This window comes from Staurois parvus, unplaced genomic scaffold, assembly GCF_062004578.1.
Source record: "Staurois parvus isolate SC_StPar_1 unplaced genomic scaffold, SC_StPar_1.0 ptg000091l, whole genome shotgun sequence".
NCBI classification, from domain to species: Eukaryota; Metazoa; Chordata; class Amphibia; order Anura; family Ranidae; genus Staurois; species Staurois parvus.
Genome location: NW_028317887.1, coordinates 6,918,866 through 7,063,044, shown reverse-complemented (window position 1 = coordinate 7,063,044; position 144,179 = coordinate 6,918,866). Strand labels below are relative to the sequence as shown.

The 144,179-nt window shown below is 43.2% G+C and overlaps 1 protein-coding gene across 1 annotated transcript; it reads left to right on the top strand.

Annotated features, from left to right (window-relative positions):
• Positions 1–54,889: 54,889 nt before the first annotated feature.
• On the top strand, positions 54,890–142,906 carry TEX15 (testis expressed 15, meiosis and synapsis associated). Its single transcript, XM_089670600.1, has 9 exons — positions 54,890–54,983; positions 63,039–63,204; positions 69,328–69,565; positions 89,645–89,788; positions 92,904–93,048; positions 116,851–122,993; positions 129,206–129,270; positions 135,332–136,302; positions 141,775–142,906. Exons 1-9 carry the CDS (start codon positions 54,890–54,892, stop codon positions 141,786–141,788), a joined length of 7,980 nt encoding a protein of 2,659 aa, XP_089526726.1. The 3' UTR covers positions 141,789–142,906.
• The last annotated feature ends 1,273 nt before the right edge of the window (positions 142,907–144,179 follow it).

Sequence of the window (144,179 nt, the reverse complement as noted above, 5' to 3'; positions counted from 1 at the left end):
CACCGGGCGCTGGCGGGTAATTACCGGGCGGGACCCGGTGATTGACATCCGCGGCTACGAATGGCGGTGCAGGTAGGGCACGCGCATGTGCCCCCCTGCCCGGAAATGCAAACTCACGTATATATATGTGATTTTGCACAGAGTTGCCACCCTGTAACATTATATCTGCTATAGGGCAGTCCTTAAGCGGTTCACAGTGTTGAAATGTTTTCTCGCACACTAAAAACATGCTCAGGTACTGTGGAGCAAACAGGGAGTAGTGCATCTAACTTCACTGTTCAGTCTGTTGAGAAAACACACATAAAACTTCCCACTCTCATTGAATGTGACAAGACGCTCGATGACAGGTCAGAAATACCAACCCCTGAGATTACATAGCATTTGCAACATCTGAAATCCTTAACCGATAAGATCCCCGCAATTGACCCTAATGCCCAAATACTCCTCTTGGAGATATATTCTCACGGTACACAAGCTGAGCAGATGAATGGACCTCATAATGCTCCTCAAGCACAATGTTTAGATTTAGGTTGGGTCATAGTTGTAGAAGTATGCTTAGGTGGACTCACACACCAGCAGACCTGAACTCATTTAAGACAAACGTGCTGCCTAATGGGCGCTATTCTGAATTCAGCTATATGCTAGTAAAAGAGATCTTTAATGCTTGCGAACTATGGCCACCAACTACAGCGGCTAACCATTATTAGGACAGCATAACATTGCTGCAGTGAGCATTGGATGGGCAGAGCAGACTGAGAGTCACTGGCTCTCTGCTCACTGGAGACCAAGAACTGAGTGATCAGGGATCTTTGATCAATCTGTTCTCAGTTTTAGAAGTGGCGGAAGGCAGATGCAACATCGGACCAATGCTGCATCCACCTAGGTATAAATATAGCTAAAGGTTTTTAGTGGGTCTTGTTAGAAGTTTAAACACTGATTATATTTGTAGATTAAAATTTATGGTGCAGAATTGTACTCTGATGGTGTGCCTCAATTGCAGATATCTATAAATCTATATACTATAAACTTGTGCAGCACTCCTCCAACAGAAGTTCTAGCTACAATCCCCAAATGTCTGTAGTTATAACACAGAGTTAAACAGAGCATCATGGGTTGTTCAGCCAGCAAGCCCAGGTGTTTAGGCAGGCATTATATTGGTTCTTATTTTGATATTGATGGTACAGATGTCAATCTTTGATATATTTAGGAACCCTAACGGGTAACTCCACTTTCCTGGGGAAAAAAGTAGCAAGTAAAAAAAAAAAAAAAAAAAATTATATATATATATATATATATATATATATATATATATATACAGTGGGGATCGAAAGTTTGGGCACCTCAGCTAAACATTTGTATTAATGTGCATAAAGAAGCCAAGGAAAGATGGACAAATCTCCAAAAGGCATCAAATTACAGATTAGACATTCTTATCATATGTCAACAAAAGTTAGATTTTATTTCCATCATTTACACTTTCAAAATAACAGAAAACAAAAAAATGGCGTCTGCAAAAGTTTGGGCACCCTGCAGAATTTATAGCATGCACTGCCCCCTTTGCCAAGCTGAGACCTGCCAGTGTCATGGATTGTTCTCAATCATCGTCTGGGAAGACCAGGTGATGTCAATCTCAAAGGTTTTAAATGCCCAGACTCATCTGACCTTGCCCCAACAATCAGCACCATGGGTTCTTCTAAGCAGTTGTCTAGAAAACTGAAACTGAAAATAGTTGACGCTCACAAAGCTGGAGAAGGCTATAAGAAGATAGCAAAGCGTTTTCAGATGTCAATATCCTCTGTTTGGAATGTAATTAAGAAATGGCAGTCATCAGGAACAGTGGAAGTTAAAGCAAGATCTGGAAGACCAAGAAAAATAGCAGACAGAACAGCTCGCAGGATTGTGAGAAAAACAATTCAAAACCCACGTTTGACTGCACGATCCCTCCAGAAAGATCTGGCAGACACTGGAGTTGTGGTACACTATTCCACTATAAAGAGATACTTGTACAAATATGGTCTTCATGGAAGAGTCATCAGAAGAAAACCTCTTCTACGTCCTCACCACAAAAACCATCGTTTGAACTTTGCAAATGAACATATAGACAAGCCTGATGCATTTTGGAAACAAGTTCTGTGGACCGATGAGGTTAAAATTGAACTTTTTGGCCAGAATGAGCAAAGGTACGTTTGGAGAAGAAGGGGCACAGAATTTAATGAAAAGAACCTCTGTCCAACTGTTAAGCATGGGGTTGGATCAATCATGCTTTGGGGTTGTGTTGCAGCCAGTGGCACAGGGAACATCTCACGAGTAGAAGGAAAAGTGGATTCAATAAAATTTCAGCAAATTTTGGATGGTAACTTGATGCCATCTGTGAAAAAGCTGAAGTTAAAGAGAGGATGGCTTCTACAAATGGATAGTGATCCTAAACATACCTCGAAATCCACGGGGGATTACATCAAGAGGCATAAACTGAAGGTTTTGCCATGGCCTTCACAATCTCCTGACCTCAACATAATTGAAAATCTATGGATAGACCTTAAAAGAGCAGTGCGTGACAGACAGCCCAGAAATCTCAAAGAACTGGAAGACTTTTGTAAGGAAGAATGGGCAAAGATACCTCAAACAAGAATTGAAAGACTCTTGGCTGGCTACAAAAAGCGTTTACAAGCTGTGATCCTTGCCAAAGGGGGCAGTACAAGATATTAACTCTGCAGGGTGCCCAAACTTTTGCAGACACCATTTTTTTGTTTTCTGTTATTTTGAAAGTGTAAATGATGGAAATAAAATCTAACTTTTGTTGACATATTATAAGAATGTCTAATCTGTAATTTGATGCCTTTTGGAGATTTTTCCATCTTTCCTTGGCTTCTTTATGCACATTAATACACATTTTTAGCTGGGGTGCCCAAACTTTCGATCCCCACTGTATATATATATATATAATATATATATACACACTATACAATTGTGACACAAGTCACATTGTAATTGAATGTTATTAAAAATTACCTTTCCTTTTCAATCTGCAGAGCTGTAATTTTCTGTAAAATACAAAGCAAGGAGGTGTTCTGTACACAGATGGTATACAGAATGCCCCTCAAAATGTCATTTCCTGGTTGTGTGATTGGCTTACCTATTCCCTTGTCTGTACTAAGATGCAAGTCAGATTTTGGGCATCCCCTGTAACAACAATGTAATTTTTCATGAGATACTCCCAAAGGGAAACCATGTCTAAGTGCTGGTTTACACTGATGCAGTGCAGGATGTGATTTTTACAAGACGCACACTGCATTCATGTTCAAATCACATGCAATTCTTTGCTGTTCGATTTTAGGCCATTCATTTTGCATGAAATGGTGCATGCACCTTTTTGTTTTGCACACTGGAATTGGATCACATGGATGTTCACACCCATACAATCCTACGCAGCCAATCGCACTGCATTTGGAAGGGTAAATTTCCCATCTGGTGACCCTGGCAATCCAGGATTCACTCACTTTGGAGAGATTTTATCTCTCATCCTGTGTTGGCTGTGGGACTGAAAGAGAATGGAAATCTCCCCAATGGGACACAGATGGCAAAAAATAAACTGACAGGCAGGGGTGGACTGACAACTCATGGGGCCCCTGGGCAATAGGGGATCATGGGGCCCCTGTGTCCTTGCCCAAACTCAAAAAAGCCTATGAAAAAGGTACCAGGGGCATCTCATGGGGCCCCCTACTGACACCAGGCCCTTGGGCAGCGCCCGAGTTTCCAAATGGTCAGTCCGCCCCTGCTGACAGGCGATACAACCCTTCCTTACTCTATTCAAAAAGAAAAAAGTTTTGCCTTTAGTTCTATTTAAAGGGAAATTGAAAAAAAGAACAGACTTACTGGCTGCATCACCAGGTGAAAATAAAGGAAAAAAAGCCTTAAAGCACTATTAAACCCAAAAACAAAAATGTATTATATTGCAGCTTACCAAACCTTAGATGTGGTGGCTGCAATAGTTTTCTTTTTAAGGCTTTTCCTTCTCTTTTCACCTGGTGATCTGGCCAATAACACACCTCCTGTATTAGAGTGACTCCACTCTGTGTGAAGGAGCACAAGGGGCACTTTTGGACAGCGTCAATGTTGATCTTGGGGGAGGATAGTGTTAGATGCACTAGCAGATTTTGATACACTAACAAATTGAAGCCAAACTCTGCTAATACTTTCTAAGCAGCTATAGCCAACAGGTTTTGTTTTCCTGTTGGGATAAAGGTTTTACATACAAAAAATAAAAGCTCACTATTATAGGCACCCCTGTCAGTAGTAACAGGTTTGTTTCATCCAGTAGGACAACTTGTTCTGTTAAAAAACAGACTAAGGCTACGGTCAAATCTATGTGGGTGCAGGACTGCTTGTAAATCGCAAGCATTTCCACACCTGCTGCAAAACACACTGCTGTTTACCAGACACATGGGGGTACCATTACTTGTTAATGACACTTCCACACATTGGAAATGGCAGCATATTTTTCCATTCACAGAAACACATAGCACCATGTGGTTTCCATGCGGCTGCAATTTTAGAAAAGGTGCGGCAACTGGTAGCGAGTAACTCTTAAGTCCTGGCTAGTAGCTCAGGACTTGAAATTTTGAGGCCTGCATTACACTCTACTGTATACATTAGATGGGAACCAACGAGTTGAACAAAAAAAAGCCTGACAGATCCTCGCATCAACACAAGTGCCTTAACACGCCGATTGTATGCTGGTTTTCCAGCAGGACCATTCAACAGAAACCAGTCGTTATACTGGTTTCTGTTAAACAGACAGTGATACACATGTACTAAAAGTTGGTTGGTTCGGACTTTTTGTAGGTGTGTACCCAGCTTTAGGCTGGCACCATATCTTTGTGTTTCAGTTTAAGGGTAGATTTATGTGTGCGTCTAAACCTCCCTTTCCTCTGAAGCCTGAACTGTGTTTGGATCATTCTTCAGAGGCTACTGACAGGCAGTCAGGAAGCAATGTGAGGCCTCCTCATCACCTGTTTTAACCCCATTCTTTCCAACCAACGCGTCGCAATCACTTGCACTGCACATGTTTGTGGTGCTTCCGCAGTTACATGAGTGTGTAGTGTTCGGTGGGCTTGCTGTCCAATTGCTACATGTCGGGTAAACTTTTCCGCATGCACAAAGGAGAGCGACATGTAAACACCCCCGTCTACTCCCTATTACACCTTGTTTCTCCCAGTCCACACACTAAAATATGTACACACGGATATGCGTCACTATCCGCAATTTGTTTGGAATGAACTACGCCTCAACACAGCCACGTGGTATGAAAAGGGCACACAGTAAACAATTGTTTTCTCTGTGCCCTTGTGTTGATCTATGCAGCCTAAAGAATTTGGTGTGAACAAGCCATTACTTGCTGGAGAAGTCTCCCTATTGAAATATTCATCTTTACACTTCCCTCCACAGCCTACAGTCTCACTCCTCCTCCTGCAGTTACAGGAATCACAATATCATACCTCAGTGGCATGCATCAGTGTCCGTTATCTGAAGGCTGTAAACAATCACACTAACACCCCTGGGGAGTGCCAGGAGAAAGGGAAGAGATCTCATTTATGGTGGCCAAACACAGTATGATAAAACTGACAGATGGATGTCTAATTTGACAACATGATTAAACTGGAGATTGTATGAACAAAAAAAAATGACATGGACGAGCAATAACCAACAGATGCTGATGGTTTTGACTGATCCACTTCATACAATCTCCATCTACAAACTGGAGATTGTATGAACAAAAAAAAATGACATGGACGAGCAATAACCAACAGATGCTGATGGTTTTGACTGATCCACTTCATACAATCTCCATCTACAAACTGGAGATTGTATGAACAAAAAAAAATGACATGGACGAGCAATAACCAACAGATGCTGATGGTTTTGACTGATCCACTTCATACAATCTCCATCTACAAACTGGAGATTGTATGAAAAAAACAAAATGACATGGACGAGCAACAACCAACAGATGCTGATGGTTTTGACTGATCCACTTCATACAATCTCCATCTACAAACTGGAGATTGTTAGAACAACACAAAATTACATGGACGAGCAATAACCAACAGATTCTGATGGTTTTGACTGATCCACTTCATACAATCTCCATCTACAAACTGGAGATTGTATGAACAACACAAAATGACATGGACGTGAAATAACCAACAGATTCTGATGGTTTTGACTTATCCACTTCATAAAATCTCCATCTACAAACTGGAGATTGTATGAACAACACAAAATGACATGGACGTGCAATAACCAACAGATTCTGATGGTTTTGACTGATCCAAGTTGTGACGGAAAAAAAAAAAAATTGGTCAATGGAGTTTTATAACTCCTTTGTGAATCTCTTATGTAAAGACACAAAAAACACCATCAATCAACCCTGTAGGATCATTTTGTTTTCCCCACAATCAATTGACTTGGGCGATCTAAACCATCACTATTGCTCAGCCATGTCAGTTTTGTTTTGCTTGCTTCAAAGTTTGGTTGATTCAGACATTGATTGCTCAGTTTATGACACTGGGTATGGTCACCATTAAAGCTCATTCATGCTAAAATGCCTGAAGGCTGGTGTATGTTGTGTGGGGTTGGTGCTTTACGCTTTTTTTTAACTTTATGGAAATGTCACAAAATGACACTTCATTCAAGTCTATACACTGCAGTGCAATGTGAAGTGCTGTGCAAAAATGCTGCATTTTTTGGCAACTTACCTTATGGTGTGAACAGAGCACATAGAACAGGACCCAGATGTGCTCTTATGTTGAGTCTGAATCTATGCAGATCAATGCAGCCCAATGGAGATAGTGTGAACAAGCCACTCACACCAGCAGGTGTATATTATGCTCTGAAGAAAGTGGCAAACCCAGATACTACTGCGCTTAGGGATGGACTCTGCATGGATAGGACCACATCACAAGTTTCTTGGGATATGCATGCCTTGCTGCCCTCAAAAGACTGGGGAAGTCCACATATATGAGTAGAGATAAAAACAAACAGAGGGCGCACTGGCCTAGTGCATTACCTTTTAAAAAAATGTTTTTAATAATGATAAAAGTAGGTATTATACTCACAAAATGCCAATACAGTCAAGGGTACATCATGAAAGAACCGCTTTGTCCAATCCTCACTACGTGTCAGTCCGTAATGGGAACTGTGGACCTCCAACAGGCTGATGTTTTTCGAGGACTTGCCTTGACTTGGCTCTGAGGAAGAGGCAAGTCCTCGAAATGCGTCAGCCTGTTGGAGGTCCAGAGTTCCCATTACGGACTGACACGTAGTGCGAATTGGACAAAGCGGTTCTTTTGACTGTATTGACATTTTGCGAGTACTTTTATCATTATTAAAAACATTTTTTTAAAAAGTAATGCACTAGGCCAGTGCACCATCTGTTTGTGTATATTATGCTCTGTATGATGCTCACTTGCTGGTGTGCAATGTGTAGAGGTAGTATGAGGCTTTGTTAACCACTTGCCCTCCAGAGGATTTACCCCCTTTCCTGACCAGACCATTTTTTGAGATATGGCGCTGCATTACTTTAACAAACAATTTTGCGGTCATGCAACACTGTACGTAAATAAAATTTATGTCCTTTTTTCGCACAAATAGAGCTTTCTTTTGGTGGTATTTTTTCTCTATAAACAAAAAAAGATTGACAATTTTGAAAAAAAAAAACCTATATTTTTGACTTTTGCTATAAAACATATCCAGTAAATTTTTTTTTTAAAATCTAATTTCTTCATAAATTTAGGCCAAAATGTATTCTGCTACATGTCTTTGCTAAAACTAAATCCTAATATGTGTAAATTAATTGGTTTACGTGAAAGTTATAGTGTCTACAAATGGCGGTATATATACTGCAATTTGTTTTTCATACTAGTAATGGCGGCGATCAGCGACTTTTAGTGGGACTGCGACGGGCATTCTGACACTGGGGGGAACTGACTTGGTGTCACTGACATCCCCAGTGATACTAATACAGTGATCAGTGCTAAAAAAAAAGCACTGACACTGTACTAATGGCACTGGGCCGGGAAGGGTTAACATCTGGGGCGACCAAAGGGTTAACTTTGTGCTGTTTTACTGTGTGTGTTGTGTGTGATTTACTGTGGTAAGCATGCTGCTTTGTATTGCTGTGCTATGCAGAGCAATACAAAGCAGTGTGCAGGAGCTGACAGGGGAGAGATCTGTTTTGTTTACATACTGATCTCTCCTCTGTCAGTGTTCTTCGGTGATCGCTGAGTGCCAGCAGGGAATCTCCGTCTGGGACCCAGTGATCTACAGCTGTAGGTGCCAATTTTATTTATATTTTTTTATACTAGTGATGGCGGCAATCAGCGACTTATAGCGGGACTGCGGAACTGCAGCTGGCATTCGGACACTGGGTGGGAACTGCCTAACTGTCACTGACATTCCAATGACACTAATACAGTGATCAGTGCTAATAAAAAAGTACTGACACTGTATTAATGATACTGGGCAAGGAGGGGTTAGCATGTGGGGTGATCAAAGGGTTAACTGTGGGCTGTGTGTGTTTTACATTATGTGCTGTGTGTGTTTTACTAGGGGGACATGCTGCTTTGTATTTCTCTGCTGTGCAGAGAAATACAAAGCAGCATGTCCTTGCTGGCAGGAGAGAGACATATGTTGTTTACACACAGGTCTCTCCCCTGTCAGCTTTTCCCGACAATTGCCGGGTGCTGGCGGGGAATCTCTGGCCGGGACCCGTAGATTGACATTCCTAGCCACCAATAGAGGTGTGGGTAGTGCGGTGAGCGCATGCTACCCAGGAATGCAAATCACATATATATACGTAATTTTGCTCAGCCCTACTGCCCTGTAGCAGTAGTTCTACTATAGGGCGGCTGGAAAGCGGTTAAAATTAATCCCACTTGTTTTTCTTAAAGGGTTAGTTCACATTTACCAAAATACTGCCTATGCAGGTAAGGGGCGTCTTAGATAAGAACAAACTGTGCAGCTCTGATTATAGTTGAAAAATCTCCATGCTATAGGTGTAGGCCATTTATGTACCTCATGAAGCCTGACTGGCATACTACCAGGATGTTGCTAAGTGAGGCCTAGTCATTACTGCTCACTTCCTCTATCACAGGAGTGAGCTCTCAAACGATGGACTCAGAGCTATTACATCAGGGGAGAGAAAGTACATATGAGCTGATTTGAATCAGAGAAAAGGCTCACTCCTGTGATGGTGGAGATGATCAGTGAAGACTAGGTCTCACTTAGCAACACCCTTAAAACTTCCTGGAAGCTTTCCAGTCAGGCATCGGGAGGTATGCAAATGGCCTACATCCAGGGTTTTTTTTCCAGCGGGAACGCAGGGAACGCAGTTTCGGCACCTCCAGCACTGAATGTATGTAATCGCAAGGGGTGCTGGAGGATCTATTGTTGCTGGCACCTGGGTGAATCTATGGTCACTGAAGGGGATCTATTTCTGTGTGGTGGTCTATTGTTGCTGTGGAGGTCTATTGTTGCCGGTGGGGGGTCTACTGTTGATGGGGGGTCACTTGTTGCTGGAAGGGATCTACTGTTGAGGCAGAGGTCTATTGTTGCTGACTGCTGGAGAGTCTATTGATGCTGACTGCTGAGAGATCTGTTGTAGCTGCTGGGGGTATATTGTTGTTGGGGTGGTATTTTGTTTTTGGGGACCAATTGTTGCTGGAGAAATCTATTGTTGCTGGGGAGGTCTATTGCCGCTGAGTGTGTGTGTGTGTGATCTATTTTTCTGCTTTTCTTGTTATCAATAACAAATACCTTACAAATGATTTAGCACCACAAAATTATACTTGTCTCTGTATTCTCTAAAAGGAGAGGTGGGTTGGGAGTGGAACCAAGTGAAGGTGCTCAGAGGTGGGTAGGGGTGGAACCAAGTGAAGATGCTCGGAGGCGGGTAGGGGGGGGGACCAAGTGAAGGTGCTCAGAGGCGGGTAGGGGGTGGAACCAAGTGAAGGTGCTCAGAGGTGGGTAGGGGGTGGAACCAAGTGAAGATGCTCAGAGGTGGGTAGGGGGTAGAACCAAGTGAAGGTGCTTAGAGGCGGGTAGGGGGTGGAACCAAGTGAAGGTGCTCGGAGGCGGGTAGGGGGTGGAACCAAGTGAAGGTGCTCAGAGGCGGGTAGGGAGTGGAACCAAGTGAAGGTGCTCAGAGGCAGGTAGGGGGTGGAACTATTTGAAGGTGCTCTGAGATTGGTATGGGGGGGCGGAGATAAGAAGTGACTCAGAAGGGGGGAGTCCCTGCACCTATTTTTTGAGAAAAAAAGCCCTGCCTACACCTATATTAAGGGAATTATTGAACTTTAGCCAGAGCTGCACAGTTTGTTTTTGTCTACAATCACTCCTTCCCTGCATAGGCAGTTTTATTCTAAGCCCGGGTTCAAACTGATGTGATTTCTGATGTTTTCCATGGAGTCCGTTTACATATATTCAGTGCAATTCTGATGAGATTTAAACAAACTGTAAAACCCGGATTTCCTGCACCGTGTTCTGTGAAGGGCAGTGAACATTTGTACAGTTCGAAGCATTCGATCTTGCCATCGATAAGTTAACAAACTATGTTTGAAAGCCCTTAAAATGGAGATAGGTGTTTCCGGAACTGTGATCTACATGGGGACGTATTGCACATTTGGTTGTTGTGCTCGCGATTGATAGGCTTCTGGTCTAGGGTTTTTGGTTTGCTACAAACGCTATTTCATATTACGGTCCGTAGGGATGCAAGGCTGGCTCTACTGCACTGCCCAATTTTTGGTCTGTCTAGGTCTCAGCAAAAATTGGCATCCTACCTATTTATTTTGGCCAAACGAGCTATAGCTCAAGCTTGGAGAACCCCTTCGGTTGTCTTCCAGGGGGTGAAGACGCGGATGAATGCTATATTGATCAACGAACAGATGTCTAGCATTCTTCATGATTCTCATCCGAGATTCCTTAAGGTTTGGGAACCTTGGATACGTTATTCCTTGCCATCCCTGCCTCTTACCAGTTATGGCTTCTTATAGTTGCTGCCTGTGCTAGCCCTGGATCCGTTACTCTTCTAGTTTTTCTTTCCTCCATGTTTTCTTTCTGATTCTTTTTTTTTTCTCTCTCTTCTTCTTTCCTCTTCTTTTTCCGGGACTATGTTGGATTACTGCTGCTATTATTTGGTTCGGTTTTTAGCCGTCCTTCCTTGATGTCATTGGACATTCCGCTATTTGGCTAATACAAGTCAGCAGGATGTATCTAATTATGTGTTATTGTTCTGCTCTGCCCGTGCGTGGGTGTATCTTGAGCTTGTTGTATTTTTAAAACAAAACTTTCTTAATAAAAATATTGAAACAGAAAGCCCTTAAAATTTCATCCACTACCTGCTTCTGGAATTTTATGCCGCCCATACATGGATCGAAATCTGAACGATTGATCAAAAATCAAATATTTAGTGCGTTTTGGAATCCGATGATGAAACCATTGATTTCAAAATTCAACCAACCAATCCTTCAATTTCACCTCATGTTGTTACAGAAAAGAAATTTCATGGCTGGGAACCTTCTTTTCTTTCCAGGTCACAGCTCATGCGCATTTCTTTTTCGATTATATTTTTCGCAAAATTCTCCCATCACTGATTAGAAATTTGTTTGTTTTTCAAAAATATTTCCAACGTGGCTGACCACTCAAGTTTGATGGCCGCGCATAAATCAGCTGTTGCTGCAGCCCCACTAATGGTCAAAATTCAAATGATAATTCAAAATTATTAATTTTTAAAAATAAAAATTGTTCAGAAATTCTCCTATGTATGGCTGGCCTTAGTAGAGGGCTGTGGTGTACATGTCTCTCTGGGGTGGTCTTGCTGGTTCTTTCTGGTTTGAGTTGCAAGTCCCCTGCTGTGCTGCTAAGGAGATTTACCTCAGTTGCTGAGCAGATCTTCAGTCAGCTCTGAGCACTGGATCGGTGATAAGTCTTTTGGCGGGAAAAAGCTTGCCAATGACTGTAACCTTTCACTTGTATATCCTCTCCTGTCTCTGGGCAGTGTCAGAAAATACCTCAGGTCTGTCCTCAGCTCTGGGTTCCTTCCTTTTGGATCTGACCTGCTCCCCCAGCCATTTTTCTCGCATCATGGTCCAACTTTATGAGGTAATGTCATCCACTTTGTGGGTGGCCAGTGGTTGGTAAACTGTTATTTGGTTGGTGTAAGATATTACTTATTGAGTCTTAGTGACTAAACATGCTCTGTTAACCGCTTCCCCGCCGCCCTATAGCACAAATACTGCTACAGGGCTGCGCAAAATCACATATATATATATATATATATACGTGATTTTGCATTTCCAGGTAGGGGGCGCGTGCACTGCCCTACCCTCACCGCCATTGGCACCTACAGCTGTCGATCACTGGGTCCCAGACGGAGATTCCCCGCTGGCACTCAGCGATCACCGAAGAACACTGACAGAGGAAAGATCAGTATGTAAACAAAACAGATCTCTCCCGTCAGCTCCTGCACACTGCTTTGTATTGCTCTGCATAGCAGAGCAATACAAAGCAGCATGCTTACCACAGTAAATCACACACAGCACACACAGTAAAACAGCACAAAGTTAACCCTTTGATCGCCCCAGATGTTAACCCTTTCCGGCCCAGTGCCATTAGTAGTGTCAGTGCTTTTTTTTTTAGCACTGATCACTGTATTAGTATCACTGGGGATGTCAGTGACACCAAGTCAGTTCCCCCCAGTGTCAGAATGCCCGTAGCAGTCCCACTATAAGTTGCTGATCACCGCCATTACTAGTATGAAAAACAAATTGCAGTATATATACCGCCATTTGTAGATGTGTTAACTTTCACGTAAACCAATTAATTTACAAGTATTGGGATTTTTTAAGCAAAAACATGTAGCAGAATGCATTTTGGCCTAAATTTATGATGAAATTAGATTTTTAACATTTTTTCTTTATAGCAAAAAGTCAAAAATATAGTTTTTTCCCCCAATTGTCGGTGTTTTTTTGTTTATAGAGCAAAAAATTAAAAATGAAGAGGCAATCAAATACCACTGAAAGAAAGCTCCATTTGTGGGTAAAGAAAGGACATAAATTTCATTTGGGTGCAGCGTTGCATGACCGCGCAATTGTCAGTTAAAGTAATGCAGCGCCGTATCGCAAAAAATGGCTTGGTCAGGAAGGAGGTTAAATCCTCTGGAGGGCAAGTGCTTAATGGTTAACAGCAGTTCTGTTTGGTACTAAAGGTTATTTCATAATTAAACCCAATAAAGGGATGAGGCCTAAACTTTCCCATAATCCTCGTCATATATTTACTCTATTACTTACAGTAGGTACGTTGCTATGAGGTGTACAATCCCATGGAATCCTAGATGTATTACGCTGGCAACTGTTGCTGAATTGCCTTCTGAAAAGCAGTCCACTATTGATCACTTTTCTCCTAGAAAAGGTATCACTCTGTCCTACCTTGTTGCTAGGACGTTGCTAAGAGACTTCCAATTCTCAGTGTTCACTTCCACCATCAATCCTCTTTCTCTGATTCAACCCTCATCGAGTGCGCTTTCTCTCCCCTATGCTGTAGGTCTGAGCTCAGGGTTTGTGAGCTTGTTTCTTTGATGGTAGGAGTGAACAGCAACATCTGGGCCTCTCTTAGCAACGTCCTAGCAACAAGGCAGGATGGGATAATACTATCTCTGGGAGTTTTTCAGTCATGTTTCAGGAGGTACAGATATAACCTATACCTATACAAAGGGCATAATCCAACTTTGCTGCACAGCTTGTTATTTACAGACGTCCCTTACTAGACATGTGCATGCTGTAAATTGTATTTTTGTTGTGAATGATTCGTTCATTAATGAATTTTGTTTTGTCTTACATGCTATGTTGAACCGATTCGTCTTCAGAATTTATTTGGTATCTTCTGCATTTGTTTTGTGTATTTGTTGGTCCGGGTGGATTTGAAAAATTTTGCAGTTTTTACGAAAGAATGCTATATATTCCATTAATTATTGAATTGGACAGATTTGAATTCAAAGGATTGGATATTTTCAGTCACCAGTTCAACCCACCAAAAGAAATGACAGATTTGAATGAAAAGAATTCCATATTTTCAGACACTAGTCCAACCCGCCAAGAGAAATTACAGATTTGAATGAAAATAATTCGATATTTTCAGACAATAGTCCAACCCGCCAAGAGAAATGACAGATTCGAATGAAAAGAATTCGATATTTTCAGACACTAGTCCAACCTGCCAAGAGAAATGACAGATCGGAATGAAAAGAATTTGATATTTTCAGGCACTAGTCCAACTCACCAAGAGAAATGACAGATCTGAATTAAAAGAATTCGATATTTTCAGACACTAGTCCAACCCACCAAGAGAAATGACAGATCTGAATTAAAAGAATTCGGTATTTTCAGGTACTAGTCCAACTCACCAAAAGAAATGACAGATCAGAATGAAAAGAATTTGATATTTTCAGACACTAGTCCAACCCGCCAAGAGAAATGACAGATTCGAATGAAAAGAATTCGATATTTTCAGACACTAGTCCAACCCGCCAAGAGAAATGACAGATCGGAATGAAAAGAATTTGATATTTTCAGGCACTAGTCCAACTCACCAAGAGAAATGACAGATCTGAATTAAAAGAATTCAATATTTTCAAACACTAGTCCAACCCACCAAGAGAAATGACATATCAGAATGAAAAGAATTCGATATTTTCAGACACTAGTCCAACCCACCAAGAGAAATGACAGATCTGAATGAAAAGAATTCGATATTTTCAGGTATTAGTCCAACCCACCAAGAGAAATGATAGATTTGAATGAAAAGAATTCGATATTTTCAGACACAAGTCCAACCTACCAAGAGAACTGGCATAAGCTGATTGGACAATATGGACTGGTGTCATGTGCATCCAAATTACTGAATCTAATGAAATTCGGATCCATTTGTTATCTGAATCTGAATTATCGAACAAATTCAAAAATTGAATTCATTTCCCCATGGACCCGAACTACATCGTATCATGAGACGTCATCCGAATGAAATGAATGCATTTGTTATTTTGGTTAAAGCTGTTTTTTGGATTCGTTGCCATTTATTACTGTCCATTTGGAGATTCGTATACACTCACTGGCCACTTTGTTAGGTACACCTTGCTAGTGCCAAGAAAATATCCCCAACACCATTCCACCACCACCACCAGCCTGAACTGTTGATGCAAGGCAGGATGGATCCATACTTTGATGTTGTTTATGCCAAATTCTGACCCTACCATCTGAATGTCGCAGCAACCAGTCTGCCCATTCTCCTCTGACATCAACAAGGCATTTTCATCCACACAAATGCCACTCACTGGATATTTTCTCTTTCCCAGACCATTCTCTGTAAACCCTAGAGATGGTTCTGTGTTGAAATCCCAGTTGATCAGCAATTTTTTTTAAATACTCAGACCAGCCCTGTCTGGCACCAAACCATGCCATGTTCAAAGTCAATTAAATCCCCTTTCTTCCCCATTCTCAGTTTGAACTTCAGCAAGTTGTCTTCACCATGTCTAGATGACTAAATGCATTGAGTTGCTGCCATGTGATTGGCTGATTAGCAATTGAACAGGTGTACCTAATAAAGTGATTGGTGACTGTAGATCTGAATTTGCAAAAATGAAATTTTCATCCGAAAAACCGAGCAAACGAAACAAAAGGCACATGTCTATCCCATACCTGCATTGGCAGGTTTTTTGTTGGTAAAGGTGAGCTATGCCATTATGCCAACACAGCAGCTGGAGGGGGTTGCATACAGGCAATGGCAAGAAAAGTGCGATATTACCTGTCATGTTCGGTGGGCAGTAGTGCTAATTCAAGTGAAAGAGGTGCGAGGAATGCACTTGTGGCGGATGGGCTTACGGGATTAATAAAGTTGGTGAGGAGGCAATATTGCGATGCGATTCTCCAGGTGTAAGGTCAGCTTTATGGCCCGTACACATGATAAGAAAATCATACAAATATTTTCGTACAAGGACCGATCGTCCAATAATCTTATCGTTAGTACACAGCTTTCGAGAGCCGATCACGACAATTCATGAAACAACATCTGGAGGGACAAGCGGAAACATTTTTCTCGTACGATTGTTGTTGAATCAGTACCGTAGTCATACCAGGGGCGGACTGATAACTCATGAGGCCCCCGGGCAATAGGGGATCATGGGGCCCCTGTGTCCTTGCCCAAACTCAAAAAAGCCTATGAAAAAGGTACCAGGGGCATCTCATGGGGCCCCCTACTGACCCCAGGCCCTCGGGCAGTGTCTGAGTTTCCAAATGGTCAGTCCGCCCCTGAGTCATACCAAAGTACAATACATGACATCACTTTCATACAGGAATTTTCATAAGTTTAGTATATGGAGACTAGCATTCAAAAAAACAAATTGGATGATCATTTGTCTGATATTCTTATCGTGTGTATGGGCACTTGGAGCTGATCTGTGTAACAAAGCTTGAGCTGTAGTTAGAAGTGACAGGTGACAACAAACACAGGTGCTTCCCCCAACATCCCACCTCTCAGCACCGTCTATTACTGCCAATTAGCTCCAGGATAACAAGATGTCACTTTATCTGCTACAGGATTCCCCTGGTGATAGGATCGTGCTACTGGGAACTGACTGATCACTGCACAGATCATCTGAAGGAGAATACACGCAGATCTCTGCTGTCCACCTGACAGGTGACTGACAGCACGGAGCATGTGACCTGCAACCAGCCTGCTGCGCATCCACACACCGATCTGATCACATCTACAAGTTGTGTCCTATCATTGATCACACTCGGCAGGCAACATATGTCTACTGGACAACGGAGATGGTGAAGTCCCCACTGTTGTGCGGTAAGTGTTGTCACCGGTCTGACAAGCTGCATTGCGGAGGTCTATGTGATCGTTACTTTTAACGGCTCATTAGTATCATCATCGTACTTGGTGACATTATTAAGTGTGGTGCCTGCGAGCCATGGTGTGCTAGAACGTCGTCCTGGAAACTTGGAGCTGATTTTGTTCATTGGTCACTTTGATTGGTCAATTTGGACAGAGGAGCTTTGGAGGAGCGGGGTTGTCGGTGGATGTGGCCTTCCTGGCAAGTTTGCTGTGTCTGGTAAGTGGGGCTCAGTGTGCGCACTCGGCTACTAGGAGGACGACTTGGAGTGGAGGTGATGGTAAGAGCTCTATTCTCCTTACATCTGGCCTGTCAAAGTATGGGGGATGTTTAAAGACTGTAACCAATAGCAACCACCCCTGCTGCTAATCTGATTTAGTTGTAGATATATTCTGATACTGATTCCCACTTGTGTTGTAGATTGTTGCTGCTATTCTGATACAGTAGGCAGGGGCGGACTGACAACTCATGGAGCCCCCAGGCAATAGGGGATCATGGGGCCCCTGCATCCTTGCCCAACAAAGCCTATTAAAAAGGTACCAGGGGCATCTCATGGGGAACCCTGCTGACCCCGGGCCCTCAGGCAGTGCCCGAGTTTCCAAATGGTCAGTCCGCCCCTGGTTGTAGGGTTTTTCTGAAACTGATCCCCATGTGTTGTAGATTGTTTCTGCTAATCTATTTATTTATTCCAGGCACATATATACATATATATAGCGCCATCAATTTATGCAGTACTTTACATACATATATTGTATATTCACATCAGTCCCTAACCCTTAAGGGGCGTACAGATCTAAGGTCCCTAACTCACATTCATACATATATTGGGGCCAATTTAGACAGGAGCCAAATAACCTACTAGCATGTCTTTGGGGTGTGGGAGGAAGCCAGGGTACCCAGAGGAGGCCCATGCAGGCACAGGGAGAGCATGCAAGCTCTAGGCAGGTGGTGCTGTGGTTGGAATTTGAACCAATGGCCCTACTATTGCCATGCAGAGGTGCTAACCATTAAGCCACTGTGCTGCCCCCAAGCTAATGTAGTTATAGGTGTATTCTGATACCGATTCCTGCTTGTGTTGTAGATTGTTGCTGCTAATCTATTTATTCTAGGTACTTATATAGTACTGTCAATTTATGCAGCACTTGACATATTCACATCAGTCCACATCAGTACAATCTAAGGTCCCTAACTCACATTCATACACACACGTACATACATATAGTATATAGACAGGATCCAATTAACCTACCAGCATGTCTTTGGAGGAAACCTACACAAGAACATGCAAGCTCCAGGCAGGTAGTGCTGTGGTTGGGATTTGAACCAGCAGCCCTAGTGCTGCCATGCAGAGGTGCTAATCATTAAGCCACTGTGCTGCCCACAAGCTAATGTAGTTATAGGTGTATTCTGATAGTGATTCCTGCTTGTGTTGTAGATTGTTGCTGTTAATTGTTGTAGTTATAGGTGTATTCTGATAGTGATTCCTATACGTGTTGTAGATTGTTGCTGTTAATTGTTGTAGTTATAGGTGTATTCTGATACTGATTCCTATACGTGTTGTAGATTGTTGCTGTTAATTGTTGTAGTTATAGGTGTATTCTGATACTGATTCCTATACTTGTTGTAGATTGTTGCTGTTAATTGATGTAGTTATAGGTGTATTCTGATACTGATTCCTATACGTGTTGTAGATTGTTGCTGTTAATCGATGTAGTTATAGGTGTATTCTGATACTGATTCCTATACGTGTTGTAGATTGTTGTAGATTGTTGCTGTTAATTGTTGTAGTTATAGGTGTGTTCTGATACTGATTCCTATACGTGTTGTAGATTGTTGCTGTTAATTGTTGTAGTTATAGGTGTGTTCTGATACTGATTCCTATACGTGTTGTAGATTGATGCTGATAATCTGATGTAGTTATAGGTGTATTCTGATACTGATTCCTATACGTGTTGTAGATTGTTGTAGATTGTTGCTGTTAATTGTTGTAGTTATAGGTGTGTTCTGATACTGATTCCTATACGTGTTGTAGATTGTTGCTGTTAATTGATGTAGTTATAGGTGTATTCTGATACTGAGTCCTATACGTGTTGTAGATTGTTGCTGTTAATTGATGTAGTTATAGGTGTATTCTGATACTGATTCCTATACTTGTTGTAGATTGTTGCTGTTAATTGATGTAGTTATAGGTGTATTCTGATACTGATTCCTATACGTGTTGTAGATTGTTGCTGTTAATCGATGTAGTTATAGGTGTATTCTGATACTGATTCCTATACGTGTTGTAGATTGTTGTAGATTGTTGCTGTTAATTGTTGTAGTTATAGGTGTGTTCTGATACTGATTCCTATACGTGTTGTAGATTGTTGCTGTTAATTGTTGTAGTTATAGGTGTGTTCTGATACTGATTCCTATACGTGTTGTAGATTGATGCTGATAATCTGATGTAGTTATAGGTGTATTCTGATACTGATTCCTATACGTGTTGTAGATTGTTGCTGTTAATTGTTGTAGTTATAGGTGTGTTCTGATACTGATTCCTATACGTGTTGTAGATTGTTGCTGTTAATTGTTGTAGTTATAGGTGTGTTCTGATACTGATTCCTATACGTGTTGTAGATTGTTGCTGTTAATTGATGTAGTTATAGGTGTATTCTGATACTGAGTCCTATACGTGTTGTAGATTGTTGCTGTTAATTGATGTAGTTATAGGTGTATTCTGATACTGATTCCTATACGTGTTGTAGATTGTTGCTGTTAATTGATGTAGTTATAGGTGTATTCTGATACTGATTCCTATACGTGTTGTAGATTGTTGCTGTTAATTGATGTAGTTATAGGTGTATTCTGATACTGATTCCTATACGTGTTGTAGATTGATGCTGTTAATTGATGTAGTTATAGGTGTATTCTGATACTGATTCCTGTACGTGTTGTAGATTGTTGCTGTTAATTGATGTAGTTATAGGTGTATTCTGATACTGATTCCTATACGTGTTGTAGATCGTTGCTGTTAATTGATGTAGTTATAGGTGTGTTCTGATACTGATTCCTATATGTGTTGTAGATTGATGCTGTTAATCTGATGTAGTTATAGGTGTGTTCTGATACTGATTCCCACTTGTGTTGTGGATTGATAGCTGTAGATTGTTACTGCTAATCTAATGTAGTTATAGGGGTTTTCTGATACCAATTTCCAGTTTCCACTTGTGTTTTAGATTGTACTCTAGTTTTTTTTTTGGGGGGGGGGGGGTTAATGTGTAGTTTTAAGGCTGGATCACACTTACAGGAGTTCTTGCCACATCTCTAAAAAGTGATCTGCGGTGGATGACCTTTCAGAAGGCGGTTGGGACGCGATATGTCGCCTCCTCACTTGCCTGTTTTAACCCTCAAAAGCACCACTGTGCTACAACCACATGCATTACATGCAGTTGAGGCAGGGCCCCCTGTTCATTGGCTACTGGGTATAGGTTTTGCCGCAGCACGTGTCCAACCCCCTCCAGTGATGGGCACTGATAGGCTGCACTGGTGGGCACTGATAGGTGTAACTGATGAGCACGGATGAGGAGGCACTGGTAGGTGGCACTGATGGGTATTGACAGGCATCACTGATGGGCACTGAAAGGCAGCACTCATATATGGCACTGATAGGCGGCACTGACTGGCACTGATAGGCGACACTGACTGGCACTGTTAGGTGGCACTGACTGGCACTGTTAGGCAGCACTGATGGGCACTGATAGGCGGCACTGACTGACACTGATAGGCGGCACTGACTGGCACTGATAGGCAGCACTGATTGGCAGCACTGATAGGTGGCACTGACTGGAACTGATAGGTGCCACTGACTGGCACTGATAGGTGCCACTGAAAACAGCTCAGATGGGCACTGATATGTGGCATTGATGTGGCACTGATGGGCACTGGCAGGTGGCATTGATGAGCACTGACAGCTGGCATTGATGGACACTGACAGGTGGCACTGCTGGGGTACACTGATTTTCAGGGCACACTGATCATCAGTGCCCTGATGACCTGTGATCCACAGGAGAAGTACAGCCAAAAGAGCTTTGGTTGTACTTCGTCTTTAATGACACTTTAAATACATTTTCATTTAGGCAGTGAAAGTGTACCTAACTGTGACCCGGTATCAGCATCTTGTAGCCCTGTACAGCAGAGCGGAAGTGTGTGAGGATGAAGCAGTACAAGGACCAATCACTTCTTTTGCTGAAAAGAGGCATGCTGAAAGGAGGAGAAAGCAGGGTCATTGAGAGATAAGCTCCTCACTGTGCTGCTTCTCCTTTCATTGTCTAATCTCATGCTGGGATGAGTTCAGGAAGTTCAGGGAATGAGTTGAATGATGCTGGCCATCAGGCTCAGGACATGAAGTAGAAGGAAATCTTTGGTGTGAACGTAAAGAATGCAGCAATTCAGGTTTTATTATTTTGTCTTTTTATCGGCTATTCTAATCTTTTTTCTGTGGGGTTTGCTTTAAATTTTAACACTTTTGTGCACACTATTGTTGGTGGCATAATGAATTATATTTATGAGTTATATAAAGCTGGACCTCAGCTTCAAGGACAACCAGTCTCAGTTTAATGTAGGGAGGAATATGAATGTCCTGTAATTATTTTAAAAGTAAGATCCAGAGAGTGGGAGATAACACCTTCTAACCTCCTGGGAGATCACAAAGTGGCAGTGGGTCATTTGGTCTCTTGGCAGAACTATAGCAGCTGAGAGCCACACATATAGAGCCCCAAGATTCCCACCGTAATGCAGGCCTACTTCCAGTGCCAGGTTACATTCCTGCTTTGACAAGGTGTCCTGCTGGTGGCTTTCCACAGGCTCTCTCCCTGTGGAAATGTCCGCTGTTGTGCTGTCCTCCGCATATGGCTAGGCCCAGCATATAAAGAACTTGTGCTTTCATCAGCAGAGCCTCCTGCTTTGTCCAGTCCTTCTATATTCTCACTGCTTTATTCCTGACTCAGTATTAGCAAGAGCAGCTCAAGCTTATGCTGGCTGCTGTCTATTTCTCAGCAGGAGACACAGTGATCTTTCTACTCCTGCTGATGAGTATTAGTGAAACCTGCATTGTGCAGAATCCATTCTCTAAGCTTCATCGATGCACGCTTCCTAACTCGCTGCCATTGCACTGCTGTGAGCTTCATGTTTCTCCACTACACTAACATGCTATTACTTTTCTATCACTGCTCCAACAAGCATGACCCCACTCTCTAAAACAGCACAAATATGCACAATGCAATTTTCCTGCACTGCATTATCATATACACTTTACCAAAGCATACCACTGTACTTGCCATCACTGCACCAATGTGCACTTTCTCAGTCATTGCCACTTCACCAAGGCTCATCAAATACTCATAAAATTACTGCGCTGTTCATTGATTCGGTCCCAGATTGGCATTTGATGTCACTTCCGGTTCCCATGCAGCCACGCCCGATGTGTTTTGTTGTTCCAACTTCATCTAATAGGATGACAGCCAGTGCACACCCATTGCTAAGCCATGCGTTTCGTCAGCAAAGGACTTTGTCAAGGTGGTGGCTTAGCGGTGTTATTCCTTGCATTTATCCGACAGTCTTGTCTTATACGGTGTCACATGGAGCTGCAGGGAGGGGAGCCCCCCTTGACAAAGTCCTATGCTGATGAAATGCATCAGAGCATGACTTAGCAGTGGTTGTGTGTTGGCTGTCATCCTACTTGACGAAGTTGGAAGGAGGAAACGCGTGTTTGTCGCCCAAAAGAAGGTGCTCACTGGCTTTTGGACCCCTGTATGTGGCTAGGCTGCCAAAAAAGTCTCACACATGTGTCCATGTATTCAGGAGAAGTAACAGAATGGGTTTTGGGATGTAATGCCATGTATACCCATGGCATGTGTGGGAAATATCACATTAAAGTGACAACTTTGTGTAAAAAACAAAATATATTTTTTGGAATTTCCCAAAAAACTTGTGGCAAATGTTAAAATCTTCCATGGACTCAGCATTCCTTTTAGTAAATACCTTGGGGTAGATACTTTCCAAAAAGGGGTCATTTGTGGTCGGTTTGAACTGTCCTGGCATTTTAGGGCCTATAAAAACATTACGTGTATGGAGTAAAACATTAGGAATTTCTGCCACATTGTAGGCTGAACAAAAAAAAAAAGAACTTAACAGATTCTCCCATTCACATCATCAATGTGGATGAAGAAATCTCTGCCAGAAATAGTGTATGCACAACATCAAAAGCTTCCACCACACATCCACCCATGCTTCTAATGTTGGTCATACATATAATGTTCTTTTTTTCATTCAGCCTGTGGGCTGAACCAAAAGAGAACATAAGGGATTCCTCCATTCACAGCAATAGATGTGGATGAAGAAATCTCTTCCAGAAAAATGTAAAAAAAGTGTATGCCAAGCATAGGAGCTACCGCTACCTGACCACCCTACGCTCCTAATGCTGGACATTCACATTCTTTTTTGTTAACTGCATATGCAGAAATCTCCCCCTACAGCGCTGCAGGCACTGACATGTATTCTGAGACCAGCACTCTGCTGCTATCAGAACACACAGATCAGTGCTCCAGTTGATTGGCTTTCCTGCAAAGCAAACAAAAACCGTTAACATTAACACACTGTAACAATATAATGTTGAAGTGTCACTAAGCCCAGGACCCTGCATTCACTATATCTGGTCTCCCACAATACACACTACATGGAAATGAAATTATTTTAGTAAATATAAACTGCTAAATACCTTTTCTCATCAGCAGTTAGAGCAATCTTGTGACTTCTATCGTTGTCCACTGGTTTGAGTTTTCATTCTGCAGAACCCCTGACCTCTCTCTGGAGACAGTGCTGATTAGCCCTGTGCTGATTTCATGCGCTGTCCCAAGAAAACAAAAACGTCTCTAGCAATACACACCAAACTGAGCATGTGCAGAGTGACCCCACACCATATGTTATACCAGGAGACAAGAGGGGGATACTGGAAGAAGGGGAGGATCAGAGTCAGAATCAAACAGCATTTTTACACAATGCAGAGGATTAACCCCTTAGGTTCCACAGTGAGTATAACGAGCATGTGTAACATACCTGGTGGTAGAACCTGAAGTGCAGGGGAAGGCCTCCCTTGCAGCTCTGGCTCAGGGGCCCTGGCAAAGTAACAGGGAGCTCCGGAGCACAGAGGTGCACAAGTGACTGGTAAGAATTGTGTGGATGGATGTTGACGTGCGTCAGGAATGCAGGAACAGCTGTTGGATGGCACACAGGCAGAAGTGCAGGAGCAGCTGGCAGATGGCACTCTGGCAGAAGTGCAGGAACGGCTTGACAGATGACACTCTGGCAGAGATGCAGGAGCAGACTGGCAGGAGCAGGATACTGGCAAGGATAAGCTGGCTCAGGTTCGGGAGCAGAGTAAGGCAAGGTCAGGCGGTCCAGATCGGCAACTAGCAGTCAGAGTAAGTATAAACAGCAGGCAGAAGAATAGTCAAACGGCAGGCCAGGAGTCGGTACAGGCAGCGTTCCAGCAGGGTCAGCAACAGAATCACAGGTAACAAGATGCATGGGTGCTCAAAAGTATTAGACCAAACGGCACTAATGCAAGGCACTAGCCCAGCTTAAATAGCCCACCTGGTGCCATGAACACTTGCATGCACCTGTGTGCGTGATCGCTCACGCGCATTTGCTAATCGGCCAGGAGCAGGGCTAATGGGTCCTCCGCCTGCACATAGATATGTGCATTCCCTGACATAGCCTTCTTCTTACAGGCAGCCTCCGGATGCCCAACTGGGCACATTTCTCAGGATGCCTGCAGAAAAATGCTTGAATTAATTATTTGGCATGAACATTAGTTTCTGGTTCCCAAGAGTTCTCTTCTGCCCCATACCCCTTCCACTTAATCAAGTATTGTATCTGGTTTCTTCTTTTCCTGCAGTCCAGGATGGTCTCCACCTCATATTCCTCCTCTCCATCAACGATTACTGGTTCTGGGGGACATGTATTGCGACCTGGAAAAGGATCAGGGATCATGGGTTTCAGCAAGGAGACATGAAATACAGGATGAACCTTTAAAGAGTCAGGCAGTACAAGTTCATAAGAGACATCATTGATTTTTTTCTTGACAGGGAAAGGTCCCATGAACTTAGGTCCCAACTTCTTCATCAGGCATGCCAACCTTAGATTGGCTGTGGATAACCAGACCCGTTCTCCAGGTTCCAGAATTAATTCAGCCCTTCGTCTTCTGTCAAAGACCCTTTTATTATCCTTCTGTGCTTTGGCTATAATTTTTTGCAGGATCCTATTGTTCTGCTGGAAAAAATTCAGTGTGTCTTGGACAGCTGGAATTGCAGATAGTGGTAGCTCATTGGAAATAAATGATGGGTGATATCCATAATTTGCAAAAAATGGGGATTGCTTAGTTGCTGAGTGAATGGCATTATTGTAGGCAAACTGAGCCAAGGGCAATAAGGATACCCAATCATCCTGAGAGAAAGATGTGAAGCAGTAGATATATTGTTCCAGTGTTTGATTTGTTCTCTCTGTCTGCCCATTGGTCTGTGGGTGATATGCAGATGAGAATGAAAGTGCAATTTCTAGGGTCTCGCAGTGCGCCTTCCAAAATCTGGATGTGAACTGGACCACTCGATCTGATACGATATTGATAGGAGTACCATGTAGTCGCACTCATCTCCTTAACAAAAACCCTTGCTGTTTCCAATGCAGAGGGTGTACCCTTCATGGGCAGAGAATGGGCCATCTTGGAAGCGGTCAGCCACCACAAAAATAGTAGATTATCCCTCAGAGGATGGAAGTTCCATGATAAAATCCATAGCAGTCATCTTCCATGGCCTATCAGGGATCGGAAGGCGCCTGAGCAAACCTCACGCCTTGTTTCTACTGCTCTTGCTACAAGTACACTTGACACAGGAATTCACATATGACTGACAATCCTTGGCTAGGTCAGGCCACCAGAACAGGCGTTGAACCAAATCAGTGGTCTTGTGGATTCCAAAGTGCTCTGTTAGTGGGTGGTCATGGCACAATTCCAGCACCGTTAAACGACATTCTTCAGGCACAAAGATCTTGTCCTCCCACCATAGCAATCCTTCCTTGGCCGACAAGGGAACTCCCGGAGGTGAGGAGGCTCCTACAGATGCCTGCTTAATCTGAGTGATGACGTCTGCCTGCAACAATAAACAGTTCCCAGCTGACAGGATGGTATCTGAGGAAGGTGACTGCTTAGGGTCGTCAAACATGCGTGACAACACATCTGGTTTAGTGTTCTTAGCCCCAGGTCTGTAGGTAATATGGAACACATATCAAGAGAAAAGCAGTGCCCACCTGGCCTGACGAGGTCTTTTGGCTGTCTTTAGATATTCCAGGTTCTTATGATTGGTGTAGATCAGAATAGGGTGAGCTGATCCTTCCAGAAGATACTGCCATTCCTCTAGCGCAGACTTGTTTGCCAGCTATTCACGGTCACCAACATCATAATTCTTCTCGGCAGATGAGAGTTTACGTGAAAAGAATGCAATGGGATGTAGTAAGGTTTTTAACCCTGGTGCTGTGACATAACCACCCCAAGTGCATTTTCAGAGGCATCTACCTCTGAGATATATGGTAGTGCTGGATCAGGGTGACTCAAAATGGGTGCGGAAGTAAATAGGCCTTTCAATTTTTCAAAAGTAGCCTGCGCCTCTGGGGACCAGCAGAAACGTGCACCTTGCTTGATTAACCGTGTAATTGGGGCGATAATAGCGGAAAATCCCTTGATGAATTTTCGATAACAGTTTCCAAAGCCGATGAAGCTCTGGATTCCTTTCTTATCTGTAGGAGCAGGCCAGTCCAAGATGGCAGACACTTTCTGGGGGTCCATTTTAATTCCCTCTGTGGAGATGACCAATCCCAGGAACTGGATGCTCTGTTGCTCAAACTCGCATTTCTCTGGTTTGGCATATATTCCAAGTTGTCGAAGCCAGCCCAAAACCTTTTTAACGTAAACACGGTGTAATTCCAGAGAAACAAAAAAGACCAGTATATTAGGGGAAGGGGGTAAAGATTCTTTACTGTGATCTTATTTAATTCTCTATAATTCACACAGGGCCGAAGAGAATGATCTTTTTTCTCCAGAAAGAAAATCCTGCTCCAGCAGGAGAGGTAGATGGCCGGATAAATCCTTTGCTGAGGTTGTCATCCAAGTATTCTTTCAGGGTCTCTAGTTCATGTTCAGACAGGGGAAAAATTCAACCAAAGGGAATTTCTGCCCCAGGTAATAGTTCGATGGGACAGTCATAGGATCTGTGAGGTGGCAGAGTGTCAGCTCCTTTCTTGTTAAAAACATCCAAGAATTCATGATATACTTCAGGAACCATCAGGTGAAGTTCATTATCAGAGTTCATACATAGTTGTGTGGAAGTCTGAACTGTATTCCTTGTCAGGCAATTCTCCTGACAATAGGCCAATTGGAAGTCCACTTCCCCTGTGGTCCAGTTGATATGGGTATTATGTGCCTAAAGCCATGCTATTCCCAAGATGACAGGGTAGAAAGGTGACGAGATGACATCCAGGCGTAACAGTTCTTTGTGGGCAGGGAAGGAAGTGGATACTGGTAGCAATACTTTTTCCTGTGTTACAGTCCCGGATTTAACACTGGATCCATTGGCCAGATAAACAGAGAGTCCTTGAGCCTTAGGTTGCAAAGGAAACTGATGTTGCGCTGTGAAGGACTGGTCCATGAAGCAGCTGCAGGCCCCAGAGCCAATAATGGCGGATACCGGAAGGACTCTTCCTGGGAGCTGGAAAGAGATGGGAAGAGTTATTTGAGCTGAGGCAAGCAGTGCAGATGGTCTACTGGTGGAAGTGATGGAAAGGCACTTGCGTAGTTTGGCCAGGTTCAGGCTCATCTGATACAGGCATTGCTGCAGGTGCTGCTGAAGGTGCTGGACTGGCTGAAGATGGTACCCTAGTTAGCATCCATACAGACCAGGACTGGCCAGTGGATCTCTCCAGGTGTCGCTCTCTTAGCCTCCGGTCGATTTGAATTGGCAGGTCAATCAGTCCTCCTAAAGAACATGGCCCACTTTGGCCAGTTTGTCTTTCAGGGGTTCCAAGAGTCCCAGGTGAAATTGGTAGCGCAGGGCAGCGTCATTCCAGCTTGTGTCAGAGCTCCAGCAGCTAACTTCAGTCACATATCCCTCTACTGCCCTGCGACCTTGCTGGAGAGCATGAAGAGCCGCCTATGCCAGAGCTGAACGTTGAGGGTCATCATATAGTTGTACCATTGTATCGAAGAAACTCTTTAGGGTAGTCAACTTGGTGTCTTCCTTTTCCAAGAGATGATGAGCCCAGGTTTTGGGTTCCCCTTGTAATAGAGAGATTACAAATCCCACTTTGGTAGCTTACAGTGGACAGGTGCGGGGCTGCAATGCAAAATATAATTGACATACGTTGCGGAATCTACGAAACTTAGTCCGATCCCTGAAAAACCTCTCTGGCGTGGGAACCCTTGGTTCAGGAGGAAGCATCATAATGGTAGAGGATGCTGGGGCATGAGATGTAAAAGGAGCTGAGGTAGAGCTGGCGGAAGCTGTATTGGTCAAGGTTGCGGGTGCAGGCAGGGCTTGGACGCGACTCTCAAGCTGGGTATAACCTGAAGATTTTTGACAGCCTGAGTCAGTGCAGCGATATGCTGGCAGATTTCATCAAGCAGGAAGACCCCTCTGTCAGGTTCCAATATGGCCGTTTGGTACTTTAACGTACCTGGTGGTAGAACCTGAAGTGTAGAGGAAGGCCTCCCTTGCAGCTCTGGCTGAGAGGCCCTGGTAGAGTAACAGGGAGCGCTAGAGCACAGAGGTGCATGACTGCCTGGTAGGACTTCTTTGGATGGATGTTGACGTGCATCAGGAATGTAGGAGCAGCTGTTGGATGGCACATAGGCAGAAGTGCAGGAGCAGCTGGCAGATGGCACTCTGGCAGAAGTGCAGGAACAGCTTGGCAGATGACACTCTGGCAGAGGTGCAGGAGCAGACTGGCAGGTTGCACGCAGGCAAACATGCAGGAGCAGGATACTGACAAGGATAAGCCGGCTCAGGTGCAGGAGCAGAGTAAGGTGCGGTCAGGCAGTCCGGGTTGGCAACAAGCAGGCAGAGTAAGCATAAACGGCAGGCAGAAGAATAGTCAAAGGGCAGGCCAGGAGTCAGTACAGGCAGCGTTCAAGCAGGGTCAATAACAGATCAGATTAGCAACGGAATCACAGGTAACAGGATGCACTGGTGCTCAAAAGTATTAGACCAAACGGCACTAATGCAAGGCACTAGCCCAGCTTAAATAGCACGCCTGGTGCCAATGCGCCGTCGTGCATGCACACTTGCACACACCTGTGTGCATGATCGCGCACACGCATTCGCTAATCGGCCAGGAGCAGGGCTAACAGGGGTAGATATACGCATTCATTGAAAACTGTAAGCCGATAGCCGCTAAGGACTCTGTGAATGAGTGACTCAGCCACGCTGTTTTTAAATCTGACATATAGTACGGAAGTCTCCCTGTACTATCTTTCAGAGGGGGTGGGGACGGCGGGCATGGCTGTGGCTATGGGAACATGTTACATGACAGGTAAAAACAGTTGGAACATGTAACATGTCCCCAAAGGTCAACTTTAAACTGCTGGTCGGCAAGTGGTTAGAACAGGTATACTGCTTGGGGAATTTTCACTAATTGTGCTAGAGACTCCAAACCAGAGAGGAGTTTTAGTAGGTTGTTTAAGTATAATTTATTCAGAGAAGCAATATGTATTGGTTACGCAAACAATAAAACAAAATGGAAACCACTTAAAACTATTTAAATTAAAGGTGAGCAGCAAACACAAAAGATGATACCTTCTCTAATTACATGTAATACAATAATAAGTGTTGCTGTTAAATATAACAAATAAAATAAAAACAAATTATTCCTAAAAATATTTGCAATACATGGTGTGTTATTTCTGTGTCTTTTTCTGAGGGACCCTTTTCATTTTCTGTGGATTTTTCTTTATACACCATTTATTGAAAATATTTTTGTGAATATTTATTTCATTTTATTTGTTATATTTAACAGCACAACACTTATTGTTGTATTACATGAAATATACACTATATTGCTAAAAGTATTGGGATGCCTGCCTTTATACACACGTGAACTTTAATAGCATCCCAGTCTTACTCTGTAGGGTTCAATATTGAGTTGGCCCACCCTTTGCAGCTATAACAGCTTCATCTCTTCTGGGAAGGCTGTCCACAAGGTTTAGGAGTGTGTCTATGGAAATGTTTGACCTTGCTTCCAGAATCGCATTTGTGAGGTCAAGCACTGATGTTGGACGAGAAGGCCTGGCTCCGCTCTTATTCACCCCAAAGGTGTTCTTTTGGATTGAAATCAGTTAAGTTCTTCCACCCCAAACTCACTCATCCATGTCTTTATGGACCTTGCTTTGTGCACTGGTGAGCAGTCATGTTGGAACAGGAAGAGGCCATCCCCAAACTGTTCCCGCAAAGTTGGGAGCATAAAATTGTCCAAAATGTCTTGGTATGCTGACGCCTTAAGAGTTTCCTTCACTGGAACTAAGGAGGCCAAGCCCAACCCCTGAAAAACAACCCCACACCATAATCCCCCCTCCGCCAAACTTTATACTTGGCACAATGGGGTCAGGCAGGTAACGTTCTCCTGGCAACTGCCAAACACAGACACGTCCATCAGATCGCCAGGCAGAGAATCGTAATTCATCACTCCAGAGAACACCTCTCTACTGCTCCAGAGTCCCTTGGTGGCTTTACACCACTGCATCCAACGCTTTGCATTGCAGTTGGTGATATAAGGTTTGGATGCAGCTGCTCGGCCATGGAAACCCATTCCATGAAGCTCTCTACGCACTGTTGTTGTGCTAATCTGAAAGCCACAAGAAGTTTGGAGGCCTTTAACTATTGACTCAGTCAGTTGGCGACTTCTGCGTACTGTGTGCTTCAGCATGCGCTGACCCTGCCCCACTTCGTGGCTGAGTTGCTGTTGTTCCCAGTTGCTTCCACTTTGTTATAATACCACTAACAGTTGACCATAGAATATTTAGTAGCAAGGAAATTTCACAGGTGGATTTATTGCACAGGTGGCAACCTATCACGGTACCACGCTTGAATTCACTGAGCTCCTGAAAGCGACCCATTCTTTCACAAATGTTTGTAGAAGCAGTCTGCATGCCTAGGTGCTTGATTTTATACACCTGTGGCCATGGAGGTATTTGGAACACCTGAATGCAATGATTTTGAGGGGTGTCCCAATACGTTTGTCAATATAGTGTTCATTGAATCCTAGTTCCCCTTCTCAGTTTGTAGAGGCACAGGATCTCCTAAAGGGTACCTCCCTTATTAAGGCAAGAAATACGTATTTTATTTAAGCTACAGTTTTTTGAAGAAGAAAGTCCATCAAGGCATTTTGTTATCTTCATAACTCCTCTGAAGAGTCAGCCATTCTTTTGTTTTTGTTGTTTGTATCAGAGCTGAGGGTCCTTGAGAGGAGTATTGAAAGAAGATGCTGTGATGTTTTCAGGAAGCTAGGTACAGCAAGGCTCCTCCCACAAGCCATAATCTTCGTGCATTGCATTGAGAAGCACATAATGATGTCACTGGGTCTAAAACAAGATATGTAATGAAAAGAGAGAGGTTCTGTTTAAATGTATATAGCAGATTGATAAGAGGGAAAGTGCAAGAAAAGGAAAAATGTAAGCAGTTTATAATTTAGGTTTAAATAAAGGCTGTTAGCCCAATAGAGATAGAGAAAGCAGGTAGGTAGCTTGGCAGTTGAAAACTGTAATGGTTGTATGTACTGGGTACACGAATAGCTGTAGCAGCCATTTGTCATGTCACAAGTCTCCTATGCCATCTTGTCTGAAGAAGGCATAGCCCAGTGACCTTCCCCAACCCCCCCCCCCCTCCTTTAGTTTATACAATATACAAACTTTTAACTGATACCAGGATCAATCCACTGATCAGCACACAGGCCTTGGCAGAGCTGTAAACCAATAATTGAGGCCTGGCAGGATTCCTGTTTCTGTGGACCAAAAAACACAATACCTGTCGTACAACAACGACAAAATCTTTCTGTCCTGTCACACATGATGTGTAGGGTAATTAAGCAGGAACAAGACACATTCATATTAAGTATATACTTGAATGGGGAATATCATACCAAGCAAATCAAGGTCATACTAAAAAATATATATACTATATCACGCTATGGTCTATTCAGATTCAGTGGGTATACCCCACATAAGCAGCCAACACAATATTGCAGGTTACAATGCATAAAGAATATATATAAAAAGTGCAGCGCTAAATTTAAACTTCCAAGTACATACTAAATATGACAAAAATTCCAATACAAAATTTTTGTATGTAGAAATAAGTTCACCAGTAAAACACGTACATCATATAGTACTTAAAACAGCATGTCACCATATCCAAGTTGCAATTTGTTTCCAATCATCAAGATGGCCGCCACGTTCTGTTGCACAATGACATCACATGCTCTAGCTCCTCCATACGCATTTCATCATCAATGACGACGTCAGGGGTGTTTGCTGGTGTCTAGACATTGCTCTATTTATAGGGGAAGAAAATCCCTCCTCTCTCTCATTGGTCGGAAACCGGAACCAAAAGCAGAATGGAACAAGGCAATACATCTTGTCCCAAACTACTTATACAGCCAAAGCTGAAAATTAATATGGGTCAAAAAAAGGACTCACAATAAAAAGTTCTTAAAACAAATAAAGAATAAAATATGAATGAACAAAAAAGCAATATTAGGTCAATTTAATCCAAGCCTAAAAACATGGGAACAAAGTCATTCAGCTAGCGATCATGGTGCCATCTAGTGGTTAAAAAAAATATTACAATCAACAATACATTTTACAGAAAGTCTTAAAAAACATGGAGGCTCATCTGATGAATAATCAAAAAAGACAATATCATATCAGAAAACAACAAATACCGTACCATATCTCCAAAAAAAAGGGGAAGACCTTCCCTTACAAATTGATTGTAAAAAACTTTTTATTCTATATTTTATCAACTATTATTTATGAAGGCATTTATATCCCATTCTATATTAAGGCCATTTGTTGTATAAGATTTCAAAGTATAAATCCACCAGGTTTCCAGTTTCGAAATCTCCTGTTTAATATGGCTACCTCTTCAATTCAATTCAAATCCCCCATTTTCCTACTTTTACATATATTAAATTTACACACAGAGCATTTCCTACATGGAAAATACCCTGTGAGACCCTGAAAAAAAGAGGATTTCCTAGGTGGAGCTACAACATTACAGGCGACATATAACCTCAATGGAGGTGATCCTTTAAAAATAGCAGGGTGGCCTCTGGAAGTAGAGGTCCCAAAATGTTATCAGTACATAATACCCTCCAAGGATAAGATTATTAATAAGAAAGAGAAGGCTTTTTTAGTCCCAACTTCTCCGTATGTACCAGTTACAGTGGGGCAAAAAAGTATTTAGTCAGCCACCAATTGTGCAAGTTCTCCCACTTAAAAAGATGAGAGAGGCCTGTAATTGGCATCATAGGTAGACCTCAACTATGAGAGACAAAATGAGAAAATAAATCCAGACAATCACATTGGCTGATTTGGAAAGAATTTATTTGCAAATTATGGTGGAAAATAGGTATTTGGTCAATATCAAAAGTGCATCTCAATACTTAGTTATATATCCTTTGTTGGCAATGACAGAGGTAAACGTTTCCTGTAAGTCTTCACAAGGTTGGCACACACTGTTGCTGGGATGTTGGCCCATTCCTCCATGCAGATCTCCTCTAGAGCAGTGATGTTTTGGGGCTGTCGCTGGGCAACACAGACTTTCAACTCCCTCCAAAGGTTTTCTATGGGGTTGAGATCTGGAGACTGGCTAGGCCACTCCAGGACCTTGAAATGCTTCTTACAAAGCCACTCCTTCGTTGCCCAGGCGGTATGTTTGGGATCATTGTCATGTTGGAAGACCCAGCCACGTTTCATCTTCAATGCCCTTGCTGATGGAAGGAGGTTTGCACTCAAAATCTCACGATACATTGCCCCATTCATTCTGTCCTGTACATGGATCAGTCGTCCTGGTCCCTTTGCAGAGAAACAGCCCCAAAGCATGATGTTGCCACCCCCATGCTTCACAGTAGGTATGGTGTTCTTTGGATGCAACTCAGCATTCTCTCTCCTCCAAACACGACGAGTTGTGTTTCTACCAAACAGTTCTATTTTGGTTTCATCTGACCATATGACATTCTCCCAATCCTCTTCTGGATCATCCAAATGCTCTCTAGCAAACTTCAGACGGGCCCGGACATGTACTGGCTTAAGCAGGGGGACACGTCTGGCACTGCAGGATCTGAGTCCCTGGCGGCGTAGTGTGTTACTGATGGTAGCCTTTGTTACGTTGGTCCCAGCTCTCTGCTGGTCATTCACTAGGTCCTCCCGTGTGGTCCTGGGATTTTTGCTCACCGTTCTTGTGATCATTTTGACCCCATGGGGTGAGATCTTGCGTGGAGCCCCAGATCGAGGGAGATTATCAGTGGTCTTGTATGTCTTCCATTTTCTAATTATTGCTCCCACAGTTGATTTGTTCACACCAAGCTGCTTGCCTATTGCAGATTCAGTCTTCCCAGCCTGGTACAGGTCTACAATTTTGTTTCTGGTGTCCTTCGACAGCTCTTTGGTCTTCACCATAGTGGAGTTTGGAGTGTGACTGTTTGAGGTTGTGGACAGGTGTCTTTTATACTGATAACAAGTTCAAACAGGTGCCATTGATACAGGTAATGGGGTGCAGGACAGAGGAGCCTCTTAAAGAAGAAGGTACAGGTCTTTGAGAGCCAGAAATCTTCCTTGTTTGTAGGTGACCAAATACTTATTTTCCACCATAATTTGCAAATAAATTCTTTCCAAATCAGCCAATGTGATTGTCTGGATTTCTTTTCTCATTTTGTCTCTCATAGTTGAGGTCTACCTATGATGCCAATTACAGGCCTCTCTCATCTTTTTAAGTGGGAGAACTTGCACAATTGGTGGCTGACTAAATATTTTTTTGCCCCACTGTATATACTATTAACCAAAAGGTATATAAGAATTCTATTAATCCCCCTGGCAGACCCATTATAGTGGGATCGATTCAGTCACCTCTAGCGTTGGTAAATATATTGATAATTTTTTGCAATCTTTGGTGATGTCAACTCCCTCCTTCCTGAACGACACCACACAGATTATTAATATTCTTAACGCCATAGATTGGAAACAATCATATATTTTGGCCACTGCTGATGTGGCCTCTCTTTACACCATCATCTCATATTCCCATGGTAGGGAAGCAGTGAAGGGGTGGAGGAGATGTACAGTGAAATGTTAAAAATATTAAACGTTTACGTTGCCATAAAGCCCCTTTTGTTTTTAAAAGCCCCAGACATTACTTAAAGCAGATTTAAATACGTTTTTTTTTTTATCAGGACAAGTAGATTGTCATGAGGGACAAGTAGATTGGGACACCAATTTAGTCCCTGGACAAGTAGTTTTTTAAAAAATTTCCACACCCCTGACATGGCCTTAATATAGAATGGAATATAAATGCCTTCATAAATAATAGTTGATAAAATATAGAATAAAATGTTTTTTACAATCAATTTGTGAGGGGAGGTCTTCCCCCTTCCTTTTGGAGATATGGTACGGCATTTGTTGTTTTCTGATATGATATTGTCTTTTTTGATTATTCATCAGATGAGTCTCCATGTTTTTTAAGACTTTCTGTGAAATGTATTGTTGATTGTAATATTTTCATTAACCACAAGATAGCGCCATGATCGTTAGCACGATGACTTTGTTCCCATGTTTTTAGGCTTGGATTAAATTGACCTAATATTGCTTTTTTGTACATTCATATTTTATTCTTTATTTGTTTTAAGAGCTTTTTATTGTGAGTCCTTTTTTTGACCCATATTAATTTTCAGCTTTGGCTGTATAAGTAGTTTGGGACAAGATGTATTGCCTTGTTCCATTCTTCCGGCCCTTTGGCTGTCCCTGTCTGGCCCTTGAGGCCTCCACTGTCAGCATGCCTTTTCTGAGCTTGTCAGCTTTCACAATGAGCAAGCCTCTCACTGAGGAAGCTGACAGTGTCAGAGAGGCACGCTGGCAGATGTCTGTGTGGAGAACTGCAAGAACTGGAAGGCGAGAGCTTGAGGAGCTGATCGGTTCTGATGGAAGATCCTACCTTAGGAGATGTCCTGATGTTCTCCTGCCACTCTGCTAGCCAGTCAGCCAAGTTCTGTGTTAGTGCCTGCACACTGCAAACCCAGGAGCTGTGCACCCGTTCTTCACTCCAGGTGTGCAGAAATGAAATCCCTGCCGTGCCAATTTCCGGCTCTCTCCTTCCAGTCACAGTACTTTTCAGAGAGTATTTTATAAAACACTGCCTCACACTTCATTGCACTCGGTTGTGGTGTGGCCTGATTGAACTCAATGGGAGAGTGTGTCAGTTAAAAATGCCACAGTCTCAGCATGTGAACATTCCTATCTGGCTGTTATTTTACAGTTTGGGTGGCTGGCTAGGGGAGGTGGGAAGGTCAGTAAAACCGCCCATTTTTACCACCTCCTGACCACCCAACTGAAAGAAACCTATTTCAGGAGCCTGTTATTTGTTGTGCCAGGTGATTGCTCCTATTGTTTGTTTTCTATGTTTATGTATTTAGGGACCTTCACTCGTCCACAATTAATATTGAACAGAATTAAGTTTGGCCCTCCGCAGCGATTCAAGTTTCTCCTGTAGCCCCTTGTAGAAAATTAATTACCCCCCCCCCGTTCTAAAGGTAGAATGCATTCTCTGCATAAAGTTAAAAAAACCTTCTTTACCTCTCCCCCCCCCCTCCAGGTCCCCCTAATACTTGAGCCCAATCTCGATCCAGCGACCTGCACAAGTGAAGCTGATTTCTCCCCTCTCCTCAATGGAGATCGAGGCAGGCAGAGGGAGCCACTGGTTCCTGCTGCTGTCAGTCACAGCCAGTAAGGAGAGAGCAGGGGGTGGGGCCGAACCGCACTGTGAGTGTCAATGGACGCACACAGTGCAGCTCAGGAGCTAGCCTGCAGTAGTGCCCCCCATAGCAAGCAGCTTGTTACGGGGGCACTCAGGAGTTCCAACAGTGGATCCCAGAAGAGGAGGAGCGGGGCTGCTCTGAGCAAAACCATTGCACAGAGCAGGTAAGTATGACATATTTATTTTTTAATTTTTTTTTATTTTGAATCACTTTAAACCTCCAACAGACCTCCTAACCAATCCCCACCATATCCAGTGAATAAAACATTGCCTTATTTGTGCTTTAATATCTGCTGAATCTGAAAATTGCGAGCAACTAATTGGTGTTCAAATATCAAATGTGTGTTTGATTCTCTCATTGCAAAATAAAGTTTTAAACCTCATACACAAATATAGGCGTACTGTCAAAATGAAAATCTTGCAAGAGATCCTGTACTGCACTCTAGTGGGTAAATTGCATAATAGCATCTGACAGTTTCATTTGTGGGTAGTCTCTGAAACCTGTTAGGTTTCTTTGTGAGGTATAATGCAATCCTAAATCTGACACAAAAAATTAATTGTAATGAAGGTGTTTTGAAAAAAGTTAAATTATTAAATGACTTTAATAAATCACCAACTTGCTGATTTCATCAAACTCTAGCAAATTGCAAAAATCTCAAAAATAAGTTACAGCGTATTTCCATATTCCCCTAAAAAGTGTGCAAAATGCTGGGGCAGGGTTAAGGCAGTGATGTTATTGTGCGTGGCTGAAGTCTGGAGTGGCGTGCTCCATTTGAGCTGTGTGTATATTCATTCACATGTAAGTGCAATCTGTAATTTGATGCGTTTTTAAGGATTTATTCACTATGGAGATCTTTTCTTTCATGTGTTAATGTGACTTGGATTGCCCTGTGGATACCTTAGCTGATACCAGAGTGATTGTTTTGGAGGTCAGAATCATGTGGCATAGTTTATCTTCACCGGAGGCCAGTGTCAGTGGATTGGCATTGCCAGGGGGCCTTGCTGGTGGGGCCAAACTTTCTGGTAAATGACCTGTTTGCTCAATGGTGTGGTGCGGTCCATCAAAGTAGCTGCTAAGATCAATTTGATCAACACTGACATTTCGCTGAACTTTTTGTATTTGACAACTTTGGCTAATTGCACAAGTCACTTTTATGGTGATTGAAGTGGAAGTAGCATTTAAGGGGTTGCATTAAATCTACTACCTTTCACATCTATGAACTTTTAGTAATGATTTAGCACTTTATGTCAGGGCTCGACAAATCCCATGTGCCAGGTCACCATGGCAACTAGAAATTGCATCCTGGCGCCTGGACTTTTGCAAGTGACAGGTGCCTCAGCTTTCATTACAGGGTGGGCTGCAAAGAGTTTCTTTGCCGGGAGGGAGAAGGCAGCCTGGGCCTTGTCTGGATACAACTGATCACTGCTTGATTAGCAGTGGGGATGAAGACGACCCTGTGATAGAGCAAGAAGAGAGAGAGGTGCAGCAGCTGCTGACACGGCTGGAGGAGCGAGTGGCCAGCAGAGTGCAGTTCAGCTGGGCATCCCTGGTGGCCTGTCATCCCTGCTGCTGGAAATGGCACAGCTCAGGGATGTGGGGGCTCCAGAGTAGGTGGTTTCCCGGCATCAGAACGCTCTGCTCTGCTGCCTGGAGGAGAGGCTGAACCAGGGAGAGGAGGTAATCCCCTACCTTGCCCAGTCACTCATTGCACACAGAGAATAGTTTTATCAATTGGATGCAGAATTTCTAAATATCTGTTTTATATTTTTCCCTTTTTTATTGCTTTATCATATTCTTTATTTTTCCATAGTAGGCTTGCTGAGCCTAATAGTCCTCCAGACTTTTTATTGCATACTTAATTTGTTCATTTTTCTTGTGCGGTAAGGAAGTGGATACCGTCAATCAGGTCTCAACAAATCCCAGGCACCAAGTGACCAGAAACCGCATCCAAGCATCTGGACACTGCAGGCCCACCCCCCATCATACAGGGAGCCTATGGAGCAGAGGATGCGGCTCAGCGCCACACGCCAGAGCCCGTCAATACCACCAACACATGCACCACCCAAAAGGAGCACCACTTGCAGGCCGGAGTGCCCAAGGCCACCAAGCCCCACCAGCTGTATGACAGCAGAGAGCCCCAACTCCAGCATGGCGCCAACCCACCCCCCACCGACCATAACAACCAAGCAGACAAAGGCTCAGCTACCCCTCCTGGCACCAGATCCTTTCCAATGACACCATCCGGAGGAGCCACTGCTGGACAGGTGAGAGCTGGGAGAACAGGTACTTCCCAAGGTGTGTGAGTGCCCCCCACCTTTCCCCTCCTGTGATGCTACCTCCGTCCCGTAACACTTCCTCCTCCTGTCTGGCTGCCTCCCTCCTGTGCTGCTGCCCCCCTCCTGTCCTGCTGTGACACTGCCCCCCTCCCATCACTTTGCCCCCTCCTGTGACTTTTCACCCTCCTGCCCGGCTGCCGCCCTCCTGTGACGCTGCCCCCCACCTGGACCACTGCCCCCCTCTTGTCCCGCTGCCCCCCTCTTGTCCCGCTGCCTCCCTCCTGTCCTGCTGCCCCCCACCTGTCCCGTTGCCCCTCTCCTGTGACGCTGCCCCCCTCCCATGACACTTCCCCCCTCTTGTCTTGTCCCGCTGCCCCCCCACCTGTCATGCTGCCCTCCCCATCTGGCTTCTAACTTTTTTAACTGGCTCCTAGATTGAAAAAAAATTGATCAAGCCCTGCTTTATGTTATATACTTTGCACAATATATGAGATTATGCTTGTTATTGTTGCACACTTATATACAGAGTTTTTTTAAAGTGAAGTAGCTGTGCAAAGGTTCACTCACAAATATGTTATTTACATATTTGGTCAAATATTGGTGGCGTTAGCGCATCTACATTTTTGTATTTCAATGTTTTTATTAATTTATAAACAGTTTAAGAAGACAGGAGCAACAAAACATGCCCACGCAGGGGCCATCAGTGGGACATAAATGACAAAAAAAGTGGTATAACACTGACAGCAAGTCAAACCAAAGGCAGCTATCCACTGCCACACCAAAAACAAACAAAAAAAGAAAAGGAAGTAGGAATACAAAAGGAAAAAGATGACAAGACCAAGAGCAGGGGGTCCGAGAATGCCAATACTGAGCAACATCACAACCCCAGACTAGCTGAAAGGCATATTTCAACCACGGCTCCCATATTTTCAAGAATTTCCGTTGGGAGTTATTACAGATACTCGACATCTGTTCATTGAGCATCATAGCGGTCATGCAGTCCCACACCCCCTGAAGAGGGACAACGGGCTCTTCCATGCCTGAACAATTGTTCTAGTGGCTGACAAAAACAAATAGGAAGCCAACTTCTGCTGGTGAGCCAAGAGGCCTGGTATGGGACAATGAAGCAAATACCGAGCATCCCGGCGTATAGAGAGATGGAACAAAGTGAAAAGGAGGCCAAACACACGAGACCAAAAACGAAACAGTCTCGGGCATGACCACCAGATATGCAATACATCTCCACGATGGCCACAACCCCGAAAACATTGATCACTACAGGCAGGGTTAGCCCGGGCCAACCGAGCCGGCACCCAGTACCAACGAAACAATACCTTATAGGCTGCCTCCAGTGTGGTCGTATTAAATGAGCATTTAGCTATGAGTGACCAGGCCTTATTCCAGTCCTTCGGATCCACAGCCACTCCCAGGTCGCGCTCCCACTGAACAACATATGAAAGAGAAGTATGCGACGACCGTCTGTTCAGAGTTGCATAAAGAAGGGATATAAGGCCCGGAGCGCCCGGACGCTGTTGGCAAAGCTGTTCAAAGGCAGATTTCTGGTACGGGAGAGCAGCCAGTGTCGCAATTGAAGATATCAAAAGAATTCCGCCGGGGGGATATTCCGGGATTCCCGAAGAGAGTTCCAGGTGGGAAAGGACCGAAAAATCAAAAGTGTTGCACCTGCAAAAAACCATTAGTCACCCACCAAGAAAACGCCCCTGGATGATCTAAACCCGGTGGGAAAAGAGGATTGTTAATAATTGGGAGCAAAGGCAGAAAAGGTGACATCAGGCCACCAGAGTAATGTACCGAGTCCCAGACTTGTAAGCCATGAAGTAACATCTGACTCAGTGCCATAGGGCGCAGGGCAGGGGGAAGCCATAGAAGCGTCGACAGTGCAATAGGGGCACAATTAGGTAGTTCCAACAGGACCCAGAAGGGGACGTCGGAAGAGGCGTGCAACATAGACAGCGGGGCAATCTGGCTTGCTTGATAATACTTAGTTACATTAGGCACCCCAAGACCACCCTGGAGTCTATGGGCAAAAAGCGTATTTCTGGATACTCTGGGGTGCCTATCGGCCCAGATAAAACGCATTAACTTTGCCTGAAGCAACCGAAGAAAATGAGGGGGAACCCGCACCGGGAGTGTGCAAAAATAATACAACAATTTCAGCAAGATGGTCATTTTCACCAAATTAACCTGTCCAATCCAAGACAGGTGCCGAAATTGCCAAGAATGCATAAGAGAGGATAGAGAGCTAAGCAATGGATAATAATTTGCAGCAAACAAGGAGTCATAAGTGGGGGTCAAGCGAATGCCCAAGTATTCAAGAGAAGAGGAAGCCCACCTGTAAGTGAAGTGGGATTGTAGGCGCGAAACCAAATCTGAAGCCAAAGTAATATTGAGGGCGACAGTCTTATCCAAGTTGATACGGAGACCCGAGATCAAGGAGAAGCGTTCAAGAACCTGTTGCAAATTAGGAAGCTTCGTCAGGGGTTTAATAAGAGTCAGGAGGGCATCGTCTGCAAAAAGGTTCAATTTGAACTCCTGTCCCGCATAAGGAACCCCCGATACATTGCAATCGGTCCGAAGCGCTAAAGCCAGTGGCTCAAGCGCCAGGACAAAGAGCGCTGGGGACAGGGGGCAACCCTGTCTCGTCCCTCGCCCAATAGGAAAGGGATCTGAAAAATACCCAGCATATTTAACGGAGGCCGAAGGAGAAGAATACAAGGCCTGAATCCAAGAAAGAATAGAATCCCCAAAACCCCAACGAGACAGCACAAACCGCAGATATTCCCAGGATAGAGAATCAAAGGCTTTATATATGTCTAAAGACAGTAAGAATCCCGGGATTTTCCGCTGTTGCAGAAAATGTATAAGATGGACCACCTTACGAACATTATCATCCGCCTGCCTCCTGGGGACGAACCAAACTTGGTCCCTGTGGACCAGGCTACGCAAATAATTATTGATGCGAAAACTAAGGATCTTGCCCAATATCTTCAGGTCTTCATTAAGAAGAGAAATGGGCCAGAAGGCTTGCGGTTCCTGTACATCATCGGTCGTCTTTGGAATCATGGCGATATGCGCTTTAAAAGCATCAGGAGAGGGCAAGGAGCCCTGTCATAACGCATTAAAATAGTCAGCCAAAAAGGGCGCCAACAAGGCTGAGAATTTCTTATAATAAAGACCGGAAAAGCCGTCGGGACCTGGGGCCGTGGTGGACCGTAAAGATTTGATAGCTTGCAGCACTTCTGGTACAGTGACACCGGCGTTGAGTGCCACCTGTGCTGCCTCGGATAACCCAGGAAGATGGAGATCTTGAAAGAATGCCTCTGCTTGAGCCACGGGGAAGGGATCTGGTTTAGCGTAGAGGCGCGAAAGGAAGTCTGAGAAACGGGAAACAATCTGCTGGGGATTAGAAGTACAGCCACCTGTAGGAAGTCGCAGTCGAATCGGTTTATGGGGTTTCCCCACAGAATTGAGTTTCCTGGCCAGCATCGGGCCCGGCTTATTAGCACAGGAATAAAATTTGTGTTTGGTCCAACGCAGGGCCCGTTCCGCCTCCGACTCTGCCGCCAGAGCGTCCCGAGCGCGTTTATGGGCCGCGGATGGAGATGACTTCCAACGCGCATCTGCGGAGGCCAGGAGAGAATGAAGCTCTAAAAGTCGGCGCTCCCGCTTCCGGACCGCCGCCAGTTGTATAACATGACCCTGCACCGTGGCCTTATGCGCCTCCCATAGGGGCACAGCCGAAGAGACTGATCCCGAGTTTTCCGTGAAGTATGTTCGCAAGAAAAATTCTATTTGTTGGCAGGTAGTCTGAGTGGTCAATAAAGAGTCATTGATGCACCAATGAAAAGGGCGCCGTTCTGACCCAGAAAGGGCTAGAAGGAGTACCAAGGGATCATGGTCCGACCAGGGTGAGGAGGGAATAGTTATCCGAACCAAGGGAAGCTGCTGAACATGCATGAATATATAGTCAATTCTACAAAAACTGTCATGAGGATTGGAATAGAATGTAGTCGCCCTTGGTTGGGTGAAGTTCCCTCCAGACGTCCGAAAGCCCCGCCGTCCGCAAGAGAGAGCGCATATGTTCCTCCAGCACTAAGTCGTGAGAAGGGGCCGCCCCCCGTGCATAGCGCCTATCCAATGTAGAATCCAAGGTAACATTTGAATCTCCCAAAACAAGAAGAAGACCCTTGGAGTGTTGGGAAACAATGGTGCAAAGATGCGAAAAGAATTTATACTGAAAATGATTAGGCGCATAGTAAGAGACAAAAGTAACCTCCTGGTCCCAGAGGGTGCCTTGCAGAAGCAAATACCTGCCCGTGGGGTCCGCTATATTCCTAGCACAGACAAAAGGGAGATTGCGTTTGAAAGCTATCAGTACACCGCGACGCTTCTCAGGAGCCGAGGCCGTGTAAAAGGTGGGATAGTGAGGTGAAAGATAACGCGGAGCGGAGGACTGAGAAAACCTGGTCTCTTGTAAACATACCACGTCAATTTGTTGCGACTTGAGGTGATGAAAAAATTTTGCCCGCTTCTGAGGCGAATTGAAGCCTTGAACATTTTGCGAATGTATTTTCAAAAGGGGCGAGGCCATGACGACAGCAGCATAGCACGCTCAACAAAAAAAGCATAAAGCAGCCAACAATTTCTACTCCCACTGGCAATCGGACCGTGGCGTCCCGGAACCCTGCATAAAACAAAAACAAAAAAAACAGAGAAGAAAAAAAAACAAAGAAAGAAAAAGGAGAAAAAGACACAAAAAGTATATACAACAGTGCAATCGTGTCACGCCAATGGTGACATGCATCCTACACTCTAGGATACCAATTAGGGGTGGCTCTACCATCGGACACATGGCTGCAAATGGAAACATCAAGAACATAAGCCCTCAGGGGACAAAAAGACAAAAGGGCATTGAACATAATAGCACGGGGTACCAAATAAGTCCCAGGAGCGAGAACCTCCGTGATGACCTCCCCATAGAATCCCGGAGAACCATGGGGGCCAACCGCCTCCCACCCCGGAGCCCGAGGGAACTAGCACCCTATGCCACCAAAGGAGACCCGAATACCATCACCCGGACCCCAAGTAGGCTGGAACAACAGAAAGACATAATCCTCAAGTCCAGGAGGAGACCCTCTCTCCCCAACCAGGGATGGAACCCAAGGGAGCAAGCTGGATTAGTCCCAACCTAGAATGCCAACAAACCGGGAAAGCCCAGGGGCCAAACTCACGGTCCCGTCAGAGAAGTCCATCGGTGAAACAACACGTGGGAGGTCCAAGATGCATCTTCAGCCCGGAGAAGAACAGGAAGGACTTGATCGCGAAGGGGTCTGAGAAAGGGCCCGCTTCCTGTTGGACGACCGCTCCCAGGTGTGGCCCGGAGGAAGCGGCCTCGCCGGGGATCCAGATGAATGAGCTGGGCTCTGATCAGCAGCTTCCTGTGAAAGAAGGTGTAAAGACTGCAAGAGAGAATGGGCCTCCTCCGGCGTAGCAACCGAGTGACTGCGGCCCTGGTAGTTGAAGGTGAGGCGGAATGGAAAGCCCCATGCGTATTTAATACTGCGTTTCACCAGGATCGAAGTGAAGGGCTTCAACTGGCGGCACTTCTGAAGAGTGGTCTGGGAGAGGTCCGCAATGAGCTGGTAGCGATGCCCCTGGAAGCTGAGATCAGGGTTGTTTCTGGCCGCCAAGAGGATAGTTTCCTTAGTGCGGTAATAAGTAAACTTAATGATAATGTCCCTCGGGGGCCCATCCGGCAGTCTAGGGCCCAGTGCACGATGTATGCGGTCAAATTCGAGCCGGTCAATGGGGATAGCGGGCGTCAGCTCCTGAAACAGAGCAGTAGCGGTGGAAGTGAGATCTGCGACCGTTTCCGGGATACCCCTTAGCCGCAGATTGCCACGGCGGGAACGGTTTTCGAAATCCTCAAGCCGCAGAATCGCGTCCGCCAATTCTTTCTTGAGGTCGCACAAATCCTGTTCGTGATTTTCAATGACCGTGGCCGCAGCGTCCATTCTATCCTCGAGATCGTTCGTCCGGGAGCCCAACTGTCGAATTTCTCGCGAAAGACGGTCGGCCAGCTTGGAGGTAACAGAGGAAAATTCCACCTGCAGCATAGATTGAAAGTGGCGCAGGAGCTCAGCATCCCGCAAGGATGGAATGGGAGACTGCTGGGATGTCCCTGCTACCTGGTCTTCCATACCGCTAGGATCCATGGGTAGCGGCAGCGTGGAACCCACAATCAAGGTCTGGGCTTCATTGGCCGCCTCCGGCGGGAGCCGCGGACCCGTGGCCGGGGTCCTGGAAGCCTCCGGCGGCCGGCGGGTAGGCCGCAAATTCTGGCGCAGGCCGCCGGGCGCTGGAAGCGCGGGCGGCCGGCGTTTTCCTGCCCATAGGGGCACACAGAGGACAAGGGGCAAGCTAGCAAGCAGGGGGACCCCCCCTGAGGGTCAGAAGTCAGCCGATGTGTCCGGCGGCCGAGGGAGAAGATCAAAAGGCAGCCATCCTGGCTGCTGCTCACGAGCGCCCCCCCACGCATCTACATTTTTAATATTTCATCTCGTTTCCTCGCATGTCAGGAGATATGGGTACTTACTTTTGCTCTTTCACTGTCCAGACATTACATCAGTACTGGTGTATCCTCAACCTTCAAAAATCGCCATTGGAACTGACTCGTCGTTTGGAGTATCTGGGTCCAGTCCTGGACACAGCTCAGGCTGGAGTGTTCCACTGGGGACACTTCAGACTTTCTACTCTCAGATTTGTACTGTCAAGTGCTGGAGTCATCTGATTTTCTGCTGTTGCATAAGAGACCTAGGTTTTATGGTAGACTTTTCCATTTGCCCGGTTTCACTCCAGACTTCTACAACACATCATTCTGTGGTCGCATAACAAGTTGATACAGTCTTTGGATAGACCAATTTGTCTATCATCGAGGACAAGGATTTCCCTGTCTTGGTGGCTCAGGAACTCAGCTTTGAAGTCAGGGAAGCCTTTCCTTCCTGTATTTTTTAGGATCCTTAAAATGGATTCCAGCCTGTTGGGCTAGGGAGGAGTCCTGGGTGCCCTGTTGGTGCAGAGGACTTGGTCGTCAGAGGAATTTCAACTGTTGATCATCATCCCGGAACTTCAGGTGATTTGCCTGCCTCTGCAGTGTTGGACCATCCTACTGGAGAGTCGTCTGACTCAGATTTGGCCAGACAGTGCCAAAGCAAGAAAGGTAGATCGGATTCTGTCCTATGCAGAAACTCACATTCCAGCTTCATTCACAGTGTACATTCACGGCGTAAATAACTGGCAAGCTGATCTCTCCAGCCAGCAGTGCCTGGACCCAAGGAATGCTCTATACACCTTGAAGTGTTCTAGGACCTGTGTCACAGGTGGATAAGCCTGATGTTCACTTCCTGGCCTCCAGGTTCAGCAACAAGCTGGACAGGTTTTTCTCCAGGTACAGGGATCCTCTAGCGAAAGGTCTGGTGGCTCTGTGGGATCAACCTACCTTGATCTTTGCCTTACTTTACCTGAAAGTTCTTTGTCCACTTTGCAAGATTGAGATAGAAGGCATTTTGGTGATTTTCATTGCTTCGGACTGGCCTAGACAGATGTGGCATGCCAACCTTGTAAGACTCCTGGCAGATGCTCCATGGGCTCGGCCTTATCATCAGGATCTTCTGTCCCAAGGGCAGATTTGCTATCCTGCTTTGTCTATCTTTGAATATGAAAGACATGCTTCACTTTGTGCAAGTCTTGAGGTGGATCCTCTCTTTACTGCACTGGGTCTTGATCAGCATTCTGCTTTCAACATTATCAGGGGTCAGGTTTCTCCCCCTTCTGTTGTGTTTATTATTATACAGGATTTATAGAGTGCCAGAAGTTTGTGCAACACTTTATTATCTGTTAGTCTCTTACACTTTGATTAAGATCTTTGTACAAGGGGTCTTCCATGTAGCATCCCCCATCGAATAGGGGAATACCCCTTTGCCTCAGTCTGAATCTGCTTCTCTCTGCACTTCAAAAACCATTGTTTGAACCCTCTAGAGACATTCCTCTCTCTTCTCTTACCACAGGGTAGTTTTCCACATTGCTATCTCCTCTCCGTGACAATTGCGTGGTCATGCAACATTGTACCCATATGAAATTTTTCGAATTTTGTTGACACACATAGAGCTTTCTTTTATTTTTTGCACTATAAACAATCAAAGCAAAAAATTTGAAAACATTTTTTTTTTCTTTTTTTCTACTTTAAAATTTTGCAAACAGGTAATTTTTCTCCTTCACTAATGTGCGTTGATGAGGCTGCACTGATAGGCAGCACTGATGGGCACTGATAGGCAGCACTGATGGTTACTGGTGAGGTGGCACGGATAGGCAGCACTGATGGGCACTGATAGGCGGCATTGATGAGCTGGCACTGATGATGCTGCACTGATGGGCAGCACTATTGGGCATTGATGGGTGGCACTGCTGGGCAGCAGTGATGGATGGCACTGCTGGGCACAGGTGGGTGGCACTGCAGGGCACAAGTGGGTGGCACTGCAGGGCACAGGTGGGCGGCACTTCTGGGATCTCTGTGAGGAAAGTACAGCCGATAACCGGCAACTGCATTTACCTGGTGATCTGCTGTGTCATTGGACACAGCTGATCACGTGGTAAAAGCTCGCCGTGATTGGCCGTTTACTGCATCACATGATCAGCTGTGTCCGTAGGACATAGCGATCACCGGCGGCACCGGGTGTGCGCTGCTGGGGGTGTGCATGGGCGTGTTCTGGAATGACGTCCATGGACGTCGTCCCAGAACCAGGCAACCGCACTGCAGCTGTCTCTCGGCTATAGCGCGGTAGGGAACTGGTTAAAAGGCTAAAAATCAAACCTATGTGGCTTACGGCCAAAGTTAAAAAAGCTATTGATAATAAGAAAACAGCTTTTATTAAATATAAAAATGAAGGAACACTATCATTGTTTAACCGCTTTCCTACAGGGCACTTATACCCCCTTCCTGCCCAGGCCAATTTCCAGCTCTCAGCGCTGTCACACTTTGAATGACAATATCGTGGTCATGCAACACTGTACCCATATGAAATTTTTATCATTTTTTTGTGACAGATAGAGCTTTATTTTGGTGGTATTTAATCACCTCTGGGTTTTTTATTTTTTCTTAAACAAACCAAAAACCGCTGAAAATTTTGAAAAATAAAAGTTTTTTCTTAGTTTTTGTTGTAAAATTTTGTAAATAAGTGATTTTTCTCCTTCACTGATGTGCGCTAATGAGGCTGCAGTGATGGGCACTGATAGGCTGCACTAATGGACACTGATAGGTGGCACTGATGGGAGCTGATGAGGAGGCACTGGTAGGTGGCACTGATGGGCATTGACAGGCATCACTGATGCACACTGAAAGGCGGCACTGACTGGCACTGATAGGCGGCACTGACTGGCACTGATAGGTGGCACTGATTGGCAGCACTGATAGGTGGCACTGACTGGCACTGATGGGTGACACTGAAAGGCAGCTCAGATGGCCACTGATATGTGGCATTAATGTGCACTGGTAGGTACTGATATGTGGCATTGATGTGGCACTGACAAGTGGTACTGTTCAGCACTGGCAGCTGCCACTGATGGACACTGACAGGTGGCACTTCTGGGGCCACACTGATCATCAGGGCACACTGATTATCAGTGCTCTGATGATCAGTTACATGTCCCCTCCGCGGAATGCCGATTACCGGCTCTCCTCTCCTCTCAAGCTGTCAGCGTGACAGCTCGTGAGGAGAGAAATGCCGATAACCGGCATTTCCCTGTTTACATGTGATCAGCTGTGATTGGACACAGCTGATCACATGACCGAGCCGATATCTTCGGCTCTTTCCGTAGATCGGTGATCCGCTGTGTCCGAGGGACACAGCGCACCGCCGATCGCCGTGCTGCGCGCTCCCTGAGCCACGCATGCTCGGTGAGAATGGGAGGACGTCATATGACGTCCTCAAAGAACGAGAGAACCACCTTGCGCCCATCATTGGACTATATGGCGGGCGGGAGGTGGTTAAACATTACAAAGAATATAACAGAATATGCAAAATATCAATATTTATTGGGTAGAGATGCTGTGTACTTCCAGGATGGCTAACAGGTTATATTGAAAGATATGATCCTCTGTGAGAGAACGACCAGTTAAGTACCAGGGGATTGGAGAACTAAAGAGAATTACTGATCTGTGGGAATATCCAGGAGGGTCCATCTGGTGGTGACGAGGATATCCCTGTGAAAGTGTGGCCTACCCTTAAAAAGCGAGCTGGCCCTTGTGGTCACTGTAAGGAGGTGAAGGGGCATTTTGGCTATTTTTGGATTTGGCACTGGATTCACTTCACGTTGGGCTGAGTTTACACGTGATTTATTTTTGTGGAGCACTATTCAATATTATAAGTGCTGCGTGTGGACTTGGAGTGGACATTTATTTTCACTGAGTGTGGCTTGTACACTTGCACTGTGTTTTTCATTGTCACATTTTATTGATCCCCTAAGTTGAGGGAATCATCCAATATTTATGTATTGTAGTGATTGCACTTTATATAACACAAATATCTTTATAATTTATTTTGTATACACGGTTTAATGAGTGGTATTCATTTATAATTGTGATACACATGTTAGTATTTATTTAGCGCTACACCATTTATTTATTTTTTGCACTTTGTGGTTGAAGTAAGGTGTTTAGCTGCTTAGGGTAGGATTTATCCATTTAAGCGCAGGGGATTGTTCTCTACATGTTTTACAAATGGCGTTGTGTGCTTTGGATCATGAGCTGTTCCAATCCTTCTCCACACCTTTTTTTCCCATCATTTTGGTACAGATTAATCTTAGTTTCATCCGTCCAAAGAATGCTTTTCCAGAACTGGTCTGGCTTTTTTAGATGTTTTTTGGCAAAGTCTAACCTGGCTTTTCTATTTTTCAGGCTTATGAATGGTTTGCACCTTGTGGTGAACCCTCTGTATTTGATCTCCTGAAGTCTTCTCCTGATTTTTGGACTTTGACAGTGATACGTCCACCTCCTGGAGAGTGTCCTTCACTTGTCTGGATGTTGTGAATGGGTTTTTCTTTACCATAGAGAGGATCCTGCAATCATCCACCACTGTTGTTTTCCATGAACGTCCATGCCCTTTTATGTTTCTGAGCTCACCAGTACGTTATTCTTTCCTCATAATGTACCAAACTGTTGATTTGGATGAAACAGGAAGGCGCTTCTAAGTGCAGTATTCCAAGGTCAACTTTTAACTAGAAAAGCTACAATTTCTGGGGAAATTGTGTGAAATGTTCTTGCCTCCACCAGTAGTCTACAACTGGAGTGGGCGGAGTAACTGGGTGGAATGGCTTGTCACTCTGCTGCCTGCTAACACACCTGGGTTCCTGTGGCAACTCACTCTACAGCAAGGGCAGAGAAGAGCATTTAAAAACAAACTGCTCCAACTTGCTCACTTCCCTGGCGGTTGCCATCTTCAAACAGTTGTAGTTTAAAAATCCTACACCGAAGAGCTTTATATTGTGAGAATCACAAGACCCAGACCTACATTTTGATGCATAGTATGTCTCTGAAATATTAAAAATGAAGGCACAGTCGCAGTTTAGAAATTGCCCTTCAAATTTGAGATGGCTATAGTGGAGTTTCAATGAATGTCAATGGGCGGCGTGAGTTGCAAACAAATGGTCATATTGTGAAAACTATAAGGACTATGGCTTAGCCATGTACATTTTTAGTGGCAACAGGGGTAGCTGAACCTTTTAATATAGGATTTGTGTAGGTGGGCTTGAAAATGAGGGAGTGGTGGCAGTTTAGAAATCATGTCCTGATTTTTCAGCTCACACTCTAGCTTTTTTCAGCTCCCACTCTAGTTTTGAACATTCCGCCATTCATTCCTATGGGACCAATTTCACCACAAAAACGGCGATATTTCGTGAACCATTCGGCGAAACATTCCACAAAGTAATAGCACACCGATCGGGAACAATCCGCACGTTTCGGTATATTACTCTTTATGTAGTGTAAAAACTGTGGGAGGAGTTAGGGTGGTAAATTTGGCTATAATAATAAGAATATATATGTGAGATAACAGTAAGTGGTCTTGCCATGCAAGAACACTTAATAAAAGCAGTTAAAAACACTTACAGTGTGGTAGTACAAACAGGCTGTAGTGTAATCCGTCAATAGCAGGGCTCTGTCCTCTGAGCGACGGAGCCGCTGTGCCAGCCAGCAGCTGCAGGGGGAGCTTGAGAAGAGGTGTTAAGATGGCCGCAGCTCTATCCAGACCACTGGAGCGCACGCTGGAATGCAAGTTGTCCACGGACCGGAAGTGACGTGAGCATGGAGCGGTGACACGTTTCAGAGCATGCACAGAGCTCCTTCTTCAAGACTGATGTCCAGGCTAAGGGAGAACCAGTTAAATAGGGGAAAGGGCGGTCAGTGGGAAGGAAGGTACATGCCTCTTGAAGACCAAGCATGATATGGATACAGAGCGGACTGTATGGTGTGACACAATAGGAAACTGGAGAAGATGGAAAGAGATGAAAAAATAAAACAAAAAGAAGGCAAAAACGGGACTATGTTAGTAAGAGCTGAGTGGGGGTGTGTAGCATATTAAAAAATGGGGTGTGAACATTATATGAGAAGATATATAAAAACAATAATGTATGAAGAAAATAAGAATAAAAATATAATTATATAGTTATAATTACAATTAAGAGATGGGCAGGAGGAAAGAGGGAGAGGGAAAAGAAAGGGGGGGGGGGAATGAGTGTGCAGATGGGTTGCTGCTGTAATGTGACAAATGATACATATGGGTAACCTGGGAATATTAGATAAAAAAGAAAATTAAAATTAAATGCAGGTTACACTGATGGGATGTGAACCATGGTCGAAATATACCAGCATAATCATTACACATAAGTACAGTCTGAACAAAAGATGCCTACACAAACGCGTGCGTGTTACAGCAGGCTAGAAACGATATATGTGTATGTGTACACAATGTAGGTTCAGAGCAATGGATTCCAAATGCAAATACCACACTTAGAATCAAGTCCAGACTTTTTACCTGCTTAACTGGTGAAGAATGAAGAAGTAGCCCACATCTGGCCATGAAACAGCTTTTGATTCAATTGTCCAATTACTTTTGGTCCCTTAAAAAAGGGGGGATGGCTACTCTTAAGAGCTGTAATTCCTAAACCATTCCTCCAATTTGGATGTACATACCCTCAAATTAAACTTGAGAGTGTGCACTTTCAGCCCATTATAGAATTATAGCTTGAATATGTTTTGGTAAATACGTTTTGGTGAAAAAAACTAAGATTGTGCCTGTGTCTAAAACAGTGCATCCAGAAAGTATTCACAGCGCTTAACTTTTGCCACATTTTGTTATGTTACAGCCTTATTCCAAAGTGGATTAAATTAATTTTTTTCCTCAACATTTTACAAACAATACCCCATAATGACAATGCGAAAGAAGTTCGTTTTGAAATCTTTGCAATTTATTAACTGCTTCCCGTCCGCCTTATAGCAGAAATACTGCTACAGGGCGAGATGGGTGGGAAAAAAAATCACATATATATGCCACCACCATGCTTTGCTGTAGGGATGGTATTGGCCAGGTGGTGAGTGGTGCCTGGTTTCCTCCAGAAATGATGCTTGGCATTCAGGCCAAGAGTTCAATCTTTGTTTCATCAGACCAGAGAGTCTTGTTTCTCATGGTCTGAGAGTCCCTCAGGTACCTTTTGGCAAACTCCAGGCGGGCTTCCATTTGCCTTTTACTGAGGAGTGGCTTCTCTCTGGCCACTCTACCATACAGGCTTGGTTGGTGGAGTGCTGCAGAGATGGTTGTTCTTCTGGAAGGTTCTCCTCTCTCCACAGAGGAATGCTGGAGCTCTTTCAGAATGACCAACGGGTGCTTGGGTACCTCTCTAGCTAAGGCCCCTCGATCGCTCATTTTGGCCAGGCAGCTCGCTCTAGGAAGACTCCTGGTGGTTCCAAACTTCTCCCATTTACAGATGATGAAGGCCACTGTTCTCATTGGCACCTTCAATGCTTCAGAAATTTTTCTGTACCCTTCCCCAGATCTGTGCCTTGAAACAATCCTGTCTCTGAGGTCTACAGACAATTCCTTGAACTTCATGGCTTGGTTTGTGCTCTGACATGCACTGTTAGCTGTAGGACCTTATATAAATAGGTTTATGCGTTTCCTAATCTTGTCCAATCAACAGAATTTCCCACAGGTGGACTCCAATCAAGTTGTCGAAACATTTCAAGGATGATCAGTGTGAACAGGATGCACCAGAGCTCAATTTTGAGTGTCATGGAAAAGGCTGTGAATACTTATGTACATGTGTTTTTTTCCCCGTTTTTTATTTTGAATAAATTGCAAAGATTTCAAAACATACTTCTTTCATGTTGTCATTATGGGGTATTGTTTGTAGAATGTTGAGGTAAAAAATGAATTTAATCCATTTGAAATAAGGCTGTAACATAACAGAATGTGGCAAATGTTAAGCACTGTGAATACTTTATAAATAAGTTGCAGCCATGATCTTTGTATTGCTTTTTAGTGGCAGCAATTGGCTTTCCAGTAAGGCCTCATGCACAATGGGTGTTTTCAACTCTACTGCTAGGGGTGTAAGGTGTTTTTTTTTTTACTGCCTCTAAACTGCCCTGTATGTTATCCTATGTGTCCATGCAAACATACCTAGGCATTTTGCAACGTTTTGTGGCAGGAGAGTTTAGTGTCAGGGCACCCTGGAGCTGCAGCATTTTGGCTGAAAAACAATTGACAAGCCTAAACGCTAGGTGCATTTAGCGCTTGAGCGTTAATTTATTTCAATGGCCAGAATAATTACTTATTCTGGCCAATGAAATGAATTCATGCCCAAGCGCTTGATGCCTGTAAATGCGCCTAAACGCATGTAAAAGGTTTAGAAACTTTCATAAGCGTCAGGTGTTTTTTCCTGCAAAAATGCTGCTGGATTTTAGGAGAGGTAAAATTCCTGTGTGCATGAGGTCTAAAACTGATCCCAGTGGCTTTACAACTGCTCAATCACTTTGAATTTGCTCAGAAGGGGGCCTACTGCTGTTCCTGAGGTGCTCATTTCTGAGATACATTGTGCCAAGCAGCCCATTTAAAATTAGTGGGCTTTCAGCATTAAAAAATCCAGGCCTGCACTAATTTTTAAGGTACAGTGCTGTGCACAGAGAATTTGAATCTGTGTGTTGTGGTGCATTTTAAGAGAGGTGGGTTGCAGCGCACTGTAGATGTGCATTGGGGCGTCATTACATTTATATTACTGTATGTTGCGTTAATGTTTTGAGGTGCTGCATCATATACAGCATGCTATATTTGATTTTGCCCCTAGTTCCACTTTAAATCTATAATTACCATGATACAACACTGCATATGCAAAATCTTTTATTGTAAACCATCAAAACCTGTGGGAGTGTTTGCTTAAGAATTTTGTTTTGTATGTTTCAGGCATAATTCTAACAAATTCTTAGTCTGCAGTGTCCAAAATGGATGAATCGGTAAAGTCTTTCACTGGGATCCTGGAAAATAAACTTCTACATAAGTTTACAATCCCTAAGATTAAGAGAGATGCAGAGAAAGGTTTGTTTTAAAGATTTTTTTTCCTTTTTTTTAAGGAGATACTAACCTGGACTATTTCCTTTGTTGTATGATGACCGTAGGGACTGCTTACATTATTTAGTGTGTTTTATTATTCTGTGCCTTCATTTTGGTCTGTTCTTTTGAGTTGACCTGTGCGAACCCCAAAACTTGTGTGCATTGGGTATTCCTTTGGCTGTTTGCCTGCTGCAGAAAAGGCTTGTAGTTTGTTGATGAGTATACATGTGTCAAATGAAACCCCTGTTTTCTCCGCACTGAGTTATTTTTTTTTTTAATTCCTTATTTAGAAGAAGCGATATATCACATCCTTTCAACGCAGACATATCAGCATGCAATGCAACAAATATTGTACACGGAAACATAACAAGTACAAATGCAACAAAGGTGCTGGGCATTCAGTGTAGACAGTATGTGATGTGTATGCTGCAGAGCTTCTTGTACATACCACTTGTACAAACCACTGAGATATACCGTTTCCTCACAAATTTTCTTTTTTTTTAACCAATATAAGAGAAAAAGCAACACTAACTGTTTTTACCTTTTCAAGTGGAAAAGGTAAAAAGGTGAGAGGGAATGGGTAATGAGGAATAGAGAGAGAGAAAAGAAAATGGGGGTAAGAGGAAAAAAAAGGAGGGGGGGTGAGGGGCAGCAGAGAAACGAAAAGGAGGGTGAGGGGGTAGTTGGGACTCATTGAGTTGTCAACAGTTAATATGACATGGATGATATTAAGCTAGTGTAACAGGGCAGCACCATGTCACGGTGCCAAGAGGTACTGGTGTCACCTGGGATTCTCACCTATATAGGGTGAGGCACTCTGGAATGTTTGTTGAATGGGGAAAATTTGTTTTTTTTTAGTTTTCTCTGGGATTAGTAAACCCTGGTATGGTTCTGGAGTTTGGAGGCTTTGCAGAGTTTTGGAAGGGATGAAGCCTCCAACCCTCTGTCCAAGATTTGTTGGTGACTGGCACCAACTGATTGTGCAGGTGTGCACAAACTTTATATTAGGAGAGTTGACTGCAATTCAGGGCTCCTTTTTCCGCAGGAGACAGCCACGAGGCAAGGGACCAGTGTGCTGGACGCACTTGAAGAATGTTACTGACCAGGTGGTCATCTGGGAGATATAGTTGCTGCAGGAGCACCTTTTGGACACTTTTACTGGTCGGAAAGCCACACTAATCACAATGAGCACAAAAGTAAACAAAGGCTGCAGGTTTCAGACATCAGTCCTTTTGCTCTCATATACCGAGCACCTGTGAGAGCTTTTCTTGTTGTCAGCACATCTGTAATTTTTAGGATGTTCTACAGTGTCACAGACATTGTCCCTGATCACTTTCCACACTAGTCCCGGTGTCACTAAACCAGTGCCTGCCACAGTGTACCTGCTGCTAACCATGCCAGTCCCAGTATCACTAAACCAGTGCAGCCAGTGACAGTGCAACTGATCATTAGCCAGAAAAGTCCCAGTGCAGCCAGCCAGTGTCTCTAATTGATGCCATACCTGTGTCAGTGACAGCAGACCAGTATATGTCAGCAACAGGGTTCCTGATCTTGCAGCCAAACCAGTGTCAGTGACGCCAGACCAGTGTACATCAGAAGCAGTGTTCGTGATTGCCTTTAGACCAGTGTCAGTGATGCCAAACCAGTGTACACCAGCAACAATGTTCCTCGTCACTGCCAGATTAGTTTAAGCCAACGACAGTTTTTCTAGTCACCAGCAGACTAGTGTCATTGACACCAGACCAGTGCAAGTCAGCAACACTGTTGCTAAATGCTAGCCACATTAGTCACAGGGAGTGTTTCTAATTACTGCCACGCCAGTGTAGGTTTCACCAGCCAAATGTAAGCCATTACATTACAATGATAATTCCCTGTGTCCTCCCTAAAGTCAACCCACATACAACAGTCCTTACAAAATTAGGCCACTTATCAATTGTTTTTCCCAAACATTTTCTCAGATTTATACTGACAACAAAAATATCTGCATTGATGAATCCCTCATACATTTTATAGTCAGACTGATATCAAACAGTGTCTCCCCAATGAACATGCCAGATATAGGATGAAGTTATGTAAACTTTGTGAGAGGGCCACAAGGTACACATATGACTTTTGTGTTTACGAAGGGAAAGATAGCCACCTGGAACCCTCTGGATGCCTGGCTTATATGGGTAGCAGCGGAAAAATAGTGTGGCACCTTAGGTCACCTTTACTCCATAAGCGATAAATTCTATACCAGCGTGCCACTTTTCCGAATTCTTTTTCTGTAGCAAACTACAGCTTGTGATACAATTCGACCAAATTACAAGGGCTTTCCTCAAAGACTGGTCAAAACAAACCTGAAAAGGGGGAGTCAGCAAGTTATGCATAATGAGGAACTTTGGCTCTTTAATGGAACTATAAATAGGGTGGCTATGTCCTTTTTTCCATCCACCAAGGCATCTTATTAGGAATTCCGGTAAGGTCTGGTCTGGTCCAAAATCCTCCTTGTGTTCCTGAATACAATCCATCCTTGGGAGGTGTAGATTTCAAGAGCCTGATAATGAAGCCCTACCTGTTATCCTGAAGATCTGTTAACTTGTAAAAAGTGTCCATCTACCTATTCGAATTGGCTATTTTACAACTTCATCATCTACAAGTCAGCAGGAAGATCTGGCTTCTTCCTAAACTATAAAGGGGAGGTTATAACAGCCCTAATTTATCAGGAAGACCCTGCACCTGATAACCTTTGATTTGATGCAGTCAGCAGGCTGCATGAGAGACACTTCCTTGATATTCTTCTTCCTACTAAAGCTGAAGACCCCCCCCCCAAAAAAAATTGCTGTGTATGCTTCAAAGATGGAAAAGGTGACGCACACATTACTATTGTTCCCCATGTCCCTCACAACCTGACTTAAGCATTTTAGACAGTTTATGTCGCTTCCATACCTCACGATATTAGTGAAGGTGCGGTGAAGATTATTCTGATGTATGTGACTACCTGACATTTGCCTGTATCTGATGTCCTGTGTACTGACCCTTTGCCTGTTTTATTAGCAACGTGTCTTGTCTTCTGCCTATGCTGACTCTTTGCCTGCATATTGACCATGCCTCTGCCTGGCACTGGACTAGCCCTTGCCTATTTACAAACCACATTTCTGCCTGTTGCCTGGAGTAATCTTGCTTGCATACTGATCCATGGCTCTGCTTGCCACCATAACTGATCCTGGCCTGTTAATCGACTGCATTTCTGCCTGCCACCTAAACGGACCCTGGCCTGTAAATCTACCACTTTTCTGCCTACCTCCAGGACTTACCCTGGCCTGTTTATCATGTTGTGTTTTTACCTGCTGTCTGGATTAGTCTTTTGCCTGCATTTTGGCCGCATCTTCTACTTCTGGATCAAGCATTTCTAAGCAGTGCTTTCGGCGCTCCCAGCCTGTGGATCCCAGATGGAAGCCTCGGGACCAGTTTAAGTTCTGGTCGGCCAATCCAGTAAAGTCAGATGCCAAGTGTCAGGAATCTAGGAGTGACCAGAAAGGTGTGGACTGACACAGGGAAACGCAGGTTTCAGGTATAGCATAATAATACAGTTTATTATTAGCCACCCAGATATATATATATATATATATATATATATAAACGCACAGTGAACAAACCAACCTTCCACTAATCTTAGTAGGTGCAGGAACACAGGAGTAGTCAGGGCTGGAGAGGTGGAACGGTCAGGCCGGCCATAGGGTTCTGTAATGACCGTTTGGTGGTACCTCTAGTGGTCCCCAGGACAGTATTCCCCAGGGCGCGGAGTCTAAGTCCCAGTCTGCTTATTCACCAGGGCCCCTGATGGTGGGGATGGACTTGGAGTAGACAGGAACCAGGTCGCGGCCCCTGAGTACACCTGCTAGTGGTAGAGGGATCCGCCAGAGGTATGTGCAGGTACAGCTGGATCCGTGCAGGATGGATGGATGGCAGAGTAGTTAGCGTGGCCAGACGGGCCAAGTCAGCAACGTGCGGGCAGCAAGGTACCAAAGGAGCTGGCAGAGAATGGTCAAGGTCACAAGCCGGGTTCAGTAACTCACGGGCAGCGCGGTACAGGGGATCAGGCAGAAGGGTGGTCAGGCAAGCCAGGGGTTCAACAGGAGACGGTCAGCAGAGGTCAGGATCAAGCCGGGTCAGCAAGGAAGCAGGAACACAGGATACCAGGTACAGAGGCTCATGGGAAAACATACACCAAGGCCCAGAGCACAGGCCTGGTCATGCCTTAAATACACCTTTCTGCAATCAGCCCCAGGTTTGGCTGATTGCACGTGTGAGCTTCTGGCTGCTGAGAGCACCCGCTGGTCAGCTCTGGTACTGCAGCCCACACGGCAGGTGAGTCCCACCACCAGTGCTGAGTCCATTCCTGACACCAAGTCCTCTACAGAGTGAAGGTGTACCACCTGCACATTCGAGTGGTGGTGGGGGGGATACTGGCATTTTTGGAGGTTTGGCAAAAGGTGTTTCTGGATAATTGGATCATCTTTACAGTCACTCACGGCTACTGGAATTTGGAGAATTTCCTCTTTCACGTTTTATGATGTCAAATGTTTCCATGAATCTGCAAAAAAGTTGCTGTTTCAGACCCTCAATCATTTTCTCTGACAAGGAGTGATCAGGCTAGTGCCAGAAGACGAATGGTAGTTCCTTGGTTTTTACTCAAGCCTGTTCACGGTCCCAAAGCCAAACAGCGATGTTTGGCGAATTTTGGACCTCAAGAGTCTGAACAAGTTTCTCAAGGTTTAGATGTTTTGTATGGAATCAGTGCGCTTGTTGGTGGCTTTGCTCCAGTAAAGACTTTCTAGCATTCGTGGACATAAGGGGTGCTTATCTCCTTGTCCCAGTCTTTCAGAGATTCTTGCAACTGGCACTTTCAGTTTGTGGCTCTGCTATACAGGCTGGCCACAGCTCCCCGGGTATTCACAAAGGTGCTGGCTCCAGTTCTCAGCCTATTAAGGGTTCAATGGATACCCATTTTAGGGTGTTTGGATGATCTGTTGCTCAGAAAACAATTTGCTTATTTGTTAAGGCAAAATGTGTCTCTCACAGTGCAGATTCTGGAAACGTTGGGATGGGTTTTCAACGTCCGAAAATTGGCTTTGGTGCCAAATCAGAGAATGGTGTATCTGGGTCTGATCGTAGACACATTCCAGGTGAAAATTTTTCTGCCTTCAGAAAAAAGCGTTGCCCTGAGAAAGCATCTTCTCTCAAAAATTGCAAGTTTCCCCTGATTTGCCTTTGTATGAGACTGCTGGGAAAGATGGTGGCCGCATTCAAGGTGGTTCCATTTGCTTGGTTCCATTCCAGACCTTTTCAGAAGAATATCCTGTTGTAATTGGACATGAGGATTCTTTCTCTGGATTGTCAGATGTCTCTCCCTTTTAGTGTGCTGTGGGCACATAGCTGGTAGATGTCTCCTCTGAAGTTTGAGACAGGGAGGTCATTCCTCCCATTTTCTGGAAGGTACTCACAATAGATGTCAGCCTGACAGGATGAGATGGTGTTCTGGGCCATCTTTTAGTTCAAGGGACTTGGTCTCCTCTGAAGAGGTTGTTACTCATCAGCATTCTAAGCTTCGGGCAATCCATCTTACTTTGTTGCACTGTACTAGGGGTCTCCAAACTTTCTAAACAAAGGGCCAATTTACTGTCCTTCAGACTTTGAGGGGGCTGGACTGTGGCCAGTGAGATTAGAACACATCCTGGGGTCAAGGGGATTAAACTATGCCCCATCATCTCTATTAGTGGGAGGAATATTGACCCATTGTTGGTATCAGGGGAAGCAAAAGTGCCATATCATTGGTATCAGTGGGAAGAATAGTGCCTCATTGTTGGGGCTATTGGTAGTAATATTGTCCTATTGTTGATATCAGTAACAGGAATTATGCCTTGTTGTTGGTGTCAGTGGTAGGGATAGTGTCTTGTATCGGTAGGACTAATAGTGTCCCAAGGGCTGCATAAAAGCAAGCAGAGGACCACATCTTGCCCCTTGCTGCAGTTTGGAGACCACTGCACTTTACAGTTCAGTTACAGAGGCTTGTTGGTGAGAATCCAGGCAGACAATACCACGGCCGTGGCATGCATTAATCATCTGGGGAACACCAGGAGCCATGCTGTCCAGGAAGAGGTAAATCTTCAAGCATCCAGGTTCAGTGAAAAACTAGACAGTTTCATTTCCAGGACAAGGGACTCACAGCTCCTTGCAGTAGACACCCTGGTGACCCCATGGAATAGTTTTTGTTTGATATGCGGTTTTCCTCTAATTCAGCTTCTTCTGTGTCTCTTACACAGGTTTTAAGTATAGGGAAGTCCAGTGATTCTGGTCGCATTGGCTTGGCTCAGTAGAACATGGTATTCTGACATTGTAAACATGGAGGTGGATGTCCCACGGACAATTTCAGCTCGTCTGGACCTCCTGTCACAGGGCCCAATCTTCCACCCTTCTTTACAGATGCTGGTCATTCCTGCATTACTGAGAGCCAGTAAGGCTTCGCCCAGGAAGATTTACCAAAGGACCTGGGAATCTTATGTGATCTGGTGTGAGGCAAGGAAGTTGCATCCCCATAAATATGTGATAGATCATATTTTGGCTTTTCTCCAATCAAGAGTAGAATTGAAGTTAGCTTTGAGTACCATTAAGGGACAGGTTTCGGCCTTTGCAACTTTTTTCCAAAAGCCAATAGCATGTCATTCTTTGGTACACACCTTTCTCAAGAGAGTTACTCGTATAATTCCAATAGTTAGAGCACCCTAGTGTCTGTGGGAACTAAATTTAGTTTTACAGAAGCCACCTTTTGAGCCAAACTGGGATCCTCCATTAGTTCTTTGGAAAGATTGTTTTTTTGGTGGCTTCAGCAAGAAGGATATTGGAATTGGTGGCTCTTTCCTTCAAGGAGCCATTTCTGGTATTCCATCATGACAAGGTGGTCCTTTGTTCTCAACCATCCTTTTTGCCAAAGATAGTTTCAGATTTTCACCTTTATCAGTACATTATTTTCCTTTTTTTTTCCTAGGTCTCAGTCGCCAGGAGACAAAGCCATTCACACATTGGATGTGGTGAAGGCTGCCAAGAGGAATCTGAAATTGTCTGCTGCAGTCAGACAGTCGGATTCATTGTTTTTCTTTCCTGAAGGATCAGGAGGCTACTAAGTTGACCATTTCCCATTGAATTTATAAGCTTATTTCTCAGTCCTGTGGCTTGAAGGGAAAGGTTCCACTATTTGAAGTTATGGCTCACTCTACCAGAAGTGTTGGTGCCTCTTGGGCTATCTGTCATCAGGCACCAGCAGCTCAGGTTTGCAAGGCTGCAACATGGTCTTTGGTACACACCTTTACAAGGTTTTCCCAGGTGGATGTGAGGGCTGCTGAGGATACCACCTTTTGCCATAGTGTTTTGCAAGCTGAATAATTTCTTTGGGCCTGACGATGGCTGCTGGTTTCCCTCCCCTAATGTGCTTTTCTTTGGGACATCCCAGGTAGTCATGATTAATAACCTGCACTGTCCCGTGATGTATGAAAAAGAAAACAGGAGTTTTGTACTTACCGTACCTGTAAAATCAATTTCTTGCGAGTACATTACACAGAGGTTCCTCTCCTCTGTTGGGATTGATTGTGTGTGCAAAACTGAGGACTCCTGAGGAGGTGGGATTATATAAGGGGACTTCCTATTTTTTGTTTCTGCCAGCTCATCTAACACTCCTCCACCCTCAGACTGACAATGCTGTTGTCCAAAGGTACCCTTATGCTCCTTCATCCAGAGTGGAGGCACTCTAATGCAGGAGGTGTGTTACTGGCCAGATCACCAGATGAAAACAGTGGGAAAAGCCTAAAAAAAGCAAACTAATGCAATCATCACATCTAATGATTGGTAAGCTGCAATTTTTCACATTTTTGTTTTTGGGTGTAATAGTACTTTAAATTCAGGACAGCAAACTTCTAGCATTTGTAGATTCAATGGTGGCTGTTAACCTGTTTGTCTGATTTTAAAATGTTGGTCTAACCTGTTCTTTTCTTATCCAACTCTTAGGGTGCATCATTCAGTGTAGCCCTGAAACGAGGGAATATATTGACATCCTTGATACTCTGAATAAAGGAAGGCTAAATGTGAACTGTGAGCTGAAGTCATCCTGGGAATTTTTGGAAATTAAGCTTGTTGCAAATAATGTTTTAGAGCGACATTTTTTTGAAAAGAGGTACCTAAATGCATCTTATCATTAGTTTTCTTGTTTAATTTGGAGGACAAAAGCTCAGTTTCAGTTGTTTTGAATGTGCATATCACAGCATGGTCATTTTTTTTGTTTACCAACATGCTTATTGATATAAAAAGGCATATACATAGAAATGACAGAGAGATCTTATACAATGTCAACAATGCAAAATACAGTTTGCAATCCTGTCCAAGAGATTAACGAAAAAAGAAATAAAGAATCACAAACCAACATGAGATGAAATTACATCTATAACTAGCTACTAAGATGTTAATTATTACAGTGTATTGAAAAAGTATTCATACTCCTTGACATTTTCCGCATTTTGTCATGTTACAACCAAAAACGTAAATGTATTTTATTAGGATTTTGTGATAGACCAACACAAAGTGGCACATAATTGTGAAATGGAAATTTTTTACAAATAAATTTCTGAAAAGTGTGGCATGCATTTGTATTCAGCCCCCTTTACTCTGACACCCCTAACTAAAATCTAGTGGAACCAATTGCCTTCAGAAGTCACCTAATTAATAAATAGAGTCCACCTGTGTGTAATTTAATCTCAGTATAAATACAGCTGTTCTGTGAAGCCCCCAGCGGTTTGTTAGAGAACATTAGTGAATAAACAGCATCACGAAGGCCAAGGAACAAACCAGACAAGTCAAGGATAAAGTTGTGGATAGATATAAGGCAGGGTTAGGTTATAAAAAAAATATAACAAGCTTTGAACATCTCATGGAGCACTGTTCAATCCATCATCCAAAACTAAAAAGAGTATGGCACAACTGCAAACCTACCAAGACATGGCCGTCCACCTAAATTGACAGGCCAGGCAAGGAGAGCATTAATCAGAGAAGCAGCCAAGAGGCCCATGGTAAGTCTGAAGGAGCTGCAGAGAGCCACAGCTCAGGTGGGAGAATCCGTCCACTCCACAAATCTGGCCTTTTTGGAAGAGTGGCAAGAAGAAAGCCATTGTGGAAAGAAAGCCATAAGAAGTCCCATTTGCAGTTTGTGAGAAGCCATGTGGGGTACACAGAAAACGTGAAAGAGGGTGCTCTGGTCAGATGAGACCAAAATTTTACTTTTTGGCCTAAAAGCAAAACGCTATATGTGGCGGAAAACGAACACTGCACATTATCCTGAACACACCATCCCCACTATGAAACATGGTGGTGGCAGCATCATGTGGGGATACTTTTCTTCAGCAGGGATAGGGAAGCTGGTCACAGTTGCTGGGAAGATGGATGGAGCCAAATTCAGGACAATCTTAGAAGAAAACCTGTTGAAGTCTGCAGACTGGGGTGGAGGTTCACCTTCCAGCAGGACAGTGACTCTAAACAAACAGCCAAAGCTACAATGGAATGGTTTAGATCAAAGCATATTCATGTGTTAGAATGGCCCAATCAAAACCCAGACCTAAATCCAAATAAAAATATGTGGCAAGACTTGAAAATTGCTGTTCACAGACACTGTCCATCCAATCTGACAGAGCTTTAGCTATTTTGCAAAAAAATGGGCAAAAATTTAATTCTAGATGTGCAAAGATGGTAGAGACGTACCAAAAAAGACTTGCAGCTGTAATTGAAGTTTGATAACAGTTTAATCGATATAGAGCATGTGCATTTATGCATACTGGAGATCATATCAAGCCAGTCCACTGCAGACAATTCTTGACCTGTCTCTGCTTCCCAGCTAAGCATTGGCTTGTACTTGGCTGGGATGCCTTATTCAATAAGGTACTTATAGATAAATGACTGAAATTATGCCTTTGTTCCTGGAGGTCTCACCATATATTTTTTCAAAGGTCCCTCTGGTATCTCCATCTGAAGAGTGACAGGTAGAATAAAAGTGTCTAATCTGCATGCATGAACATATGCTTGACTCTTTATTGATACAGCTAGATGACTATGAAAAGCAGGAAAGACGCCAAAATATACGGATCCGCGGTTTGCCTGAGGCAACTCGTGCGCAAGATTTGGTGCCCACACTCCAAGGGATTTTCAGTCTGATTCTGGGAGATTCTGCTGCTACATCGGTAGAAAACGTGCCCTATTTCCGCCGCCACAAGATGTTAATAAGCCCAGAGACATAATATGTCGTTTCCATAAATATGGTGTTAAAGAAGCAATCATGTCAACTATGTGGGGCAAGCAACATGTCGATTTTGATGGGGCCCACCTGCTGCTCTTTCCTGACTTGTCCAGATGCACCCTCATGATGCGGAGAGCCCTAGGCTTGGTCTTGGCATTGCTACGACAGGAGGGTGTGCTATACCGATGGGGTTTCCCCTTCCGTCTTACTGCCCGCAGGAATGGAAAGACTGCTGTTTTGCGCACCAAAGATGACCTTTCTACATTCCTGGAAACTCTGGAGCTACCTCAAATGGTCTTCCAAGACTGGCGATACTCCAGTGATGTGCAAATTCCTATAGGCCCATATAGCTGGCAACACACCTGTCGACGTCAACGTCAGAGGGGGAGACTTCCCCCATCTCACGTGGATGGTCTACTTGAAGCATTCCAGTTTTCTGGTTTAATAGTTTCATGGTTGTTTACAATTAGTTAATTATGCAATTTAAATGCCTTTCTACATGTTGTATTGAGGTGCTCTTCCTCTGTGCCCTCCTGGCTGCACTCTTTCCTTGGCCAGTGGTATGGAGGCACAGAGAGAGATAGATTTTGGTTACACCTTATGGTCTTCTCTGATAAAGTCCCTCTTCTTAGTTATTCACTGTTCAGCATAGCCCCGGGCCGGTATCCGTTTCTCCTTCATGGCTAGTCACTACCCCCAAGTAGGATTATCTCCGACTCAGAGATATTACTGTGAATTACAGTTCTTTAGGGGATCTGAGTGGTGGCCCTACTGGGCTCTGTCTGGACCCGTTTTTCCCCCTTTTTCTTGATATATGGCACGTGGCCCTCTCTGTGGGTTTGTTGCCTTTTCTTTCTACCTCCTCTCTGTTTTCTATTTCTTTCTATTTTCATACACAGGTTTTGATGGTGTCTTGGGGATCGGGATTGGGGGGGGGAGTTGTTTGGTTTTTCTCTTGTCCCCTGGACTGGGCCTCCTGGAATGGGGATCTTGGTCACCCCTTAAGACTGTAGGAATGGCGTCTTCATTGATGGTAGTTTCCTATAATGTCCGTGGTCTGTGCTCCCCTTCTAAGCAGGGGAAGCTTTGGCAGGAATTACGCCGCATAGGCCCGACTGTGTTGCTGCTCCAGGAGACCCACTTCACGGGGGCTTCCGCACCCAGACTTCCTCAATCTTTATTTAATCAGTGGTTCTCCTGCCCATCCCAGCTCCCTAAAACACCTGGAGTGCTGATTGCAGTCCATAACTCCTGTCCTTTTGTCCCTGTTGATCAGCTGGTAGACCCGGAAGGTAGATTTTTGTTCCTTAAGGGTACCAGCAATGGGGAGGTTTACAAGTTTTCTTAATTGTATGCTCCTAACACACGGATCGTTGACTTTCTTTCAAAAATGTTGAAGAAACTAATGATTTTTAAGGAGGGCCTCCTTGTGTTGGGTGGGGATTTTAACCTTTCCTCAGACACTTATCTAGACTCTTCATCTGGGAAGTCAACCTTTTCATTTAAAGCTCTTAAACATTTTCGTGAGTGCTTGCATGATCTTCACTTAGTGGATAGCTGGAGGGTGACCCATCCTTCTGACAAGGACTATAGCTATTTCTCCCACGTTCATAACTCTTATTCACGGATTAACCTAATTTATCTCGATCAATACCATTTAGGCTGCATTGGTGCCACGGAAATTGGCTCTATAACTATTTCTGACCATGCTCCAGTTTCACTGACTCTGACTCTACACTCCCCCCGCAGATCTGCTTGGACTTGAGGATTAAATTAAACTTTACTGGATGGCACCACTACCTGCACCGCCATTGAATCCTCAATTGCTACTTACTTCCAACTTAATTCCACTGATGAGGTTTCGTTGGGGGCGTGGTGGGAGGGCCACAAAGCAGTAATCAGAAGTGAGATGATTGCTCACGGTTCCCGACTCAAAAAAGCTAAGAGCTTAGAAATCGAGACTCTGGTCCATAATATTTGCTTACTTGAACAGACTCATAAAAGTAGACTCAGCTCTTCGGATTTGTCTGCATTGACGGATTTTAGGGCCAAGCTGTCGGACTGCCTTGAGTAACAGGCTAAAAATAAGATGAGGTATTATGCGCATAAATTTTATAAGTGTGGCCGTCACTTGGCTCACTTTCTGAAAAAACAGCAGGCCTTATGTCATGTGCATAAGCTGATAGTTCATGACAAGCCTGTAGTTGACTCTACCCATATTGCAGATGCTTTCCAGGAATATTATAGATCCGTGTATAATATTAAACGGACTCCTGACCAACCCCAGACTGTTCCCCATAGGACCTTTATTCGTTAGTGAGGTGAAGTTCCCCCGTCTGGCAGCAGAAGTGATCGCAGACTTAGAGTGCCCGGTTACTCCTCTTGAGGCAGCTTCGGTTATCTCAGACCTTCCTAATGGTAAGGGACCGAAGATTCTGCCAGTTACGATCCCCTCGGACCTCGCACACTCATTAAAGGCCAGTTTTCAATTTGTCTGGCGGCCCCACACATTGACTTATCTGGGTACCCAGATCTCCCCGGACCCTAAAATGTTATATTCAGACGATTACGGGGTGCTCTTACTAGGGGTGGAGAGGGACCTGGATGGTTGGCATGACAGGGCTCTCACATGTTTGGGCCAAATTAACACTCTTAAAATGACAATCCTGCCTAAAATTTTATATTAACTCTCAACAATCCCGATCCATCTTTCACTGACATTTTTTAGCCGTCTGCGTCGGCTGTTTATGACTTTTATTTGGCAGGGGAGGAGGCCTCGATTGGCGTTTTCTCTTCTCCGCATGTGTAAGGTGGATTGGGGATTGGGAGTTCCAGATGTTTCCCTTTACAATAAAGCTATGGTCCTGGTTTGTATTCTAAATTGGACGCATCACACTATGGATAAGGTATGGGTCCCTTTGGAAAAGAGTATAGCCGGTAGAAATTTGGCTGGAGTCCCTTGGGTCCCGAATGCGCATTGAGGGCTATTCAGTTGGAGTAGCCCGGTTATGCTTAACACGTTGAGGGTTTGGGACCAGGTTAATAAGTTAGGTGGGAGCATATGCAAAGTGCCCTGAAACAGCTCTGCAATTTTTTTGAAGTTTTTAAAATGCATTATGGTGCTTTTTTCTTTCTTCCTTCTTTTTTTAACTCTCATGTTATTGTTATGCACTACAGTGTGTTGCGATGAGTTACAATACGTTAGAATGCATTGTGCGTCATAATATGCAACATGCCCTAGTTTTTTTCAGTACACACCAATATGGCTTATTGAACTGGAGCAACAGGATTTAAGGCAGTTTGCCTTGCTCTTGTATTGGGCAATGCAGCCTAATGCAATACCGTTAGATGAGCTGCAGCCATTATAGAAATAGATTAACACACCTGGATCTACCATACAGAGACTACGGCTTGCGCTCTAGAGTTTTCTAATGTTTTAATGCAGCCTAATGCTCCTGGTGTGAATGGGCCCTAATAGGAACTTGCACTGACTGTGCTGCTTAATTGGTACAGCTGCTTAGAGGGCACCTGTAAACTGATTTTGGCTACATGCATGTTTGTTACAAAGGAGTCCTTGGTATTGTGAGGATGCAATTCATAGTTGGCATCAGAGCAACTCAAAGTTTGTAGTAAATGTTACAGCCCTACAAACTGTGTCACTGATTAAGGTTAGTTAGCCAGTCAAATTCCTGTATAGCAAAAGCAGCCATGCTAAGTACTGGCCAGCACAACCAGAGTGGGCCTTTTCTCTTAGAACATATGAAAGTAGTTAAACCAGGAAGGGAGGGCTTAAGTCCATCCTTTTTAGGGAAAGAAGGTTTATTTTTAACATGCTCCCTGTAGCTCCATGCCTCTCCACTGTTTAACTATTTATTGATAGCATAATGGGGGTGTAACCATGTTTTTGAGTATTAGGTGATCAAAGTTAATGGGGTCTTAGACATTCGGCCACATTTTAACATTTTTGAAGAGTTTTATGTGAATATTAATGACTGTTTTTTTGTAATTTCTTTTTAGAAATGAGCTGAAAGAGCTTGGTAGGAACACTAGAGAGCTAGACGAAAAGTATTGCTTCCTGTGTGTACCATATGAATCTGCAGCAACCATATCTAACAATGGATTATCAGTTGGTAATATAGCTACAAAGGTGCTTGGCTGTCCGCACATGGGAACATACTTGTTTCGTCATGTTGATGTTGCACTGAATTTTACTCACCAAAGGAAACTGCCATCAAATGTTGTGGTCGTATTTAAAGTAAGTACAATGCTGCTTTTAGTTTGTAAGTTAAAGTGGAACTGCACTGCATATGAGCACCACAAACCAAAAATGCTTTCTAATTCATAGTTAATATTCAAAGCAAACTCACCCATCCACCAATGTCTCCATACTTTATTTTGCTGAGAATTCATTTTGAAAAACACCGCCTGATATTTCTGGCAGTGGCCATATTGAGTAAGGGCAGATTATTCATTTAGCATTTACTTCCTGGAATGCATCTGCCCTTAGCTCTTAACTCTATAATGTGATTGAATGGCTGAGATTTACTCCACCTCATTTTATACTTCAGGCTCAAGTTCACGTCACACTTTAGATTTACTAAAACTAGCGCAGTCAGAATCTGGTACAACTGTGCATGGTAGCCAGCCAGTTTCTAACTTCAGATTGTTCTATTAAGCTTTGGCAATAAAACGTGGAAGCTGATTGGTACCTATGCAGAGTTAAACCAGATTTTGCACTCTCCAGTTTTAGTAAATAAACCCCTTTCACCTTTCATTTGATATTAAAAGACTGCTGTTAACAGAATTTAGAAGCAGCCGCAGCTTGTAGCTGCTGCTAATGCAGTGAAACCCTTTTTTGCCAGAATACTGGCCTATTATTCAAGAGCCGACTAAGATTTGGCTGCACTTAACTTCTTGCTGTCCAATGTACATTTATATACAGTACTTCCTGGGCAGCAAGCGGTATTTACCAGGATCATAGCTGCAGGTGTAGCCATGATCCTAGGTATGGTTTTCTAGAGGCAGCGATCAGCTTTTTGTAAAAGTGATCTGAAAGACTTTACAGCCAATCACTTTTACAGTGCTCTGAAGGCCCCACCTTCTCATCACTATCCGCAGCCTTAGTTAACTCTCCCATGTTCCCCCATGGTTCCATGCAAATGTAAATGCACTTGTAGGTCCCGCATGCATACATAAATGGTGATTGCACCACACTTGTGAGGTGTTGCGGCACATTGTGAACTTCAGAGTGAGAGCAATAATTCTAGTGCTATAGTTCATGTTTAACTCCAAAATGATAACCTGTAAAGGATTTTAAATTGTTACCTATGAACAATTATAGGTACCATAGTTTGTCACAATTTTACAGGCGAGCGCAGTTTCAATCATGACATGTTTAGTGTCTTGTAACATAAAAGTTTAAATACAAATATATATATAAAGTGCTCTCCCAACACCACATGTAATAGTGAATCTAATATAGGGTATGGTAAAGTCCAAAAATTTTAAATGAATGAGATTCCCATAGGAGGGTGTCACATAAATCCAATAGGTTCTTCTCCACCACTTTTGAGTAATAAATTCATTTCCCACTCACCAGAAGGTGTTGAGCCCCACTCTGGGTGGTCAAATAACGCTAGGGTAATCAAATGACATATAGATCCCCAACTGCAGGCTCTCATATGGTGGGTCTCTAGGCTTCCCTTCTTGTAGTAGTAGCTCTCAGAGAAGCTTTTTTTCAAATGTGGGAGGTTGAAAGCCTGCAGAATAAAGTTACTGACTGCTTGGAGGACTTCTCTTAGGGAAGATTCTTCCTCTGTTACTCCATCCACTTTTGAGGAGTTCACCATTGCTGCCACAGCCCCTGCGTTTGTCCCTCTTGGCTCTGCATATTGTTCTGAGCTTTTCTTTGCTGGAGAGGGTCCAACCGGAGAGTTAGATTGTGGTACTGGAAGCTGCTGCCCCTTTGATAGTGTATGTACATTTTCTGCAGCGTTTTGCAGAAATGTACTACAGTCCATTTAAAATGATTTCCTATGGGACACGTTCACATCTCCGTATTTTCTCAGGGGGCGTTTTTTGGAAAGGGAAGTATCTAACACTTTTACAAGCGTTTAGGCGTGTTTACAAGCATCAACCACTTGGGTGTTATTCATTTTATTGGCCAGAATGATAATTTATTATAGCCATTGAAATTAATTAATGTTCAAGGACTAAACGCAACTAGACACGTTTAGGCTCGTTTAGCCGCGTCAAGCTTTTTTTCTGCCAAAACATTGCTGCTCCTGGACACACTGGCCCTGGGTTTTTTTCCTGCTGGTAAACGCAATTGCTACCAAAAGCTTCTAAAAGTCTATGTCGGCATGAACACATAGGATAACATAGAGGGCTGTTTAGAAGCAGTAAAAAAAATGCCTGGCGCATCTAAAAGTGGCTGCAAAAACACCCTGTGTGCATGAGGCCTTACACTCTTAATGCTTATTGCAGTGAATTCTTGTCTCTTAGAGTAGACCAACACCTACAGCCAGGATTCCGGGATCCTCATTACTGTAGGGTCATCCTCTCTGGAGCCTCACATACAGCTTCAAGACCTTTAATATCTAAATCCGATTTCTTATTGGTCTCTGCCAAAATAATTAAAAAACCTACCCGCAAAGGTTCTGTGACAGACTGCCTGACACCGCGACTGGGTGTCTCTGCCATACTACAGCTTCTTCCACTCTGGAACCGGAATACAGCAATTTCAGCCCAAACCTCCCTAATTACCAGACAGAACCAGTATATTAGGTTATGACTGTAGATAGCACATTTACCCCAAGCATCAGACAGAACCAGTGTTGGAGTAAAACAGTACTGACTTTTTCAACAAACAGCACAGCATTTATGCACAAAACCTTCCCTCCTAAACAGCTATGGCACACATTATAAGTACCAGGAGAAAATTTCATTACATAAACAATTAAACACAAGAAAACAATGGATTCCTTCCTGACACTTAGTAGTGTGGACTCTTGAAGTGATTAAACAAAGTGAGAGCTTATCACCTAACCCTATATTCAAACTACTACACTATTGCTACAAACAATAGCTAATGCCAGGAAACCTGTAAAAAAATAAAGTTTCTTAACGTCCCTAGCGGTATTCCCGAGTGTAGCTTGGGGTAAAGTTTCAGTACCAAAAGTGGTAACCCCGAGCTACACTCCGGCTTACCATGCGGCGTTGCTCAGGGATTCCCTGCAGGGCTTACCTTGGCCTTCGCTCCTGCGATGTGTCCCCTGCAGCGTCCCTGGCCATCTCCTCCGGACGATGCTGGCATCTGGCTTCCGTGTTCCGGTCCCTGCGAGCCTCGGGACGTACGGGGGCCGGAGCGGTGGCAAATTTAAAAATTTTTAGAAACTGTCATTTTCTTAGAAATTAATTTGACATAGTAAAACATTACTGTATCAAACCATTTCACATACATTTTGTCCCTACTGCTTTGTCCTGTGCCCTGCCTGCATTTTGACTGTTCTTTCTGCCTGGAAACTTAGAAAAGTCCATGGCTTCCAAAAAGCGTCCCTTTTGGTCAAAAGCAGTTTTAGACCGGCTAGAGAACAGCGATAGTAAATTAGAACCACTTAGTGGTGGATTGAGTAATAATGATTTGTGGGGAAATTCGTCATCAGACACTGAAAACGATTTTGCGACTTTGCTCAGCGATGTGCGAACTTGGCGCTATATTTCAAATTTCAGTGTTTTTGGTTTGATTATATTATTGAATAAAATTTATTATTATATTATTGTTTTTATGATTTATTAAATTATAATTTATGATTTTGTGTTTCAAGTTTTATCATACCCGGAATGTTTACCAGACTCTTGTTCGGACAGATTTCAGTGAGTTATTCCTAAAAATTACAGGCCTACAATAAAAAAAATACATATTTCCATGCAAAAAAATGTACCGCTTTCAGCACAGAAATATACCGCTAGGGAGGTTAAACCCACATATGCTGAAATTTACCCCCTGAACATAACACATTGCTTCAGGATAATAGTACCACTATGCATATTATGTCAAGAGGTCCAAGAAACAGTCCCTCCAGCCCTAATTGCATGGAAATGGTAGCTGGTATTCACGGGCAGCCATGTACTCAGGAAAGTGATATGACCCTCTTGGGGAAAAGGTTCCTTGTAAGCCCAAGAGGGGGGTCTCCTTTGTCCTGGGTCTATAGTTGGTGGGAAGGAGGCTTGCCCCCAGGCCCCTCCAGGCGCCCAAGTCATGGTGATTTCTGTGACCCCTCCCCCCAAAGGTAGTCTAACTAGGTCCCAGACCCTAACTAGTCTGGACCTGCGTTAGGCAGTATAACTCCACACATTCTGTTGACAAGACTTCTCCCATCTGCCACTGGGGGCAAACAAAGTCCATGCTTTCTCCCGAACATCCATACAGCTGATGGGGAGGAATACCAGCCACATACCCACTCTGAGGACCTAATATCAGTGTAGGTGTAGGGCAGAGGTCAGGGACTCTCTGTCCTGTTGCCAGCGCTTCTGCTGGGGCGAGAGGTGCAGACACAAGGAAATTGAGTCCAGGATGGAGAGGGATGGACAGAGACCAAAGCTGTTCTGCCTCACTTTAACTGAAGGGACGCTGTAGCCAAAAATCTCTGTCGCTGGGGACAACTCCTTCTCTCCGGGTATCAAGGTCTGCTGCTGGGGAGGAAGAACCGCCACATTCTTTCCCTGGACCCCGAAACTGCTTCGGGTGTGGGGCAGAGTTCTTGGACCCTCTGTCCAGTTGCCAGCATGTCAGCTGGGACTTCAAGTTTCTCTGCATCGGCCTGTTGCTGGGGAGAGGGGCCGCCTGCCCCGACTCCCTGGAGCTCCGGAGGTGTTGCTGGTACTGGGCAGATGTTGGTAGCACTCTGCCCCAATAATAGTGCTTCAGCTGGAGGTGGGAGCTCCACTGCATTGGCCCACCACTTGGGGGAGGAGCCTCACACCCAGGCTCCCTCGAGTTCTGTAAGAGCTGAAGGTGCTGGGGAGAGGTCCACAATGCTCTGTCCTAATGCCAGCACTTTAGTTGGGGCTGTGAGTTCCCTTCTTTCTGCCCCCCCCTTTGGAGGGGGGCCGACTGTCCTGACTACTGGAGATTGGGAAATGCAGAATCGCAGGTCACTGGGGCGTGCTGTTGAGCAGTGTCGAACAGTCCTTTGTATTGCAGTATTAAAAAAATCTAAATCTTCCTGCAGTCTGAGATTGTTGGGAATAACCAGTTCCCTAAAATCCTGGATGGTAGATCTCCACCACTGGACTGTACTTCCAAAGTCTAAATCTTCCTGGATTCTCTCAAATAATAGTCCTGGGCCATTAAAATCATAGCCCTCTCCCTTTCTGCCTTTGCTCCCAATTACTAATAATCCTCTTTTCCTGCCGGGCTTCGATCAACCTGGGGGCGTTCTCCTGGTGGGTGGCCAATGGTTTTTCACAAGTGCTACACTTTTTGACTTCTCAGTCCTTCCCCATTTGGAGCTCTCTTCGGGAGTCACGGGATATTCCTCAGGCGGAATTTTTTCATTATCTTCAATTGCGGTACTGGCTGACCTCCTTGCGTGGCAATTCTGCTTATCGGAAATCTGCCTTTGAACAGCTTTGCCAACAGCGTCTGGGAGCTCCGGGCCTTGTTTCCCTACTTTTGCATCCTTGAATAGGCGCTCAGTGCGTACCTCTCTATCATATGTTGCCCAATGGGAGCGTGACTTGGGGGCGGTCGTGGATCTGGAGGACTGGAACATGGCCTGGTTGTCTATAGCTAAATGTTCGTTTAATACAGCCACGCTGGAGATGGCATACAAAGTACTGTTTTGTTGGTATTGAGTCCCGGGTTCAAATAGCCCAGGCGAACCCTGCTTATAGTGACCGCTGCTTTCGGGTGTTGTGACCATTGTGGAGATGTGTTGCATATATGGTGGTCATGCCCAAAACTGATTGGTTTTTGGTCTTGTGTATTTGGCCTTCTTTGCACATTGTTCCATCTCTCCATACACAGGGAGGCTGGGTATGCTTTGCTTCATTGTCCCATGCCGGGCTTGGTGGCCCATCAGCAGAATTTGGCTTCCTATTTTTTTTGTCTGCCACTAGAACAATTGCTCAGGCCTAGAAAAGCCTGTCTGTCTCTCTTCAGGGGTGCGGGACTGTATGACCACTCTGATGCTCAATGAACAGATGTTGAGTATCCGTAATGACTCCCAACGGAAATTCCTGAAAATATGGAAGCCATATTTGACATATGCTTTTCTCACGCTACCCCCGGCTAGTCTAGGTTCGTGATGCTGTATGGTATTGACTTTCGCGGATTCCTGATCCTGGTCTTGTTTTCTTCTTCCTTCTTTACTCTTTTTTCCTCTTTATTTACTGTTTGAATCTGAGAGGTGGTAGATACTTGCCTTTGGCTGGTATGTTGTTGGTGTTATATCACTGTTTTTATATTTTATGAGCCTTTAATGGCCCCTATATGGGCACGCCTTTTACATTGTTGGTGTTGTATTATTGTTCTCTTTATTTTTTATGTGCCACTGATAGCCCCTGCGTTGGCGTGTCTTTTGCTATAGTTTTTCTTTGTTAAAATTGTTTTAAAAAAGTTAATAAAAATCATTGAAATACAAAATCATAGCCCTCCGTGGGAGTATCATCCTTCAACCATGGACAAATTTTGGGTAGCGTACCAATGAAGCACTCGGTATCCTTCATCCAACATCATCTCGATGCAGACCAGACGTTGCTGTCTGGTGACTTATTCCTGTTGGGGCTGCTCACTGAAGAAGGGCATCTGTATGTCCTGCTGGAGCCAATCTCTCTCCTCCGAGGTAGCAAAATCCTTTCCGCAGTGCTTTTGCTCCAACTGTAGGGCATCTCTCTATAGCCCCCGGCAAATGACATCCTTCCATACCAGAGTGTCCTGCACAGAACCAGCTCCGCCAAACTGAATGAGCTCCTGCTGCATCTGACAACGAAACTCTACTTCCATCGCTGTGGGGAATAGTGCCACTCTGCAGTGGTCTTCCAAAGATGTATCTCGGTGGTAGTTTATAACTGCTCTGTAGGAGGAAGCAAATCTCACTTCTGACATCAAATGTGACGAACTGCCTGACTTCTCGACTGGGTATCTCTGCCAAACTACAGCTTCCTCCACTCTGGAACTAGACTATAGCAAATTTACCCCAAGCATCAGACAGAACCAATGGTTTTTGTCACTTTTCTAGAGATCTATACTCTTCTAAAGTACACCCCATAGAGGAGGCTCTTACTAAATGTTTGGAACATTGTTATCTTCTGCAGATTAAACAAAAAGATTTTAAGATGTTAAATGCACCTCTTATGTTGGTAGAGTTCTCACTGGCAGCTGCAAATATGGCCAAAACTAAATCCACACGTTCTGATGGGTACCCTGTTTTGTTAGGTCTTTCAAGGTTCTTTTGCGATACAAGCCAAGAAAGTGATTAAAACTATATAGTTTAATAATATTTTCTTTACTAAACAGAAAAACTGCTCATACAACTGCAGGAAAAAAAGTTCATGGCATGCAAAGTATAACAAAACATGCATACGATATACACATGCCCAAACTATCTATCCTTCCCAACAAACTAGCATGTGCAATGCATGTGATGTATAAGTATACAGATCAGTTACTTAATTTGGTTTCCTGATGATGGAATCTTCTTCATGGTTCCTTCAGAGTCCAACTGCTTCCTCATCCATCTTCAGAATAAGTGTGTTCCTCCTTTGTCTCACAGAATAACTGCTTCTTCCTTTGGCTTCCGAACAAGTCTCTCTTTCTCTAAGCACATGGTTGTCCCAAGTCCTAATCCCCTCCCCCATGTCTTTTTATGTCATATCCTGTAGCCTATTTTCCTCTGCTGAGCTCATAAATCAGTCTGACTTGTTCATTTGCATATCAATAGGTGGAGGCATAGCTTCAAACACAACACATGTAACTTAAAAATCACATATCTAAGCAAAAAAAATAACCACATATCAGTAGTAACACATTCCACATCTTGATTTCTTTTAATGTAAATGGAAGAAAAAAAATCCATTTCAACCCCCATATTTTCTGGGCAATCAGACTTTTGTCCCTGGATAAGCTGCAACATTCCTTTCAGCAGGGTTAGCAATGTCCCCGCAGTCCGTATAGATGGAAAAAAAAGTAAGTCCCAGAATTGTAATGAAAGCATTGTTGTGATTCCCATGACTTGCAGCATCTAATTTGGATATTCCTACACCTGTTTACATAGTATGTACCTGTTAAATCAGTCATTATACATCTCCAGGTTTTCTGGCAACTGCCATGCATTTCCTGGATTTCGGTGCAGCTGGCTACTCAGCATGCACTTAGCTGTCTCAGGCATGCGACGTAATACCGCAATATTAGAAGTTTTTACGATGCCCAAAGACTCCAGAGATCGATTACGCTGATATCCCAGGAGTCCTAGGCGGCCGGGACCGAAAGTGCTGTGAAAATTAAGAAAAAAAAGTACTTATAAATTAAAAAAAAAATTATAATAACTATTTACTCATGCACTGCAGGTGGGCATTGTGATGGGGATATCTTTAAAAAACAGGTGGCACTCCACTTTAAGTAAATCAGTCCACATGTGTCTCCTGGAGATCATAGCCCTTGCCTTCCTTTTATCTGTCTTAACTTGGCCATCTCTTTTTGAGCTGATCAGATTCCCATCTTCCTGCTTATGGGAAGTAACAATAGCACATGTCCTACTTCTGCTTACAGGCTTAGGGCCTTTGTCCTTTATGAGGGCATCATTAGATTTATTCATGAGGCCTGCACACCGCTCATTCAAATCTTCAGCTCTGCCTACATTGTTCTGAATACACTTTAAAGCCACTCCAGGTTTGACTTTGAGTTCCCTACTTTCTAAATCACTTGGCTTGCTTGCAGTGTCTTCCAAATACTCGGTCACCACTGCAATCTGCTCTTTCAAGATGTCTTTTTCTACCTCTGCTTTTTTCCTCTTTTCATATTCAATATGTAGAGCATGCAGGAAGTTCAAACCAAATGTAGCTACTTCCCACATCTCTCCCTTACTGAACCCAGAACTAAACTTTTAAGACTAAAATCTGAGGAAAAAACAGAGACACCATCATCCCAAGCTCTGTTCAAAGAAGAAACATGCCTAGCAAGCTCATTTACAACATACATCTACTTACTGTCTCTGCCCAACTGGGCAGGGTGCACTTCTTCTCCTGGACACCAGAAACCTTTGCAGCCTTCCTCTTCCTAAACAGTGCACACAACATTTTTTCTAAGCACAAGCAACAGAAAACACCGCAGAGAACAGGTCTGCTTCAGTTGAGCTTTAGTGCAAATGGCCTGGGCCTGACGAGCCCGCAATTGTTTTGCTTTGGTGTCGATTTTAAGGTTCTTACAATAAAAGCCAAGGAAGCTTAGACCTATGTAGTGTGTTAATGCTTTTACTAAACAGAAAAAATCTACACACACAGCAGCAGAAAGCACAAATCATAACAAAATATGCCTATATGCTCAAGCTGACTATGTGTTAGGCATACACTAAAAGTTACTCAACTTAGTTCTTTCTGGTAATAAAGTCTACTCATTCTTCCAGGATCTTCCTTCAGAGTCCAGCACAAAAACATCTGTTGCTTTTTCTTTGTCTCCCAGAACCCCACTTCTTCCTCCCCTTTTAGAAATACTGAACGCTGCTGTTGAGAATGGTCAGCTGCCCCCCTTCATGATCTAAACTATAGTGGTAGTACTCCCCAAGCCAGGCAAGGATCCTTGATAACCAGATTCTTACAGACCTCCTTACTTAATACAGACGTTAAGTTGCTAGCTAGGGTTTCAGCTATGAGACTGGCAAAGGCTGTCCTCTGATACATTTGGATCAGTCTGGCTTTATCCTGGCCAGGTCAACTACTTTGAACATACGGAGACTATTTCTAAACATTCAATTCCCAGTACATAATCCAGGCAGCCGAGCCATATTTTCCCTCGACACTGCCAAAGCTTTCGACAGTGTCGAGTGGAAATACTTATGGGCAGTGCTGCATAAATTTGGACTCGGAACCCCTTTTATCTCCAGGATACAACTTTTTTATGCTGATCCCAAGGTGAGAATTAGAGTCAGTGATTCCCTATCAGAGACCCTCCCCCCATATTGCTGTACCAGACAGTGGTGTCCTCTGTTGCCCTTGGTCTTCGCCTTGGCACTAGAACCTCTTGCAGCAATGGTTCAGGCTTCACCAGATATAACTGGTTTTCAACGTGGGGATAGATAGGATAAAATTTCTCTCTATGTAGATGACACTTTATTATACTTGGACAATAAGGTTCTTTAACATTGGTGATGCAGCTCATTGAAATGTTTGGTCTGTACTCGGGCTTTTCCATTAACTGGCACAAGTCAGTACTTCTTCCTTTAGATCCACTGCCTCGGGCCCTGCCAGAGGGTGTATTTTTAGTGAAGGTTGTCACCTCTTTCAAATACCTAGGCATAGTAGTAACAGGAGATCCTCGTGATTTCTCTGAATCTTAAACCCATTTTACAAAAATGTAAACACAAGTGTACTAGCTGGTGTAAATTGCCACTCCCCTGTGGATACCACACTACTTGTTCAATTGTATAGATTCTCAATTTCCTGCTCTCATTTGGAAAAATTATGTAGTTGAATAAAACTTGTAACACTACAATATCTCAAGTATCAAGGTGGTATGGCTGTCCCCCACACGCGAACCTATTTTTTAGCTGCTCAACTGCAGGGACTGGGTGGGATTTGCCCTTCACATCTGATTCTTCCTGAGATTTGCTGATTCGTCCCTTTGCTGATTACTCAGCTTTGTCTCCTAGAGATGAGGTTTCCTACTGTCCCTTTAAACTGCCCATTTAGTGATGAAACTATGGAGCACCATTAAACATAGCACTAGGCCTTGTGGGTTTTTTCTCCCGCACACCTATTTGGCATAATAAATTGTAGACAGAACCAATGTTATAGTGGGTAAAACAGGACTGGTTTCATTAACAAACAGCACAGCATTTATAAACAAAAACCTTCCCTCCTAGACAAGTATGGCACACATTACATGTCCCAGGAGAAAATTGCATTACATAAACCAATAAACAGTCAAACACTAAGAAACAATGGATTCCTTTCAAGCCCCTAGCTGTCTGGACTCTGGAGGTGATAAAACAAAGTGAGAGCTTATAAGGTAAACCTAATTACTGCAAACAATAGCTAATACCAGGAAGCCTGTAACAGAAAATAAAGTTTCTTAACCCCACATATGCTGAAATTCACCCCTACACATAACACATTGCTCCAGGATAATAGTTCCACTATGCACAGTATGCCAAGGGGTTCCAGAAACAGCCCCTCCAGCCCTAATATCATGGAAAGGGTAGTTGGTATAATTCACAGCCAGCCAGGTACCCAGAGAAGTTATATAACCCTCTAAGGGAAAAGGTTTCTTGTAACCCCAAGAGGGGGCGGTCTCCTTAGTCCTGGGTTCATAGTTGGTGGGAAGGAGGCTATCCCCCAGGCCCCTCCAGGAGCCCAAGTCACTGTGGTTTCTGTGACAGGTTCTACATGGACTCTGGTGCATTATACTAGAAAGCATGTCGCACTGCATTTACCACGTATTATACCTGAGGCTCCTATCATGCTCTCTGACTTTAAATAGCTGTTTATTCTTTTATAAGTTAAATATTCTTTGAATAAAGCAGTGCCATCTACCCTACACTTAGGGTATCAGCCTTCTGTTTTGGGTATTGGGTCTTTCAATACTGTGTCTTCCCATACTTTTTCATTAAAATCTGCCTGTGAAATCATAGGATTCCAATAGCAATGTGGAGGAGTGCATTCCCTTTCCAAGGGAATTTATTAACAAGTGGTCTTTACCCACTGCAGAAGATTTACCACCAAATATAATAGAGATGTTTACTTTGAGGACTTAACTGATTTTCGTTTGGATTCTATTGTGATGTATCATAGATGTCTGGTCTAACCAGTTGACCCATTTTGTCGGTCACTCAGATTTGTGCATCCATGTTTGACTGGATTAAAGATGGTTTCACACGGGCACATGGATTTAAGCTGAATGGGAAGGATGTCAGTTTTATGAAATTTTATGAAAGTTTTATGAAATCCATGCCCGTCAGTTGTGGTTAGTATTTTGAATTTTATACATTGGGTTTGTGGAAGCCAGTGAAAGGATTGGCAGAGAGGGGCAGCAGTCGCTGATCAGTTGGTAAGGTGTATGAGTCTAGTAGCAGCATTCATAGTAGACTGAAGGGGGGATAACTTCTGTAACGGTAGACCAATGAGGAGGGAGTTGCAGTAATCAAGGCGGGATATAATCAAGGCATGGATAAGTTGTTTTGTGGTGTCATTGGTCAGAAAAGGGTGGATTTTGGAAATGTTGCGGAGGTTGAGGAGGCAGGATTTAGCCAGTGATTGGATGTGGGGCCCAAAGGAGAAGTCAGAGTCTAGGATTACACCTAGCACCCAGGCATAAGGGGAAGGACCAATGGTTGTGCTGTTGATCTTAATGGTAAAGTCATGAGTGGAGGATCGGGGAGGAGGAAATATTACAAGCTCGGTTTTGGAAAGATTGAGTTTAAGGGAGAGGTTTGACATCCATACTGATATATCGCTTAGTAGATTTGTGATACATGAGGAGACTGAGAGGATGAGCTAGGGAGTGGAAAGATAGATCTGGGTGTCATCAGCATAGAGGTGGTATTGGAAGCCATAAGAGGGTATAAGTTTGTCCCAGGGAGGAGGTGTAGAGAGAAAAAAGGAGGGACCCAAGGACAGAGTCTTGGGGTACCCCAACCGAAAGAGGAAGAGCAGCGGAGGAGTTGTTGTATGTGATGCTGAAAGTGCGCTGAGAAAGGTAACAGGAGAACCAGGAGAGAGCAGAGGCATGGAGACCAACAGGTGGTTGACTGTGTCAAAGGCAAAAGAAAGGTCTAGGAATATGAGTGTGGTGTAATGGCCATCGGTTTTAGCAGTTAGTAGGTCGTTAATGAGTTTTAGTAGGGAAGTTTTAGTGGAATGTTGTGGGCCATGAAAAGATGATGTTACGCTGAGTGGATACCAAACATGTCACACTTTAAAATTGCTTCCACCCTTGAAACAACACCAAACTATGGTACCTAAAAATCCCAATATACTACGCTTTAAAAGGCTTTACAGGTTACCAGTTTAGCGATATGAAGGCGCTAGATCACAGGTGTCAAACTGGCTGTCCTCCAGCTGTTGCCAAACTACAAGTCCCATGAGGCATTGCAAGATTGACAGTTACAAGCATGACTCCCAAAGGTAGAGGCATGATGGGACTTGTAGTTTTGCAACAGCTGGAGGGCCGCCAGTTTGACACCCCTGCCCTAGATGATGTGAAGGACTTGAGGCAGACGGAGAATGAGTTGGAGCCTTTGAATATGTGTATCTGCTGGTAGTCTGCGATCGCCGGGAGAGTGCAGGAGCTGTGCCAGGCATCTGCTGACTGACTTTCCGTACTGGACAGTAGAGAGCTGTTTGTTCCTGCTTCCCGGACTGAGCTCAGGACGGCGGTCAGACCCCACTGAATTCTGTGACATTCCTGTGTATATTTGAGAGAAAAAAGTGGAGGAGCCTTGGAGGTTGATCTTCTTTGGAGGGGAAAAGCGCATTTAAACAGGTCATGATTATTTGGTGAGTCTTCTGGAGTGGTGGTGTTGCACATTAGTGGAGCGGAGCACAAAAGATTGTGGAGTTTTGTTGTGCACCAGACACTTTATAATGAAATGGGCACTTTGCAGATGAGGACATATATACTTTAGTGCAGGGCTTGAAATTTCCGCTCGCCAAATGTGAGGGGAAATCCCTTTGTGGCGAGCTCAGATGGAGCGGGTGGCTTGCAATGTGATCCCCAGGCCCCAAGGATCGATTTCCACTTGCGCTCCAAGCCTCGTTGTGAAGCCGGTTTCCGACTTCCGGTTTCTTCTTCGCTCTCCACCGCCTTGGGGGACTCGAGGAGAGGCCCACTCTCCACCGCCTTGGGGGACACAAGGCCCACTCTCCACTGCCTTGGGGGGCACTGCCTTGGGGGACATGAGGCCCGCTCTCCACCGCCTTGGGGGACACGAGGCCCACTCTCTACCACCTTGGGGGAGACGAGGCCCGCTCTCCACCGCCTTGGAGGACACGAGGCCCGCTCTCCACCACCTTGGGGGACACGAGGAGAGGCCCACTCTCCACCACCTTAGGGAACACGAGGAGAGGCCCATTCTCCACCGCCTTAGGGAACAGGAGGAGAGGCCCACTCTTCACCGCCTTAGGGGACACGAGGAGAGGCTCGATCTTCACCGCCTTAAGGGACACAAGGAGAGGCCCGCTCTCCACCGCCTTGGGGGATACGAGGAGAGGCCCACTCTCCACCACCTTGGGAGACACAAGGCCCGCTCTACACCGCTTTAGGGGACACGAGGAGAGGCCTACTCTACACCACCTTGGGGGATACGAAGAGAGGTCCGCTCTACACCGCCTTGGGGAACACAAGGAGAGGTCCGCTCTACACCGGCATGGGGAACGCGTGAAGGAGAGACCGGCTAACGGTGCACATCACTACACTCACCAGCTTAAGGTAAATGACATTTTTTGTGCTGCACTCTGGGGGCAAAATGATTTTGAAAAGAGTAAAATAAAAAAAACACCAACAACGTTAAAAAAAAACAACCACGCTATTTTAGTGCTGCTCTCTGGGGCCTGAATATTTCAAAAAGTAAAAAAGAAAAAAAAAAAGCACAGCACACCTATGCACAATCAGCTACAAATTTAATTTAAAATAAAAATATTTTCAATAAAATTGGCAGCTGACTACACATCCTCATATGGTAGTGGTGAAAATTATTAGTGCCCTCCCGGTTTTGACTGTGGTATTTTATATGCACCCTGTTTATTTTCCTAGGGTCACCATTGGTCCCTCACAATTGTAATGCGTGGACAGACCCACCAAGCAAGCAGCCGTGCTCCGCCCTGCAGAGACAAACACCTGAAAGGCATCCCAGCCAGCAGACACACAGAGCCACCAGAGGAGCCTTTAATTTGAACTGCCTTTAATCTGAACTGCCTTTAATCTGAAGTGGCGTTAATCTGAAATGGCGTTGAGCTGAACTGCCGTTGAGTTGAACAACTGCTGTTGGGCTGAACAACTGCCGTTGAGCTGAGCAACTGCGGTTGATCTTAACTGCCTTTAATTTGAACTGCCTTTAATCTGAACTGCCTTTAATGTGAGCTGCCGTTGAGCTGAACTGCCTTGTTTAATCTGAACTGCCGTTGAGTTGAACTGCCTTTGATCTGAACTGCCTTTAATCTGAACTGCCGTTGAGCTGAACTGCCTTGTTTAATCTGAATTGCCGTTGATCTGAACTGCCGTTAATCTGAACTGCCTTTGATCTGAACTGCCTTTGATCTGAACTGCCTTTAATCGGAACTGCCGTTGAGCTGAACTGCCGTTGAGCTGAACTGCCTTGTTTAATCAGAACTGCCATTGATCTGAACTGTCTTTAATCTGAACAGCCGTTAATCTGAACTGCTGTTGAGCTGAACTGCCTTGTTTAATCTAAACTGCCGTTGAGCTGAACTGCTGTTGAGCTGACCTGCTGTTGAGCTGAACTGCCTTTGATCTGAACTACTTTTGATCTGAACTGCTGTTGAGCTGAACTTCCTTGTTTAATCTGAACTGCTGTTGAGCTGACCTGCCGTTGAGCTGAACTGCCTTTGATCTGAACTGCTGTTAATCTGAACTGCCGTTAATCTGAACTGCCTTTGCTCTGAATTGCCTTTAATCTGAACTGCCATTGAATTGAACTGCCTTGTTTAATCTGAACTGCCGTTGATCTGAACTGCCATTGAGCTAAACTGCCTTGTTTAATCTGAACTGCCCTTGAGCTGAACTGCCTTTAATCTGAACTGCCGTTGAGTTGAACTGCCTTGTTTAATCTGAATTGCCGTTGAGCTGAACTGCTTTGTTTAATCCAACCTGCCTTGTTTAATCTGAACTGCCTTTGATCTGAACTGCCGTTGAGCTGAACTGCCATTGAGCTGAACTGCCTTGTTTAATCTGAACTGCCATTGAGCTGAACTGCCTTGTTTAATCTGAATTGCCGTTAATCTGAACTGCCGTTAATCCGAACTGCCACTCAGATGACCTGCCGTTAATCTGCCTTCAAGCAGACCAGCCTTTTAAGCAGGCCATCAATCAGACCAGCCAGCAGACCAGACTTTAATCAGGCCATCAATCAGACCAGCCAGCAGACCAGACTTTAGTCAGGCCATCAATCAGACCAGCCATCAATCAAGCCGGCCATCAATCAAGCCAGCCAGCAGACCAGTGTTTAATAGGCTCAGCCAGCAGAAAGGCCTATAGGCAGCCAAGACAGGCCTTGACAGTGCAACTAGAATGATCACATGTCATGGAGGATCTTCTTCAGCCTGAGTCATGTGTGGCAGCCCAGACGTAATACAAAAAAATGGTCCCAATTTCCAGTATTCAACCCATATCTCATACCTGAGTTTTTTCCTTATTTTTTTTTTTTGGTTTCCTTGTTTACACTGCAACATGAAACAGAGCAAATTAAGATTTTTTTTTTACAGAAAAAGATCATCCTACTGTTGTGGAGTCCCAGTCAAACCCTATAGAAAAAGAGAATAAATCAATAGCTAATTCTGTTGCTAGTTGTGGTTTGCCATAAACTTCCACTGCTGTAATAACTTAAGACAAATGATGGTGATGCTGGAAAGACCATGAAAAAACGCTGTTTTAGTACACATTGGCTGGATCAGTTTTCATGGCTTGCTTACTCCAAGGAAAATGATACAGTTATATGTAAAGTTTGCAGTTGGTTCCCCCATATTTCAGATGAATAATAGGCAAATGGTATAAAAGCTCCATTTAAAGGGAAACTTTTGTATGGCATAACAAACGTAATAAATACAAAGAGAATATTGATAAGGCAAAGGCAAGAGACAACTCTGAAGAAAGACCTTTAGCTATGTGTATCAGAAAAATTGACACTGCAATGTTTCAGCACATGACACACACGTTTAACATTGTTTATTACGTAGCTAAATGTGAAAAGCCATTTCTAGATTTCCCTGATTTATTACCATTAAGTGCCAAACTAGATGTGCCAGTTCTGCAGAAATATGGAAGTAATGTTCAATGCAAACAATTAATTCATTTCATTGCAAGAATAATCAGAGAAAGTCTTGTGGCAAACATTAAAAAGTCACCTTTTGTTTGCATCATGATTGACGGATCTACAGATCGAACCTACACTGAACATGCAAACATTTATGTCCGTTATGTTTTAGAAGGAGACGTGAAAGAAGATTTTTTGGGTACATTTGCGCTAGAAAATGCTACAGCCGAAGGTTATTTCAAAGGATTGACTGCCTTTATGGATAATTTGCATCTTAATTACAGAGGCTCTTCATGGGTTGTAGGATTGGGAACGGATGGAGCTGTAAGCATGCTTGGCCACAAGTCAGGTTTAGCAGTCCAGATGAAAGAAGTCTGCCCACAGATGATCAGCATACATTGTGTGGCTCATCGCTTGCAGCTTGCGATCTTGGATGTTTGCAAGGAAATGCCATACCTACAAACATTCGATGAGGTGGTGCGGCGTGTTTTCAAATGTTATCATTGCTCAGCAAAACACCTTATGCAACTTAAAGATCTCGCAAACACTTTAAGTAAGTAAATCTTGAAAATTAAAGATGTACACACAGTGTGCTGCTTATGCAGCAAAGTTGAGGCCTTGCATGCTTTTCTGCAAAACTTGAAGACCGTAGTGAGCCATTTTGAGCAGATATCAACTGAGCGATGATCTGAATCTGCTAAAGTTAAAGGCATCCTGAAAGACCTGAAACAGCTGAAGTTTGTGAAACTTTAGCATTTCCTATTCGATTTTTATAGCAAGCTGAAACCTTTGTCAGAGGGTCTTCAGAACAAGGAACGTATGATCTGTCAGTTAAAAAACAAACTAGAACATGCAGTTAAAACTCTTCAGGATCTTTCTGATGGGAAAGGAAAAAACAAACTTGAATTTCTTAGTAAGTTTACAGAAGATTGAAAACTACATGGGCTGCAGCTGACCAACCTTCAAGCTGGTGACAGAGAATTTCAGTCTATACGCCAATCTGTATTGGCCAAAGCAGAAAGATATTTAATTTTGAGGTTTTCCTCATTCTCTTCAGATATTGTACAATCTTTCAATATATTTAACAGCGTGTCTTGGCCACACAAAGCACACATCCTGAACTTTTGATTGACTGAGTTGCACAGAATTGCAAAACATGTTTTTGATAATCAGTTTTAAGACAGAATTGACCTGTTAGAAGCAGAGTGGGCTGACCTAAAACTCTCCATTCAAAATGGACTCTCTTTTAATGAGACTGAAAAGATTGAATCAGCAGAAAGAAAGATTCAGCAACATACTCCCTCTGGTCAATTTCTGTGCCGTACTTCCCCCAACAACCACCTCATGTGAACGTGGCTTTAGTTACCAAAACAGAATAAAAACGGTCTATCGTTCATCACTGTCACTGGAGACTTTGGATGATCTTTTGATGATTGCTGTTAATGGACCACCACTAAAAGATTACAATCCAAACACAGCCATTGAAGTGGTATTTTTCATCAGAAAGGGGACGTTACACAAGGCTTGGTCCTGCTGTACAACAAAAACCATAGTAAATCTTGATGTGAAACTGGCTTCCTACTACTTTTTGGCATCCAAAAAATTATTTTTTGTTTTGTTTTTTCTTAATTGAATAGAATACAATCCACACACAGCCATTGAACTGGTATTTTGCATCAGAAAAAGGGTATTACACAAGTCTTGGTCCTGCTGTACAATGAAAACCATTGCAAATCTTGATGTGAAACTGGCTTCCTACTGCTTTTTGGCATCCAAAAAATGATTTTTTTGGTGTTTTTTTTCTTCATTCAATAGATTGCAATCCACACACAGCCATTGAACTGGTATTTTGCATCAGAAAAAGGGTATTACACAAGTCTTGGTCCTGCTGTACAACAAAAACCATTGCAAATCTTGATGTGAAATTGGCTTCCTACTGCTTTTTGGCATCCAAAAAATGATTTTTTTGGTGTTTTTTTTTCTTCATTCAATAGATTGCAATCCACACACAGCCATTGAACTGGTATTTTGCATCAGAAAAAGGGTATTACACAAGTCTTGGTCCTGCTGTACAACACAAACTATGGCTACTCTATTAGCACATCTTTGTTAAAATGTTTACTATTGTTATGCCATGTTCTTTGGCATCTAAAAAGCACTTTTTTGTTTTTTCTTAATGCACTACTTCTCTAAGCTCTCTTTTAATAAGATGCTGGAGATAAATAAATGCAAAATGTTTACTATTGTTTTTTATTTTATGCAATGTTTTTTGGCCATCAAAGGAGGCACTTTTTTCTTAATGCCACACTTCTCTAAGGTCTCTGCTGGAGATAAAAAATACAACATGTTTACAGTATCTATTATTCCATGTTTTTTGGCATCAAAATAAGCACTTTTTCTTATGCTATACTTCTGTAAACTAAACTTACATCTTTTAAAAGAGACTTTAGTTACTAATGTCTCCTTTTAAAGATGCAGGAGATAAACAAAAAAAATACAAAATGTTTACTACAGGTTTAAAGCTGTAAAACTTGATATTTTGATTGCACCCTATTGCTATTAAGCTATTGCTGTTATGTTTAAATAGACATATTAAAGCTATGTTATAATTGCAGTTTTTTATATTTTGGACTCTTTATTCTAAAGAAAATTTTAATTTCATAAGCCATAAGGGGGCGTGGTTGGGGACAGGGCTGGGAGCAGGATTGGGGGATGGGCCAGGGGTGGGATTGGAGGCGGACCTGGGCAAGGTTGGGTAGGGCAACTGGTGGAGAGTAAGGTTTGTGCCTGGCTAGTAGGTCTAGACTCAAAATTTTAAGCCCTGCTTTAGTGGACTTTTTTATCTATATTGTTTACACTTATAAGGGGATTTTTCACATATTTAATGCATGCAGTGCATGTGCAATTAAGAACACACATGATTATACATACAATACTAGTACTGTATATTGAGAGATATAATATTGTAATTAGTCCTTTGTCCTCTGCATGTCGTTTTTAAGCATAGTAGCACAGTAAAGGCCCTCTTTAAGAGTGTGAAGCCTAAGTAGGATATGTATACTAATAAATGTGTCTTCTGATTGATGCTTATGCATTTTTACTTGGTACTCTAAATATTTTTTTCTAAATAGGTGCTGTTTGGCAAAGTTAGAAAAGTTCCCAGCATTTCTCCAAAGAAAACAGCATTGGATCCAACACCAAATTTTGACAGTCACGTATCAAAACACCCACCAATTTGGAATGATCCATTAGATGAGCAGGCCAAAAATTCCTTGGTATGCTTCTTTTAATCAATTATTTGTTTTACATTAATTATCTTTATCACATTCACATAACTTTTTTCTATTGCTAAGAATAATATAGGAACATAATAATATAGTAGTATGCCTATAGCAGTATAAAGCAGTAATGACCATATACTCTGCTTCAAAATATGTTCTGTACTATTAATTTTTATAGTCATGGCCAAAAATATTGGCACCCCTGCATTTCTGCCGAATAATGCACCACGTCGCCCAGAAAATTATTGCAATTGTTTAGGCATTCTCATGTTTATTCCTTTTGTTTGTATTGGTATGACACAAAAAAGTGGAAAAACAAAAAGCCAAATTTGGCACATTCCAAGCAAAACCCCAAGAATGAACCGGATAGAATTATTGACACCTTCTCAAAATTGTAAGAAATAATTGCATTCCAAGTTTGTGATGCTCCTGTAATTAAACTCACCTATATCTATTAACAGATCTTAATGTTCCTGTGTCCACTGTTTGCAACATTGTCGTTTACAGCCCTTGCCACTGTAGCTAATCTCCCTGGATGTGGACAAAAGGGAAAAACTTGATTAAAGATTGCAACAAAGGATTTTTCGAACTTCGATCAGCTTCCAGATAAATTCAAGTTGACCTTCAAGCACAGGATACAACTGTGTCAGCACACATTTTACATCAAAATAAACATGAGAATGCCTAAACATTTGTAATTGCATTATCTGACAAAAATGCAGGGGTGCTAATATTTTGGGCTATGACTGTAGCTTGCTATTGTGCCCATGAGCAGCAGTACTAAATAGATGCCTGCATTAAAGATCTCTTCCACTTCTGTTTCTACTGTGCTGGTCCTATGCAGTAAAAACTGTCTGACAGTTCTTGTACAAATATAGATCATATGTTAGTCCTCACACACAGTGAGCACTTAGGTGCGGGTGGACCACCCAGCCTTGCTGCCAGTCACCTGTCAATCTCCATGAGAGACTGTTGCAGTTGGATGGGTCTGGGCAGTGCACAGAGCAGTACTTACATTTAGTGCTGTAGGTGCTTAGGAAGGAATGCCCAGGACGCAGAGGGGTTTATTTACTAAAGCTGGAGAGTCCAAAATCAGACTCACTTCTGCATAGAAACCAATCAGCTTCCAGGTTTCATTGCCAAAGCTTCATTGAACAAGCTGAGGTTAGAAGATGATTGGTTTCTATGCAGAAGGGAGTCTGATTTTGGACTCTCCAGCTTTAGTAAATAAACCCCAGACTGTCCAGCATCGGGGCTGTATGGTGTATCTGTACCATCATAAACACTGGAGTCTCATGCACCGGAGTTAAATAACCAGCAAGCATGAGGCCTCTTAGGAGCATTGTTAAGTGCTCAGACTTGCAGGATTTCAAGTCATATTTTAATTGTGAAATTATGATATTACTCACACCTCTCCTTTAACAATGTTTAACCACTTGCCCTCCAGAGGATTTACTCCCCTTCCTGACCAGGCCATTTTCTACAATATGGCATTGCGTTACTTTAACTGACAATTGCGTGATTATGCAACGCTGCACCCAGATGAAATTTACGTTCTTTTTTTCTCACAAATAGAGCTTTCTTTCTCTGGTATTTGATCTCCTGTGCGTTTTTTTATTTTTGCACTATAAACAAAAAAAGGCCGACAATTTTGAAAAAAAAAACAATATTTTTGACTTTTTGCTATTAAACATATGCAGTAAAAAAATGCAAAACAACTAATTTTGTCATAAATTTAGGCAAATTTGTATTCTGCTACGTCTTTGCTAAAAAAAAATCCCAATACGTATTAATTAATTGGTTTATATGAAAGTTATAGCGTTTAAAAATGGCAGTATGTATACTGGAATTTCGTTCTTAGTCTTTGTTTACTAGTAATAGCGGTGATCAGTGACTTATAGTGGGACTGCGATGGGTATTCTGACACTGGCGGGAACTGACTTGGTGTCACTGACATCCCCAGCAGGGGCGGACTAACAACTCATGGGGCCTCCGGGCAATAGGGGATCATGGGGCCCCTGTGTCCTTGCCCACACTCAAAAAAGCCTATAAAAAGGTACCAGGGGCATTTCATGGGGCCCCCTACTGACCCCGGGCCCTCAGGCAGTGCCCGAGTGCTCGAATGGTCAGTCCGCCCCTGATCCCCAGTGACACTGGGGGGAACTGACTTGGTGTCACTGACATCCCCAGTGATACCAATACAGTGATCTGTGCTAATAAAAAGCACTGCCACTGTACTAATAGCACTGGGCAGGAAGGAGTTAACTTGTGGGGCAATCAAAGGGTTAATCCTCGGAGATCGCCGGGTGTCGGCAGGGAATCACCGGTCGGGATCCAGTGATTAACAGCCAAGGCCATGAAGGGCACATCCCCTACTCGGAACTGCAGAATCACGTATATATACGTGATTTTGCGCACCCGTGTCACTCTTTAGCAGTATTTCTGCTATAGGGCGTCGCAGAAGCAGTTAAGGCAGCCCATACATTCTTCTTCTTTTTTTTTCGTTCAACCAGCAGGTTGTGCAACAAAAAAAGATCTCTAATCCGCACATTTGTTCCTGCTGAACTGGCTGAATTTCAATCCATGCATGGCCGGCTTAAAGCAACTCTGAAATGACACTGTAAACAGTGCTACTCCTATTTTCTGTCATTGTGGTGAAGCACTGTGACATTTTTCAAGCACTGCTGCAAGAGAGGATCTATCTATCTATCTACAGTATCTATCTATCTATTTATCTATCTATTTATCTATCTGTATACCATGTGTGTATGTAGTTTTATATATATATATATATATATATATATATATATATATATATATATATATATATAAAATGTGTATATAATTATTTTTTAAAGATCATTTACATCACATTTTAATACCAACGAATATATAACAGATAGTAAATGCACTCCTGTGACCCACATGAGAAGTATGGCCAAAAGAGCTGTGGCTCTGCTTCTTTTTAAAGGAAGGCTGCATAAACTTAATGCCAGTAAAGATGGACAGAGCATTCACTGGCTAAGGATAGAAGTGGAAATAAGCAGTTTTGTATCTTTATATTGAACAATCTAATGTTTCATGAAACTGGTATACATTTCTTATGCAGATCTACATATATGAGTACGATAGCAGCCTTAAACCTGTGAAAATGCCAAGACAGTGCCTTCCAGTTGCTTTAGTAACTGCAACTTTTCTTTCCCAAAAAATGGTATTACCTCCAACACGTCTCCCATCTAAGCCCATCTCATCAGGTATGAGGCCATGTTTGATTTTTATATGTTGTAAACATAGACTCTAACAATAGAATTTTTTTTTTTCAGATAATGTGAATTTTAATTAAATGGTCAGTCCACCCAAAAGAGACATTTTCATTTTAAGTAGCTGGCCGAGCTTTTCACCTTGTTGCTTTTTGTGTCTGGCAGTAACTCCAGGAATTAAGTCTCTATGCTTTTTCATGGTAGTCACATTTCCCCTGCTATATTTTCTGTCTGTTTTTTATTATAGTTAATGCAGCTGGGGAAATGAAAACACTCAAAGGAGAGAAAGAAAATTCAAAATGACAAGGTTGGAAACAGGTCCACGAACAGTGCTGGCAAGCTCCTGGCACTGAAAACCTAAGGAGATCAAAAAGACACAGGTGTGGCTCAGGCAAGAAACTACACCTTTAACTTAAATATCACTGCGGATGACCGGATCTGTTGGCCAGTAAATAAAATACTCATCCTCTTGTGTGCTCTCAAGGACTACCCAGATCTAAGGGCATGCCTAATGCTAGGGGTGAGCTCAGTCATGTTTGGACAAGAGTAAGCTTTCACTTTTGACACTGTCAGGGTATACCTTGGGAACTGTATCTGGACCCTGCGGCAACGGGGCTGGCCTGTAATGTTTGCTTCGGTATACTGGATCCTGTGTCTGGCGCTCAGCTTGCCACACAGTGCAGTGATTGTAGGTAGCCAGAGGGTGCTCTACGGTTCAAGGACCTTGGTCCATGCCTATTGCACTCAAGCCTGGAGATTCCTCCAGGGGTATGCCCCTCATGATGAGCTAAGCCTGGACCTTGGATGGGACCAGTGATGTGAAAAAGGTAAAACAGTTTCCCTGTACCCTTATGTACTGGTCCCTAGCTATACATGTTATGTTGAATCTTTATAAGGAGCAGGGCCCTCCTAACTCTCTTGTATTGAGCTGTATTGTTGCTGAATTGTCTCCCGTTATATTGTAAAGCAAACTGTTGGCACTATATAAATCTTGTATAATAATAATAATAGTTTAAATCTGTAGTAGACACTACATTATATCCCTTTATCTCACAAGACACACAGCAGTACCAAGCACGCAAGCTGTTTTGAAGGGACAGGTTATGGGGATATTTACAGTTTTGTGTTTTCTACAGTTATTCTAGCATTTACCTATTTTAAATTTGACAGTCTTGTTTTCTAGCTCACTACAGGAAGTTTCTTGCTGGCCAGTTACCTAGTACTTATAAGACACCAAACTGCACATTTTCATCTACCAGTTTCTGCTGCCAACAACTGATTGTTTCTTGTCTCTGGTCATCTGTTACCTACTACTTCAGAGACACTGCCACAGGAACTTAGCACCCTGGGTTATGGCGATTGCTTCATACTAGACACACTGAATCCTATTGGTCTGCAACCACTCCTTGAGTACCCTGCAGGAAAAATCCTCACTTAGCAATGGAGGATTACAGGCACTTGGGAGTGAGAGCATATGGGACAAATATCAAGAATTCCACTGCAGGTCCCGAGGAAGCTCATAGTTCCTCTCAGGTTGATAGCTGTTCTCTTGTTCCAGAGCAAGGTCTTACACTGACAACACTTCATCCTCCTGTACCCAGCCCCCTCAAAGATGTACAACATGCGGCCAGTCTGTCTAAGCAGAATGCTATGCCACTACAGTATGTCTGATCTATTTCAAAGGCCTATTGCCATCTAAAAATTGCAGTTAACAGCTGAAACATTGTTCTGCCTAACTTCTCCCTGATTTTATTCATGCATTAGAACCTGAGTTGCCTGACTCACTGACATTTCCAGAAGGTAAGGGGGGCACTAACATTTTAGAAGAGGCTGCTCAAGGTTCTTTGCAACCAGAATTTTGTGAAACTAATTCTTCGGCTTTGCGTCATAATGTTGGTGACCAAAGATGCATTGATTGAGGAAGTGCGTACTGGTTTTGATTAGATTCACCTAATTCTTCACAGCCTCCACATATTCTATTAGCAACAAGAAAGAAAGCAATACCTAGAAGTCTCTCCCTATTCTTGGTCGGGCCGAATAGGCTTTAATTAATGAATGGCCTAATTCTGAGAGGTTAGTTACTCCTCCCGTCATGTTTGCTGCTTTGTACACTGTGGATGAGGAATTAAAAAGCAGATGGACTATTCCCAGTGTGTAACTGGCCATTCTTGCACTTAATAATCAATTTACTGTTTCTATTGAAGACATTCCCTCCTTTAGGGATTTAGTTGATTTGGAGAATCTTTGAAATCCTCCTTTGCTCTGGCAGGTCCAGCCCTTCAGCCAGCTATTGCCACTTTGTCAGACTATAATGAACTGGACTGGAGAAATAAACAGTGAACTTTCTCCTGGTACAGATAATTCCATTCTTTCTGCAAGATTATAGCTCTTGCCCTTGGCCCTACTATTCTACATAAATACCATGAAGATTGTGATTCATCAATTCTCCAGAATGTCCTTACGTTCTGTGCATATACTGTATGTCGAATGTTATGGGTTAGAACCTGTTCAGCTGATCCTGCTCTGGAAAGGTGCCTTTTGAGCATGCCCTTTGAAGGGGAACTCCTCTTTGGAAAATCCTCAATTTATTGCTTAAAATCATAACATGGTCTAAGAATCAATTCCTGCGTCTTGCTCATCCTGTTTGATTAAGATAATAGGAATTTTGACTTACCTGCAAATTCCACATTTTGGAGTACCGTACAAGACACAGATCCCTCCCCTCTTTCTTCTGTAACCTCTTTGCTGCCTGATAAGAAAACCGAAGCAGCACGGAGTGGGTGGGGTTATATGGATAACAGCATTTAATCTATTATTATTATACAGTATTTATAAAGCGTCAATAGTTCGCTCAGCGCTGTACATTACAAAGGGGGACAGAACATGTGACAGAACAATACCAATACAATGCAAAACATGAGGGGATTGAGGGCCCTGCTCTTTCGAGCTTACAATCTATGGTATAGGAATCAATTCCTATATTCTGTACTGTACTCCAAGACATGGAATTTATAGGCAACTGAAAATGTATATTTTTGGGATGGGGAAGTAGCTTTTCTGGTGGAGTTGGGATACACCCTGCCCTTTTCCTTTTTCACCTAGACAAGAATGATATCCTCCCTTGTGTGAAGCCTCCTGGGATACTAATGCCAAGCATCTCAGAAGGCTTTGGGGCTATCCAAAGTATGCAGCATGCATAGTGGAGCTTCATTAGGGGACCACATAGTAGGGCCCAGATAAAACAGCTGGAAGATTGTGGCACAGTACCAAGCATTTTTTGTCAGATTACTGCAGGATAGCACTGCATTTGCTGGATGAATGAGTACGTTATTTGTGCTCAGCCCAGCAGATCAGGTAACGGGGTTAAGAGAAATATTAACCATGAGGACTGAAATTATTTTTTAAATACAGAAAAATGTTTGGGCTTTTGATTTACTTTAATCTAATTACTATGGTGTCATAAAATGTACTAAGGTAGCTATTGATTGTCAAAGAATTAAAGCAGTATATATAAATACAAAACCAAAAATTTTATATGTCAGTTTACCAATTCCTTAAATGTGGCAGCTAAATTAGTTTTCTTTTTTAGTCTTTTTTCCCCTTTATTTCACCTGGTTAGTAATACACTTCCTGATTTAGGGTGTTTCCACTCTGAATGGAGGAGCAACAGAGACAGCTTTGTTGCAGCATTGCAAAACCTACTAGCAGATTTAGATGGACTAGACTAACAAATTAAAGCCAAACTCAAACTAACACTGTTTAAGCAGTTACAGCAACAGTTTTTTCTCTTTAGTTCATTGATGGACACAGCCTATTCTCCCCTCCCTTCCTCTCCCCTTAACCTCTTAACTCCTGTGCAGAAAAGATGGCCCATCTGTGCCTTTCTCGCCGTCTGGGCAGGTGGCTCCTGGTTTGCAGCTGGAGGGGGTCCATTGGTAATGGAGTTTCACTGCTGGAATGAACACCCTCCTCCCTATTCCCTCTCTGGTGTGTACCCAGTGGCTGTGCGGAGTGCATGTGGTGAGTTTATTCCACATTACGTCTGGGGGCTGTGCCTGCGTATTCCTTCTTGCAGGGGACCCTTCTTGTGACATGCATGAGTCAGTTTCTCTCCCCCACAGGGCCTTGCCACGGGTGCACACACCACACTGTTGGGCTGGTTACAACTTTAGGCCCAGGCTTTTCAGGCCTACTGGAGCAAGCAGTGGCGCCCACCATTTTACTTCAGGGCATTAGCTCAGGCAAACCACCTCTTCCGCCTTAGGACCTGGCACCCTTGTCTGTGCATCTTTACTGTGCCTGTGGGCTGTTGTGGGGAATTTGGGGGGGGGCCACCTGTGAGGGATATGCATGTGGCGCTTTGTCTAGGCATTGTGTACATGTGCCCACTGGGGAGCTGTGTATTTGCTTTCTGGGTACATAGCCAGGTACTTTCTGAAGGCAGTGTGGAGTTCTGTTTTCTCCCGAGAGCCTTGACTGTCATGCGGTTGTGTGACAACTTGTTTGCTAGTATGGCAGCGTCTATTTATACTTGCGACTGCCAGCATGCTTCCCCTTGCGGAGTACCTTCTGAAGATTTGGACCTCTCCACCTGTGGTGGATCCCCCCACTAGGTCACTCTGACCCCGCCAATGGAATTCCCTTCTTTTGCAGAGTCTGTGTGGGTGGCACCTTCTCTGTTTCCCATTGTTGGGTCAGTGCTGACAACGGCCCTGGTGTCCCAGCCACTGACACTGACCAAATGGGCTATGGTTCTATGATAAACTTTGGCTTCTTGACGGGTGCCTCAGGTGCTTGTGCAACTGGTGGACCAGTGGTCCAGGGATTTACATACATTTGGGACACATCATTGGATTCAACTTCACTTCTCCCCCAACTCTCTGTTTTGGCAGGGGTAATTTGGTGAGTCTTTTGGCTCCTGTGTTAGTCTGCTAACCAGGCTTCCAAATAGGCCTTGGCTTATCAAGTACTTCCAGGTGGCACGAGTTTCTTCTTCCCTTGGCAAGAAGGGGAAGGAACTGTGTCAGGACTTTGGGCCTGCCTTCATGGCTTATTAGTGGATATGTCAAGCCCCTAGTTTCTCCAAGCTCCAAGCTGTTCAAAGAAGGTGTCAAGCGTTCCTGGTCCCACAGCCTTCCATGCTTCCGGATAATTCCACCTCAGCATTAAAGTTTGCCTATACTCATTTCCAAGGTGGGGTGTTGCCTTCTCCATTGCTTTGGCGGGTATAAAATAGACCTTCGTTCTCTTCCACCAAATAGATTCTTCCCCTGCACCCTTCGGCTCTCGCTGTCATGCCTACAAGCCCAGTATGGGGCAATGCAGGACCTGTTTCTGCACAAACTGGTGTCGATTCAGAGCGGTTCCAGGGACTTTACCGTAATCTGTTTACAGTTTCCAAGCAAGACAGGGTTTGCCTAACCCTGGTCCTCAAGCCCTTAAATGCTGTTGTGCAGGTTCTTGTTAGACTCCATTTGCACTACGGAGTCCTTTTATCTTCAAAGGGATATCCTGGCCTCCATAGCCATCAATGACGCTTACCTGCACTCTCCCATCTGCAGAGGACATCAATTTGCGATTGGTTATGTTCATGCTTATGTGTGGCATTTCCCTTTTGGTCTGGCCTCTGTTCCTTCGGTATTACCTAGGTTTTTGGCCCTGATCCTTGCCTTGCAGGGACAACAAAGGAATGCTGTAATTGGTTGCTTGGACAACTTGAAACTGCATATAGAGAATCGCTCGACTGTGATAAATAGTGTTGAGTCACCATACGTTCCCTGCTGGACTTCAGTTGGATCTTGAACCTCAATATGGCTTGCCTCTTTCCAGGCGCCTGAAGTATCTGGGCCTGATTCTTGATGCAGGGCAGGGCAAAATGTTTCATCCAGCTGGCAAATTTCAGAAGCTCTTTGTTGCGGTTCAGCTGCTTTTATTTCACAGCACACCTCCATGCAATTTTTGCAGGGAGGCTTGGGGTCTCATGGTGACTACCATTGCTGCAGTTCCTTATGCCTAGTTTTCATACGGGGACTCTGCAGGAGGTAATCCTGTCCAAGTGGGACAGATCCCCTCTTTCCCTGGACAACCTGTTTTGTCTGGACCGGTCGGCGAGGGTCTTCTCTGTTGGCTACAGTCTGTGTCCCTACGGAATTAAGTCCCCCCCCTTTTGCTGAATGGTAGTCATGTTGAATGCCAGCCTCTCAGGCTGGCGAGGAGTCCTGGACTCAAATTGCCTCAAGGTCGCTGGACCCTGGAAGAAGCTTGACTGCACATCCATCTCTGAGAGCTTCGAGTAATCTGGTTGTCTCTGGACTCTTTCCAGGGGGCTTCCTATCAGGATCCATTCAGACAACACCACTGCAGTGGCTCACTGAGACGAGCAGCAATGGAGGCATCTCACATTGTATAGGGGTTGTAAAGGTTTGTTCCTGACCTGTCCACCATGCAATTGTCAAGGTCCTACCTTTTCCCTGAGGTTATGTTACTCCATGTGCTGGCGTCCATCTTGGATTCTGCTGTGCATGATGGGAATCCTTTTATGCCTTCAGGTCTCTGTGGTCCATCCCCCAGAGGGGTGTGGCTGATGACATATAAGCCTGTGGCCCGCACATGCTCTTTGCACTTGTGTCTTGTGTCTTGGTGTTGCTATTACTCTGTTCTGACTCTCGTGACTCTCCTGGTATCTGATTCGGCTTGTGACTTGACTATTCTTTGTATTCTCCCTTGATCTGACCCTCTGTTGCTGAACCCGGCTCGTGACCTGTGATTCTCGTCTGCTGTCCTGTACTGTTTTGTCCTGTTGGTGTTGACCCGGCTTGTCTGACTACTCTTTTGTCTCTTCCACCAGCTACACGCCATTGGCGGCGGCCATTACCGCAGCTGAGGTGTCTCGGGGGCCGCGACCTGGTTCCTGGCTGCGTCAAGTCCATCCCCACCATCAGGGGCCCTGGTGAAGGGCAGCCTGGGACTTAGACTCCGCGCCCTGAGGGACTTCGGTCTGTGGGTAGTGGTTGTCGTCAGCCAGTGCGTTACATTGTTAGGCCTGCCTGTCCGTTCCTCGGCCCCTGCCCTGACAGCAATTTTCCATCCTTGCAGACTGACAGGCGAATTACATCAGCAGTCTGATGCTGGATCAGGGGGAGTGGTCCCTGCACTATGAGGTGTGCAACGGCTCTGTCTTCAATTGGGGATGTCGGACTTTGATCTTCTGGCGACCATCTCAACTGAGAGGTTCCAAGGATCATGGTGAGAACTAGGGGTCCTCTGGCGGATGCGACGGATGTGCCTTCATTCCCTCAAGCTGATTCCTTCTCTGCTGCGCGGGATAGTGGCGAAAGGCATTTCGGTTATTCTGGTGCCTCAGGAATGGCCTTGCCAACATTGAATGGCACGCCAACATTGTATGGCTGGTTGTGGACACTCTCTGGCGATTACCTCTTTGGGAGGATCTCGTGTCTCGGGGTCCAGCCTTCCATCCTGCTCTCTAGTCTTTGGCTTTGATGGCATGACTATTCAGAGCCAGGTCCGGAGGGACAGGGGGTTGTGTAGCTTGGCGATTCCCACAATGTTGAAGGCCCATGTATCCACCGCCTGGTAGATATATCATTTCATTTGGGATGCTGATGTTGTGCGGTGAGAGACTTTGGGGTTCCATCTTCATTCCTTGTTGGTGGTTTGTTTGTTTTGGTCTTTCCTCAATGTGGCAGTGACCGAAAGCTTAGGTATTATTAGGGATCCTGTCTGGCCTTATTTTTTCCAGTGTCCCCTGGATGCCCATTCCATGATTTGCCTTTTTGTTCGAAGGGGTTCATCAGGTAGCGCCCCCGTCCTATGCATGCTTCTTTGCCGCTGTGGGACTTGGATTTGTTTTTTTCCTGCTACTCAACAAGCTCCCGTTGAGAGCATTTGGGATATTCCCTTGCTTAATCTGTCTCAGGAATTTGCCTCCCTGGTCGCTGTTCCTTCAGTTTAGTGGGTGTTGGATTTGGCATCGTGTCCTGTAAGCCTCTGTATCTGATTTTGTGCAAGCACGAGGTGGTTCTTTCTAAATGAGGACCTTGTCCTTTTTTTCCCTGTGGCCTTGACATATGCGTCCTATGGAAGTCGCTTTGCACTTTTTGGATATGGTTTGTGTGTACTTATTTGTCATGGCCACTTTCAAGAGGTCTGTGTCACTATTTCATTCTTTGTGCTCAAGGACGGTTCAAGGGATGGTATGGTGGCCTCTCTGCCACTATATCTAGTTGCATCTGCTGTCGTTGTTTGGGCATATTCCATTGGGGCGAGGCCTCTGTTCAACATTATGGTGCATTCCACCAGGACACCAGGTGTCTGTATCTCAGGTTTGCATGGCAGTTACCTGGTCGTCTGTGTGCCCTGTTCCTAAATGCTGCACAGTTGATGTGTTGGCACCTTCGGATGCTAGTTTTAAATGCAAGTTTTGCAGGCTGCTGTTTGTTGGGTGTTGGAATTGTGCTGGGTTGTTCCTTTTGTTTGGTTTACCCATCCCTTATTGTGAGAAGGCTTTGGGACATCTATCAGTCATGAATGAGAAGAGAAGAGCAGAGAAGCTGTGTCCATCAATGGACGAAAGAGAAAATGGGATTGTTATTACTCACCATTATATCCCTTTCTCTGAGTATATTGATGGACACAGCAGCAACCCCTCTTTTGGAGATTCAGCTTCTAATACTGTTTGTGACTAAGTGCTGGTGGCTGCATTAGTTTTCTTTTTAGTCTTTTTTTCCCTTTATTTTCACCAGGTTAGTAACACACTTCCTGTCTTAGGGTGTCTCCACTCTGATTGTAGCAGAGAAGTAACAGAGAAATCTTTGGACGGCAGCATTTTCAGTCTGGGAAAAGAGTATTGTTAGACTGATTTAGATAGATTTGGCTAACATTCATAAATTCATAACAACTCCAAATAACCCTTGGTAGGCAGTTAGGGAAACAGATTTTTTTGCTACAAAGATTTCACATAAATTAATAAAATCTGACCATGGAGGGAACCCCTGTCAATCTTAAGTGGTTTGTCTCAATTCTTTAACTGTCATGTTTACTGGACAGCCCGGTCTGTTAAAGGAAGTTGAAAAATAACAGACTTACTGGCCTGATCAACAGGTGAAAAAAAGAAACTAATGCAGCCACCACTCTGGTAAATTGCTATCTAATAAATGTCTGCTTTAATATCGCTTTAGTTTATGTTGTTGACACAATATGCTTTCTACTATGAACTCACTTATTCAGACTTATTATAATTTATGAAACATGGTCTGTCCCGGTAGTAGATCCTGCCATTTCTGTTCTCAAGTATTCTACATATACATTTCTATTATCTTCACTATTTTTATTAAGCTGTTCCCTATCTTAAAGATCCTGTTGATAGATGCTGTGAAACCCTATTGAAGGCAACCTTTGTTCTCGCTGGCCATTGTGGCTATGTCTATTTCTCAGTCTTTTGCTAACTGCACAGGGCAAATTAATAAAGAACACAATCCTGTCTTTGCTCTGCTGGAACAATTGCAGATCATGCTTTTGGTGCTGCTATTTTGTGTTGATGCCCTAAAGAATGTACTTTGTCAGGTTTCAAGGGTGACTTTACTCTGCATATGTGCAGAATTTCGTGGTTAAAAACTTGGTCTGTTGAGCCTGCTTGCAAAAGGCGTCTTTTATTTATTTATTTTTAAATTCTTTTTATTGTTTTATAAAAGATAGGTCACAAAACAGAGTCTTGGGGCATACCCCAGCTCGGTAAAATACAACACAATTAAACATTTGCTGTACAACTAAACAATTAAGTACAATCGTGCTCAGTACCAATGGAAGGAATGTTTGCTGGATAAATCAAGGAACAGCTACTCCAGGTATTATAACAGGAGAACACCCTTCCTCCCCTGCACTGTACAGGTGTGATCACCTTCCTCGGTCAGTGTGAACTCCAGGAGCCCGGTATATTCAAAAGATTAGTACCTTTGTAGTCCACCAGTTGGGGGGCAGCTCTGATTGGGGGTGTATAGGAGCCATTGGTAGTATCAGAATTGACCCAAAGATCCCAGACCTTATTAAACTTACTAGGGAACCCACAAGATTGGTTTGTAGCTTTATAAAGCGGAACAGTGGAATTGATCAGATCAAAGCCTTCCAGAAATCCAGGGTAGGGGCCTGGTCAGACTTCCACTTCAGTACAATGGCCTTCCTAGCATAGCATAGCATGAGCCCGAGGAAGGTTCTGGTGGCCTGTGTCCATGCCACTGGGTTCACCAGACCCAGTATGCATGTTTCTAACGTCAATGGAATGGGAATCACGTTGGAGAAAATATAAAGTTTGTAACCTCAGTCCAGAAGCTAGATATAACAGGACAAGTCCAAAATATATGCAGATAGTCAGCCAGATTAGTGACACATCTCCAACACTGAGCAGAGACTTCAGGGTATATTTTATGTAATCTTTTGTGGTGTAAGTAAATTCTATGAAGGATTTTTTTTTTTTTTTTATAATTTAAATATTTATTGATTTTCATTTTAAATACTTTTCAACATCATGATATACAAACATATAAATATATCTATACACCATAGTATCCAACATTTCTACTTTATTTACTTTATTCCAAATTTCTCCCCCCCCTCCACCACCCTCTCCCAAATCCCATCTTCCTACTTTTCCTTTTCTCTGCATCATTTTATCTCAGCAAGTGCAGTTTTCCTATTATTTTCTTTAATCTTTCCTATATTTCGTATATAACTTAGCTTTTTCCCAATTCTCCCATTTCCTATTATAAATCTCCATCCTATCTTCCTGGACATGGCACAACCTTTCCATCTTTTTAATCTGCTCAACTTCTTCTACCCAGTCTTCTACCCTCGGTACTTCTATTTGCTTCCAAAACCTGGGTATCAGAGCTTTTGCAGCATTAATGTAGCACCATATCCCTGATTTTTTATATTTATTGACTGATATGTCCATGTTATGTAAAATACACACTTCTGGGTCTAATCCAATATCTATTTCTGTTATTTTCCTTATCAAGTGGGTTATTGTCTTCCAGTATAACTGAATTTTTGGGCAACCCCACCATATGTGATATGTTGTACCCATTTCACCACATCCCCTCCAGCACCACGGTGAACTCTCTTTGCACATCTTATTTTCAACAATTGGTGTAATGTGCCATCTTGTCAAACACTTATAGTTCATCTCTACTTCTCTCATAGAGATGTTTTCGTGGGTTAATCTATATATTCTCCTCTGCTTCTCCTCATCTATCACACTTCCCATGTCAGTTTCCCATTTTATTATATATGTTGGCTTTGTATTTATATCTAGTTCTGTGAGTATTTTATATACCTTAGCAATCCCGTGTTTCCCGTCACCTTGTGTGCCCAAAACCTTTTCAAACAAGTTCCAATTGTCTCTTGTCCTTAAAGGTTTTGGCAAGCTTCCAACAAAACTCTTCAATTGAAAATACCGCCACTTGTCTAATTTAGTGAAAATCTCACCCTCTTTTTTTTTCAATTCCTCAAATGATCCTATTTTATCCCCCACCAAAATATCTCTTAATTGAACCTCTTCCTTTTTAAACCACCTACCTCCTATTTCTTCTCTACCAGGGGGGAAAAACTCCGTGTTTTTTAGTGAAATTAGTGTTGAATTAAAAGACCATTTCAAACTTTTGTGTAAGTTATCCCAAATTTTTAAAACATTCAAAGTGTATGTATTTACATTATCATTTAGGCCCCTATACTGTGTTGGTATCCATATCACTTTACCCAAATCTATTCCACTAAGTTCATTCTCTATCCTCACCCAACTTTTTTTATAGTTCTGTATCCAGTCTATAGTTCTAGCCAATATTACAGCTTTATAGTATCTTTTAAAATCTGGAAGCCCTAAACCACCTCTTTCTTTCCTCCTACTCAACAACTCATATGACAATCTTGGTTTTTTATTCCTCCATATGTATTTTGTTATCAGTTTCTTAATTAACTTAAAAAAGTTAGGGAGCTGAGCTCCTCAATGTAGACTACAGAGGGCGGAGCCTGAGTATGGCGGCGGAGGAGAGCTCAATGTAGGAGCTCTCGGACGGAGCTCCATGTCCTGACCTCCCCAGGTCCCCTGTGATCCCCCCGAGATATGTAGATAGCCTGGTGGCTTGCCTCTTACCCTGGCCTGACGGCTCCCCGGGACGGAAAGCGGAGGTGTGCGGGGGGAGAGTGGAGAGTGGCTGGTGAATAGCGGTGAGAGAGCGGTTGGATGCTGGGAAGTCGGCGCGAGCACGTGACCGACCGCAAAGCACGCCTGGGAGTTCGGGAAGCCGGCCGGCCGGCGTTCTGCGGTGAGAGAGCAGAAAGGTCCTGTCGGCTGGGGATCGGTGCATTCTCCCTCTATTCCCCTGAGACCCCCAGGGCATAAAGCAAGATAAGAAGATATTCACTGAGCCCTGGTAAACTGAAGATCAAAGAGACTCTGGAGGGTCCCCCCCCCCCCTTCTCCTTGAATAAAGACCCTATGTGACCTGAAGGAGAGAGCAAACAGCGGGGCCACTGGAGGAAACATACGAGGAGGGTGAGTGACTTTAAGTTGAAATCTTCTATACCCTAACTGTGATGCATTACATGGCTCCCTAAAGGGTAGCAGGGGGTAAGTGAAAGGGGGGACCCCGGCGACTGCAAAAAAGGTGGAAAAGATTTGAGGACAGAACAGCCCAAAAAGACCAGCCGGGGAATAGTGCAGAGACTAGTATACAAGACCTTTGATTCTCTATCCCCCCTAAATCCAGGAATTTTAAAATAGAAGAGCAAAGAACAAAAGTTACAGAGAAAATGAAAAATAAAAGTGTAAAAGGAAGTGGGCTTAAAGGGTCCCAGACTGGTACAATTAAAAAATATACCTCCCAAGGAAACGTAACCCCAGAAAGATCCCAGAATAGGACTGAAAGAGGAGAAGCTGATTTCAGCATGGAAAATAGCCCTAGAGTATCATTAGGCCTGGACACCAGCAATCAGCAAGCATTAGGAAATACAGAGACGGAAAAAGATCTACAAATACCTAATAAAAAAGAAATGGCAGAAATGTTTAAAGAACTGGAGAAAACAATAAAACAAGAAATGGTAAATATCCGAAGTGACCTAGGACACCTGCTGGTGAGAGTGGAGGAAACGGAGGAGAAAGTTAAAAATCAGACCCAGGCTATCTCTGAGCTTGAAAAAGTAATAATTAGCATAGGGAAAGCCCAAGAAAAATTGAAATATAAAGCTGAGATACAAGAAAATAGAGACAGGAGGAGAAACATCATGATACGTGGGGCCCCAGAGAACTCTAAGGGAGAAAACCTGCAAGAAGTGGTTTGTAAAATATTAAATATTATAACAGACAGCACTGAAATGGAAAAGTCTAAAATAGAAGGAATTTTCAGAAAAGGAAACATCCAGAGATACCTGGGGAAAGAAAACCCGAGAGACATTATAGTTAAATTTTATGAGTTTCGAGATAAAGAAAAAATTTGGAAGAAGATCAAAGGGAAACCAGCTATTAAGTATGAAGGTGGCGACATACAGATATATGCGGACTTGGCCCCAGAGACTCTGTGGAGAAGGAGAACTTTGAGGCCCCTATTGGAAAGGTTAAAAGAATATAATGTGCAATACAGATGGGGGTCTCCTGAATGTTTAATAGGATGGAAAAACGGGGTTACGGCGCACCTCAGGTTCCCAGAAGATCTGAAACATTTTTGTGACAGTTTAAAAATACAAAGAATGGAGATTCCAGGCTGGGAAGAAGATCAATGGGAATTTAGAATGAAGAGAAAAGAGGATTGGCAACTTGTGGGGGGGAGGGGGCGGGGGGAGAGGGGGAGGGGGAGAGAGGTGGTGGAGGGAAGATAAGGCTGGTTTTTTTTTTTTTTTTTTTTTTTTTTTTTTTTTTTTTGGTCTTTCCTCTACACTGGTCAGCCCTCACCCTACTGCCCCTGCCTTACGGTGCTGGAGATGAACCTAGGAGGGACCAGGGGAGCTACGAGGAGGTCGGACAAGGGGAAGGTCGTCCATGCCCAGAGTTTTTAGCCCAAGGACTAGATCAAAAGTGGAAGTTTCTTCTATGAAGGATTTTAAACTGTATTAACCGACCTCTGATAGAGATTAGTTGAAGGAGAGGGTACTCCCACATATCTTCCCAATCCTCACTGTTCAGACCTGGCATCTCCACATGCCACCGGTCATGGAGTTTTTCCAACCCATGATGAATCGAAGACAGAAGGGAATTTTGTGAATGTTTGACAGTGGTTTGGTCAAGGAGTTGTCTCGCAGAAGCGATTCCATATCCTCAGTTGTAAGATGCAATCGGGAAGTGCCAAATTGTGACCGGTATGAGCGTTAAAGTTGCAAGAACCTGAAAAAGGAGTAAGGGAGTGCAGAGTGCTGTTTCAACTCGTCAAATGTCATAAGATAGCCCCCAGAACAAATCTGGCTAAGTGTTTTAATACCCTTGGAAGCCCATAAGGAAGGGTCTAGGATGGAGTAGAATTCTGGAGGTACACCATAAGGGGGTATGTGAGGACCAAGTATTAGGGGAGGAAGAATGTTTGAATACTACTAATTGCCATGCCCACTGCGCTGCCCTCATAGACAGCAATATATCGGGAAAGGCGGCACATAGACCCCTATACAGAAGGTTACGCAGGGATTCGTAGGAGCCTGAGTTTGCTGCTTCCAGCACCACTGCTGCGTTGGTTTAATCTGACAGAAGCCAATTGTGCGCATGGTTCAATAGGGCCGCTAAGAAGTAATTGTACAAATCAGGACATGCCAGACCTCCTTGGATCCACACGATATCGCCCTGGTGTCTTTTATGTTTGCCTTTCTTTGGCAAACACATGTTTGGTGAATGGAAATTACTGAGGGGAAAGTACTTTCTCCCCACAAAAAAAAAACAGCCTAAGCCTACTATTACTGCATCTACTACCTCTTCTAACTGAAGGGGGTACTTTTGCTTCATCCAGGAATTTATCTGTAAGCCAAAGGGGGGTCCACCACTCTATTGCAAGCCGTGGATCCCAAAACTTTTCAAGCCTACCCAGAAGCCCTCCTGACTCTCCAGAGTGAGAGGATATCTATTGGCATCAAATCTGTCTGGATCAGAGGCATCACAGACTTTTGGGTCCAATTTGTTGTTTCCAGGGGTCACAAAACAGAATTTCTATCCCTGCCCCCCTTTCGATTCCTACCTTCCAATCTGTCAGTTTCACCTCAAAGACAGACTGATTTGTGGGCCACCATGAGCCTTCTTTAGGCACAAGGAGTGGTAATCCCAGTTCCTACAGAGAAGAGGTTCAAAGTGTTTTATTCAAATCTACCCACAGTCCCAAAACTGAATGGAGGCATCCAAAATCCCTAAACAGATATCTATGTTCCCAAATTCTGCATTAAGTCTGTAAGAACTGTCAACGTTTCTCTCAGAGCAAGGCAATTTCTGGCATTAGTGAACACCCAAGATACCTATTTACACTTTTCCATCTTTCCCACACACCAATGCTTTCTACACTTTGCTGTGGGAGGCCAACACTTTCAGTTGGTTGCCCTGTCAATTGGGCTGTCCTCTGCACCAAGAATCTTCACAAAAATGCTTGCTGTGCCCCTGGTAGTGCTCAATTCTCAGTGTATTCAGGTCACAGAATACCTAGATGACCTTTTGCTAAAAGATTTCTCAGCCATAGTCCTTTCTTCCAACAACCAGAAGTCAGTCCAGTTCCTTTAAATTTTCAGGTGACTGGTCTGCCATCCAGCCTTCCCATCACCTGGAGTGTCCTAGGAGGATGGACTTTTTCTACAGTTCTGCTGAATTGAAACTGATTTATTGCCAGTGCCTTTTTTCTTCTCTGCTTTTTTCCTCAATAATGAATGTTCTTTACATCTCTGCTGAAGCTTTGTGTCAAGGTCCTACCTTTCCTCAGAGATTGTGTTGCTCCATGTGCTGGCATCCATCTTAAGTTCCTGCAAAGCATGGTGGGAGCCTTTATGCTTTCAGGCCTCTGCAACTCCTCCTCCAGAAGGGTGTGGCTGATCACATTTAAGCCTGCTGTCTGCAGTTGCTCTTTGCATTCGTGTCCTGTATGTTCCTTTGCAGCAAGCTCTTGTTCTGTTCTCGTTGCTCTCTTGGTAACCAACTCAGCTTGGACAAGACTATTCTCTGCTTTATCCCATTACCTGACCTCCCGTTGCTGAACCCGGCCCGTGACCTGAGTATTCTTGTCTACTGTCTTTTACTGTTTGCTCCGTTGTTATCGACCCGGCCTGTCCGACCACGCTATACGTTTTCCATCTGGCTCCCACCAGCTGTACGCCATTGGCGGCAGTCGTTACCGCAGCTGGGGTTAGTCGGGGGCTGCGACCTGGTCTCAGGCTGCGTCACGTCCATCCCCACCATCAGGGGCCCTGGTGAAGGGCGGCCTGGGGCTTAGACTCCGTGCCCTGAGGGACTCTGGTCTGTGAGTAGCGGCTGTCATCAGTCGCTGCGTGACCTTACCATTAGGATTGCCTGTCCATTCCACTGCTCCTGCCCTGACACTTTGTCTCTTTGATTACAGCTTGCTGCCGCAGTCATTCTCCGTCTGACTTTTGAAGTAGCACATCCGGACCCACGCGGGGATAGTGTCAGGGATGCGGGTGTGACCAGAGATGTGTGTACTGACACAGGGAAACACAGGCTCCAGATATGGTATAAACAAGACAATTTATTAAGACTAACAATACAAATATAAACGCAGTGCACCAAACCCCAAGCTAACACAAATACATACAACAAGGTGAAACAAACCCAAACCTAAACTGGTATAGATACACAGGTACATACACATATAGAGCACAACGTAGTCAGGCAGGCCGGGTTGATGACTATCGGGCAGGTAGGTACAGGAGGAGCAGGCGGAGAGAATGGTCAGGGTCACAAGCCAGGGATCAAACAGGAGAAGTCAGCAGAGGTCAGGATCAGGCAGGGTCGGCAACAAGTCAGGCAGGAACAGGAACAGGAATGCAGGTTACAAGGTACAGGGGCCCATAGAAAAACACACACCAAGGCACAGACTGCAGGTCTGGCCATCCCTTAAATACACCTGCAATCAGCCCCAGGTGATGGCTAATTGCCGAAGTGAACCTCTGGTTGTTGAGAGCACCCGCTGGCCAGCCCTGGTACTGCAGCCCACAAGGCAGGTGAGTCCCACCACTATTGGCAAGTCCATTCCTGACAGCCTGGAAATGACCTTCTGGCACTGGGTTCTGCATAAATTGTTTCCAGGTTCCATTCTGGTAAAAGCTAGTTGCAGAGCTCTTTCCAGGTTCTAAGCATTGCCTTTGCGCTTTCCCTGTCTTTTTACACTCACTTTTTAGGCCAGTTGGGCTAAGCATAGGAAACTACCTTAATTACTTATGTGCCTTTATTCTCAGTTCCCAGCTGTTTTGCCATGAAGGGGGTTAATGCTATGGAACTGAGTGTTGCTCTCATCCACTGGATGGTGTGGTACATGTACATTCCTGCAATAAATAAAGGAAACAGCAGAGGGTGCTGAATAAGTGCAGTATATAGGAAAAGACTTTATTAAAAATAACAAGTGGCAGCTCACAAGGTGCATAAGGATAAGAACATGTCATCTACGCAGTGGGGTTAGCTGTTAAGCCTCAGTGTGTCTTCAGAAGCAAGGAAGCAGAAGCCACTGTCAGGAGCTGTGAATTCCTGCACTCTGTCCTGTGGTTTCTATATTAGAATGTGGCCTTAGGAACTTGTGAGCCATCACAGAGACTGATTGATTCTGGGTCATTCCAATCCTGATGAGCCTGTTCCTGAGGTCTACTACTATTACTCCCAAATTAAAGGAGATAGTTATATTGTAAAGCGCTGAGCAAACTGTTGGCTTTATATAAATCCTGTATAATAATAATAATAATAGTTTTGGTTGTTTTTGATGCAGCGCACAGCACTTTAAAACTAGAGGACCAGCCTGTTGTTTCCACCAGTGTTGTTTCCAGCTTGGGGTCACTTAAAACTTCCAAGGTTCCAAAAGAATTTTCAATTGCTCTTGCACTTTTCCAGCTGTTTTTCTCTGGAGATTGGAAACATCCTTACAGGTTCTTTGCGCTCCCTAAACGCTTACTTGTCTTATATATAAATCTGCAGATTTAAGCTGTGATAGTTTGCTAGTAGCTTCTCATCTCATTTCTCGCAGGTGTCTCATGTCAGTATATACAGTATGCGTAGGGTTCTGGCTAAAGTGCCAGACTGCAGAATCGTTTGTGTAAAAGCATTTGATCTGCATGGCCTTTGAAAGGAAATACCTCTTCAGACCAGCTTAACAACATCATCAATGATGCTACTTATGGCAAGAGAATCTATATTCTCCTGCAAAGGAATCCTGAGGAACAGACTACAGTCTTCCCTTTCTTTAACTGTTAAGAAACATCCATTTTGTTTCCACACTCCCTTGACTCCCACATTGAGACCCACCAAAGCTGACTCCACATTCACCTTAAAGCTTTTATAAAGGGGGCACCTCCACTTTTTAGAGTGGGGGAATATTTTTGTTAACCTTTGTGGATGTTTTCCCAGCTAGCATCTCAGACGCTTGGGTGCAGGAAGTGGTATCTCAGGGCTACAAACTGGAGTTTCAGTTCCTGCTCCCTCCTCAGTTTCTTACCTCCAACCTTCCTGTATCACTGCCCAGATTAACAGATCTCCATTGAGCCTTTTTGGTTCTTCTGGATCAAATTATCATTGCCCCAGGTCATATAGGAGAACGATTCCAGGGTTTTTACACCAGCCTGTTCACTGTTCCCAAGTCCGAGGCTAAAATTTCTGCATGTAATCTACCAACTTTGGTATCACTTTTCCCAGGGAAACTTTCTGGCTTCTGTGGACATCAAAAATGACACGTCCCCATCTTTCTATTGCATCAGTGATTCCTTTACTTTGCTGTGGTATTGCTGGTCTATCGGTTTAGATCTCTGTCCTTCAGTCTCACATCTACAACTTGAGTATTCACCAAGTTGCTGCCCCTCATACTAGCCCTGCTGTGCTGTCTTGGAATCCTCATTGTATTGTATTGCTGTTTAGATGATTTTTCCAACAACCGACTCATTGCTTGGAAATCTGATTCTAACTCTGAACATGCAAAAATCCTGATGCTCTGGACTCAAGCTCTTCAGTCCAGGAGCCATCTGACTCTCCTCTTCTGCACGAGGCCCTAGGTATAAAGGTAGGTTTATTTGAGGCAGTCCCAGTTTTACTCCAGACCTCTACAACACAACATTCTGTGTTGAGGAAAGTCAGTCTGGTCTTTATGCTGACCAATTTGCCTGTCACCGAGGACACACAGAGTTGTCCCTGGTCTGGTGGCTTAGGAATCTGGCTCTGGGGTTGGGGATGTCCTTCCTTCCCTGGATCCCTAATTTGGCCACCAGCCTGTTGGGATGGTGTAAGGTACTTGTTGTAAGGTATAGTTCAAAGTGGAGCTTTGGCTGGGGGTTGAGGCGTTAGTGTAGTCAGGCAGGCCAGGTGAGCAACAAATTTTGACGGCAAGGTACAAAGTCAGAATCCAGAAGTGTGGCCAGAGGCAGGCAGGGTCATACACAGATTGACAGAGTAATGTAGAATCGTCAGACAAAGAGAGTAATCCAGGAATCAGGCAAAGGTCAAAGTCCAGAAGTTCTGTAGTTCAGCAGTATAGCACACCCAGGGAAACGGATCTAACAAACGGGCACAGATCACAGGACGTTTTGCTATTTAGAAGCAGAGCTGATTAGAGATTGACTGCAGCTAGAAGGCAGGTGGAGCTAAAGAGTCCCGGGGTATTAACACCAAGCAGTGTATATACTGCAGAGCCTTGGACCCACCGGTGACAGAGTGGACAGAGCTGCAGCACAGAACCAGAAGGTCCCCAGGTTCAAAACCAGACAGTCACATGACAGATGGGGAGAATTTCTGGGCACCCTGTTGGTGTAGGGAACTTGGTTGTTGGAGGAGTCTCCTCTCCCAATCATTATCTTGGAACTTCAGGTGATTTGCTTATCTATACAGCATTAGACCATCCTCCTGAGGGGTTATTTTATCAGGACTCAATCATCAGGGAGGAACCACAAGCCTCACCATGGCAGAGAGGTAAATTGGCTCCTGCGCTGGACAGAATTTAATGTTCCAGTCTTGTCAGCCTTGTACATTCCAGGCATAGACAGTTAACAGGCAGACTTCTTTAGCCGGCAGCTCTGGAACCTGGGGAAGCATTTGCTACATCTGGAAGTGTTCCAGGACTTGTGTCGCAGGTGGGGAATGCTGGATGTAGACCTCCTGGCCTCCAGCTTTGGTAACAGATTGGGAGGGTTTTCTTTTTAAATACAGGGTTCTTCTAATGAACGCTGTGGATGGTCTAGTGGCTTTGTGAGATCCGTTTGTGAGAGCCCTGATATATGCCTTTCCAGAAATGCCTTCCTCACCTGCTTTGCAGTATCGAGTTGAAAGGCATTCCAGCAATTGTCATTGCCCCAGACTGGCCAAGGCAGATGTGGTATGCTGACCTAGTAAGACTTCTGTCATATGCCTAATGGGTTCAACTGGATTGTTGGGAATTTTCTGTCCCAAGGACAAATTTGCCATCCTGTTTCTCAGTCGCTGGCTTTAACAGCTTGACTGTTGAAGTCCAGGCTCTAAAGGAAAGTGACATCTCTGAATCTGTGATTCCTGCAATGCTATAGGCCAGGGAGTCTACGTCCTGCAGAGCTTGTTATCAGACACATACCGTATTTTCCGGCGTATAAGACGACTGGGCGTATAAGACGACCCCCTACTTTTCCTGTTAAAATATAGGGTTTGGGCTATACTCGCCGTTTAAGACTACCCCTCTTCCAACACACACCAAATAAAAATGAAAAAACATCAGATTTGATTTCAATATGGTATGCTATTTCAGTATGGTATTCCAATGATGGGGTGCTATTCCTCCCACTGACACCAATGATGAGGCACTACTCCTCCCACTGACACCAATGATGGGGCACTATTTCATCCACTGACACCAATGATGGGGCACTATTCCTCCCACTAACACCAATGATGGGACACTATTCCTCCCACTGACACCAATGATGGTGCCCCATCATTAGTGTCAGTGTGTGAGGAATAGTGCCCCATCATTAGTCAGTGGGAGGAATAGTGCCCCATCAATCGTCAGTGGGAGGAATAGTGCCCCATCATTGGTGTCAGTGGGAAGAATAGTGTCCCATCATTAGTGTCAGTGGGAGGAATAGTGTCCCATCATTGGTGTCAGTGGGAGGAATAGTGCTCCATCACTGGTGTCAGTGGGAGGAATAGTGCCCCATCATTGGTGTCAGTGGGAAGAATCGTGCCCCATCATTGGTGTCAGTGGGAAGAATCGTGCCCCATCATTGGTGTCAGTGGGAGGAATAGTGTCCCATCATTGGTGTCAGTGGGAGGAATAGTGCTCCATCATTGGTGTCAGTGGGAAGAATCGTGCCCCATCATTGGTGTCAGTGGGAGGAATAGTGTCCCATCATTGGTGTCAGTGGGAGGAATAGCGCTCCATCATTGGTGTCAGTGGGAGGAATAGCGCCCCATCATTGGTATCAGTGGCAGGAATAGCGCCCCATCATTGGTATCAGTGGCAGGAATAGTGCCCCATCATTGGTGTCAGTGGGAGGAATTGCGCCCCATCATTGGTGTCAGTGGGAGGAATTGCACCCCATCATTGGTGTCAGTGGGGAGAATAGTGCCCCATCATTGGTGTCAGTGGGGAGGAGGAATAGTGCCCCATCATTGGTATCAGTGGGGAGAACAGTGCCTCATCGTTGGTGTCAGTGGGGGAGGAACAGTGCCTCATCGTTGGTGTCAGTGGGGGAGGAACAGTGCCTCATCGTTGGTGTCAGTGGGGGAGGAACAGTGCCTCATCGTTGGTGTCAGTGGGGAGGAGGAACAGTGCCTCATCGTTGGTGTCAGTGGGGGGAGGAACAGTGCCTCATCGTTAGTGTCAGTGGTTAAGAGGAGTGGCTGCTCCATCTTCCAGTGCGGCCGCTCGATTTTTGCGGGGCCGCTCGGCTCCGCCTCCTCACCGGTGATTGGTCGCCTGTGTGCCTTTCCAGTTCTGGCGCCCAATCACCGGTGAGGAGGCGGAGCCGAGTGGCCGCGTGACCATCGAGCGGCCGAACTGAAAGAAGGAGCAGCCGCGCTTCCTGGACCGGATCGTCGTGGGACCGGAGCCAGGTAAGGTACAGCAGCCCCTCTGCCCACCCCTGTACTTGGTGTCCGTTGGAGGGGGGGCAGCGCCGCGCCGCCCCTTGAAAAAGTGCCGCCCTGACACCGGCTCGCACCGGCGTATAAGACGACCCCCGACTTTTCAGAAGATTTTCAGGGGTTGAAAAGTCGTCTTATAATCCGGAAAATACGGTACTTTACTTGGTGTGACTTTTGGGGCATCGGCCTCAGGAGTTTCTCTGTGGAACAAATTCTGTCCTTCCTGTACCTGGTCTGAACCAGTATCTGACTCTTAGCAATATATGGGGTCATGTTTATGACCTTTCCATTCTGTTTCAGAGAAAACTGGGCTCTAATGGTGGTGTTTCTTGTAGCCATCACCTTTGAGAAATGAGGTTCTGAACTGGTGGTCTTATCCTGCAGGAAACCATTTTTGTTTTTTTACAGAGACAAGGTGCTGTTGAGGCTTACGACTTTCTTCTTGCTTAAAGTAGATTATGTCTTTTACCTCAACCAGGACATTGTTCTTTCCACCCACTTTTCATCTAGTCTGTTCCCTAGCCACTGCTTCTTTCAGGAAGACTGATTACCATATTGTAATTTTGGATGGACCCTGTAAAGTAGGGGTGTCAAACTGGCAGCCCCCCACCTGTTGCAAAACTACAAGTCCCATCATGCCTTTGCCTTTGGGAGTCAACTGTTAATCTTGCAATACCTCATGGGACTTGTAGTTTTGTAATAGCTGGAGGGCCGCCAGTTTGACACCCGTGCTGTAGGGGTACACCAGCTTCTGATTCCAGCTTCTGACTCCACCATCATTAGGTGACTCTGGCAGACCATCATCTAAGCTTATGGCTTCAAGGATTGGGTTTCACCCTTCCCTGTCAAATCTCACTGTACTGTGAGTGCTTCTTAGGCTTTTCAGCATCAATTAACTGTTTTCTAGGTTTGCTAGATTGCCACCTGGCCTTTTTTTTATATTCTACCATGTTCATCCTCATTTGATGCCAGCTTTGGATGTAAGATCATTCAGGCAACTCTTTAAGCTACAGACAGTTCTTAGTTCTCTGTTGGTTTCTTGGGCCTGTCAGGTTTTGTTTGCTGTGTTGCCTACTCCTCATTAGGCCTGCTTTTGGATGTTCTGAAGGTGAAACAATTCCTTTATTCCTCAGTGGACAAGAGAGAATGTATAATTTTTCTATTCATCTTAAAATCTTTTTCTTTTAGTCCATTGAGTTACATGGGTCTCACTTCCCTGTGTTTATGATAATACTATTGGTAATGCTTTGCTACAAAACTGAGGCATGCTTAAATTAGGATGGGTTATCCTGGACCAGCCTACAGTTTTTTTGTTTGTATGCCAGTGTCTAATTCCCCTGTAAATTAAAGACTTCCTGTGTCCCTCAATGTAAGTAACGGATTTTACGGCGAGCACAAAAAAATATATATATTTTTTTATTTTTCATAGTTTTATTGTATTTACTTAAACATTTTATTTTATGCTGCATGTGCTCAAAATATTGATCATTACTGATGATATTCTTGTTTTCTAGGAAGTGATGCCTTGGCAAATTGCACAGTGGCCCAAAGGATAGGGAAAGGCAAAGATGCTACAGTTATATTTCACAGTGTTCGTACACCAGCGACCAAACCTTCTCTAAGAGAGATTTCTCAAAACAGTAGCTTACAAAATGAAGTCCAAAATTTGCCTGTTTTAAACAGGCATCATGTACCTACACCTGTGTTTCAGAACCAGATTTCTCTTCCAAACTTTAGCACGCCCTTTAATAATTTTTGTATGTCTTTAGAGAGTCTAATCTCATCTTCTATGGTGATTTCATCAAATAGTATTAAAGATCCTAGACTTCTAAAAAGGCTTGAACAAGAAGTCACCGACCAATATCTTTTAGGACAGCAAAATCAAAAAGAACTTGTTTTGGAAAGTGAGGTGCCCAATGTAAAAGAAAAAGAGCCTAGCAAAGAGAATTTGGGCACCTTGGAAAACAGTATAGGAAAAACATTGCTATGCTTAAGCTTTGAAGAAATGCGCTTTTCAGATGAGAATTACATGAATGAGCAGGAAATTAGGAAAATGGATGAAAAAGACGACATAACGGCTGCTGATCAGCATCTTACAGAGCAACAAAAACAATCCAAATGTATTTTTAATACTGAAGTGTCTAACATTAAAGATGAAGATCTTATAAAAGAAAAAGAATACTGGGAAAGTCATGTAGGTAAAACCTCACTGTATTTATGTTTTGAGGAAGTACGTTTTTCTGATTGCAGTCGTAGTACGGTAAAAGAACCATTAATGAAGACAGAGAAAAAACAGTCATCATATTTGACTCTTACTGAAAATGTGGAAGATGCAGATGGTCAGTCTTTGCAATATCTATCCATGGGCGAGAAATCAAAACTTTCGGAAAAACTGTGTGTACATGCTATATCCCAAACACTGCATGACAGTCAGTTAGGCGTTACAAAAGATGAAGAGCCTGTGAGACTGCGTTCATCCCTGGAAAAAACAACTGTGCCTCCTGGAAGTGTTAATCAGTCCAAATACCCATCTAAAATAAATGACAAGAGCCATCTGCTTCAAAACAACTGTCAATTATTATCTTTGAGAATAAATAGGGGACAGACTGAAGACAATGATGGCTTGTCTTCAAAACAAAACCAGAAAGACACACTTCTGAAGGTTGTTCTAAGTGGCAGTAACAGCAATGAATGTTTGTCTTCAGAAAAACTGACTGAAGATGAGAGTGCTAAAGTTACGACTCAATCAGGGACTTTTCAAAATCATCGACACTCTGTCCGTGATGGGGACAAGAAAGCATGTTCTAATGGTACCAAAAGTAAGCCTGTCACAACTAAAGCACATCACATCAATAGAAGTGTATTTCAACCTGTAAAGATGTTTTTAGCATTAAGCAAAGAACAACTTGAGAAAGGTGCTCAGTCTGAAACCTTTATATCAAATCCTGATATGAAAGCTAAAAAGACTGCAGATCATACAGGTCCCCAAAAGCATCTATCTAATTCTCCATCCTGTCTTAATAAAAAATCTCCTAATGTTTCCAAGAAATGTTCAATGAAGAAATCCCCTGAAAAGAAAGTGCAAGAACAGCGTTTACACAAGAAAGAAAACGTTGAGTCCATCAAGACAGTGCCTGCTTCTTCACCTAAAAAAATGAAAGAGGGCAACAAACACAATGCTGCCAGCAACTTAACAAATGATCCTAATGTAAAATATGCATCTGAAAATTTCAGATTTTTCTCAGGTCCAAATCATAAAGACAATGACACAATTGAAAATGAACCCAATAGTAAAAAGAGTTTACTATGTTCAGGAATACATACTACCAAAGATAAAGAAGTTAAGAAAAATTCCGATATGGATTTAATTTCCAAAAACTTCTGTTGTAATGATTCATTTGAAATGCCACAGTCTGAAAAAACAAGAGTGCGCAATTCATTAATTGAAAAAAATAAATTTGGGGACATACAGCGCGATTTGCAGTGTATGATGGAGTCCATCAAGACAGTGCCTGCTTCTCCACCTAAAAAAATGAAAGAAGGTAACAAACACAATGCTGCCAGCAACTTAACAAATGATCTTAATGCAAAAAATGCGTCTGGAAACCCCAGAGTTTTCTCAGGTCCAAATCATAAAGACAATGACACAAATGAAAATGAACCCAATAGTAAAAAGAGTTTATTATGTTCAGGAATACATACTACCAAAGATAAAGAAGTTATGAAAAATTCTGATATGGATTTAATTTCCAAAAAATTCTGTTGTAATGATTCATTTGAAATGCCACAGTCTGAAAAAACAAGAGTGCGTAATTCATTAATTGAAAAAAATAAATTTGGGGACATACAGCGCGATTTGCAGTGTATGATGGAGTCCATCAAGACAGTGCCTGCTTCTCCACCTAAAAAAATTAAAGAGGGTAACAAGCACAATGCTGCCAGCAACTTAACAAATGATCTTAATGCAAAAAATGCGTCTGGAAACCCCAGAGTTTTCTCAGGTCCAAATCATAAAGACAATGACACACATGAAAATGAACCCAATAGTAAAAAGAATTTACTATGTACAGAAATACATACTACCAAAGATAAAGAGGCTAAGAAAAATTCTGATATGGATTTAATTTCCAAAAATTTCTCTTGTAATGATTCATTTGAAATGCCACAGTCTGAAAAAACAAGAGCGCGTAATTCATTAATTGAAAAAAATACATTTGGGGACATACAGCCCAATTTGCAGTGTATGGAAGAGTTGGAGAGCCGCATAGATTGGAAAGGTATTTTTGGAACACAGAAAGAGAAAGCAGAAGACATGACAGAGTTATGGAAACCTTCAAGAAAATTGAGAGAACCTAGTGGCTTAAGGATCTTTCCTGACATGGAAATTACCATTAAAAACACTCACTATATGTGTGTAGAACAGGATGTCAACAATTTTGTTGAAGTACATTCATCCATGACTCTAAAAGAAAAGGTAAACAAAAGTGCTAAAAAAGATGTTCTCTCAAATCTTCAGAAAACAAGTGATGTCTCAGAAACTGTAACTAAAAAAACATCTTCCATGTCGCAGGATTGCAAAGCTCCAGTTGGTAACACTCCTGAACGTCTGCCTCATAGTGCCAGAATGAGTGAAAGTGTCCATTTAGATGGAAAGCTAATAACTCAAAATCAGATTAAATCTGGGGCCATTAATTATAATAATTCCTCTTGCATCACAACTGGCAACAGTTTGTCTCATTCCAAAATTACAAAAAAGAAACTCAGCAGCACAAGGAGGCTTTCAGTAGTCATTAAAAGATCTGTTAGAAGAATGAACAAGTTCTCTCAGTCTGAAAAAAATATAAAGGTGGTTTTAGGATTGTTGTCAGGTGAGATTCCTCTGTGTAAGAGCAAGCGAATTTCTAAAAGACTAGACCGAGCTATTCTTCACCTAAGAAAAGCACACAAAAGAGTACAAAAATCCCTGCAGCTTGAAGCTAAGTCAGGAAGGAGATGTAATGTCATAGAGTCCTTGCAAGCCACAGGAAACTCTAGCCAAGAAAATCAACATAATACAAGCCGTAATACTTTTAAAATAAAAAGTCAGAATGGAAAAAGAATAGACACCAAAGGAAAACAAGCTGAAAGTGTGAAGGTAGAGTGTGGAGGCAAGCAATTGTTACAAATTCCACATTCTTTAAAGGTTTCTGTCTCTGATAAGCATCAGCAAAGGTCTGCCCCCGGAGACAGAAAATGTCTAAACCTGACAACTCAAGGACTTAATGGAAATTCTGCAAAAGATTCCTTATTGGCTGCAACTTCTCGCAATTCACCTTCACCCAAAAAATTGTCTCCATCGCCTCAATACAGAAACAGTGTAGGTATTGCTGCTTCTCCTATTGCTTGCATATCAGACATAGAGAATGCAATACCAGCTATTTCTTTTCCGAAATCTACAACTGAAAAGAAAGTGGCTTTCACAAAAAAAAGTCTAAAAGTTAAAAAAGATGGGAATGAGATAATCTGCACCAAGAAAATGTTATTGCATGCAAAGAAGTACCATTCATGCCATGCTGCAATTAAAACAGCTAAGAAAAAAACAGATTCAGCTTGTGAAAAAAATCAACGCAAAGGAAAAAAAAATAATCACAGTACATTAACCACAGCAAAAAATAATGAGGTGTCAAGATTGTTATTGGGAAAATTGTCGAAGATTTTGCAAAATGCAAGTGAGACAGACAGCTTAAAAAGTCTACAGGACTGCCGATCCTTGTGCAAAAAAATGCTTCCTGTTTTTATCAAGTCCTTTGAGAGAAAGCAGGAATGTACCTGGAAAGATGTAATAGTAGACAGGAAATTGTTGTTTTCCCACCATCTAAAAACCTGTTTTAGAAGTACCTTACTGCCACAGGCTGTTGAGTCTTTTCTTGAATTACAGATGATGGTAGAAACAACTGAGTTTATTGAGAATCGCATTCGTTTTATTGAAGGAAGGCCTACATTCCGCAGTCTCCTATGGTATGATGGATCGCTGTATAGGGAATTACTTGCAGGCGAAGCTGGCTATCAGCAACAGTCACACTTCTATACATCATTTCAAGAAAAACTGAATGACAGTGCAGTTACTACTTTGGAGAGCCTTTGTAGCAGACTGTCTGATTTTTTGAAGGAAATAGATGACAAGAACAGTTCCTACTATGTCTACTTGAAATATAATAGAGAACTGAAAGAATGTGAAGATGTTTTAAAGCATGATTTTGACTATTCCGCGTTTTCACTTTCCATACCTTTCAGCTGTGGAGCACATCTGGGAGACACAGTAGAAGATTTGGTGGCCTTGCAAAAAAGCACTTTGGAGCTAATAAGTAGATTTATTCAACTTCCTAAAGTAGAACCTGGAAAAAAGGAACATGCACTATGTCTTCTAGAAATTATCTCGGCTAAAATTGACTTTTTGAAGACCTCAGTGTCTAAAAGTATGAATTTGTCACTCTTTGGTATTCAGCACTTACTGTTTGATGCTGCAAAAATGATGGTTTTTAATGAAAAGAAAGCAATTGACAGCAACAAAAAGCTAGTCCTTACAAAAGAGATCATTGGTCAGATAAATAGCAGTGCTTTATCAAAGTTGTACGAAGTGTTTTGTGTCCCTGGTGAAGAACCTTGGGTGGCTTATGAGATAGATGAGTTGTGGAATAATAACCTAAATTCGCACAAAAGTCAATGTTCTCATAAGAATGGATTCATAGTTAGCAAGTTCATAGACCAAGCTCTACAAGCAGAACCTTGTTTGTTAGAACAAATGATTCTTGAATGCCAAAAGCACTTAGACTCCCAGATAAAAAACTTTCAGATCTTACAGGAATGTGATATAGAAAAATCCTTAATCAAAGATAACAATGTTAAGGAAATGACTCAAAGAAAAGACTCACTTACTACTCTGATAAAGACTGAAGCAGTTGAACCATATATTGAACTAGCAATGACATATGAAACCTTGCATTTTCTTAATTGTGTGGTGGCTACACAGAAAAAAAAAGAAACAAAAAGAGGATTACTGTGGTATGACACCTCTCTGTTATCTGACCTGGTTCAAATTCAACAAAGACTGGCCTCCTTTGTGACTGGAAACATGATGCCCAGTGCTATTGACACAATCGAAAGCAGAATAGTGGACATAAAATCAGAGCTAGAAGTCATCAGCAACTGCTCAGATTCAATGAATTACGCGTATGCGTTTCACATGATGACCGGGGAACTTTCAGAGCTTTCAGAACTAAAACAAATGGCTTTAAAACCCAACTCAACAATACATGGATACATTCACTTCTCCCCATGCGTTGTCTCATTACACTATGGAAGCTTATCCATGGAGTTGGACCATAATTACAGCCAGTTTTCAGATTTTCTTGAGATTCTAACATCTTCTCCTAAGAAGGATTTAGGAAAAATGGCCCATACGATGAAGATAATGAAGACGATTGAATTAGCAAAAGCTCTGAATGACAACAATTCATCGTTTGACTTAATTACATGTCAGATTCTGCAAAACAGAATGAAAAGTGATTGCATGGTAAACAAGACACCAAATGAAGGCAAAACCAAGATATTGAATGATCAATCTCACAGGAAAAGAAAATGTACATCTCCACAGGCTGTCTCTCCTCCTACGAAGAAGGTTAGTGTTATTGATGAGTTTTTGAATGTGTTTAGATTGATTTAAACATGAGACAGCATGAATAAAAAAGCTGAGAGTGTCTGGTACTGTCACCTATGCAGTATCAAATCTGCATTTTATTTATACCAGCAAATTTGTGCCAGGTTAGTGAAGACTGAAATGGTTTGGCCCTCTGCATTGCTGGCCAATCACAGTGTTTTATTTGGGCACTTAATATTTGGTTAGGGGGGCCATCTAACTAAAAATGATCAATGGGGGGGGCAGAGTGTAAAATGTGGGTTTTAGGCAGTTGACAGGGGTCTAAATAGAAAAGCATGAGTGAAAAGAGAAGCAGAATGACAGCTAAACATGGACTTGTAGGGAATAAAGGAAGCAGAATGGCAACAGGTTGTAGCCTTCATAAAGGAAGTGAAGCTGGTCATGGCATAGGGGGGGGGGAGAGAGAATAGCAACAGGTGACTCTGAAGCATAGGGAAAGTTAAAAACTTAAATGTCCTGTGAGCAACGTATCAAGGCTCAGAATCATGATGTTTTGTAAGCAGCTAGTCATAGTTATTTTTTGAGCACTCGCAAGAAACAGTCGGAGTATCCTCAGCAAAAACAGGAAGGTATAATCTCTTTTTAATACAGTGCTAATTCGTTTTTCTTTTCACATGGTTAGTTCACCTATACTCAAAAATACACTTTGTTATCCCATATGGACTTAACAGCACAGTGTGCTAAACATGCCTTCCAGCCAGGGTCAAAACTGCATCAAAAAGAAGCCTTCTTAAAAGAGGGGACGGTTCTTTCATGAATTATTGTAGAGATGGAACAGTCATTGGGACCAACTCCCCCTAATGCCATGGTAGGGAGTGCTGTCTTGTTCTTTTAGGCCACACATGCACAATGTATACTCCCTACTGTTGCAACCCCTGAGCTCCTCATACAGGAGAGAGTGTGCACTGTGAATGTGCAGCCCAAAACAGGACAGCACCCCCTCTGTGGCACTAGGGGACTCTGGTCCCAACGGTTGCTTCATCCATACAATGACACAAAACCTAGCCATCATCAGCTGTAGATTTAAGAAGATTTCTTTTTAATGCAGTTTTGGTCTACATTCTTTGAACTGAAATAGAGCCCTGCGTTGGGGTTAGGTTTAGCTCACAGTGCTGTTATACCAATTTGGGGCAGCACAGTGTACATTTTGGTAAAGGTGAATTTATCCTTTAATCTACATTCTAAATGTGCATGTAAAGCTCCTGTGATTAATTTCATTTCTTTGTTCATTTATTGATTTTGTTGTCTCTGTCCTATAATGCAGATTTTTCTTCACTTCTTGTCACTGAGACACAACAGGATTTAAGAGGAAACCTCTAAAGAAATCCCTTTGTAGGCAGTTGGGACCAAAACAGGTGTCCCTAAAGGAAGATTTCTCTATTTTTGTGACCACTATAAAGTTTTGGATTCCCCAACAACCTTTGTGTCTCATTAACAGTTATTAACAGGACATCTGCAGGAGAAATTTCCCCAACAGAGACAGCAATAAAACATGACAGCGGTTTTATGCCTTAGAGTACACAGGGATTAGAACACCTGACAGTTTTTTTTCCTGTATAATTCCTCTTTAGGGAGCTTCACCCTCCCTTTATAACCTATTTACCATTATCACTGATAGTGAAAGTGAAAGACAATCCCCAAATTTTGAGTTGCCACCACAACAGGAATAGAAGGGAATTCTTCCAATGGAGACACTACTTCTGGTGACCCTGGTGACAACCAGTAATTACTTCACTTGAGGGGAAAGGGGGTAGGGGGACTTCATTTGACTTCCTGTGTTGGCTATGGGACAGGAAGTGAAGGGAAATCTTCGCAATAGAACACAGATGGCAAAAAAAAACTGACGGACAACAACCCTTCGTTGCTCTATTCAAAATGAAAATTTTCAGGTATTTACCAAAATGTATTCAAGCTATAGTTATATAATGGATATGGGCTTAAAGTGCACACTCTCTGGTTTAATTTGAGGGTATGTACATCCAAATTGGAGTAATGGTTTAGGAATTACAGTTCTTAAGAGTAGCCATTCCCCCTTTTTCAAGGGACCAAAAATAATTGGACAATTAAATCAAAAGCTGTTTTATGACCAGCTGTGGGCTACTCCTTCCTTATTTCTTCATTAATTAAGCAGGTAAAAGGTCTGGAGTTGATTGTAAGTGTGGTATTTGCATTTGGACTCTGTTGCTGTGAATCTACATCATGCGTTCAAAGGAGATGTCCATGCAAGTGAAACAGGCCTTTGTAAGGCTTCAAAAAACAAAACAAATCCATCAGAGAGATAGCAGCAACATTAGGAGTGGCCAATCAACAGTTTGGTACATTCTGAAGAAAGAAGAACACACTGGTGAGCTCAGCAACATAAAAAGGCATGGATGTCCACGAAAGACAACAGTGGTGGATGATCACAGGTTCCTCTCTACAGTAAAGAAAAACCTATTCACAACATCCAGACAAGTGAAGGACACTCTCAAGGGGGTGGGCATCTCATTTTCAAAGTCTACAATCAAGAGAAGACTTCACGAGAGCAAATACAGAGGGTTCACCACAAGGTGAAAATCATTCATAAGCCTGAAGAATAGAAAAGCTAGATTAGACTTTGCCAAAAAACATCTAAAAAGCCAGACCAGTTCTGGGAAAGCATTCCTTGGATGGCTGAAACTAAGATTAATCTGTACCAGAATGACGGGAAGAAAAAAGTGTGGAGAAGACTTGGAACATTTTATAATCCAAAGCACACAACGTCTTCTGTAAAACATGGTGGAGGCAGTGTGATGGCATGGGCATGCATGGCTTCCAGTGGCACTGGGTCATTGGTGTTTATTGATGATAAGACAGAAGCAGCCAGATGAATTCTGCAGTGTTTAGAGATACAGTTGCAAGAAAAAGTATGTGAACCCCTTGGGATTACGTGGAGTTTTGCATGAATTGGGCATAAAATGTGCTCTGAACGTCATCTAAGTCACAACAATAGAAGAACACAGTCTGCTGAACATAATACTACACAAACATTAGATGTTGCCATGGTTTAATTGCACATAACATGTAAACATTCACAGTGCAGGGAGGAAAAAGTATGTGAACCTTTGATTTAATAACTGATTGACCCTCCTTTGGCAGGAATAACCTCAACCAAACGTTTCCTGTAGTTGCAGATCAGACCTGCACAATGATCTGGAGTAATTTTGGACCACTCCTCTTCACAAAATTGTTTCAGTGTAGAAATATTCTTGGGATGTCTGGTGTGAATCGCTCTCTTAAGGTCATGCCACAGCATTTCAATCGGGTTGAGGTCAGGACTCTGACTGGGCCACTCCAGAAGGCGTATTCTGTGCTGTGGCAGCCATTGTTTTGAAGAATTACTTGTATGCTTTGGGTCATTGTCCTGTTGCATCACCCATCCTCTGCGGAGCTTCAGTTGGCGGACAGATGGTCGTACGTTTTCCTGCAAAATGTCTTGATAAACTCTGGAATTCATTTTCCCATCAATGACAACAATCCGTCCAGGCCCTGAGGCAGCAAAGTAGCCCCAAACCATGATGCTCCCTCCGCCATGTTTTACAGTGGGGATGAGGTTTTGATGTTGGTGTGCTGTGCCTTTTTTTCTCCTCACATAGTGTTGTGTGTTCTTCCCAAACAACTCAATCTTGGTTTCATCTGTCCACAGTATATTTTGCCAGTAGTGCTGTGGAACATCCAGGTGCTCTTTTGCAAACTTCAAACGTGCTACAATATTCTTTTTGGACAGCAATGGCTTCCTCCGTGGTGTCCTCCCATGTACTCCATTCTTGTTTAATGTTTTCCTTATTGTAGATGTGTCAACAAAAATGTTAGCATGTGCCAGAGATTTCTGTAGGTCTTTAGCTGACACTCTGGTATTCTTCTTTACCTCATGCAGCATTCTGCGCTGTGCTCTTGCAGTCATTTTTACAGGACGACCATGCCTAGGGAGAGTAGCAACAGTGCTAAACTTTCTCCATTTGTAGACAGCCTGTCTTACCGTGGACACATGAACATCAAGGCTTTTGGAGATACTTTTGTAACCCTTTCCAGCTTCATGCAAGTCAACAATTCTTGATCATAGGTCTTCTGAGAGCTCTTTTCTGCGAGGCATGGTTCACATCAGAGAGTGCTTCTTGAAACCAGTAAACCCAAAACAGGTGTGTGTTTTTTAAGGGCAGGACAGCTTTCAGCAACACATCCAATATCATCACACTGATTGGAGTCAAGGTTGGTTCACTCCTGGCTCCAATTAGCTCTGGGAGAAGTCATTAAGCTAGGGACTCACATACTTTTTCCTCCCTGCACTGTGAATGTTTACATGTTATGTGCAATTAAACCATGGGAACATCTAATGTTTGTGTAGTATTATGTTCAGCAGACTGTGTTCTTCTATTGTTGTGACGTAGATGACGTTCAGAGCACATTTTATGCCCAATTCATGCAAAACTCCACGTAATCCCAAGGGGTTCACATACTTTTTCTTGCAACTGTATACTGTCAGCCCAGATTCAGCCAAATGCAGCAAAGTTGATGGGTCGGCGCTTCACAGTACAGATGGACAGTGATCCAAAACACATTGCAAAAGCAACCCAGGAGGTTTTAAAGGAAAAGAAGTGGAATATTCTGCAATGGTCGAGTCAGTCACCTGATCTCAACCCAGTTGAGCATGCATTTCACTTGCTGAAGGCAAAACTAAAGGCAGAAAGACCCACAAACAAAGAACAAACTGAAGACAGCTGCAGTTAGAGCCTGGCAAAGCTTCAGAAAGGAGGAAATCCAGTCTTTGGTAATGTCCATGGGTTCCAGACTTCAGGCAGTCATTGCCAGTAAAGGATTCTTTACAAAATATTAAAAATGAACATTTTATGTATGATTATATTCATTTGTCCAATTACATTTGAGCCCCTGAAAATGGATAGACTGTATTTAAAAATGTTTGCAGTTCCTAAAATTTGTACTTGATAGTCATGTTCAACCCCTTGAATTAAAGCTGAAAGTCTGCACTTCAAATTCATTTGGATTGTTTTGTTTTAATTTATTCTGGTGGCATACAGAGACAAAAGTATGAAAATTGTTCCTGTGGCCAAATATATATGGACCTAACTGTACATTTGGCTTTGAAAATATATTTATTTGTTGCCTTCTAAACATGGCTATAATACATAGTTTGTGACTAGTACTGTTCAAATGTAACAGCGATAATGTTAACAACGAGGATTACAAAACAGATTCTTTGTTACAAAAACTTTAAAAACACATCAAAAACAATCACGGCAAGAGCTATTACCACAAAGATTCTGCTCAACACCCTACTTATGAACACTCTTTATTAATAAATAACAAGTCTATTGTGGAAGCTGATCTAGATGGTGGGGCAAGGGGAGCACTCTTAAATTGGTTATTCTACTTCATCACGAATTGTGGTAAGCTTAACTACATTATAATGTTAGAGACATAAAAGTTACACATTATTAAGAAAAAAATAATTAATATGTTTTTAATGATTAAAAAAATAATGAAGCACTCCACTCTATATAATGTGCAATATTTCAAAACTAAAAACAAATACCAAATCACTAACCCCCTAAAAAAATTGTGAAAGAATTCTGTACATGTGTATAATGAATGCCATTATATATACATCACATGTTTGTATAATATCACTTGACATGCCAAAAAAGAATACAGGTGCTCTTATCAAGAGGAGACAACATATTGCCTCCTCACTGCCTGTTAAACCCCCTCTGAAAAGTGATCCACTGCAGATTGGCAAGGACTTCTACATGTGAGAACAAGCCCGCACTGTATAGCCTATTGGGAGTAGTAGCTCAGCCAATATGTACTAAACATCAGATGTGCATGTTGGGTGTAAACGGAATCTCCCAAGGATCTGTTTTTTAAAAAAAATAATTCTCAAAACCTCTCAGGACTTTCAGCTTAGGAGATGGCAACTGTGCCTTTTTACTTGCTTTGTCAGTCAAGAAAATTTTTACTTGCTTTGTCAGTCAAGAAAATCAAGAAAATCTACAATATATGCACTTAAGTGGGGCATGCCACACAATTGTCTGGCATGCCCCACTTAAGTGCATATATTGTAGATTTAGAACTGCGTAGGGTGGTTCAAAATGGTACAACATATTGTTTATGATTTTGTCGTATTTTATTACCACCAGGTCTTATATCCTTGTGATACGTCTCCCGGAAAAGAGAAAAAAGAAAAAACAGAATCTCAGTCAAGGTACTGTATTGTTAAATGTTAAAGCTTTTACAATGGATTTCTTGGTTTGTAGTAGATGTAATATGGTAAAGAAGCAAGGCAGGTAAAAAAAACATGGTTGTTTTTACAAGAAAGCTGTAATCAGTGCCATATACCGTATTTTTCGCTCCATAAGACGCACCTGACCATAAGACGCACCTAGGTTTTAGAGGCGAAAAACAAGAAAAAAAAATATTCTGAACCAATGGACTGCAGACACAGTACAGGGGATGACCAGAGACTGCGGACACAGTGCAGGAGATGACCAGAGACTGCGGACATACTACAGGAGATGACCAGAGACTGCGGACACAGTACAGGAGATGACCAGAGACTGCAGACAGTACAGGGGATGACCAGAGACTGCAGACACAGTACAGGAGATGACCAGAGACTGCGGACACAGTACAGGAGATGACCAGAGACTGCGGACATAGTACAGGAGATGACCAGAGACTGCAGACAGTGCAGGGAATGACCAGAGACTGCAGACAGTGCAGGGAATGACCAGAGACTGCGGACACAGTACAGGAGATGACCAGAGACTGCGGACACAGCACAGGAGATGACCAGAGACTGCGGACACAGTACAGGAGATGACCAGAGACTGCAGACAGTGCAGGGAATGACCAGAGACTGTAGACAGTGCAGGGAATGACCAGAGACTGCAGACAGTGCAGGGAATGACCAGAGACTGCAGACAGTGCAGGGAATGACCAGAGACTGCAGACAGTGCAGGGGATGACCAGAGACTGCAGACAGTGCAGGGAATGACCAGAGACTGCAGACAGTGCAGGGGATGACCAGAGACTGCAGACCTTTGGTGAGGGAGGGGGAGCGGGTACCTGAATTTGACAGGTACCCGCTCCCACTTCCGCGGAGTTGTCCTTCTCTCTTCTTACCGGGCCGGCTTCTGTGACAGCCGGGTGCCCACTGCGCATGCGCGAGAAGCGCTGCGCTTTGTGAATGGCCCGGCGCCTTCTGGGACCTTTCATGTGTCCCAGAAGACACTGGATCACTCACAAAGCGCAGCACATGCGCAGTGGGCACCCGGCTGTCACAGAAGCTAGCGCAGGAAGACTGTGCAGCGCTGGAGCGAGGAACAGGTAAGGCCCTGCAGGAGAGAACAGCTGAGCGGCCGGCCCGGTATTCTGACATGGTGGCGGCAGAAATACCGGACCGGCTGCTTTATATTCGCTCCATAAGACGCACTGACATTTTCCCCCCTTTTTTGGGGGGAACAAAGTGCGTCTTATGGAGCGAAAAATACGGTAACTACAAATCCTGTAAGATCTGCTAACTTCAGGGAGCTTCCAATGTTGGCACACAGCTGTCAGGTAGGGGGCTGCCAGAATATTTGGATTTTTTATTTCCTATGTTGAACCATTGAACCCCTAATTTCCAACCTGGGGTTTAAGGACTAGTTGCACCTATTGAGTGACCCTTGAGCTCCAGCACGTAGTGGGTGTATTGAAATGTAAAGGTGTGTAATGGCTGTGATCTCAAGTAGTCTCGTAGCATATCCCTAGTGTCTCCTGGAGCATCTTTCATACAAGGCCTTGAGCATGTCTGCTGTCTCTGACCATTTACTAAAAAATGTCTGTAGTCTTCAAGAGTCCACTTTAGGTTACGTATACTATTATTTGCACCCCCTTGATAAAGGTGGGGATCACAGCTGAAGCCCCTTTACTTACTAAGTTAACAGTTACTACCCTGAACTCACTGTGGCAAAAAATGGAAATGCAATACTTCATTTAGTAGTTTGCTCACCCACATAGTTTGCAACCCATGTATGGGCTGGCTGGTTGTACGCAAGTCAATCTATCAATCAACTTGTGTACAACCAGCCTATTTGATTTTTCTCAAACGATTAGTGCCACTGGCTATAGCTGGCAACAGTAATCTTTGTGTCCTGCCAACAGGGAAGGTTCCCCGCCGGCAGAACACAATAGCGCTGCAGGAGGAGTTGATAGGAGGAAGGAAAACAGACTGTAGATTATGCAATTTTATTTCCTTCCAACATGTACCCAAAGAACCCCCAGTGTGGAACTTTAATGCAGTGGTCAGATGTAAGTCACCAGACAACAAGGACTGACGGGCACCAGAACATCCCCCAATGGGACTAAAGATGGTATGAAAAACAATATATTAAATTCCAAATCAGACCAAAAGGGATATACCTAATAAAAGGATATGCATTCAAGAATAGTCCATAAAGGATATATAAATTGGGTACATGTTGGAAGGAAATAAAATTGCATAATCTACAGTCTGTTTTCCTTCCCCCATGGGTCCCCCCTATCAACTCCTCCTGCAGCACTATTGTGTTCTGTCAGAGATGAACCTTCCCTGTTGGCAGAACACAAAGATTAGTGTTGCCAGCTATAGCCGGCGGCACTAATCGTTCATGAAAAATCCAATAGGCTGGTTGTACACAAGTTAATCAATAGATTGACTTGCGTACAACCAGCTAGCCCATGCATGGTGTCAGGGACCGTGGGTGTCTCTGCGGCGCACAGGTCTGCGCATGCGCAGATTGCCTAGGCGCACCAATGTGCAGGCATTAGGACCTGGGTGTCCGCGGCGGCAATTACGGCCGTGCATGCGCACTTACGCACGCAGGCGCGTGCCTGGCTCCAATGACGGTGCAGGGCGCACTATTTAAACTGGCCAGGCAGTGTTCAGATTGCCGCAAGGTCTAGTTCCTGTTACCTGTGTTCCTGAAGTGCGTTCCTTGTTGCCGACCCTGCCTGTTCTGATTCGCGTTGACCTTCTCCTGCTCTGACCCCTGGCTCGTCCCTGACTATTCCTCTGCCTGCCCTTACTATTATTGGACCTCCTGTTGCTGAACCTTGGCTCGTGACCCGGCTACTCTCGGTCTACTGCTTGGTACCTATCTGCCTCCACCGTTACCGACCCGACTAGTCTGACCACGCTCACTCCTGACTGTCATCCATCCTGCTCATGACCTGGGCCTGTCAGCCTCTTCACATCAGGCTCACCCCTGGCACATACCCTCAGTGGGAACCCTCTACCACAGTTGGGTGCACTCAGGGGCCGCGACCTGGTTTCAGTCTCACACCAAGTCCATCCCCACCATCAGGGGCTCTGGTGGATCACTAGAGATCCCGCCGGGCGGTGTCTGACACATGGGTTGCAGTTTGGCCAGTCTCTGCTGAATCGGCTGAATTTTGATCCATGTGTTAACCCATGGTAAGCTGATTTAGTTTGTAGCCCATAGGGAATAGACATGTCAGTGTAAAACCTAACTCCATGTTTACTTTGGCTTTATATAGTTCCTTTGGGCCAAGTTGGCCCAGACAAATGAGTTCATTTACCTATAGATGCGCAACACTCTCAGCGCTGTGTAAACTGTACTTAGCTTCCGGTAGTCATACAAGAACTTCCTGTATTGTATGTATATACAGTTGTGTTCAAAATAATGTGTGTTGAAAAAAGTGGATAAAGCTCAAAATCCTTCTAATAGCTTTTATTTCCCTACACACAAATGCATTGGGAACACTACACATTCTATTCCAAATCAAAACATGAAGAAAAATATATCAAATTTGTGTTGTTATTAGACTGTTCAAAAAAATAGCAGTGTTTGTATTCTTCTTTACAAACTCAAACATTCACTATATAAACTGAAAAATGTTTGAAGATTTTGCTTTCCTTTGAATCACTTAATTAATATTTCGTTGTATAACCACTGTTTCTGAGAACTGCTGTACATCGGTGTTGCATGAAGTCAACCAACTTCTGGCACCTGTGAACAGGTATTCCAGCCCAGGATGATTGGACTACATTCCACAGTTCTTTTCTATTTCTTGGTTTTGCCTCAGAAACTGCATTTTTGATGTCACCCCACAAGTTTTCAATTGGATTAAGATTCGGGGATTGGGCTGGACACTCCGTAACGTCAATCTTGTTTGTCTGGAACAAAGATATTGCACGTTTACTGGTGTGTTTGGGGTCGTTGTCTTGTTGGAACACCCATTTCAAGGGCATTTCCTCTTCAGCATAAGGCAGCATGACCTCTTCAAGTATTCTGATGTATTCAAACTGATCCATGATCCCTGGTATGCGATAAATAGGCCCAACACCGTAGTATGAGCAACATCCCCATATCATGATGCTTGCGCAACCATGCTTCACTGTCTTCACAGTGTACTGTGGCTTGAATTCAGTGTTTGGGGGTCGTCTGACAAACTGTCTCTGGCCACTAGACCCAAAAACAACAATCTTACTTTCATCAGTCCACAAAATGTTGCGCCATTTCTCTTTGGGCCAGTCAATGTACTCTTTGGCAAATTGTAACCTCTTCAGCACGTCTTTTTTTCAACAGTGGGACTTTGCGTGGGCTTCTTGCAGATAGCTTGGCTTCACATAGGGGTCTTCTAATTGTAACAGTACTCACAGGTAACTTTAGATCTTCTTTGATCTTCCTGGAGCTGATTGTTGGCTGAGTCCTTGCCATTTTGGCTATTCTTTTATCCATTTGAATGGTAGTTTTTCGCTTTCTTCCACGTCTTTCAGGTTTTGGTTGCCATTTTAAAGCATTTGCGATCATTTTAGCTGAGCAGCCTATCATTTTCTGCACTTCTTTATATGTTTTCCCCTCTCCAATCAACGTTTTAATCAAGGTACGCTGTTCTTCTGAACAATGTCTGGAACAACCCATTTTCCTCAGAATTTCAGAGAGAAATGCACTGTAACCAGCATGTACAACATTTGCTGCCTTCCTTCCTTAAATAAGGGCAATAATTGCCACCTGTTTTTCAAAGAATGAATGACCTCACTAATAGAACTCCACACTGCTATTATTTTGAACATGCCCCTTTCAATTAGTGATTCAATTACACAGAATCAGCAGCATGCATGTCATGACTGTTGGATTTCTATTACTCTACTACACCTGCTAGTAAATTATTTGCCATGTAGAAATATCATTTCTAGCAAAAACAGTGATGGATCAGGTTAGTGATGTCTGACTGCTATTATTTTGAACACAACAGTATGTACGTATTTATAAAAGAATTGTTTGTTTGGGCCAGCTTTGAGAATCAACTAATGCAGGACACAATAAAAGCTGTTTTTTACTGGGGAACAAGAAAGACCTTATTACTAAGGCTAAAAAAAAAACCAAGGTAGTATGTAAAAATGTTTCTAAGCGATTTTAGTGGTGATCAAAAGACCTTTCCAGGGAGATTGATTTCTAGGGAGATTACTCCTGTTTCATGCTAGGAAACGACTAGTAAATGTTGTCCTTCTTCTATATAGAATCACCTGAGGTTGTCCTGCTAAATTTAACATGATTTGGGGGGATTGGGTATTATCTTTTAATTTCCATTAGCAGCTTCTCATGAGAACTACAACCTAATGGTATTGACCATACCATTACTACTTTTGATTTCTCTGATATAGGAGTTCTGTTAGAGCATAAATGTAATTCTACGGAAGTTAAACAGCTGTTTAACCCTTTGTCAATGATTATACACCAAAAACATTAACTCAAATGCACACTGGTGATTATGTTTACAGTTCCTAGAATTTCAGACCAAAATCTCTGAGGAATGTTTCCAACTCTTTGTTGAATCTATGCCACGAATTATTAAGACAGTTCTGAAGGCAAAAGAGTCCAACCCAATACTAGTAAGGTGTACCTAATAAAGAAGCCGGTGTCCATTTACATCTGACTGTCTATAAACGGAGCAGATACGGACCAACTATCCGCCTGCTCCAAAAGGATCAACGTACAGATCCCCCACTTAGCAAGCAGACTCCTTGTGGAGTCCACCCCATGTGGAAGGGGGCCTTAGACATAAATCCTCAGATGTTTTCCTGTATTGTTGGACCAAGGTCTAATATTGGTATAGTTGATCTTAAAAGTGGCAATCTTGAGAATCCAATATTAATTTTTGAAATTTGGTATATACAAAATAGGGCTGTTTTTACAAACTGTTACTAGTGTTATCCTTAATAGCTTGATCTCAAGCAATTCACCCCAATGATACGTAAAAATAATTTGTTTGTTTTTCAGCAAGGACCCACCTTTTGATTTGAACGTTTCACAAAGGATTGGGTCTCAAAGCCTTGTGAAAAAACATAATATGAATGGCACTGTAAAGGAAGATGTCAAAGCATTTGTGAGTACAAGTCCTAAATGTAGGGAAAAGAATACTGTTACTTCCAGAGAAATCACTAAAAGCATTCAGAAGAACACTAAAACCAAGTCACCATCACAGCATAGCCTCTCAACAAATAAAGTAAACATGTCTTCTTCACCCGACCCTTCTTCTTCAGACCAAATTTGTTCTGGTTCTAATTCCAATAATTCTAATGACCAGAACCAAACAGACAGAAAATATTCAGAATCTTTCACTGCTGCCATAATAGAGAATAAAATCATCAATGAACTATCTGATATTCCTGCTGTAAAAATACATGATGTAACCTCAAATGAAAAGGAAACTATTTTAGCCAAACCTTCAGAAAAAAAGAATGTTACTTTTATGAATAAGTCCTTATCAGACAGCAGACCCTTAGAAAATTGTCAAGAAAATCCTGCTGGTGAAGAAAAGCAAGATACCAATACTTCTCTGAATGGGCAGCAGCAGACAAAAAGTAATTGTGATGGATGGAACAACCAGTCAGTGACATCTGTAAATAGTTTATATCCACAGTATCCAGGATCATCTAATCCCTGGCAGCAGTCTTCATACTTATGGTATCAGCCTGGCACTCATAATAATGCAATTTCTCAAGCATTTCCTTATGATGCACAGAATACTAATCCTTATAACCAAGCATCTGCATATCCGGTGTTATCTTCTTACTCTGCTTACTCAAACTACATGGGCCAGATTCAATCACAGGGGTATCCAGTCTCTGGTCATTTTGGTGCTGCTGTGCCATACAATTACAGTGCTCCATCCTCAACATCAAATCAGAATGGTGTGCCAAGTCCATATTCATACACTTCCACCATGATGGCTGGCGGCTGGTCATGGAGTAAGTATAATGTTTAAATACTGTATCATTTATTCAATGCATTCCTCAAATTAATGAGAAAGGGGTTTTTAAAGATTTTGTGAATGTGATCAGTTTCACCATTTCATGCCCAGGGATCAATTAAGCCTAAATAGTCGAGCCAAAGTTAGCAATGTCTATATGCATCAGTTAATATGACAATCATTAGCTCATCACTAATTTGCCTTCATAAAACATTTTTACCTTAAGTCTTTTATTTGGTATACTATTTTTAATAAAAACCATGTGCTGTATTTTTTATAGGCAAACATATGGGCAAACATGTATAAAGCTTTTTTTGTAATTTAATATTAATACTGTAATTGAATCTGACAGTCGCAACATTGAATTTTTCTACAGTGTTTGCTGCTAACTGCCAACGTATGGCAATCTAAAGATTATTGGCTGAAAGCAGTTAAAGGAGACTTGTGGTCAAGTATTAGGGTCCATGCACACTAGATATCTGAAAAAATGGAAGAACCTGTGGCAGAAAAAGTAGCAGGGAAAATGTTCATCGTGGCTCATATTGCACAAATGTTTATGCACATTAATGGGCATTTGCTTTTACAAGCGTTGTTTTCCAAAACATTCCCCTCTGCTCATTTTTCACTATAATCGATGTACAGTTGAAAATGCCAAACACTCCTAAATGGCATGTTTATGCGCATCAAGCATTTTTTTCTGCCCGAAAGCTCCTCTCAAAAATACAGGTGTGAAGTTTTTTTTCAGCCTGAAACACCTTTCTGCCAATATGCCTGTGAATGCCCAAATGTGCATGGCCAAATAGGCGAACATAGAGTTGCTCATACAGGCTGAAGGAAAAAATGCCAAAAGCCTGTATAAGCAGCATTTTTTTATTCTCAGTGTGCATGAGGCCTAAATCTAAAACTGTGTTAACAGTCTTGCTTGGATGGATAAATGAGGAGTAAAAGGATTGAAATGAGTACCTCTCCTGGGGAAAATGCTGCTCTGATGCTTGCCACGAGACTGACAATGTGTTTGCTCTTGCTACTTCTGCTTAAAGTGACACTAAACTATATCCTTATGCTCAAAATAATCTTTACACTTCCACTGCTTAATGGCCCTGTAATATATTTTTCATGAAATTGTTTTTTTCTGACTCCTTGTAGTGTTCACTGTAAGCTCCCCAATCTCTTCTTTTCTCTCTCAATTCTGTTTGTTTGGAACAAGTAGTCCACATTAGGTGCAGTCATCTGCACTGCTCTATGCACACTGCAAATCCCATAGTCCATAGTCCATCTCAGGAGCAAGCAAGAGAGGGTGGCTATGTTCCTACATACAGTGGGACAATGGAGAATGAACACAGCCACCCTCTAACAGGAATTCAGATCACAGTAGCAAAAAAAAGAGATTTGGAGGAAACTGAGAGCAATAGAAGGTACATTGCCAAAAGTATTGGGACATCCCTCCACATCTTTGGATTCAGGTGTTCCAATCACCTCTATGGCCACAGGTGTATAAAATAAAGCACCTAGGCATGCAGACTGCTTCTACAAACATTTGTGAAAGAATGGGTCGCTCTCAGGAGCTCAGTGAATTCAAGCGTGGTACCGTGATAGGTTGCCACCTGTGCAAGAAGTACATCCATGAAATTTCCTTGCTACTAAATATTCCATGTCATCTGCTAGTGGTATTATAAATACGTGGAAGCAACTGGGAACAACAGCTACTCGGCCACGAAGTGGTAGGCCACGTAAAATGGCAGAACAGGGTCAGCGCATGCTGAAACGCACAGTGCGCAGAAGTCACCAACTGTCTGCAGAGTCAATAGCTAAAGACCTCCAAACTTAGTGTGGCCTTCAGATTAGCACAACAGCCGTGCGTAGAGAGCTTTATGGAACTGGTAATTGAATCACTTCTGGTTTGCTAAAACACTGCGTATCATAAACAGCTACCATTTTGTGAAGTACAATACTTGTGTTCACCATTTTTTCACGCTTTGTTGTTTTCTGCTGATCTCTTGCAGCCTCCTTGCAACCACTTTTATATCTTCATAAATGCACTGCAGTAACAGCTGCATGGCTTTTCACAGAGCAGGTTTCTTGATAGTGACAACAGTAAATGCCTGCGTAATGTCTATTGTAATGGTCCCCATCAGAATGCTGTGTGACAGGTTGACAATGCAGTAGCAAAACTGGGAAACGGAGAGAGCACTGTCACCCTATAATTGGAAGTGCCTAAAAGGACAGTATAACCAGACATTATTATAAAGAAAGCTGCAGATTTGAAAATATTGAAATTTACATGTAAAAGCCTAAGATCATTAGAGGGGAGGTTAATGGTTTTCTGAATATTAGAGATATTTTTATGGAGGCTTACTGGTTAGCACTGTTCCCTTTGCAGAGCTGTTATTCTAAGTCCCCTTTCACACAAACGTTTCAGTCAGGTCCGTCTGTCTGTTTTTCAGGCAGACCTGATCAGAACCTCTGCATAAGTGGAGCAGACACGGACCTGTCCACCACTTTCTCAGCGGGGATCTGCAGACAGATTCCCTGCTGAGCAAGTGAATTGCAGGCAAAGTCCACCCTGTGTGAAAACGGCCTAAGGTTTAGATGCTATTAGCACTATTAATTTTTTTGTTCTCCAGAAAGTTAATGGGTGTCCTCCTAATGCTCTGGTTTCCTCCCACATCTCAGTGGTCTGTACTTTGCCCTAGTGCAGTGTTTCTCAACCTTTTTGCCTTCGAGGAACCCTTTGCAAAAAGTTTGAGATCTACAGCTCATGGAACATTGAATCTGATCAGCGAGCTGTAGATGAATCACATGGCTGGATAAGGAGGTGGTATTCACTATATGGCAGCGCTGAATGCAGAGAGGGGGAGCAGATTGTTTGAGCTTGTGGCTGGGTGAGACTGAATGTAACCGGAGGTGAGATCTTAGTATCTTTATGTACAGTACATTTATGGCATAATAACAAAAAGCTAATATCCCACTGGAAGAGGAAGAGGCAAGTCCTCGAAATGCGTCAGCCTATTGGATGTCTACACTCCCTATTGCGGACTGTTACTCAGCGCGGTGTTGACCCACCTGTTCTTTTATGATGTGCCTTGATTATATTGTCATTTGTGAGTACAACACCTATTTTATTTCTTATTAAACATTTTTTATGGTTATGCACTAGGCCTGCGCGCTCTCTCTTTGTTCTTTCCTCATCAACTAAATATGTTCCAGGTGCATCACAACCAAAGGTTTTACAGTTTGTTTCTTAAAGTGTTACTAAACCCAGGACCCGGCATTCACTATATCTGGTCTCCCACAGTACACAGAACATGGAAATGCAATTATTTTAGTGATTATAAACTGCTAAATACCTTTTCTCATTAGCAGTTAGTGCAGTCTTGTGACTTATATCAGTGTCCAGCAGAGCACTGGTCAAAGCTTGTAGGAAGAGTTTTCATTCTGCTCTGACTGCCGTATGAGGTTGCAAAAAACTCTCCAGCAATACATACCAAACTGAGCATGTGCAGAATGTCCCCGAGGCTGTGTTCTGTCAGGAGGTGAAATGGGGAACGTGGAAGAAGGGGAGGATCAGAGAAGACAGGATCACACATCCTTTTTACACAATGCAGAGGATTAACCCCTTAAATTCCACAGTGAGTATAACAAGAATGCTTTACTGCATATACAGCCTGATTTTACTGTTGTGGGTTTAGTAACACTTTAAAGCAGCAACAACCTGATTATGAAAGCCCGTCCCATCCATGCAAGCTTGTCCTTTAGCTGCTACAGTTTGAGTAGAAAAGCCTATCTCTGTCTAACATGCTGCACAGAAGAACTCTTTTTCTTTGTGTAGGTAGTGGTTTCTCTACAGGGGTCCAACACAGACCTTGCTTAGTCAGTCCTATACTTTTGTAAATACTAAATAGATGTGCTGTATGTATATTGATCACACTTAATGTCACATAATTTTAAAGGGACAGCGCATCTATTTAGTAATTACATTTGGTTTAGTGTGTTTCTGGACACTGTTTAGAGTGCAGCTTCCCTTATCTTTAATTTTTTTTTTCTTTTACTTTTTTACGAGTATATTTTGTGTATTTTTTATTGTCATTTGTTTACTTAATATTACACTTTGGGATATCTTTAAACAGGTACACTGAGTGCAAGGGGAAATTTTTACACATTAGTCCTACAGCTTTGCAATCAGCAAGCCCATGCACTCTCCTGATTGGAGAGCTCTAGCTGTGACTTAACAGGAGACTTCTGCAGAGAAGACCACTGCTTTCTCATAAAGAACAAGGGACTTTTTTGTAGCATAGTGGCATTGGCAGGCTTTTCTACTCAGGCTGTGGTGGCTTTCTAAAGAAACTGAACTGTAAGGTGTTCACACTATCAGGATGCAATATGTACATTAGCATGCATTTTGCTAAGGCAGCCCATTCAAATGATGCAAGCCAACACAAAAGAAATGGCAGCAACTTGAACAGGGCCTTAGGCTTTATTCACATTTTGTTTTCATGTTCCTGGAATGTATTGTGCTGATTTACATTGAAAATTAAAGTGATAATAAAGACAACTTTTTTTTTGTTAAAAAAATAACAAACATGTTACACATACTTGCTCTGTGCAGTGGTTTTGCACAGAGCAGCCCTGATCCTCCTCTTCTCAGGTTCCTCGCTGGTGCTCCTAACCCCTTCCTCCTGCCAAGTGCCTCCAGGGCAAGCAGCTTTCTATGGGGGCACTCAAGCAGGCTCACTCCCAAGTTGCTGTTCTGCATGTCCATTCACACACAGAGCCATAGCATGGCCCCACACCCCCTCTCTTCTTATTGGTTCGTTGGCTGTGCTTGACAGCAGCAGGAGCCAATGGCTCCCTTTGTTGTCTTAGCCAGTGAGGAGGGAGAGTCCCCGGCACTAGGTGCTCGTGCATGTGGATCGACATGGGGCTCAGGTATCAGGTAAGTATTGGGGGAGGGGGCTGCAGCACACGGAAGGTTTTTTACCTGCATACATAGAATGCATGCAGATAAAAAACCTTGAGCCTTTAGAACCACTTTAAAATGGATATTTTTCTTAAAAAATGGAGCTGGAAGGTTTTTAATCCTGCAATAAAAGCTTTTTACCTGAAAACCTTTTTAAAATATACACTGAGCTACATATACGAAGCTGAGTGTACATTCTAGGATTACCTCGGTGCTGGGATGAATACATTTCTGTGTGCGCACATGGAAAATAAGTCATTCCAGGTCGGCCAGTGAAGATGGCCAAGGATTCAGAGTTCTAGAGAAGATGTCAGAGAGGGACGTTGTTGATGTCACATCATTGGAGGGGAGTTTATTATTGTGGAGTTTAGTTTTGCTTTCAGTTGGGCTTTAATTACCTTTTATCATTCCTTCCTTTTCCAAACCTCAGCTGTATCTTTGTTATCTTAGGTTGCATTAGGTGATCTTTACAACTAATTTTGTAGTTAACTCTTTATTATCTTTTTCTTTTAGATTCTTGGCGGTAATCTGCAATAGGAAGGAGGAAGAAGAGGTGATATAATGGACTGACAATATTCTACAAGTAACATGTGGATCTTCATGTACAAGAGTACACTTTGCATGCTGTAGTTTTGAAAGCCCTGTTAAATCACCATGCCAAATATTCTAAAAGCTTCACTGAAGTTAACATTAAAAATATTGATAATGTTTCAAGTTATTTATTTTTGTATTTTTTAGCTTTTTAGTGTTGGCTATTGACCCAGTATTTCCTTTTTTACAAGCAAACTTATTTTTGTATATTTTACAATTTTTTATACTAAAAGTTTTCTCAGGGTATTGTAATAGAGTTGTGTCTGTGTCACTAAGTGACCAGTTTATATAACAGACATACTTTATATTTTTTCTACATTTTCACTTTTTATAGACAAATATTGCCCCTTTCCTAGTTATAACCTGTGTTCATTTAGTTGATATTGTGGTGATTTGCAAATTACTGTTACATTTGTACTTTGTATTGCAACATTAAGCTTTGTATGTAGATTTTAGGCTATTTATAACAATTTGCATGTCAAGTATAAGCTGAATTAGAGCTGAACTCCAGGTTCATTTTCATACTTACATACTGTAGGTCCAGTCATAACAAATATAAGTATGGATATTTATTATCTGGAGGACCACTTTGGAAGCTAGAAATCACTGTTGTATTTGGTGCTACTACAGTGATCGCCACTATCTTCAAGGCCCTGTGCTGAGTGGAATATCTTCTGCATGCAGGCCACAGGGGGTTGCTTGCTAGGCACTGCCACTGTTCACAAGACACCTTCCGGTTTTTGACTGAATGCAAGATGCTCTCTGATTGGATGATAGCATGCCTTGAATTCACTGAAAAAATGCAAGGTGTTCTGACAATGGCAGCAGTGCTGGGCAAGCAACTCTGCAACCCCCCCCCCGTGATCAAAATGCAGTGGGGCAGCCACAGGATCCTGAAGATAGTGACAATCACAGAAGAAGCATTGTCTACTACTAGTCCTTGCCAGCATCCATAGTGGTTTCTCAGGTATGAAATATGCATGCTTACATTGATCCAAGAAAAAACAATGTATTTATGCAAATAAGCTCATGCCTAGCTTTAAACCAGAACTTCATGTGTGGTTTTTGTATAAAAATGTAGTTTGAGCCAACATGGTCCAAATGATTGCTCATTATTACAGAAGGCTCTGATCACTATGTATCCAGTAATGCAGTGCAGCAGCGTGTCTTGCATATAGTAATGTGTGCTGTGTTCCCATCAAGTCCTGCTCACTTCCCTTGTGTGGCCAGAAAGAAATTGAGTTGGTCATGTGGTATTTCAGCCATCGAGGGAGTTCATTGTATTTTTATTGGTGAATACAAGGCATTCCCTGATTGCCCGTTCTATGAAACTTGTGACGTTATCATCCACCTCTTGACCTTGGCCAGGCAGGGCAACATCTTGTACTCAGTGATACCACATGATCAACTTGATTTCTTTCCAGCCACACAAGGGAAGTGAGTAGGACCCATTACTGTATGTAGCACAAGCTGCCACACTATTACTGGATACGCAGCAGCCAGAGCCTTCTATAACAATAAGTAATCGTGTGGACCATGCTAGCCCAAACGTTTTTTATATAGAAGCCAAACATGTAACTCATTGAACCAAGATCATAATGTAACTGTGCTAAGGGGATTGGTTACCTCTCTTGGCTTGAAGAAGAAGTATTATTTTTTTTTTATCTTGAATCCCCCCCAGCTAAAGTATAAAATGGATTGAAAATGGCTATCTTTGCTATCTGGTCACCTATAGCTCTGGTTCTTTATGCAGCATTACGAGAACAGAGCAGGACTGATTGGTTGCTGTCAGCAGCATTGACAGGTTTTTTTTCCCATTTTTAATAAACCACCCATAGTGTGTTCAGTGCTTCAATACTCAGGTAGCTCTTGGATGAACTCAGAGCTGAGCAGAATAACAAGGCTATAAGAAAAGCATTTTATGTTTGCAATGTAAGGACCTATGGATTCGGATGCATAAAAAAGAGTTCCTGCACTCTACCTGCATAGAGTGGATAATCCTTATTCATTTATTTTCGAATGTAGTGAAATGGTAAGCACTGACAGAATTGATGGTTCAACGGGCACTATAATACTACGGTTTTTAAGAAATAAAAGAACAGCCAAGGCAATGGAAGCTGCATTAGTTATTGGGAAATCATCTGTCATATGAGCATTTTTCCATAGAAATCTCTACATGTTTTTTGGAGGCAAGTCTAATAATGGTACATTTACTAAGTGTACAGTAGTAAACATGTTTATTGTTCATTAGATTTGCAGGAATTATGCATTATCGTTTATTGCAGCATTTATAGCATCCTTCTTACTGGGCTTGGAAAATATGCATT

Excerpts from the sequence above, each read along its gene's own strand:
- TEX15 (XM_089670600.1), top strand. The coding sequence starts at position 54,890 with ATGGATGAATCGGTAAAGTCTTTCACTGGGATCCTGGAAAATAAACTT. Across the intron at positions 122,994-129,205 it reads TCTCTCCTCCTACGAAGAAG|GTCTTATATCCTTGTGATAC; the intron begins GTTAGTGTTATT and ends TATTACCACCAG. Across the intron at positions 129,271-135,331 it reads AAAACAGAATCTCAGTCAAG|CAAGGACCCACCTTTTGATT; the intron begins GTACTGTATTGT and ends TTTGTTTTTCAG.